The 141605-nt window shown below is 42.7% G+C and overlaps 11 protein-coding genes across 26 annotated transcripts; 8 read left to right on the forward strand and 3 right to left on the reverse strand.

The window, feature by feature from the left end:
- The first annotated feature begins 9436 nt into the window (after window positions 1-9436).
- si:dkey-110g7.8 (GTPase IMAP family member 8) lies at window positions 9437-15342 on the forward strand. The gene is made up of 3 exons (XM_024432872.2): window positions 9437-10929; window positions 11313-11897; window positions 13213-15342. The coding sequence occupies exons 1-3, from the start codon at window positions 10131-10133 to the stop codon at window positions 13287-13289; spliced, it is 1461 nt and encodes a 486-aa protein (XP_024288640.1). The 5' UTR covers window positions 9437-10130; the 3' UTR covers window positions 13290-15342.
- A 5366-nt stretch (window positions 15343-20708) lies between these two features.
- Window positions 20709-23684, reverse strand: atf4b (activating transcription factor 4b). 2 transcript variants are annotated; one of them, XM_024432876.1, is made up of 3 exons: window positions 23509-23684; window positions 22263-22676; window positions 20709-22061 (listed from the first exon to the last, which is right to left on the reverse strand). In XM_024432876.1, the coding sequence occupies exons 2-3, from the start codon at window positions 22564-22566 to the stop codon at window positions 21091-21093; spliced, it is 1275 nt and encodes a 424-aa protein (XP_024288644.1). In that variant the 5' UTR covers window positions 22567-22676; window positions 23509-23684; the 3' UTR covers window positions 20709-21090. The 2 variants fall into 2 exon arrangements, with proteins under 2 accessions (XP_024288644.1, XP_024288643.1); XM_024432875.2 differs by having other exon boundaries at window positions 20709-22064; window positions 23509-23682.
- Window positions 23685-24637: 953 nt separating this feature from the next.
- On the reverse strand, window positions 24638-33321 carry LOC112258480. 2 transcript variants are annotated; one of them, XM_024432874.2, is made up of 11 exons: window positions 33099-33321; window positions 32023-32136; window positions 30740-30913; window positions 30495-30635; window positions 30296-30415; window positions 30060-30197; window positions 28469-28678; window positions 28247-28342; window positions 27977-28016; window positions 25963-26017; window positions 24638-25807 (listed from the first exon to the last, which is right to left on the reverse strand). In XM_024432874.2, the coding sequence occupies exons 1-11, from the start codon at window positions 33105-33107 to the stop codon at window positions 25066-25068; spliced, it is 1839 nt and encodes a 612-aa protein (XP_024288642.1). In that variant the 5' UTR covers window positions 33108-33321; the 3' UTR covers window positions 24638-25065. The 2 variants fall into 2 exon arrangements, with proteins under 2 accessions (XP_024288642.1, XP_024288641.1); XM_024432873.2 differs by having other exon boundaries at window positions 27977-28019.
- A 14600-nt stretch (window positions 33322-47921) lies between these two features.
- LOC112258482 (cathepsin D) lies at window positions 47922-56142 on the forward strand. The gene is made up of 9 exons (XM_024432877.2): window positions 47922-48506; window positions 48905-49085; window positions 49398-49521; window positions 52919-53037; window positions 53272-53471; window positions 54156-54278; window positions 54560-54704; window positions 54911-55009; window positions 55222-56142. The coding sequence occupies exons 1-9, from the start codon at window positions 48415-48417 to the stop codon at window positions 55381-55383; spliced, it is 1245 nt and encodes a 414-aa protein (XP_024288645.1). The 5' UTR covers window positions 47922-48414; the 3' UTR covers window positions 55384-56142.
- Window positions 56143-60062: 3920 nt separating this feature from the next.
- mief1 (mitochondrial elongation factor 1) lies at window positions 60063-68034 on the reverse strand. 6 transcript variants are annotated; one of them, XM_024432883.2, is made up of 6 exons: window positions 67912-68034; window positions 66550-66791; window positions 66152-66299; window positions 65736-65916; window positions 62396-62658; window positions 60063-62203 (listed from the first exon to the last, which is right to left on the reverse strand). In XM_024432883.2, exons 3-6 carry the CDS (start codon window positions 66296-66298, stop codon window positions 61376-61378), a joined length of 1419 nt encoding a protein of 472 aa, XP_024288651.1. In that variant the 5' UTR covers window position 66299; window positions 66550-66791; window positions 67912-68034; the 3' UTR covers window positions 60063-61375. The 6 variants fall into 6 exon arrangements, with proteins under 6 accessions (XP_024288651.1, XP_024288650.1, XP_024288647.1 ...); XM_024432882.2 differs by having other exon boundaries at window positions 66152-66303; XM_024432879.2 differs by having other exon boundaries at window positions 66489-66791.
- Window positions 68035-70656: 2622 nt separating this feature from the next.
- LOC112258485 lies at window positions 70657-79330 on the forward strand. 2 transcript variants are annotated; one of them, XM_024432884.2, is made up of 4 exons: window positions 70657-70755; window positions 72283-72752; window positions 72896-73294; window positions 75231-79330. In XM_024432884.2, exons 2-4 carry the CDS (start codon window positions 72306-72308, stop codon window positions 79167-79169), a joined length of 4785 nt encoding a protein of 1594 aa, XP_024288652.1. In that variant the 5' UTR covers window positions 70657-70755; window positions 72283-72305; the 3' UTR covers window positions 79170-79330. The 2 variants fall into 2 exon arrangements, with proteins under 2 accessions (XP_024288652.1, XP_042183234.1); XM_042327300.1 differs by lacking the exon at window positions 70657-70755 and having other exon boundaries at window positions 71958-72752.
- Window positions 79331-85376: 6046 nt separating this feature from the next.
- LOC112258486 (3-mercaptopyruvate sulfurtransferase) lies at window positions 85377-86765 on the forward strand. The gene is made up of 2 exons (XM_024432885.2): window positions 85377-86000; window positions 86206-86765. Exons 1-2 carry the CDS (start codon window positions 85412-85414, stop codon window positions 86505-86507), a joined length of 891 nt encoding a protein of 296 aa, XP_024288653.2. The 5' UTR covers window positions 85377-85411; the 3' UTR covers window positions 86508-86765.
- A 17554-nt stretch (window positions 86766-104319) lies between these two features.
- LOC112258487 (3-mercaptopyruvate sulfurtransferase) lies at window positions 104320-106123 on the forward strand. The gene is made up of 2 exons (XM_024432887.2): window positions 104320-104959; window positions 105172-106123. Exons 1-2 carry the CDS (start codon window positions 104371-104373, stop codon window positions 105471-105473), a joined length of 891 nt encoding a protein of 296 aa, XP_024288655.2. The 5' UTR covers window positions 104320-104370; the 3' UTR covers window positions 105474-106123.
- Window positions 106124-117283: 11160 nt separating this feature from the next.
- LOC112258488 (SUMO-conjugating enzyme UBC9) lies at window positions 117284-122487 on the forward strand. Of its 2 annotated transcripts, none has more exons than XM_024432888.2 (7): window positions 117284-117439; window positions 119470-119555; window positions 119656-119739; window positions 119971-120043; window positions 121099-121208; window positions 121452-121531; window positions 121727-122487. In XM_024432888.2, the coding sequence occupies exons 2-7, from the start codon at window positions 119490-119492 to the stop codon at window positions 121788-121790; spliced, it is 477 nt and encodes a 158-aa protein (XP_024288656.1). In that variant the 5' UTR covers window positions 117284-117439; window positions 119470-119489; the 3' UTR covers window positions 121791-122487. The 2 variants fall into 2 exon arrangements, with proteins under 2 accessions (XP_024288656.1, XP_042183236.1); XM_042327302.1 differs by lacking the exon at window positions 117284-117439 and adding an exon at window positions 117487-117668.
- Window positions 122488-122764: 277 nt separating this feature from the next.
- On the forward strand, window positions 122765-124866 carry LOC112259398 (testis-expressed protein 33). 3 transcript variants are annotated; one of them, XM_042327923.1, is made up of 5 exons: window positions 122765-122809; window positions 123605-123660; window positions 123799-123931; window positions 124102-124212; window positions 124491-124866. In XM_042327923.1, the coding sequence occupies exons 2-5, from the start codon at window positions 123613-123615 to the stop codon at window positions 124568-124570; spliced, it is 372 nt and encodes a 123-aa protein (XP_042183857.1). In that variant the 5' UTR covers window positions 122765-122809; window positions 123605-123612; the 3' UTR covers window positions 124571-124866. The 3 variants fall into 3 exon arrangements, with proteins under 3 accessions (XP_042183857.1, XP_024289870.1, XP_042183856.1); XM_024434102.2 differs by having other exon boundaries at window positions 122790-122872; XM_042327922.1 differs by lacking the exon at window positions 122765-122809 and adding an exon at window positions 122960-123095.
- An 8929-nt stretch (window positions 124867-133795) lies between these two features.
- Window positions 133796-139621, forward strand: il2rb (interleukin 2 receptor, beta). 5 transcript variants are annotated; one of them, XM_024432889.2, is made up of 10 exons: window positions 133796-133892; window positions 135452-135537; window positions 135682-135816; window positions 135947-136031; window positions 136282-136375; window positions 136673-136809; window positions 137110-137287; window positions 137539-137641; window positions 137915-137987; window positions 138603-139621. In XM_024432889.2, exons 1-10 carry the CDS (start codon window positions 133890-133892, stop codon window positions 139305-139307), a joined length of 1599 nt encoding a protein of 532 aa, XP_024288657.1. In that variant the 5' UTR covers window positions 133796-133889; the 3' UTR covers window positions 139308-139621. The 5 variants fall into 5 exon arrangements, with proteins under 5 accessions (XP_024288657.1, XP_024288660.1, XP_042183237.1 ...); XM_024432892.2 differs by having other exon boundaries at window positions 133798-133892; window positions 135696-135816; XM_042327303.1 differs by lacking the exon at window positions 133796-133892 and adding an exon at window positions 133943-134260 and having other exon boundaries at window positions 135696-135816.
- The last annotated feature ends 1984 nt before the right edge of the window (window positions 139622-141605 follow it).

Genomic DNA, 141605 nt, shown 5'->3' on the forward strand with positions numbered 1-141605 from the left:
GTGCACTTGGTGCGGTGCATTTGGAAGTTTGTTGCTGCCGCAGAATCTGAAAAGGCAGCTTTGCAAGCCATACCTAAAGGGTTACATGCTAGCAGCGAACAATGCCCTGCAGTGGCCATTGCCATAGTAGCTTCTGCGCTTTTGCAGTTCTCCACTTTTTTAACCAACTGTGGTAATGTAGCCTGAGTTGTGGGGTTGTACGGTTTTGATTTATTTACATGCTTTGCTGTAGCACAATGTTTGTTGATGTCATACATTTTTGCAAGCATATCTGATTTGCAGTACACACAGTATGCCTGACAATCATCCCCAATTACTGGCATCAGCCACCCTTTAAATTCAGGTACAGACTCACACTCTTTTCTGTACTTCTGGCAATACAATTTTGATTGAGACATGTTGATTGATGTTGTAAGTTCTGTTCAAGATCAAACATTTGTCACCAACTATATTCATTGGGTTTGTCTCATCAAACGCATACTACTGCTGCTGCAGTCAGCCAACAATGATTTGCAATTTGCTGAAATTGCTGCTGACATCACTGTAAAGGTTGTCGTCGGTGGAAGAAGGAGAGGACCAAAGCGCAGCGTGGTTAGTGTTCATTTTTTAATAAGAAACTGAACACTTCAAAAATACAAAACAACAAAGTGACAACCGAAACAGTTCTATCTGGTGCAGACACACAAAGACTGAAAATAACCACCCACAAAACACAAAGGAAAACAGGCTACCTAAATATGGTTCTCAATCAGGGACAACGATAGACAGCTGCCTCTGATTGAGAACCATATCAGGCCAAACACAGCAATAGAAAATATGGAAAAACTAACATAGACTGCCCACCCCAACTCACGCCCTGACGATACTAAATAAATACAAAACAAAGGAATAAAGGTCAGAATGTGACAATCCCTCACAATGCACTGTTGCAGCCAGGCACGTGTGTTGTGACTGAGTGTGTGACAGAGAAAATCGTTTTTGTGTCATTTAGAGGGGAAATGTGTGCATTTTAGCGTTTGAGTCACTTTTCAAAAGTTGCTAAACGTTCCAAATACATTTTTAAAAGTAGCTCAATTTGTTGCTAGGTGCTGTTTGAAAGAAAAGTTGCCAGGGTACTCTGAAAAGTTGCTAAATCTTAGCAACAAAATTGCTAAGTTGGCATCACTGCCTGCGTCTAGTCAGCAACAATTCAAAAGTACTTCCAGTTCTTATTATTCAATGAGGTTTAACGGCGGTTGCCATCCAATAAATGTTGCATTACCGCCACCTACTAGACTGGAGTATATCTCCCTTATACTTTGCTTGAAAAAAAAGATCAATACTTAATAAATCAATAAATGCACTACAATTAAAACTACACTCACTAAAACCCCACCACCCTACTCCACTATTTAAATCTATTTAGTCCTACCTCAGGCCAACAGGCTGCAAGGATCGGACACCACCACGTAACACACTCTGTAACTCTTCTGAAGTCAAGTCTTGCACACCCAAATATCTATCTGCAACTGCCACCACCACCTCAATTTTCTGTGACTTACATTCCATCCCTGCAATACAGTTGATAACCATTGTTATAAGCACAAAAACATCTAATCTTACTGAAACATACAATACCAGTCATAAGTTTGGACACACCTACTCATTCAAGGGTTTTTCTTTATTTTTTACTATATTCTACATTGTAGAATTATAGTGAAGACATTACAACTATGAAATAACACATATGGAATCATGTAGTAACCAAAAAAGTGTTAAACAAATCAAAATATATTTTATATTTGAGATTCTTCAAAGTAGCCACCCTTTGCCTTGATGACAGCTTTGCACACTCTTGGCTCTCTCTCAACCAGCTTCATGAGGTAGCCACCTGGAATGCATTTAAATAAGCAGGTGTGCCTTGTTAAAAGTACATTTGTGGAATTTATTTCCTTCTTAATGCGTTGAGCCAATCAGTTGTGCTGTGATAAGGTAGCGGTGGTATACAGAATATAGCCCTATTTGGTAAAAGACCAAGTCCATATTATGGCAAGAACAGCTAAAATAAGCAAAGAGAAATGACAGTCCATCATTACTTTAAGACATGAAGGTCAGTAAATCCAGAAAATGTGAAGAACTTTGAAAGTTTCTTCAAGTGCAGTCAGAGGAGAGTGCGTGAATCAGGCCTTCATGGTCGAATTGCTGCAAAGAAACCACGACTAAAGGACACAAATAAGAAGAAGAGACTTGCTTGGGCCAAGAAACATGAGCAATGAAGAATAGACTAGTGGAAATCTGTCCATTGGTCTGATGAGTCTAAATTTGAAGTCCAACTCCAACAGAAGTCCAACTTCTCACACCTAGGAACGTCCCTCCTACACATTGCTGCCATATGCCCATAAGCCATCATTTATATATCCTAACATCACTTTGTCGGGCAAAGACTCAACATCAAAACTCAAGGACAGACAACGACTCTTCTGTTTCACCACTCACGCCACCTGGTCTGTGTCGCACCAAACAAGCATCACAAACACTGGGACTCTTCCCCTCCAGTTGGTCAACTTTCACATTTACCGCTACCCCAGTAATCACTCCTCTCAATGGCGCCCTCTCCTTCAGAGCAAAACAATTCATGTCTCTTGTCCCCATTGTTTAACGCGGAGCGCCTGCTCCCTCTGATCAACAGAAACACAAACAATTATCACAAGACCACTTATGTTTACCCGCACCGATTCCACAGCACCCAATGCTGTTTTCACCCACCCTGAAACCACAAATGGATCAGCCAAAAGGCAAGGGTCCACTTTTTCCAAAAACTTCACTCCTACCGTCACTGACTCATCTTTATCCTGACCCTTGGTGCAAGCCTTGGGCTCTGAGAAGTTCTACACACCTACCACCTCCGATACTTCGTCCTCATTCACTTCCATTTCTCCTCCTGTCTTCGATCCAGCACACAGCTCACTCTGCTTACACTTTCTACCATTCTTCTTTAACAAATCATCTCCATTTATTTTTGCTGATTTTAACCAACTCAAGCTCACCTTCTTCCTCCCTCTCTCTTTTCGACCTCCTCTGCCTCTCTTTTTCCCTCCATTCATCCTCCATATTCCAAGTATACGTCTCCTTATGATAATACTGCACTTCTCCTGACGTACATGTTGTTCTTGCCCTCTTAAGGGACGCCATTTAACCGGCTGTCACAATCTCCATACAATCAGCACAACCCCTCGGGATGTAGTGCTCAACAGTGCATCCCACTTGTAAAGCAGCTGCTTCATCTTGATGTTCTTCTTTGTCAGTAGCTATTGAGGAGCTTTTCCATTTCAAACATGCGCGCTCTTCCAACCACCAGCCATAGACACTTCCACCCTCGACCTTTCCACTCGTTCCATGATCTCAGCTGCATCAGAGATTCTTCTTCTATGGTATATTGCCGATTGCATAATTTAATGTGCATCCCAGTACTGAGTTAGGATGGAAACAGGATTCCCCCCAAAAATGAAACAAACTACCCACAAAAATGATCAAACTGACAAAAAAATTCCGCCCAGCACCATCTGAGCCGCCCGTCTGCCCAGCGCCATCTGAGCCGCCCATCTGCCCAGCGCCATCTGAGCCGCCCGCCAGTCAGGTGCCGCCAGAGCCGCCCGCCAGCCAGAAGCCGCCAGAGCCGCCCGCCAGCCAGGAGCCCCCAGAGCCACCCGCCAGCCAGGAGCCGCCAGAGCCGTCAGCCAGCCAGGAGGCGCCAGAGCCGTCAGCCAGCCAGGAGCCGCCAGAGCCGTCAACCAGCCAGGAGCCGACAGAGCCATCAACCAGCCTGAGCTGCCTCTCAGTCCTGAGGTACCCCTCAGTTCTGAGCTACCCCTCAGTCCTGAGCTACACCTTAAGTCCAGAGGTGTCCCTCAGTCCGGTGGGCCTGTTTAGGGTTCCCAGGTCAGGGTCGGTGGCAAGGGTCGCCGTTCCTAGGAGACCACAGAGGCGGACTAAGACTATGGTGGAGTGGGGTCCACGTCCAGCGCCAGAGCCGCCACCGCGGACAGATGCCTACCCAGACCCTCCCCTATAGGTTCAGGTTTTGTGGCCGGAGTCCGCACCTTGGGTTGGGGTTACTGTCACGTTCTGACCCTAGTATTTGTTATTTGTTTGTTTGAATTGGTCATGACGTGAGTTGGGTGGGCATTCTATGTTTTGTGTTTCTAGGTTGTTTTTCTGTGTTCGGTCTAGTATGGTTCTCAATCAGAGGCAGGTGTCGTTAGTTGTCTCTGATTGAGAATCATACTTAGGTAGCCTGGGTTTCACTGTTGTTTTGTGGGTGATTGTTTACGTGTCTGTGTTCGGTTATTCACGTTCCGTTTATTGTTTTTGTATGGAGTGTTCAGTTTATGTGTTTAAATAAACAACCATGGACACTTACCACGCCGCATATTGGTCCTCCGATCCTTCTCGCCTCTCCTCTTCAGACGAAGAGGAGGAAAACCATTACAGGAGGGGAGACTGGGAGGGCAGGCTGTCTTCCGGCGCCGGTACCCCTTGCAAGTCTTTGGATGTAATATCCTTAAGTCCCAAAAACTTTTCTGCCTCAACCACAATAAAGTCCAGTTTCATAGTCTTCTTTAAGACTTGAGCTGTACAGTTTATTACTGTGGCAATGAACACCACAAAATCCATATTTTTAACACACAGGGTATCTTTTGCCTGGCAGCAAACATTTACTACAGGCTGCGGTGCATCCACTACCATATCTTCACTAGCATCACTTGTTTTCTCAATTATTTTAATCGCCTCCGCGTAGGACATTCGATTGGTTGCCATAACTTTTGCCACTTCAATCTCCTTCACCCTCACAGAAAACTCCAGGAACTCGGGATCACGATCCCACCCCAACTGAAACCGTCAACCTTCTGCACACCGTTCTTCAGTATACTCCATCCATCTGCATACACATGGAACATGGCCAAATCCTTTACAGTTCTTACACTGCAGTGGTTTGGGGATGAAAGCTCTCACAGCTTATCTTACATAATAACTAAGCTTCACATGCATAGATAGGTGCTCTTCATTTTAAAAAAAACAACAGGACAGACTTTCTTCTTTTTCTGTATTCACCCAGGAGGTCAGATGCCTGGCACTTCATGCATGTGGAAATTCACATGTGAAATCATGTGTTTTTTTTTTACATAAGGTGATGATCCATTTTATGAATTAACTTCATTGTGATATTTGTTTTGTTATAAAGTATGCTTTTTTTAACCAAATGTACTTGCATCACTCTTGCTTTTTAAATAAACATGTTGTATGTCCACCAGAAGGAAGATTATAAGATATTTTGGATTTTACATTGTAAAGTATTTTGGTATGACAATATACACTGAGTGTACAAAACATTAAGGACACCTGCTCTTTCCATGACATAGACTGACCAAGTCACTTGTGAAATCCACTTCAATCAGTGTATATGAAGGGGAGGAGACAGGTTAAAGAAGGATTTTTAATCCTTGAGACAATTGAGACATGGATTGTGTATGTGTGCCATTCAGAGGGTGAATGTGCAAGACAAACAATTTAAGTGCCTTTAAACCGATGGGTTCTATGCCGAGACTCATGAAATTGCCTTTGTAACCGATATGAAATGGCTAACTAGTTAGCGGTGTGCGCTAGTAGTGTTTAAAATCGGTGATGTCACTCGCTCTGAGACCTTGAAGTAGTTTCCCTGCAAGGATCGGGGGCTTTTGTGGAGCAATAGGTAACAATGCTTCAAGGCTGACTGTTGTCAATGTAACACTGCTACACCTCCCGAGGGTGGGAAGTATTTGAATATAATGACGAGATACCTAAGTTTCCACCCTAACAATAGGACTCGTTGTCCACAGAACAGAAAGGCAGGCTGTCAAGCTCCCGTCCATTCCTCTATTTGTATTGGTGGATACATCTCATTATTGTAATACTTTTTTGAATATTGGGTGTTGACATCAACCGCCTGTATTCACTGGAGAGAGATGCTAGGCTACTAGCCTCATGTCATGAATGTGCATAGCCGATATATAGTGTTTTCTTTCAAAGTTGCCATGATGTCACATGTCCTACTTATATCAGTACACTCTTAACAACCTAAGCATTATGAAACTTCTATTAAATTAAAATGACTACCCTCTCTGGCCTCACATCCTCTACCCAGTATGGCCAGCAACTCCATTGCGTATATGGATAAATTATCCATTTGTCTTTTTGTCACTGCTACCTTAAACTCAGGAACACTGACAGCTGCACCTGGCCTCCCTGTTTTAGGGTCTGTGGCATAAGAATCAGAATTAGTTAGGTAACATAAACTCAGCAAAAAAATAAATGTCCTCTCACTGTCAACTGTGTTCATTTTCAGCAAACTTAACATGTATAAATATTTGTATCAACATAACAAGATTCAACAACTGAGACATAAACTGAACAAGTTCCACAGACATGTTATCAACAGAAAGGCAATAATGTGTCCCTGAACAAAGGGGAGGTCAAAAGTAACAGTCAGTATCTGGTGTGGCCACCAGCTGCATTAAGTACTGCAGTGCAACTCCTCCTCATGGACTGCACCAGATTAGCCAGTTCTTGCTGTGAGATGTTACCCCACACTTCCACCAAGGCACCTGCAAGTTCCCGGACATTTCTGGGGGGAATGGCCCGAGCCCTCACCCTCTGATCCAACAGGTCCCAGACGTGCTCAAATGGATTGAGATCAGGGCTCTTCGCTGGCCATGGCAGAACACTGACATTCCTGTCTTGCAGGAAATCACGCATAGAACTAGCAATATTGCTGGTGGCAATGTCATGCTGGAGGTTCATGTCAGGATGAGCCTGCAGGAAGGGTACCACATGAGGGAGGAGGATGTCTTCCCTGTAACACACAGCATTGAGATTGCCCTTGAAGATTTACCAAATATGTCATGGTGCAGCTGCTGTCCAAAAATGTCACATGGAGAAGAACTGTTTTTTTTGCGACACTTCAGGGCGATGTATGGTATAAGATGAGACTCACCAGAGATACCTCAGTGGACTCACACATAAAGAATGATAAAGGCCTCTAGTGGCCAAAAGCCTGTTTTAGCATGGGCAGCACATAGAGAATGACAAAGAAAGCATCCCTATATCATTCTAATTATGGTATCTGTGAGCGCATGGGCAACGCCATTGAGGCAATCTCCATTTTGAAGTAGTCCATTTTCTTCTTCTACTACTTATATGAGTATGCAAACAAACTGAAAGGGTACATACTGCCACCTGTTTCATGTTGTTTGAACAGGTATAAAGCCATAGGGTTTCCTGCAGGATGTTTTCTCAATAATACTTATAATACTAATACTAATATTATCATTCATCAAAATCTCTATAGTATTCCTATAGTGAGCTTTATTTTATTTTCTATATTTGTTGGTATTTCTTCAAGCTGCTTACCATTCATGTCTTATCATTCATGTACTTTTTTCAGTGAACAACATTTTTGTTCATTGTCATACTTGTTGGTTCAGCTTGTTTTCCTTTTTCTGCTTATTATGTTTTATTTGATTTAACTAGGCAAGTCAGTTAAGAATACATTCTTATTTACAATGATGGCCTAGGACCAGTGGGTTAACTGCCTTGTTCAGGGGCAGAATGACAGAATTTTACCTTGTCAACTTGGGGATTTGATCTAGCAACCTTTTGGTTACTGGACCAACGCTCTAACCACTAGGCTACTTGCCACCCCAAAGTACCTACTTTTAAAATGAATGTTATTTAAATATTTCCAATGCCCATGTCACAAAAAAAATGGTAGATCCAACATGTCTCAACTCCAATTGAATGGATTGAAGAGCAACTCCACACTTTACTTTACACTTCACTTTATGACTCAAATTTTACTCATATAGTGTGGCTAATGGTAGGTAGCTGATGGTGTAGAATTATTCCATTTAGATTACAAAAACGGCCTTTATGTGACTATTCAAGCAGTCTACATCAGAGTCAACATGTCAGAGCACATTCTTCAATAGGAAGTAGCAAACATATACATGGAGATATTGTTCATGAATAGCACCAAAATACCATCATGCTACAGCACCCTCAGCACCCCTACTTCCACAGCTATGCACAGAGGGGTCATAGTGTGTAGCTACAGACAAGACTTCCCGTGATGTAGCCCAAACCATTGGGACGCTACAGACATTTTCGTGACAAGACCAATTTTTCGGATGTCTTCTGACTCCAGGTCTTTAGCTCTGCCACCTCCAACCGCAGATGGGGAAGACGTAGCCCATGGGGGAAAAAACATATCTGTAGCTTAGACAGATTGCTATGGGGATTTTTCTGTTAGGCTAATTCCATTTCTGGACATCGACTCTACATCAATTTACAAATCTCAGATAGGTAGGCCCTATACTATTTGCACAATTCAAATATTACCATGATATTGCATCATTTATACCATGCTATAGATCTGAATCATGGAAATGTACCATGGTTTTAGCTTTGAAGTATGATGGTACTGTCATGCACCTAAATAATACCAAGATATTGCATAATTTATACCATGGAAATACCATGGTTTTAACCTTCGGCCATGGTAACGCATAATTATGATAATCTTTATTAATTGTGCATTACCCTGGTACAATAGCAATATAATGCATTAAATAAATAAACCCACCAAGGTCAAAAGAGGTTGGTTGGTTGGTATTATGATGCATTTATATACCATTATGGACAAGTTTCTGATAAAGTCAGAGGCATTAGGCTACTATTGTTGTTCCTGGTTTGTCTAACGTCAAAGAAAAAGGGGAATAGTTGATGTGAAAAAGGGTAATACTTTCTGTACCGTTTTTTGCTTATGTTTGGGTTCCCTGTGTTGCCAACCAGAAATGTGGGAGAATGTGAGATATAGCTATGGTACTCTTATCTTTGGCATTTTGTAATGATGATTTTTTTTTGTATTTATTGTTTTTTAAAGTCAAGGGGTGTTGTGTTTATTTCGGCCTGCAGAGGGAGCCGCTCAATCTAGTGGTTGCTTCATGTGCTCTCGCTCTACAGTGGCTCTCGCGCTAGGCTGCCTAGATGCATTTTTCCTCCTCGTAAAGCTGTTGCAAAGCTTATTTGCTGTGCTTTGTGTGGTTCCGTTTGTAAGACTGGCACAAGATGCTCACACGCTAAACTGAAATGATTCATAAGAGTCGCGACTCTTTGGTTTGTATTATAAGTAGCCAAAATGTACAAAACCACACATTTCTGGTCTGCATTTCAAATATTGTATTTTCTTGTTAATACCGTATTTCAATATGTCATCATCTCTTTCCCTCCTCCCTCATATTCTCCCTCTCTCACACATGTTCCTCCAATGTCTGTATTATAAATAGTGTTCAGCATTGGGTTCAGCATTGCTCCCCACTTTGTCTCTGTCTGCAGCAGTATGTCGTGCTCGGTGTGGGTGCAGCTCCCTTGTCTGCTTCCCCTCAATATGACCAGTCATTTCCCTGAAGCTGCATGGTGTTAACTTCCTGTCTGCACAATATTCGCTCTTGAGAAGATAAATAAAAAAAAGGGGGAAAATGAGTTCCAGGGAAGAGGGGGCAAGACAGAAAGACCTACAGAGAGAAAGGGAGAAAGAAAATGGTAGAATGAGAGGAAGAGAGAGAAGGAGTGACAAAGAGAGAAAGGGGAAACAGAGAGCGAGAGAGAGCGAGAGAGAGGGGGGTAGGATAGAGTGAAATGTTCTGCGATTGAAGGAGAGTGAGCATGAGAGGGAGAGAGACTAGAAGACTAAACCTTTTTGACTGCCAGTATTTTGTGGACCGGTCAGGATACACCATTGAACACATTACCGGTGTCCCCTGAAGGAGCAGGAGGCAAAAAGCATGGAGGTGGAGGGGTGAGTAAGAAAACAAGAGGCTAGAGACAAAATGGCTACAGTCTCCACTGGTTCTGAATTTGGTACCGGTAGGTGAGTTTACTTCTGGAGCTCTGCTCCTCTATGTTTCGCTACAGATAATTATCTGCACTCTTCCATGGACAATCCCAACGGCAGCTACTGTCAGTTATAGCTCTCTCTTCTCTGGCCATCTGACAGCATAGACATTAAAACAGGACAATATCTATCACTCACTACCTTCCTGCCTTGGAGAGCTCAAATGGAGAGTCCAAACATCTGCCAGTCGTTGTCGTCTCCGACAGTTGAACCCATCTGTCATCTCCCGGAGCGTAGGCTTCTGTTGCTGGGGGGACCAGGAGCTGGGAAGAGCACCACAGGGAATGCCATCCTAGGTGAGGAGATCTTCCAGACTGGGACAGAGACTGTCCACAGCACCGTTGGCCACGGGGGGGTCTGCAGGAGGCGTATCACTGTGGTTGACACCCCAGCCTGGATTATACCCCATGACTCAGCGGATGATAACACAGGGGCCCCGCCAGAGCGGGCTAGCAAGGAGGGACCCTGTGTTGGTGCCACCCTCTGTCCCCCAGGGCCCCACGCTCTCCTGCTGGTGGTCCCCGTGTCACAGCCCTTCACAGAGGGCCACAGGAAGGCAGCAGAGAAGCAGCTGGGTCATCTAGGAGGAGGGGCCTGGAGGTCCACCATGGTGCTCTTCACTGGGGTCGACAAGCTACCGGAGGGGACGTTCGTAGAGGAGTTCATTGCAGCTGGGGAGCCCCTTCAGTGGCTGGTGGAGAGGTGTGGTAACAGATACCATGGCCTGGATAGTAACACACAGCAGAGTGGGGATGACAACACGGTGAACACACAAGTTCAGGAGCTGCTGGAGAAGGTAGAGGAGCAGGTTAAGGAAAACCATGGCTGGTATTTTGCAGTAAACGAACTGATTCTGCTAGAGGAGGAGCAGGCAAGGAAGGCAGTGGAAGAGAGGCGGGTGAGAGAGGAGCGGGAGGAAAGGGAGAGGCAGAGACTGCGGATGGTCGGAGGGCCTCCCAGAGGTGACCAGCTCTTATTGCTTCATTGTTAGAAGAAAGAGTTTTAAAAGGGTTCTTCGGCTGTCTCCACGGGAGAACCATTTCAAGAACCCCTTTAGATTCCATGTAGAACCCTCGGTGGAAAGGGTTCTACATGGAACCCCAAAAAGGTTCTACCTGGAACCTAAAAGGGTTCTTCAAAGGGTTTTTAACAACGGTTCATGTAATAACACCGGTTAACTTTGCTACAGGGTTCTTCCATGGGGACACCTGAAAAACCTTTTTAAATATAACCTTCTTTTCTAAGAGTTTTGTATACTTGGCATAATAGTTCCTAAACGTTCACAAAGGTTTTAATAAATAGCATACACGTTATAAAGCTTTCTATCTCTCCCTGTCTCTTCCAGAGCTGAGGGTCCTCTTGTTGGGCTGGAAAGGAGTGGGAAAAAGTTCTGTAGGGAACACCATCCTGGGCCGGCGGGACTTTGAGTCTGGAACAGAGACGGAGCAGAGCCTTAGGAGGCAGGCTGAGGTGGCCGGACGCAGGGTCACTATCGTTGACACCCCTGGCTGGGACTGGTTCTCCGTCAGACGTACTCCGAAACACGTGAGACAGGAGTCGAAGCGAGGTGCCACCCTCCTCCGGCCTGGCCCCCACACCCTTCTCCTGGTGCTGCCAATCATCTCCACCCTCACTTCACGCAAGAGGAGGACCCTGGAGGCCCACCTGGAGGGCCTGTTTGGTGATAGGGCGTGTCTCCACACCATGGTGCTGTTCAGCTGCGGGGATTGGCTAGGCCGAACGCCCGTCGAGGAGCACATTCAGAAGGGAGGGCGGGAGCTCCACAGGTTGTTGGAATACTGTGGGAACTATTATCACGTGGTGGACAGCAAGATGCCGGGGAAGGACACAAGGAACATCTCAGATCTGCTGGACAAAATAGAGGAAATGATCAGAGAGAATGGTGATGAGGCCTTCTTGCCAATACAGAGTGAGTAGACAGTAGATGATACTGAATCCTGCTCTTCTTTCCCTGCTGTCATTAATTCACTTCTGGGTGAAGTTCATATATGTTATTATGATTGTTTTTGTCAAGCATTTTTTGTTATACAGTAAAGTTTTAAGGCCCCTTGACTTTTTTCACATTTTGTTACGTTACAGCCTTATTCTGAAATGTATTCAATTGTTTTTGTTCCTTCTTTATTCTAAAATGGATTAAATAGGTTTTTTCCCTCATCAATGTACACACAATACACCATGACAAATCAAAAGCAGGTTTTAATTTTTTTTGCAAATGTATAAAAAAAATGAAATATCAAATTTACAAAGGTATTCAGACCCTTTACTCAGTGCTTTGTTGAAGCACCTTTGGCAGTGATTACAGCCTCAAGTCGTCTTGGGTTTGACGCTACAAGCTTGGCATACCTGTATTTGGGGAGTTTCTACCATTCTTCTCTGCAGATGCTCTCAAGCTCTGTCAGGTTAGATGGGGAGCGGTGTTGCACAGCTATTTTCAGGTCTCTCCAGAGATGTTCGATTGGGTTCAAGTCCGGGCTCTGGCTGAGCCACTCAAGGAAACTCAGAGACTTGTCCCGAAGCCATTCCTGTGTTGTCTTGGCTGTGTGCTTAGGGTCAATGTCCTTTTGGAAGGTGAACAATCGACCCAGTCTTAAGTCCTGAGAACTCTGGAGCAGGTTGTCATTAAGTATCTCTCTGTACTATTCTCCGTTCATCTTTCCCTTGATCCTGACTCGCCTCTTGGTCCCTGCTGCTGAAAAACATCCCCACAGCATGATGCTTCCACCATCATGCTTCACCGTAGGGATGTTGCCAGGTTTCCTCCAGACGTGACGCTTGGCATTCAGGTCAAAGTGTTCAATCTTGGTTTCATCAGACCAGAGAATATTGTTTCTCATGGACTGAGAGACTTTTAGGTGCCTGGTCATGGTCATATGAAATGACTGGTCATATTGAGGGGAAGCAGATAAGGGAGCTGCACCCACACCTAACCCAAACAAACAAAGGGAAGTATGAAGGCAGCTTTGTGCCAACAAAGATAAAGGGGTAAATATATGTCCCAAAAAAATTACATATTTCCTGAGGTTTCTTACATATCCTAGATATATGACAGACACTTCAAAGCATTATTCCTTATGATTTGTTTTTTTTTATCCAGTCTTTTTTGCCATTAATGTGTTTCTTTGGGCTATAGTAGTAAAGGCCAAATTCAATATTTTACCAAATTATTTTAACCCCCCCTTTAGAGAATAAGTTTTGAGATAATTGGGTTCTTTTGTGTTTGACAGTGGATGAAGAAAGCCCTGAGTCATCTGAGAACAACAGCCCTGAAGAGGACTGTAGCAGAGGATGCCAGCTCCAGTAGTGACAAGGGAGAGAGTAGCCAAGAGCACATGCTTACACACTGTAAGGTGGACATGCTCTCACACTCCAAGCCAAAACATTCACATTTCAAAGTGGCCTGGTGTATAATTACACTGGAAATTAAATTAAATAACACATACAATGCCTTCAGAAAGTATTCACACCCCTTGACTTTTTCAATGGAAAATGTCAAGGGGTGTGAATACATTCTGAAGGGACTGAACATGTATTCAAAGTAGTTGCGTCATTCTTGAATTGCTGTGGCATTTGCGTCCCTCGCCTTTGCAACCATGAAAAACACTTTAAAAGGACAAATAATTGCACATCATTCATGTTTTTGTTTATATTGAACTGTTTATCAATGATACAACATAAATGCAAGTCCTTTATACTGCAAAACTGTATGCAGTACTTAATGCAAGCACATTGTAGTGACATATTTTGGGCATTAAGAGAAATCTATCTACCATTTTGAATGCTAGAAAGCAACAAAATATTGTATAGTTCAATGAAAACAAATAAAGGCTATTAAAAAGAAGGCAAATGTATATAATACAAATATCTATTTACCAAAAAATATATGGGGGATTGGAAATTATGCTTAGAATTACATTGATAGAAGTCACAATCTCTCTGCAATATTAAAGCTGATCTCATTACTCATTACAAAGATATACAAGGCAACAGTAAACATGTCGTCCCCCACGAATGATGCAGCCTTGAGCCAATTAATAACAACAATTCAAACAAGGGTGACACTTTATTTGAAGGTACACATATGAGCCACTCATTTCTAGCTTATAAGTATGTATATAAGTAGCTTATAAGGCCTTTATTATGTGTTATTAGCCATTTATTATTCCTTAATTAAGTTTATTTGTTATTCAAACATTATAATGCATGTAATAATAACCTCATTATTAGCTATAATAAAGTCATATTTATTGTTAATAAATATCAAGTAACACAAGAAACTATCTCAAGCTGGGACTAATAAGGGGCATAGCACCTCAATACTTGTTCCCTATTCTGAAGTGTGATTATATTTTTACTTGCTGATTTTTTCCCCCCTGTTAATGACCTCATTGGACAGAAAGGGACACACCTCCCTCATATATACCATACAGCCAACATTCAAGATACATTTTTATGTAATCAATTAGCAACTAAACGTCTATATATACTTCCATCCATGTTGGCTATTTGGCATATAATGTGGCATATTTACTATGACTGTGATATGGGGTTGCCTCACCTGATGTGGTTGCCTCTATTGAAATGTAAATGAGGGGCAATTATATTGTGAGCAAAATTATTCATCATGTCACTTTAGTCAATTATTTTTAAAGGGTTAAAGACGTAATATTTGACCTTCTATGGCCTCCATTTAAGAAAATCCTAGTTTACCTAAAATGTGTCATTAGTGTTACCATCATTGGTGTTACCATCATTGGTGTTATTACTCCTACTGTGGCACAATTCTATCATAATGGTAGAAATGATTTAAAGTCATTAAGCTGCCCTCTTAGTTGATTTGAAATGGGAAGATGTACCCAAATACATTTAAATATTTAAAATCTAGAGAATGGACATTTCCAAAATCCCCAAATGCCACTGCAATTCAAGAACGACCCAGTTGTCATTGTTTCCCTCAAGGTGTTATGGTAATTGAAAATGCAACTACGCATTATGAATACATTGTCTTATAAATGCATGTTGTGGTGAGCATCCTAAAGATAAACGTCACTCTGAAAATAATCACATCAATCTTATTATTTTATCAGGCTTTGGTTTGTGTCGTCAGAACAAACCAAACTAAATTGGAATGTAGTAATGGATGTTCTGTAACAGCACTGCCGTGTATTATTGAAATCTAACATTAACTTTGTATTTTAAATATCGCAACTCTGACACTTATAAATGCTTTACTGACTGTTTTATCTAGTAGTGCATTGCAGTACACATATTAAAAAATACATGCACATGATGTTATGTGAATGTTCAATTGCACTGAAATCCGTGAAAACATGTACATTAAAGTATTTTGCACTGCATGTACTGTATATTGTTATGAAATGGGGTCAGGTCCCGAGTCAGGTCCTGTGCTCTGCCAGGAAGCCTTGATAAACACACAGGTGTGAGCAATTGAGATTATCGTCAATCAGAGAAAGGTGGCCACAAGCCTCTCGGCCTGGCAGTGTTTGTTTTGTGTTAGCTTAAGTTTTGGGGCATGCCCTCTTTGTACTTTTTGTTTTTATATTATTTTTTGTCACCATGAACTGAACAAGTCAATAATCTGCTTGGGCTGGCCAACTAAGGGGTCAAAACGGAGCTGGCCCTGGACCCCGGTAAGTTTGCTGTGTCCTGGGCACAGGTATACAACACGGTCCACATACTCTAACTTCTCACATAAATGCACAGTTAAAATCAGGTTACAGCTCATGTACAGTGCCTTGCGAAAGTATTCGGCCCCCTTGAACTTTGCAACCTTTTGCCACATTTCAGGCTTCAAACATAAAGATATAAAACTGTATTTTTTTGTGAAGAATCAACAACAAGTGGGACACAATCATGAAGTGGAACGACATTTATTTGCTGCACTGAAAGTAAAGGGGCTGAATAATTTTGCACGCCCAATTTTTCAGTTTTTGATTTGTTAAAAAAGTTTGAAATATCCAATAAATGTCGTTCCACTTCATGATTGTGTCCCACTTGTTGTTGATTCTTCACAAAAAAATACAGTTTTATATCTTTATGTTTGAAGCCTGAAATGTGGCAAAAGGTCGCAAAGTTCAAGGGGGCCGAATACTTTCGCAAGGCACTGTAGCTAGGCCTAGGACACCTAGACATAGCGTGTGCAACAATATCGGTAGGGTAGCTAGCTGGTATCATAACATCCTTGTGTAGTGATATGTGTAATGAGTGTGTAGTCTTAAAACATTAGGGGCTGGTTTCCCGGACACAGATTAAGCCTAGTACTTGGGACAACAAATATACCAGGACTAACAGAAAACCATTGTAACTTCAGTCCAGTCCTGCTCCAGCCAGCCCCCATCGTCCTCAGCGAAATTTTGTTTTCTGTGTGGGAGCAGCTCCCTAATATGGGTCATCTGAATAACAAGTCACTTTCCAGAGAAGAGCTGCACTGTGTTGACCTCCCGTCTGCATTGTGTACAATCTGTTCTCGTTAAGGCTGAATATGACAAGAGATACAAGAGAGTTCCGGGAATGTGAAGGAAAGACCATTAGAGAGGGAGGAAGAAAGAGGAAGGGAGAGTGAGAGGGGAGGAGTCTGAGAGAGATGGGATAGAATGTGAGAGCCAAGAAGAAGACTGCCAGCATCTTGTGGAGCTCTCTCTCTGTTTACACAGTCTAACAGACAGACTATCCCCTGAAGAACTGGGGGGAGAAGGGAGGTGGGGAGTGAGAAAGAAAGAAAGAAAGAAAACAAGAGGCTAGAATGGCTACAGTCTTCTCTGGCTCTGAATCTGGTACCCGTAATTGAGTTTAGTTTCTGAATGTCAGGTATCCATCCGCACTCCTTCTTGCACAATCCCAACATCTGCTGTCAACTTTATAGAGGAAACTCAGACTGAATGGTGATGAGGCCAAAAACTAACTGTCCTTTTTGCCTGACTACCTTCCTGTTGTGGAGAGCACAAATGAAGAGTCAAACAGCCATCAGTGGTTGTTGTTGTCGTTTCCGACAAGAGAACCCATCTGTCATCTCCTAGACCGTAGGCTCCGGTTGCTGGCGGGGCCGGAAGCTGAGAATAGAACTACAGGGAATGCCATCCTAGGTGAGGAGGTCTTCCAGACTGGGACAGAGACTGTCCACAGCACCGTTGGCCACGGGGAGGTCTGTGGAAGGCAGATCACCGTAGTTGACACCCCACCCCGGATTACACCCTGTGACTCAGCAGATAATGCTACCGGGGCCCACCAGAGCGGGCAAACTCTCCCCCCCCAGGGCCCCACACACTTATGCTGGGGTCCCCATGTCACAGCCCTTCAGAGGGCCACGGGAAGGCTGCAGAGAAGCAGATGGGTCATCTAGGAGGAAGGGCCTGGAGGTGCTCTTCACTGGGGGTGGACAAGCTACCTGAAGGAACATTTGTGGATGAGTTCATCACAGCTGGGGAGCCCCTTCAGTGGCTGGTGGAGAGGTGTGGTAATAGATACCATGGCCTGGATAGTAACAAACAGCAGAGTGAGGATGACAATATGGTGAAGACACAGGTTCAGGAGCTTCTGGAGAAGGAAGAGGAGCTGGTTAAAGACAACCATGGCTGGTATTTTGCAGCTGGAGTAGGAGCAGGCAAGGAGGGCAGTTGAGGAGGGTGAGGGAGAAGGCGCAGAGGGTCCGGATGATCTTTGTGTTTTGCCGGGCTGGAAACGAGAGGGAAAAAGTTGTCGGGAACACCATCTTAGGTCAGAGGGCCTTTTTAGTCGGGGACAGAGATGGAGCAGAGCCTGAGGAGGCAGGCTGATGTGGTCGGACGCAAGGTCACCATAGTAGACACCCCCAACTGGGACTGGGTTTCTGTGAGGCGCACAATGAAGCAAGGGGCCAACTTCTTCCAGCCCAGCCGCCATATAACCACCACAGGTTCTAGGATAGGGCAGAGTCAGAGACCTGAACTGGGTACCGGTATGGAAAACACACTTGAGCTCCACAGTTTGGATCTGCTGGGCAAAATAGAGGAAATTCAGACTGAATGGTGATGAGGCCTTCTTGCTCGTACACAGAGATTATGGTGAGTAGAGGATACTGAACTGCTCTCATTTGTCAATGGCTCAGCACTATTGAACTGATAACATCATTGTTCTGATCCAATGTTTTTTTGCCAGCATTTGTGGTTGAAATTTAGTTTACCTTACCCTTTCTGTCTTTGTGTTGATGTGGTCTCTATACCTCAACCTCCCCCACCACCACCCTAACATTTACATGAGGTCATCAGTATGCTCTGCCTGATAGGATTCTTTTGTGTTTAACGGAGGACGACTGCACTGGCCTTGTGGACAAACACTGCTGCAGTGCAACTGGCTGTAGTTGTTTCATTTGTAGATTGGTTTTGCAATCATTTTACAATACTTTTTAGTTTTAATAAATACATTGATGATAAAGTATGTTTTATTGTCACACGCCAGATGGGTGAAGTGAAATGTGTTGTTTTACAGGGTCAGCCATCGTAGAACAGCACTCCTGGAGCATATGAGGGTTAAGTGCTTTGATCAAAGGCACATCGACAAAACATCCGTGTGTTGTTGAATCCTACTGCAGCTGGAGAGAGAGACAGTTCTGACATATGTAATTGTTTTAAGATTGTCACACTATGGATTATTTCGCTATTTAATTTAGAATTTTAAGACCCTTTCAGATATAAAAAAATATGTACTTTTTTTGGTTGATAAAATATAGAATTTGGCCTTTACTACTATAGCCCAGAGAAACGCATTGAATAACACGTTAAAAAATGGCAAAAAAAGACAGTAAAAAAAAGTAGCATAAGAAGCAATGTTTTGAAGTGTTTGTCCTATAAATATGAGTCCCAGTCAACTTTGGACACACCTACTCATTCAAGGGTTTCTTTAAAAAAAAACTGTTTTCTACATTGTAGAATAACAGTGATGACATCAGAACTATGAAATAACACATATGTAGTAACCAAAAAAAAACAAATCAAAATAAATTTGAGATTCTTCATAGTGGCCACCATTTGCCTTGATGACAGCTTTGCACACTCTTGGTATTCTCTCAGCCAGCTCCTCTGCGGAGATGGAAGAACCTTCCAGAAGGACAACCATCTCTGCAGAACTCCACCAATTAGGCCTTTATGGTAGAGTAGCCAGATGGAAGCCACTCCTCAGTAAAAAGCACATGACAGCCCACTTGGAATTTGCTAAAAGGCATCTAGAGATCATCAGATCATGAGAAACAAAATTTACATTTTGGAGATGAATCTGTCTCTCTGGGGAGGCACCAGAGTGTGGAGGTGTTGATGATATTCATAGGGCCTGTAGCTGCTAGACCTCTGATGGGGACCGTCTCTGTGGATCTTGCTTTGTTTTTGAGGAGGACTTGGTCCTGGAGGTCCAGTCAAACGAATAATTAAGTTATTAGGAATTAATCAAGGAAATAATTTACTTTTTGAAGCCTATCCCACTGAACTGTGATTAACAAAGTATTTTTTGCAATACCATCCCGAGATAATTTGTAGGTCTATATGTCCAATGTAGGTCTATTGCATGTCTTCCCATATTTAAAAGATGTCTGTGAACTGAACATACAAAACTTCAACTGTGTTGCTGACGCCAACTGCAACTGATGAATCAACAGAACCCACAACTTGTGAAAGCCTACTGTCTCAGTCACGGGCCATGAACGGATAGGCCAGGTTTGGTCAGTCACATGTCCATTATGGATCTCACATGAGATTCCCAAGAAAGACTGAATCGCATGACACTCCTGGAGCCAGAATACTTCCTGCTTTGCAGAGGGGGTTATTATCCATTATTAAATTGTGCAACAAAATGGTTGGAATAAAAAGGTTGCTTTCAGACCAGTTGTAACATCAAGAGTTAGAAGTTGTGGTAAATTGGGTTTAATTGTCCTATGGAACTGGTTGTGCTTCTCACTGCCCACAGCTTCTTTGGGGAGCTTGTGTTTTCAGAGACATACATTGTGCCTCAGCACTAAATGTTCGGTACAGGCCCAAATGGAATTTCCCCCAAGCTATCTGGACAAAAGGCCTAGAACAAAAACAGTTTCAGAACCCTAGTGCCAGTTTTAGGTTGAATACAGGGCAGTGTCACTGTGGTCAACCTCCATTATTTAAGCAGTGCTTAATTCCACACAAACAGTACCATTCAGAGCAGGTCAGTGCTGTAAAAACTGTGTTCAACAGAGGATGATCAGAAAATACAAATTAAGGATTTGGAACTTGGATGTACCCGGACTCCTGTAGTATCCCACAATGAACTAAATTAACTTTATAGGTGATATGGTGCAATTTAGAACCCAGTCCTTGTTTTCTCTAGAAAGAAGCACCACATGCTTATGTCTCATGGGACTGTAGACCTTTCTGACAGTTGGAGTGCACACAATGGTTGTTTAACCTGACCCTTATCTGGGTAAAGAGTTTTATGTTGGGCCAGCCCACACTGATCATGTTCCTCCACGGAACAGGTTTTCACATGACAGGAGTGCACTGGAGCAGGTCAGATCTGGGCAATATTTAAACAACTTGCCGCCACACTTAAACATTCACACCTGTATTAGCCAAATGACAAGGCAGGCCAAGAGCCCTATTTTGAAATGACTATGGAAATGGCAAAATTGGTCCCAATAATATACTTTATCATGAACACTATACTCCCATTCCCAGTTTGTTTGCTAAATGAATAGCACAAAACCAAACAGATTTGACTTTTTAATAGATAAAAAAAGGAATACAATCAGATATGATTCCGACTACAGTAAAAGTACATTTGAATAAGAGGCTTCAAAGCCTATTTAAGACATGCATCTACAACAATATAGACCAGTCTATTGATAAACGATGACAGACTACAGAAGAGCAGACTAATTACATAAGTCAATATTGTTTGTCTGGAAAATACTTAAAGGTTTTCATACAAGAGATAAGGGACTACATCAAACTCAAGCTACAAGAACAATAGTCTCAAACTCTTAAAGGAAGAGACAGGCAGGAAGGTCAATAGAACTTGGGCTTTGGGAGTCTCAATACAATACATGCATTTAAAAAGCATAGATTTTAGATAGTGGGATACTTGGTGGGTTACACAGTACAGTTAGAGGTCACGAGGCCCTTCTTGCTCTTAGCTTGGCGCACCTCCTCCATGAGGTCCTTGAGATACTGGATCTCATTGGCGATGGATTCTGCTTTCTCCGCAAGCTTGTGGTTCCTTTGCTCGAGGTCGTCGCACTCCGCGCTCAAGGCCTCCTGCTCAGTCTTCTTTTTCTGGCGGTAGCGCGTGGCCGCCGTCTTGTTCTGCGCCATCTTCTTGAGCTTCTTCTCCTTCGGGGGTCCTCCAGAGGAGGACTTCATTTTCCCACTCGATGTGGTGGTGGATGGCTGGTCTGGATGTTGTGGCCTAGACTTGGGGGTTGTTGGGTACGGTTTGCTCTCGTTTTGGAACCTTGACTGAGTTGTGGCAATGGAGGGCCGGTTGAGCTGACCAGAGGAGCTGAAGCTGCTGTCACTGTCAGAGAGGATCTCTGGGATGGTGATAGTGGTTGTCACACCGACCTCCCGTTTAGGGGCCAGGAGGACGACGATGCGGGTCGGCGAGAGAGACAGCACAATGCTGGGGACCGGCTGGGGGACCTCCAGGTGAAGTGGCTTCTCGCTGACGCTCGCTGAGACATACACCTCACTGCCCAGCTCTAAGGTGAAGGTGGGAGATGGAGGAGGAGAGGGAGCTGGGGACTGGGGCTCCGACTTGATCTCCAGCTCCTCCTGGGCATCAGGGACGCAGGGGGGAGGTGAATGAAACCCCTCCTGAGGGTCTTCCTGGGGCTGTGACATGGTCGGGGGGAGAAGTGGATCAGTGGTGGTGGGGAGGTCCGTGGGAATAGGGAGAGTGGGGAGGGGGAGTAAGTCCAGCTCCATGGGACACTCAAAGGAAGTGATGAGGTCTTCAGGGGAGCTGGGGGAACCGTCTGGGCTGCAGGAACCAATAAGGGAGTCCAAATCAAACTCACTCAGGTCTACCCTCTCGGCCATCCAGTCCATGCCAGAAAAGGCATCTTCTGTGGAGGACAAAGAGAGGGTTAATCAGCTGCTCAATAGCTAAAGTAATACACTGGAATTACAATTTGTGATAAGTCCTTACCTTTTCTATACAGCAAAAAACAGATGGGAATCAAATATAAATCGCTATGGATTTCTACACACTGTCGACCAGTATGAACATACGTGGGAAGGACTAAGGATATTATGGTCCTCACCTTTCCCATCATCTGCACCAATGTGATGGGTGTGGCCTAGCTGGTCAGCAGATAGCCAAGGGAAGGACAGCAAGTCTGCCTCAGCCTTCTCTTCCTGGAGGAGCAGTGACGGCGGAGTGGGAGGGGGGGATAGAAGGAGAAGTGGAGAAGAGGAAGATGACGAGAGGGGTGAAGCCCCCCCCTCTATCGAGGCAACTTCATCTTGGTGGCGCAGCGACCCCATGGGGTCAGCCATGAGAGAGGAAGGCCCCCAGAGTAGGGCCTCCATATCGTCCAGGCCAAACTGTGAGCTCATCATGGTCATAGCTCTGTTGTTCAGTCACTAGGATCTGAGACGGTAGGTACGGCAGTAAGAGGTTGAGCGATTCTTTTATGCTGTCAACTACAGCAGTGCTGAGGGTTTCCACAAGGGACCTGGGAAAGAGACAGGATTAGACATGGTGAGTTCATGTAATAATGTAAACAGTATCTCATAATGTAGGCAAATTAGCTTTTTCTCCTTTGTTGATTTTTATATTATGACATGGTCGGCAGTGTTATGTTGTGTAATATTTGGAAGCACATTTTTGATTGGGTAGGAAAAACATGAAGTCTGAGCTTATGTTTATATATGTAATGTGTTTTGTGCACAACACTGCCCCTACCATTTTACAACGCTGGCACTGAATTACCCTCCCTGCCTTTGTCTTGTGACTCGCAAACGCGCCAAATGAGGTCAGTTTCCACAGCAACCATCGTCAGAATGGAAGTGTCTAGCGAATGAGATGGCGGCTTCCGCCTCCCTAACCAACAGCCACACTTGTGTTCACCCTCCCGCGTTAAACACTGATTATATCGCCATTTTGTTCAACAACAAAAAAAGATCACGAACCATTTTGTTTGCCACGTTGGCATTCCTGGAAAATTCCATAAAATCGTACCACCTATTTTTTAAACAATTGGTGACAATGTCTAACGCTGTAATTATGAAACTACTCACTGACCATTTTGCCCGAGCGAAACACAATGTAACATTCTCTGATCTGACTCGTGACTTTGGTATCAAATGTCATTCCAAGGATTTGTCTGGCGAATGGCGACCTTACGGCAAGTTATACTATATGTATTTAGAAAATACTTCGCCAGACAACATAAGCAGGCTAATAGCTTCACAAATTGAGTTTCGAGTTCATTGACGTCATTGGGCTGTCAGATTCACGTTAGCTGGCAAATTGCTTACAAATAAAATCCTTAAATATATACTTACGTCATTTTGACAAATATGAAGTTGAAGCAGTGCACTGGGTTGATGCACTGTTGGATGTGCTGCTGCTAGGACCGCCGCAAGCCGTTAAACTGCCATTTCGCTCAAGAGAGCGGTGTCACTTGAATGTTGATATTGTTGGGCGCTGGTGGAAAATGGCGCATTTTGAGAGCGCCGCTTAATATACAACTCCCAAAAGACCAATGATTCATATATACACACTAGAATACTGATAGGAGTCGCTGTGTTGAAGCCTCCGTGCCTCCCATCGTGCTACCCCCGTCATTGTAAAACATATTTTGGAACTTATAGAAAAGCATTTATTAATGTCTACATTCATTTTTGTCACGTTTATTCTATTACAGAGACCATAATGCATACTTTTAAATTATATTATGTGAGATGAATATACAAATAAAAAGTGAAAAAAATACATAACATTTTCCCTAGTCACATTTTTAGAGGTTACTAATGTTACTGTCCTCAACTACAGCAAATAATACTTAAACATATTTAATTTTGTCCTTGAAACATTTAATTGAAATATAATTCCATTCAGTCTTATGGCGGACTGAGCCTACTGGTGAGTACCAACATGGCCGACCGGTGGCTTCAAAGCCTCTAAATGGCCACTACATAGCATAAGCTTTCCAGGGTTTATATACATCGTTGATGTAGACCTAAGGATATCCTTCCACAGGCACTCGCTAGCTTCTATAACCACAGTCATAAACCCCACTTATTTCTACAAATTATCTTCTTAAAATGTGATATTAAACCTACCCTATCCACACTGCTAACCCTATGCCTAACCCCTCTATTTGAATTAAGACCAAAATCTATTTTTGTTTGCCAATTTTGACTTGGTGGCTGTGGAATCAGGCTTTGTGGCTATAGAAGCTAGTGGGAACCATATCATTCCGCACATTGGGGGTTAACAGGGGCCAGTTTTAGAAATCATCCTGTGATGTCTTATACTAATCACATTTATGTGAGCCAACAACTTTTCAATAAAGTTTATTGCATGTCCTTTTTAGTATTCAGATAATTCACAAATAGTATATAGATAAAATGTCCCATTGATATTCTCAGCAGTACACACTGCATAATAAAACATTTCACATTCATACTCTTACATTTTAAAAACTTTATTTGAAACCACAAATCGCATGACAGTCGAGAGGATTAAAACATTTCAAAGTTCATGGATATATGGAGACTTATGGATACAGAAAGCACCTTCTCCATGCAGCAAAGCTGCACAAAACAGCCGACACCGAGCAGTACCGCTGAATCTGAAAGCCACTTACTGTCAGCCTATGTACATGGCTGAGACTCCCAAATATTAGCACTGCAAGTTTGCACTGATAACCAAGGCTGTTCACAGGGGCTGAAATTTCAGCAACTTGTCAGCAAAGGCTGGCTTCATGTAGGCTTCATTAGGGCAACCCACTTCAAAAATGAGCACCTCCCTACGGCCTCCCCCCCAAAAAACAATATCTTGCATCTGTCCAAAATATTGCCAGACCTTTACTGCAATAACGACGGCAGACACACACCTCAAAATCTACTGGCTGCTAGAAAGAAAGTCTGCCACACTTGGTGCAGTTCATTGAGCTCCTCCTGTAGCTCTTGGGTCACACCACGGATCCTGGTGGCAAACTTAGTCTCAGAGCCCTTTTTCAGCCTCTGGCCATCCTTGTCAGTAAAATACAGGTCCATGTCTCTGGCAAATCCTTGCAGGATCATCTTAGACTTCATGCCCAACTGTTGGGACTTATTACACCCAGGATGCACTGCCTCCGCCACCCTGGCTATCCGCAGGACCTCAGGATCAGCATGCTGGAGCCTGTGGAAGTTATACCGCCTCAGCTCAGCCATCCCACTGTGGATAAAGCAAAGACACAACTCCACGTCTGCTATCTCAGCTGTGTACTTCTGTACCACCTCCTCCAGCCTCTTTCTGTCCACAGAGTTGATTTTGTTGTTGTCCATGGTCGCTTTGATGCCCATCCCAGTACCCGAAGCCACCATGCCCGCCCCAACTGCCGTCCCTATGAGGGAGGCACCCATGGTTATGGGGGCGAGGACAATGCCCACAACGGCCACCACCCCTCCCATTACGCCCGTGGTGCCCCCTGCGATGCTCATGGTTTTGGTTTTCTTCTGCACTTTGTCCAGCTTCTCAGCAAGGTCGTTGAGCTCTGTGATGTGGCCTCGCAGGGTATCGCTACGCTTCATTAGCAGGCAGTTGAACAAACGGAGGCTATTTTTCACATAGAGGCACCTCTGGCTGAACTCCCTGGTGGGATGGATTTATTTAAAAAAAAAACAGATTTAATAAAAGACGTGCTAATTAAATGGTATGCCTGCGTGTATTAGATGTAAGATCAAAGCTCTATCCTTGAAATGGTGTGTTAACCACATGTGTACAGTAAGAGTTTAGTCTGGTCTCACCTGGTTTCATCCTCTAGACTGAGGCCATGAAATGAAGGAGGCATGTTTTCCCAGCCTGAAAGAGAAACACATACACAATTACAAACCAAATGTATTATCCCTCAGTAATATATGGTCATCTATTGAATCATAGACAGCTGAGAACAGTACAACAATTACAGAAGAACAGTTGCATGTTCTTTCATCCTTAAAAATTAATTAAATACAATGTAATGTATTGTAAAATAATACGAAATACAGTACCAGTCAAAAGTTGGAACACACCTACTCATTCCAGGGATTTTCTTTATTTGTACTATTTTCTTCATTGTAAAATAATTAGTGAAGACATCAAAACTATGAAATAACACATATGGAATACTGTAGTAACAAAAGAAGTGTTAAACAAATCAAAATATATTTTAGATTTTAGATTCTTCAAAGTAGCCACCCTTTGCTTTGATGACAGCTTTGCACACTCTTGGCATTCTCTCAACCAGCTTCACCTGGAATGCTTTTCCAACAGTCTTTTCCTAGCCACTGTGCTTCTACATTTGCATTGCTTTCTGTTTTGGGTTTTAGGCTGGGTTTCTGTATAGCACTTTGACATCTGCTGATGTAAAAAGGGCTTTATAAATGAAATAGATTCATTGAAGGAGTTCCCATATATGCTGAGCACTTGTTGGCTGCTTTTCCTTCACTCTGCGGTCCAACTCATCCCAAACCATCTCAATTGGGTTGAGGTCAGGGTGATTGTGGAGGCCAGTTTATCTGATACAGCACTCCATCACTCTCCTTCTTGCTCAAATTGCCCTTAGAGCTGGAGGTATTTTGGGTCATTGTCCTGTTGAAAAACAAATGATAATCCCACTAAGTGCAAACCAGATGATATGGTGTATCGCTGCAGAATGCTATGGTAGCCATGCTGGCTAAGTGGGCCTTGAATTCTAAATAAATCACTTACAGTGTCACTAGCATGCACCCCTACACCGTCACACCTCCTCCTCCATGGTGGAAACCGCACATGCAGAGATCATCCGTTCACCTACTCTGTCTCACAAAAGACAAGGCGGTTGGAACCAAAAATCTAAAATTGGGACTCATCAGACAAAAGGACAGATTTCCACCGGTCTAATGGCCATGGCTCGTGTTTCTTGGCCCAAGCAATTCTCTTCTTCATATTGGCGTCCTTTAGTAGTGGTTTCAAAGCAGAAATTTGACCATGAAGGCCTGATTCACGGAGTCTCCTCTGAACAGTTGATGTTGAGATGTGTCTGTTACTTGAACTCTGTGAAGCATTTATTTGGGCTGCAATTTCTGAGGCTGGTAACTCTAATGAACTTATCCTCTGCAGCAGCGGTAACTCTGGGTCTTCCTTTTCTGTGGCGGTCCTCATGAGAGCCAGTTTCATCATAGCGCCTGATGGTTTTTGTGACTGCACTTGAAGAAACTTTTAAAGTTCTTGACATTTTCCCAATTGACTGACCTTCATGTCTTAAAGTAATGATGGATTTTCATTTTCTTTGCTTATTTGAGCTGTTCTTGCCATAATATGGACTTGGTCTTTTACCAAATAGGGCCATCTTCTGTATACCACCCCTACCTTGTCACAACATAGATGATTGGCTCAAATGCATTAAGACAGAAAGAAATTCCACAAATTTACTTTTTACAATGCACACCTGTTAATTGAAATGCATTCCAGGTGACTACCTCATGAAGCTGGTTGAGAGAATGCCAAGAGTGTGCAAAGCTGTGATCAAAAATATGTTCTTAACTGATTTGCCTAGTTAAATATAAAATAAAAGTCAAAGGGTGGCTACTATGAAGAATCTAAAATATATTATATTTTGACTTTGTTTAACACTTTTTTGGTTACTACATGATTCCGTATGTGTTATTTCATAGTTCTGCTGTCTTCATTATTTTTCTACAATGCAGACAATTGTACAAATAAAGAAAATCCCTGGAATGAGTAGGTGTCTCCTAACTTTTGACTGGTATTGTACATCTGTCGTAATAATGTTTAACTCACATCCAACTGTCTTCATCCACCTCATTAGATTTTCAAATTCCTGCTGAAAAACAAAAATAGGTACAAATAGGTTTTTAGGTCAAATTGAATTGATGGATAATCTAATAATGCAGGTGAACAGCAACAGAAATAGGGAAAACCTCATGTGAAGCCTGGCTCTGGCTTCGACACTGAGAATAGGACGTACTACATACATTGGTACAAAAGAAGGATAGAAAATCCCTCCAATCATTACAATGCAAATCAATAACTTCAGACTTCACTCTGTACCTCTGCTTCCTTATTGAATTGATAGTTCTGATAACGTTGACCAGGTTGGAACTGTGGTGCTGCGTGTGTTTTGTCGACGCTGCTAGATGGGTTGAACTGAAATAATAGAGATACAAAAACCATTGGTAATTATTTTTATTGAATACAATGTAGGTAGGATTATATCCACTTATTGTCCGGTACGATGTGGCACGTGTGTATGTGTGTGTGTGTGTCTCTCACCTGGAATGTGTTCTCATCAGGCAGTACTTCTAGATAAGATAATTGGTCCTGAACCTCGCTGACCTCGCTGTAGACTGACTCTGAGTGGAAGATGGTGGTAGGTCGATACGACAGTGGTGGTTTATTTACAGGTGGTGGTGGGGGGGTGAACGAGGGTGGGGGTGGGAGTTGAGGACGAGCAGGCGGAGATCCTCCTTTTGCGTTGGTGGGCTATGGAATGAATTTAGTTTTGTTTCACAGACACAAGCAACTCTATTGCTGCAACTTCATCATAGTATCATAGCCTTTCCTTACGGAAAAAAACACATGGTTTCACATGTGGAAGATCTCCTTTTTGTGAAAACCCAAATTAGTCATTATGATACACACCCAGTGATTTTCAACTTACTTCTTTTACACACATTGTGTATGTTGATTTATATTTTAGTCATTCAAGCAGTCACTTTTATGCATCCATTTTTGTATTTTTCTGTAATTATTATTCAGTGTCCTCATCTGGGATTTGAACTCACAACCTCTTGGTTCACAGCATTATGATCTTTATGCTACTCCACCACATCTGTGTCAATAACTGATTTCACCTGCATTACTACATTTTGGATTTCAAAGTAAATCTCAGTTTTGTATAATACTCTCAATATAAACTATTATATTTAGCATAGTGATTCCGGAGTAACATTTAACACAATAATATGCCCCATGAAGGTTAGACAACAGTAAAACCTCAAATTGTTGAGAGAAATAAATTAAATCAATGATGAGACAATAGTCAGATTCAGTAAAATAGCAGGTCAAATGGCACTCTTTTGCTAAGTGCAGAGACTTATTATAAGTCATCAATGTGAAGGGCAATGCTACAGACATTATGGTGCCGCAGAAAGATCAGCACACCTCAAATCCCAGGTGGGGTCATGTTTCAGCTCAACAGCGTACCACTTACTAATAAAACCACCATATCATTACTTTATTATAATGGTTTGGGGCCATCTGGGACCATCGTGACATCCTGACGACTGATAAAACAAATGTCTTGAGAACATCTTACAAACATCCTAACATGGTCCTTACCCTTACAGAAAAACAACCTGAATTTCACATGATCAAGTGTTTAAGTTAAGTTAATGTGACAGCAAGTAAAGCAACATGTTATAACATGAAACTAAACACGTGACAACGTGTAAATGTGGTCTCGTGAATTGTTCCAAAAACATGCTTGCAAATGATTTCACAGTTGAAATTTCACTTGCATATGATTTCACTTATGAAATATCACAGGTGAAGTGTTCCAAAAACATATGTTTTCACATGTGAACAATAACAACAAATCAACAAGACACATGTACATTTCATAACCATGAGGGGACTTTTTGAGTTTCAGGAAGGAAGGAACATAAAATAGAGATTTCACACATTTCATTGTGAACGCTTCTCTGTCACACAGGTACTGTATTTGTTTCACCTCAGATGAAAGCAATGACAGCATATCACAGTAAATACATGTTGTACTATATCCTTTGAACTGCACCACGTGCGTATGTGTTTGTGCTTCTGTCAGAACCAGTTGGAGACAAGGGGCATGTACTGCTCTCACCTGCAGCAGGGGTTGGAGTTGTGTGGTCGTTGTTTCGATCCCTGAGGGGGAACGGGACAGTGTGTGGGAGGGGGGCCCTCCTGGCCGTGGTGGGGGCCGTGAAGGGTGAGGCGACCTCTTATTGTCTGTGTTTGAGGGCTATTGAACATGAAAAACCCCAAAGGCGATGTTAGTTGCGAATTGATATAAGGGCGTAAAAAGTTACTTGAGTGATGCTAATAATGAGTGTTGCTTACCCTCGGACTCTGGGATCTATTGACGTCATAGCCCCCATACAAGGACTGGGTTTCAGATTTGGGTCGAGCTGGGGGTCGAGCAGGGCGAGGGGATTGACTGTGCTTTCGTTGTATGGAATCCTATACCAATACATAGAAAGCAAAGATATCTCATTGACAGTTTTCTTCTTTGCAATGAATATGAAGTACTCTCTCTCACCTGAGGTTGTAATAGGTGCATTTCAGGTAGAGTCCTCTCATACTCTGAAGAGGAGCGGGACATCATGGGGGACCGAGGGGGTCTCAGAGGCCTTGGGAGTGGAGGAGGGGAGGGCTTATTTTTGCCATACACATCTAAGGCCTGTGTTAAACCAAGAGAAGAGTAGTAGTGGGTTGATTTTTTTATTCAACCTATCTTACTGTATACACTATATACTGGCTTATTCAGTGGTCCTCTTGGTTTACCTTCTCAGTCACTCCAAGTTTAGATCGATCAACATTGTTATAGTCCCCGCTTGCAGTTGGTGAGGGGCTTAGAAGAGTGCCATGGGTCTTGGGAGGAACTGGAGGGCGGCGAACAGGACGAGGGCTCAAACGGGGGCTCTGACAGTCCGTTAGGGAGCCAGTCTGATTGGAGGTCTGTCAAAACAGTTCATAAACCACTTAGCAACAATAATTGGAACATTAACTGCAAAACACAGTGAGCCAGACTAGAAAGGGTAGAATGAGAGGGGGAATAGGAAGAGGCCCCTGCCTCTGCACAGCAGTGCGTGCATCTCCTATGCTGGTTCTGACAGGAAAACGGATAAGAAGAACCTAGATATAATGAAACACAAGAGAAGAGAGAGTGTTGTTGACTCAGCTGGGTATCCATCACATTGCCATAGCTGGGGGAGAGCCCTGGGTTCTGTCTCTTGTCCAGGGGCTCTGAGTGGGACATACACCGGGGTAATGCGGGCTGAGTCTTGATTTTGTACACAGATTGGCTTCTTTCTGTTAGACTTGGCTGAGATACAAATCACAAAGTCACAATTATGTGCAGTTAAACAGTATATAGACTGTTGTGTCATAGAGCATTGGGCCAGTAACTGAAAGGTTGCTGGTTTGAATACCTAAAGGTAAAACACAAATTTAAAAAATCAGTCGTACTGCCCTTGAGCAATGCTCTTAACTCTAATTGCTGCAGGGGCTTTGTACAATGGTGACCCTACTCTCTGCAGGTGTTGGGATATGCACCAAGAAATGTAAAACATTTCCATTACATACTTTTGTGTAACAGGACAAATATAAGCACACCCCAAAAGTATTATTATTATATGAATAATAAGTACTTTACTGTTACAGCCAATTAGGATTAATGAAATGATAATGTAGCTATTGTGACCATCCAGAGTTTTGAAACCCAGGTCTCCTGCATACGACAGTATATAAGGTGCATTTCTTCATGTCTTTGAATCATACCTTGTTAATGCTGTCATAGCAATTGAGCCTGGGGAAAAGTTTAGTGCTGTCCTGTATTTGATCTCACTTGGCTACTGCTCACCTGGGGCTCTGACATCTGAGGCCTCCAGTCACTAGCCGTCACAAAGTTTGGCCGAAAGGGAGACTGGCTTCTTGACATTGCAGCCCCTGGCCCCTGGCTATTCCATAGGCTTCCATTGTCCCTATCATTCTATCAAACGCAATTTTAAAAATGTAACACTGTCAAAGAAGCATTTGAAAAACTTTCCTTCTGGCATCATCCTTACCGTTGATGCGTTTTCCTCTTGGTTGTCTGAATCCTCCTGTAAGGATGGTAGGTCATAGGAGCCGGTGACCGTAGACGACTTCACCAAGAATGACTTGCTGGGGGGTATAGGAGGCTGGGGGCAGAATGATGGGAAACCACAACATCAAATCACTGCAAACTCTCGCTTGTCTTTTCACATGACAAATCTTCAGTGAGAGCTTTGTTTTGAAATGTTGCACTTTCCCCCTGATATCAAGTCTACTGTGTGAGGAACATCCAAGACTCATAAATACAAGATACATCTAACTATGAGCAATGACAAATACTTTTAGCCATAGTGTTGGATTAAGGCTTTAGTTTCACACTGAAAGTTGGCGCTGTTTTAATGATGACACAACAGCCAACCAATGTATAGGATATCCGACCATATCATTTTCACAACAAACCGTCCCTGAGAGTTCCTGTCGCTCAAAAGCACTTGGCTGGCCATCACCACTGTCAGATTATCAGTAACATGACACTCAAAACAAATCTTGCTAAACATTTATGTTACTGACTGGTCTTTTAGATAGAAAGATTGTTTGTTATCTATAACTAACTACTACTGTCTCTCTGACTGCATATTATGTTGAAAAGCCTGCTTTTAAAGTGCAAATTGTCAAATATGTCAAAGCCATCAAAATGCTTTGACATGTGCTAAGTTCAGATAATGAATATATCACTGGTTTGACCGGTTTCTTTCTTTCGCCTTTACGTGACTATCCTCTTCTTTTGTGTCTATGGAATTTCGATTATGCAACTCTGTACGTCATAGGTATTTTGGCACTGCAGGTTTTGGCTGTACATGAGGTTGGCATATTGTAGTGTCTTACGTCTTCATAATCTAAACCATTTTACATGATTTTACAATCATTTTATTGTTTCATTAGACTTGAATTTCATATGATCCTCTAAAAGCCACTGCTATTTGTAAGGCCAGAGTAAACGGTCATTCTGGTTAGGTTTAGGTTATGGATTAGATGTATCCTTAATGACAATTTGTATGTTGCCCCATCAAAACAGAATGTTTTCCCCAAAGTCAATGTAGGACCTTACCGTTGTCATGCTTTCAGCCTCTTCTCACCTTCAGTCTTTCCCTCTCTTTGAGTCTCTCCCCTTACACTTCTCTCTCATGCATGTTCATGCTCTTACACCTGTTGTGGAATGGATGATAATGATGTCTGTGCCTCTGTCTTTGTCACCTATGCCTTTGTGATGTCAAATAGGTGTGCTCTCACTGCTGCTTGGGAACAGAAAATACATGGATCTCTTTGCACCACTGCTCTCAGATAGACTTTCCTTTGACACAAATGGCACCCTATTATCTATTTGGTGCACTACTTTGGTCAAAAGTAGTGCAACCTTTGAGGGAATAGTGTGCCATTTGGGATGCAACCTGTTTCTCCTCAGATAACAATTTCCTCATTCCTCTTTAGCCCTTCCCCTGTGTATTCCCCCTCTTATGCCTCTGTGTCTTGGGCTCTGGTCAAAAGTACTGCACTATGTAGGGAATGGCATGCCATTTGCCCTTATATGACCTTACTCACTGTTACCCATGTGCACCTTTGTTAACTTCTTTGGGATAGGGGGCAGCATTTTCCCATTTGGATGAATAGCGTGCCCAGAGTAAACTGCCTCCTACTCAGTCCCATATGCTAATATATGCATATTATTATTGTTATTATTGGATAGAAAACACTCTGAAGTTTCTAAAACTGTTTGAATGATGTCTGTGAGTATAACATAACTCATTTGGCAGGCAAAAACCTGAGAAGAAAATCCAAACAGGAAGTGGGAAATCTGAGGTTTGTCAAATTCACAGTGGGATATGGGTTATGTTGCACTTCCTAAGGCTTCCACTGGATGTAAACCGTCTTTAGAATGTTGTTTCAGGCTTCTCCTGTGAAGGGGGGCCGGATGAGAGCTGTTTGACTAAGGGGTCTGCCAGCAGCTTCGTTCTCAGTCACGCGCATTTCACATGAGAGGTATCTCTTGTTCCATTGCTTTTCTACAGACAATGGAACATTATTGAACATTTATGATAAAAACATCCTAAAGATTGATTCTATACTTAGTTTGATAAGTTTCTTCAACTTGTAATATAACTTTTTGAACTTTTTGTCCGACTGGACCTGAACACGCTTTTGGATTTGTTTACCGAACAAAATAAGCTATTTGGACATAAATGGACATAAATGATGGACATTATCGAACAAAACAAACATTTATTGTGGAACTGCAATTCCTGGGAGTGCATTCTGATGAAGATCATCAAAGGTAAGTGAATATTTATAATGCTATTCATGACTAATGTTGACTGCTCAACATGGCGGATATTTATTTTGGCTGGTTTGGGCTCTGAGCGCCTTTCTCAGATTATGCTTTTTCCGTAAAGTTTTTTTGAAATCTGACACAGCGGTTGCATTAAGGAGAAGTGTATCTAAAGTTCCATGCATAACACTGAATTTTCATCAACATTTATAATGAGTATTTCTGTGAATTCATGTGGCTCTCTGCAATATCACTGCATGTTTTGAAACTACTGAACATAACATGCCAATGTAAAATAAGATTTTTGGATACATGAATATGAACTTTACCGAACCAAACATACATGTATTGTGTAACAGGAAGTCCTATGAGTGTCATCTGATGAAGATCATCAAAGGTTAGTGATTCATTTTATCTCTATTTGTGCTTTTTGTGACTCCTCTCTTTGGCTGGAAAAATGGCTGGGTTTTTCTGTGAGTTGGTGGTGACCTAACATAATTGTTTGTGGAGCTTTCGCTGTAAAGCATTTTTGAAATCAGACACTGTGGCTGGATTAATAATACTTGTTATCTTTAAAATGGTGCCTAATACTTGTATGTTTGAGAAATTTGATTTATGAGATTTCTGTTGATTTGTATTTGGCGCCCTGCAATTTCCTTGGCTGTTGGCGAGGGGTTCCGCTAGCAGAACAGGGTTCCTCTGGGTTCCTCTGTTTTTAGCCAAACCTCTGTTTTTAGCCATCCTCCTAGAAACGCATCACAATGATCCGCAGAAAGTGTGCTTGACCTTGAAATTCAACCGTATCAGCAGGGCCTCACAAACAATGTGGCTGCAGACAATCCTTCTCTTTGAATGCACCCAATAGCCTGTGGCTGCCCTCTCTTTGTGTCTGAAACACATAACAGATAAACACAAAAAACAGATACCGCCAGGTTAAATAAACAGTATGATTATGGGGGGTATAGGAGGCTAGATTGATAAAGATGGAGAGTTCAGGTTCAGTTCGTTGCGTGCCAATAATGTGTTTGTTTAAAGTGCCCTTACCTGTCTGTGTCTTTTTTTAAACTCCATAACTTGATTGCTAAGGTCATTTTAAGATGCCAGGCTTGAAAATCTGTTGTGACTCACTATCCAAACCAGACACAACTGGTTTCAAGTGGCCAAGAGATGTCTTCTTCGGTGAGGTTTAATGGGTGTTGGCATCCAATATATGTTGCATTACCGCCACCAACTAGACTGGGGTATATATCCATCATACTTTGTGATACAAAATGTGAAAAAGGGACTAACCATACACTAATTTAAAACCCACTACCCCATTCCACTATCTAACCCTACGGCCTGGGAGAACAGAACACCACCACTCAACACACCCTGTAACTCTTCTCTTGTACACCCAAGCACTTCTCTGCTACTGCCACCACTACACTACACACTCCTCTGTCCCATGCCCTCCTGCACACTTCCCACATATTAGAATCTCCCTCCTACACACTACTGCAACATGACCATAAACATGGCACCTGAAACACTGCAGTGGGTTTGACACAAAAGCTCTAACAGGATAACTGATATATCCTATCATGACTTTGTCGGGTAAAGACGGACTCAAAACTCAAAAGGCCTGACAGTGACTCCTCTGTTTCACTACGCTCACCACCAAGTCTGCGTCACACCAGATGGTGGGCGTCACACACACACAGGGAAACTTCAACTTCAATTGCTCCGCCTCTGCACTTAACGCTACCCCATGAATCACTCTTTTCACTGGCGCTTTGTTCCTAAAAGCAAAGCAAGAAACAGATCTTGACCCAAGTTAGGTGACACGAAGCGCCAGCTCCTTCTGGGCAGAAGAAACACAAACAAATATCACAAGTCCACTACGAGTTACCCTCACTGATTCAGCTGCACCCAACTCCTTACCCACCCATTCTGAAACCATAAATGGATCTGTCAAAAGGCAAGAATCCATAAAAAAAGAAAATGTGACTACTATTGGACCAGATTCTTCTTTATCATGTCCATCAATGCAAGGCTCGGACTCAGAGCTCTTCACCACACTTGGGGCGGCAGAGTAGCCTAGTGGTTAGAGTGTTGGACTAGTAACCGGAAGATTGCAAGTTCAAACCCCCGAGCTGACAAGGTACAAACCTGTTGTTCTGCCCCTGAACAGGCAGTTAACCCACTGTTCCTAGGCTGTCATTGAAAAATAAGAATTTGTTCTTAACTGACTTGCCTAGTAAAATAAATAAAAACTTTCCTTCTGCATTAAATCACCCTCATTCACTTCCAGGACTAGGTTTGGGGTACTTCTTACTCTATACTTGCCACCAGTCTTCTTCAACACCCCATCTATCATTTTATCTTCATCAAATTCAAACTCAACCTCTTCAACACCTCTTCCATTCCACACTTTTCCTCTTCCATTCCACACATTCTGCAGCCTTTTCCCAGTTTCTCAACACTGACTGACCTGACTCCGTTCTATCCTCTCAGACACCTGCAAGTAAGAACTTCCCAAGAGACATCATGTGATATCCTACTGCTATATAGTGAACAAACTGAAAATCAGACAGCTGATGTATTTGCATCAATGGATGCAGTGGATCCGGAAAGTTTTCAGACGCATTTACTTTTTCCACAGTTTGTTACGTTACAGCCTGATTCTAAAATATATATTTTTAAATGACTCATCAGTCTACACACAATAGCCCATAATGACAAAGTCAAAACAGGTTTTTATACATCTTTGCAAATGTATTAAAAATTAAAAACCCAAATGTTTTTTTTTCATAAGTATTCAGACTCTTTGCTATGAGACTCAAAATTATTGAGCTCAGGTGCATCCTGTTGCCATTGATCATCCTTGAGATGTTTCTACAACTTGATTGGAGACCACCTGTTGTAAATTCAATTGATTGGACATAATTTGGAAAGGCACACACCTGTCAATACAAGGTCCCACAGTTGACAGTGCATGTCAGGGCAAAAACCAAGCCATGAGGTCTAAGGAATTGTCCGTAGATATCTTAGACAGGATTGTGTCAAGGCACAGATCTGGGGAAGTGTACCAACAAAAGTCTGCAGCATTGAAGGTCCCCAAGAACACAGTGGCCTCCATCATTCTTAAATGGAAGAAGTTTGGAACCACCAAGACTCTTCCTAGAGCTGGCCATCCGGCCAAACTGAGCAATTGGGGGAGAAAGGCCTTGGTCAGGGAGGGGACCAGGAACCCGATGGCCACTCTGACACAGCTCTAGAGTTCCTCTGTGGAGATGGGAGAACCTTTCAGAAGGACAACCATCTCTACAGCACTCCAACAATTAGGCCTTTATGGCAGAGTGGCCAGACGGAAGCAACTCCTCAGTAAAAGGCACATGACAGCCTGCTTGGAGTTTGCCAAAAGGCACACAAAAGACTCTCTGACCATGAGACACAAGATTTTCTGGTCTGACGAAACCAAGATTGAACTTTTTGGCCTGAATGCCATTCCTACGGTGAAGCATGGTGGTGGCAGCATCATGCTGTGGGGATGTTTTCCAGCGCCAGGGACTGGGAGACTAGTCAGGATCGAGGGAAAAATGAACGGAGCAAAGTACAGAGAGATCCATGATGAAAATCTACTCCAGAGTGCTCAGGACCTCAGACCGGGGTGAAGGTTCACCTTCCAACAGGACAACGAACCAAAGCCCACAGGAGTGGCTTCGGGGCTAGTCTCTGAATGTCCTTGAGAGGCCCAGCCAGAGCCCGGACTTGAAACTGATCTAACATCTCTAGAGAGACCTGAAAATAGCTGTGCAGCGACTCTCCCCCTCCAACCTGACAGAGCTTGAGAGGATCTGCAGAGAAGAATGGGAGAAACACCCCAAATACAGGTGTGCCAAGCTTGTAGCATCATCCTCAAGAAGACTCGAGGCTGTAATCGCTGCCAAAGGTCTTTCAACAAAGTACTGAGTAAAAGGACTGAATACTTATGTAAATGTCGTATTTCAGGTTTTTATTTGAAATAAATGTGGGAAATGTTCTAAAAGCCTTTTGCCAAATAGGGCTATCTTCTGTATTCCACCCCTACCGTGTCACAACACAAATGATTGACTCAAACGCATAAAGGAAAGAAATTCCACAAATTAACAAGGCACAACTGTTAATTGAAATGCTTTCCAGGTGAGTACCTCATGAAGCTGGTTGAGAGAATGCCAAGAGTGTGCAAAGCTGTCATCAAGGCAAAGGGTGGCTACTTTGCAGAATCTCAAAATGTATTTAACACTTTTTTTGGTTACTACATGATTCCATGTGTGTTATTTCATAGTTTTTTTATTTGAAACCTTTCAAATCTCTCCCTATCATGGGGACAATTGGGGGTACCCTCCCCTGCTGTATCTCAGGCTCTGTAGTACACACATACCTTTTTCAGAATCCCACAGTTCTTAACTTTCTAACAGTACTAAGCATGTGTTTTAGGACTTACAGTTTTGAAACCAAATATTACTTAGAGGGTAGTATACAATATAATGCCTAATTTAAAAAATGCCACCAGAGGGTGTCAGAGGTTGAAGTTAAAAGCAATGCTGCTAAATGTTCTGCTGAGATTACGTATTCTGTATGTTATTTATCTACACTACATAACCAAGAGTATGTGGAAACCTGCTCGTCGAACATCTAATTGCAAAATCATGATCATTAATAAGGAGTTGGTCCTCCATTTGCTGCTATAACAGCCTCCACTCTTCTGGGAAGGCTTTCCACTAGATGTTGGAACATTGCTGCAGGGACTTGCTTCCATTCAGCCACAAGAGTATTAGTGAGGTCGGGCGCTGATGTTGAGCGATTTAAAACTGTCTTGCAGTCGGCGTTCCAATTCATCCCAAAGGTGTTCGATGGGGATGAGGTCAGGGCTCTGTACAGACCAGTCAAGTTCTTCCACACCGACCTCGACAAACCATCTCTGTATGGACCTCGCTTTGTGCTCGGGGTCATTGTCGTGCTGAAACAGTAAAGGGTCTTCCCCAAACTGTTGCCACAAAGTTGGAAGCACAGAAACGTCTAGAATGTCATTGTATGCTGTAATTTTAGGATTTCCCTTCACTGGAAATAAGGAGCCTAGCCCGATCCATGAGAAACAGTCCCAGACCATTATTCCTCATCCACCAAACTTTACACTATGCATTTGGGCAGGTAGCATTCTCCTGGCATCCGCTAAACCCAGATTCGTCTGTTGGAATGCCAGACAGTGAAGCGTGATTCATCACTCCAGAAACCATGTTTCCACTGCTCCAGAGTCCAATGGCAGCAAACTTTACACCACTCCAACTCCTCTAGCAGGGCAAAAATTTGATGAACTGACTTATTGGAAAGGTGGCATGCTATGACTGTGCCACGTTGAAAGTCACTAAGCTCTTCAGTAAGGTCATTCCACTGCCAATATTTGTCTACGGAGACTGCATGGCTGTGTGCTCGATTTAATACACCCTAAATAGACAAATCCACTAATTTGAAGGGCTGTCCACATACTTTTGTATATAGTGTATTTATCAGAATTAGAATAATCAATCAATGTGCATGAAAAAACACATATTGAAATGAACAATTCTAAAAATATACCTGCAATAAAGCATGCCTAGAAATATGATAATGATGGGGGTGTGGTTTTGAGTGCTAGAATGTTTTGCTACATATTTTATAGCAGAGTGTGAATTTAACTCCTGAATTAATAAACTTCTCATACATTTTATGCAGAGTGGAATTCCACTCTACCTTTAGTATTTAGTATGATACGGCAAATGTTATACAAAGGGTATGTTACAAAGGGTTTTGTTTGAATATTAAAAATGTGTAGGAAATGTGTTTTAGGGGTTTCACAATCTCATAAAAAAATGGTTTGGTGATTATTGTAATTGTTTTTAGAGCATGGGGCTTTGTTCCCCACAATGTCCCAAAACCAATTGTGGAATAAACTGTATAACGTAATAAGGAATAATACAGTAGCCACTACTGAGTGGAATAGATTATTTAGCATTTTCTGCATTATTTCACGCTGTTCATATTAAACAGTTTTAACTTATCTATGATATTCACTAATTGGATGGGTTATATTTAGTACAATGTTTTATTTCTTTATGTTTGTATGCTATAATTTGAAAAGCATCTTACCGTATTATTGTATATATTTTACATGTTAAGCGAATTACCCAAAAATAACACTCATTACACTTCCCAAATGAGCGGCGTTGTGGCACTAACTGGTGGTCGTTTGGGGAACTTGTTTGTGACAGTATCACTTCCTATGTGTCAAAAAGAAGAAGAAACAAAAATAATAAAAACACGAACAAAATGATATACAAAATATAGTTACCACACCTTAATAATCTAATTGGACTCTATTCTACATATGTCCACGGTCTTGACTAAATGACTCTATCATGACATTTAGTCTAATGTCATATCTAGGATGATCCTACTTAGTGGTATGTTGCTTTGGGCACTATCCTAAGTTGATAACTACATGATAAGTCTACAGCTATAAGGCACTAGCTTCGGACAGTCTACAGGGATGATCTATGAACCTCTGGAGAGGAACTGGTGATTAATGTAGCTGTAGAGTCAAAAGGGCTTCAGGGTCTATTTTCAACTTTACCAAGACTGGTATTTTGCTCAGACTCTTAAGTGATCCTAGTATAAATCCTGATTAAATGTTTTGTTGTGCATGTGTGTTTTCTGCTTGCACAAGTACACATGCCAAGGGCAAGAAAACCAAGTATCCTGGTAGGCTGCAACCTGGGTAGAGTGAGTCTGATGTCATTATTTAATTTCCATGTCAATGACCATGTGTCAGTAAGAATCGGTGCCGACCTCAAGCCATATGCCATGGGGACCTGTAGTGGTTTTACTACAAGTCAATGTGTCTTACACCATTGTAGTGGCGATAGGTATGAAGGAGTCTATTTCATAGCTATGTTATCCACGGAGGAGCTAACCTCACAACGGAAGTACTCTATAAGCACCGAGCCAGTCGTACGCGGTTTGATCATGGTTCATGACTTCTAATAACTTTCCTCCTGAATGGAAGGTTTTATTTATTAGCGGCATGTGTGTTAACCAACAGAAGACTGTTTTGGAAATTCTCTTCACCGTGTTGCAATCTGAGCGACTACTACCTCATTGGTCGCTGTTATCAAGGGCAATTCAAATTCCTAGGTCTCTAACCTTCTTCTGGACTGTGGCTGGACTGACTGTTGCTGGCATTGGTACTGGTACCAAAGGGGGCCAGCTACCCTACCAATTTATCCCAAAATGTTATCGTACCGGAACACATGATTAGAGCATTTTACTAGTTGCATTATAGTTGAGACTGCACATGGCAAGAAGTGATTATTGTTGCCATTTTTTGGGGGGAGGTGGAAAGTCCACTGGACTTCTTTTACGACCACTGCGGTAACTCAGATGTATTCTAAGGTTAACCTCGTTGAAGGGCTTGTCCGCTCCTCTCTGTTTTCGTGGGGAAGTTTACAACTTGTTTCCTGATCAGACGGCCTCATACAGTGTTGCATGTAGCCCCCCCCTAACGAGAAGTTTGTGTCCTTTGTACGAGTTGTCAGTAGCTGCGTAGTTAGTAGATTGGCTGTAACCTTTCAACCTGGTGCTTGTGCTTCAAAACGCTCAGTGGCTGTCGTGACCTGAAGGACAAGAGAAGTTCATCTTAGCCGCAACATCGCATGACTCCAAGGAGGAGGGAAGTGGCTCACTCACAGAGACTGCTGGTTCGTAATCATGAAAATAAGAGTCTATTAGGTTTGCTGATTTGAATGTGACAAGATTTTGTAATATCTGCTTGAGTCAAATTCTGCACCAAGAGGTGTCGAAACGTCTTTTTCCCAAGGGGTCCTGTCGACAGATACTCCTTGTTGGTGACTGTGTTACAGCCAGCATTAGGAGAAGACAGTGTGATAAATGGAGACGGCACAGTTACTTGTGACAATACTTGGTTGTTTTCCCAATCCATTAGTGGGATCAAACGATCCATCAAGTCTGCTCCGAGTAGCAGGTGTTCAGTGTCGAGGCTGGTAACATACACAGGGTGAACAAGCTATACGTCTTGGAAGTGTAGTTTCAGCATGAGTCCCATTGTGAGAGGAGAGGTAGTCTGAGTGAAACCTCTAAGTTTAGTGTCGCATCGTTCCATTTTTAACCAACATTTGGCTGGGTTCAAAGCCCTTTTGAGATCATTGAACAATGTTTGAGAGATGAGCGATATTGCTGAGCCCGAATCAATTAGCACATCACAGCTTAAGCAGTCCTCCAGGACTGTTTCCAGGCAGCGACCCTCGGAGTTGCACTCTGTGGTCACATTCCCCACAAAGTGGATTGATTGTTGGCAACGGCGTGATGTGTCATTTGTGTTCATGGTGAAAACAGATTGACTCATCGGAGTTTGAGTGGAATTGGCTATTGCGATGTTGTTTACCTTGTGCGTCACAATATTTGTATCTGAGTCTATAGTCAAAGCCCAAGGGCTTGTTTCTTGATCGAGTGGGCCCTGGATAGGGTTTTGAGTGAGAGCAGGGGTCATTTGATAGTTTACGTCCTCGCTAATGGTGTTAATTTCGTCGGACCTGTTCTCAGGCAATTCCATGACTAGTCATGGTGACTTAATTTTTTCCTCTTTCTCAAATTCTTGAAGCTTTTGTACTTCTCTTAACAGATATTCTAGAGAGTATAGGTCTACGTTTTTGATCATCATTGAACCCTTTGTTACCCTTGTGCCCTGACACTTTGTGTGGGGGGGTGGGTGCAGGAACGTAGCGTTCAGGTTGTTAGTAGCAGTAGTCGTTTCGCTGGCGACGTTCTTTATAGTTATTTGGACCGCGGTGGTTATTGGTTTTGTGGTAGATACTGTTGTTGTGCAGTCATCTCTCAACACTCATATCCCTGATAAATCACCTTCTAACTGGAGTTAGTGCTCCTGTTCAATATTGAAAACCGAGATGTCAGGGCTCTTAGGGCGGCTCACTTTTTATGTCTCAAAAGCTTTGCTTGCAAACTCTCTGAGTTCTGAGATTGGCAAACCAATGTGGACTGTAAGGCACAAGTAGTTAATGAAGTTGGGATACAAGATTGACAGAAAAATGTTGTTTGAATGGTAATAGCTCTTCCATTCCTATTTCAGTGAGTAGGCCAAAGTAAGCTGAACGAAGCCCATGATAGAATGCTTTTGGGTGTTCAATCCGAGCTTGTTTGACAGTGTTAGTCAGCAAGCTGCCGTGTTTGCGAGTCGCAGAACCACTGAATTCTATTTTCAAAGCCGTGGCAAGTGTCACAGAGTCGTTTTGCACGTGTTGCTGTTGTAGACAGATTAACCTTGTCACATGTCTATTCGAAATTCGCTTCAACAGGTAAAGCCTGTCAGTACCCGTAGCGTTAGGGTAGCCATCCAAGGCGTCCTCTATGTCTGCTAAGAACATCTGTGTCGTTTGGCTTCCCTGGAACGGGGTCAAAGGTGCGGACGTTTTTGCCGATTTTGTCAAGGCGTTCCATGTCAAGTGCGTGGAGAGGGTTGACTTCATCCTGTGGGAAATTTTGGGCCGAAAGGCCAATAGGAGAAGCCCAGCTTTGGCTTTGTTGGTGTGGAGGCGCCATATTACTCTGTGCCGGATGGCCAAGAGGAAAAGACTGAGGGACACCTGAGAGAGGTAAGGTCTGAAACCTTCTGTCGTCTCCACTCGTTTGTGTACCGAGCTCCGGTTGCGAGCTTGGTTGCGTTGTTGGTTAGTCACGCTGTAGCGCATGACTGTTCTGGAGTTCCTCCAGGTGGTATCTAAGGGTGGTATTCTGCTGCATAGGAGTTTTGTCATCCAACTTGGTTATTGTGTTCATTAACTGATCGCCTTTCGTCTGCAGATGTATCTAGTTTGGTGTGGATTTCGTCCTATTTATTTTTTGGCTAAATTGAGTGTTTCCTGTAGAAGACGATTTTGTTCAAGAGTTTGTGCTCGTTCGTCATCATACGTTTTTGCCATTTCTTTTAATTGTTCCGTTCTCAAGCGCAGTTCCTCGGCTAGCAGTATCCTTTTTTGGGGTCTCTACTGTGGTACTGGACCAATGTCAATCTCTGCTGGCGCCCATACTTCAGGGCTAAACTGGAGAGAACCTTTACAAGGCCTGCACCTGATGGTTTATTTTGGAGGATGTTTATCTCAACTTCTGCCGTTTTTTCGCTTATGGCATAGTTTGGGTTTGCATCGCTGCTGAGGTCCTTATCTGAAAGATCAAACTGGTAAAAATGTTTGTTTGGAAATTTTACTTCCTTGTTAAATCAAATGAGACAAGGACACCCAATCAGTTAAGATTGGTTGGATATTATAAAGTGTAACCAGTTGTTACAGATGTGAGAAAAAAGTGTAGATTCTATCACAAGAGGTGATTTACCCCTGATAACTGAAATCATATGGGATTACAGCAAAGGCGGTGCTTCCGTCACCCAAAGCGAGGGATTTCCGCTGTAAACAAAGGAGAATGGCTTGTCTCTGTTTGTTATCTTAGCTTCTAATGCAGGGGTTCTTAAACTTTTTCGCCTGGGACCCAAGTTAGAAATGTTGTGTTTTCCTGGGACCCAAGCTTAGGAAAATATGCAACTATATGTAAATATCGGTACATCGGTTTCATTGCTCTTATGCCGAAAGCAAATGCAAAATAGACAAAAACAAATAACAATTAAATTAAATATTCAATTAAATATATATTCATGTTTATTTTCCACCATTAAAAACACTCTTACATATCTGTCTAGGTTGGAACTGTTGCTGTTAAATACAATAAATAATTTTAATTCTGAACTGGAACAAACTGATTGAACACATCAGACAGATGTAGACCAGGTAATACACACACAGTCCTAATGAGAGGTGTGTGGCTGGTTGAAGTTTTTAACAAGCTTGTCTATTCTGGGCTCAGTTTTTGACAGTGCAACATTGAGGTCATCCTCAGCAATGAGGTCGTTTCTGCACTTGTTCTTTAAGTATGTCAGAGTTGAGAACCCTGACTCGCATAGGTATGTGGTACCAAACTGGATCAGAACATCTACTGTTTCCCAGTCAGGCAGGAGGCCGCTTCCTGCTGTAGATGAGCAACCCAGAACTGTGTGAGTGTTTGCCTCAAAAAGCATCTTGCATCAATCAGTTTATTCCAGTTAAGAAAACAAATTATTACTTGTATTTTAACAGCAACAGTTCCAACGTAGACTAGTTTTCAACAATAATTTCTACAGTAAGATGTACAGTAGGCCTGATAATCTTTCATCTTCATCTGTACTGTTACTAAGGTTTGCACCATCAGTATGCCGCTAATAAATAAAACCTTCCATTCAGGAGGCTGTGTAACTTACAAGGCCACAGGATTGTTTGAAAGCGAAACTCACATCTACTACTATGAGAGTTAGTACTCCCTTATTTCTGCTTATCATCCATCGCCTGTTATAAAAGTACAACAATGCCTTGCTAGCTGACTTACTTTTCTACTGTCGAAGCACTGTTTCCTGAAGCATTCTGCCCTGTTCTGAAAAAACTCCCTGGGTTTACCATCATGCTGTCTGTTTGGTCAGGACGTGTCGTTTGACTAATTTGTTGGTTTTGAGAGACTCATTACTAACGTTAAGCACTTCCCCGCACAAAACACATTGTGGACGCTCCTCGTTATTTCTCAAAGTTTGTATGAAAGAGAAACTCATCCCTGTATTTGTGTTTCATGAGAATTCAGCTCAGACAGAACTTGTGGCTAGCATGAGTACATTTGATGATAGCGGTGAGTGATGGAGAGTGGGTATGACAGTGGCTGACAGGGCATCATCTGCTGCTGAACAACAGTGCGGCATCGTGTGTCGTGGAGTGATCTTCAAGAAAACGACAGAAAAAAGATCCGGTGAACCGCGAAGCACACAAGCATCTCCCTCTCCCACTCACGCAGCTGCCAAACTGAGCAGAGACCACTGCTAAGCAGAGAGCACACTGAACAGAGAGCACAGATGCACTTGGCCTCATAAACTGAACAAGTTCCACAGACATGTGACTAACAGAAATTGAATAATGTGTCCCTGAACAAAAGAGGGTCAAAATCCAAGTAACAGTCAGTATCTGGTGTGGCCACCAGCTGCATTAAGTACTGCAGTGCATCTCCTCCTCATGGACTGCACCAGATTTGCCCGTTCTTGCTGTGAGATGTTACCCCACTCTTCCACCAAGGCACCTGCAAGTTCCCGGACATTTCTGGGGGGAATGGCTCTAGCCCTCACCTTCCGATCCAACAGGTCCCAGATGTGCTCAATGGGATTGAGATCCGGGCTCTTCGCTGGCCATAGCAGAACACTGACATCCCTGTCTTGCAGGAAATCACACACAGAACGAGCAGTATGGCTGGTGGCATTGTCATGTTGGAGGGTCATGTCAGGATGAGCCTGCAGGAAGGGTACCACATGAGGGAGGAGGATGTCTTCCCTGTCTTCCCTTGATAAATGTTTAATGTTTCTCAATGCCCAATGCCGAATTTGGATACCATAAAATATCAAATAAGTTGATACCTGATTTTCGTTTTGGTTTTCAGCTAGAAAAATTACAAAACTATTAATTTCCTCGTTTTGGCATTGCTGAGATGAAAGGAAATAGGAATTATCCATAAGCACACGGACCGGGTCTCCTGATCATTTCATGTTTGGTTAATGATATTTGTCCCTTATGAGACACTGTAGACGTGGAAGCTTGAGCAACTCATCCACGCCTTTATTTCATCCCGTCTGGACTATTGTAATGCCCTTTTTGTTGGCGCATCTGCCAAGTGCCTAAACAGGCTACAATATGTCCAGAACTGTGATGCACATGTCCTCACCCACACCGCAAGCACATTACTCCAGTGCTGTTCAACCTCCACTGGCTCCCCATATGCTCACAAATCGACTACAAAATCCTGGTTCACACCTACCAAGCTATCCACAACTCTGGACCAAAGTACCTGTCTGACCTCATTCTACCCTCCTGCCCCACACACACCCTTCGCTCCTCCAGGTTCGTCTCCCCGCAGCAGACTAAAACTATGGGTGACGGTTTTCAGTTGCGCTATTCCACAGCTGTGGAACGCACTTCCAGACACTATTAGGGCTGCAGAATCTCTGTCCTCCTTTAAGGCACAGCTCAAGACCGGGCTGTTCAGAAAAGCTTTCAAGGACCTCTGCTAATTCTGTTCTCATGTCCTCTGGATCTGGCGACACTTGTTGCTTTGATTGCTGTTTGTGTTTTGTGTTTTGGATTAAAAAATATGTATTTAATTTATTCTTTACAAATTAAAAAAATATATATTGTTATTATGTTAGTGGGAAAATTGACATCTTCAAAACCCAACCTTCATTTACCAGTTGTGACACACGGATGATCCAACCTCAGTTTTAGAGAGACTGATTTTATGACCAAAATTATCCTATTTACACTTTCTAGTAAATGTTGACACTAGAATAACTTTTTACGACTCATATCGATGTCCATAAGGTTTTTTGAAAGAGATTCGTTGCTTTTTAAAGGCAGTCGATCTTTAAGAGGAGTTCCTGCAGATGCAGTAACGCCCCGAATAGCGGGCCGCAAACAGATCATTCTCCATCTCTCGTGATCCTGCGACAGCGACTTGTCAAGTGCGCAGTAGGGTGTCTGATTTAAAATGACCCGTACTATCCGTGGTTCCCCACAATAGGTACCCAAAGTGGTGAACGTTTTGTTTTTTGCCCTAGAACTACTCACCTGATTTAAATAATCACCAATTTTTTATAATTTAAATCAACTGTGTAGTGTTAAAGAAAGAAAGAAAGGTGAATTCTAGACGTCCAAATGATACCTGCTTGCAGTGACCAATTTAAAACGATGGACATTATTCAAGCCAATAAGACCGTCTAATGTATGTGCTCTCTCCAATCAGGATTGGACCGAGTGAAGAAAAGCGAGTGTGTACGGAAACGACCGAAAGGCATACTGATATAACTGGGTTTAGTGCGTAGATTTGATAGTGCTCGGTCTTCTGTGGACGGACGGTTTGGCCAGACAAGATTGTCTAAAGTGAAAGAAAAAACAACTGGATGATGAGTTATCAAAGACAGAATATGAAGTGTCTTAAAATATTGTCTATAACCGTCGCGCTGTTGATATCGCACAGCGCTGCTATTATAAGGTAACATATTTTCGTCAGTTGTTTGGTTAACGCAAGTAATTATTCTTTCGCCATCCCGTGACGAGTATAGAATAGGTAGGCAATTATTATTGCCAATTTTACATGCATGTTTGTTTAGGCACATGTTGTTCGAATTTTGGTACACCCACAGAACGTTTCCATAACGCTGGCATGTTCATGACATCGATCTCCTAAAGTTTGAATTGAAGTTAACATAGATTGTACATAATAACGAAGCAATTAAGTTGTAAAATAGAACCAAGCTGCTCGTAAATGTATGGGAACATCAGTATAAAACAGGAAGTACGTTAGAGCGCACGAGTTCTGAATTATTTGTTAAACAAATTACGACAGAAACTAATGTATCTCTCTTCGTTATCATATCAATGATCCCTTAGAATTCCCCTCCACAAGACGCGCAGTATGCGCCGCCTAATGAACGACAATGGGATGAGTTTTGAACAACTCCAGGACATGGCCAAGACCGTTGGTGGTGCAGGAGCTGACACACCAACACCCTTACCAGCAACCACTCAGAGCCCGAAAGTGCCAGTTGAGAGACTCACTAACTTCATGGATGTAAGTGGATATTGTCACTAGGCCTTGTTTAACTCTTGCTTGTTCTAGGTTGACTGAAACAACAAGTAAAGCCAGGGTTCTCCAGGAGTTGGGTGTGCAGGCTTTTGTTCCAACCCTTACCCTTCATAACATGCCCAATCTGCTAATCGTGGCCCAGATTGAAGGTTATGAGATGTGTGTGTAATTTATTTATTTGGTTTAATAAAGCTTGCACATTCAGTATCTCCACAAGAGTTAGGAAAAGAGAACTGTAGTATAGACTTATGCCTATTTATCGTATGAATGTGGTGTTTATGTCAAATCTCTCTACAGGCTCAGTACTATGGGGTGATCAGCATAGGCACACCACCCCAGGACTTTACTGTGCTGTTTGACACCGGCTCCTCCAACCTGTGGGTTCCCTCCATTCACTGCTCCTTCCTGGATGTTGCATGCTGTGAGTCGGTCTATTATTGCCTTTGCTGCACTTCACCATAGCCACGGGAAGTAGGGGTGCAGGGGGTGCAAAAAAAAAAAGATGCAACAATTTCTACAATTTTAGTTACAGTTCATATAAGGAAAGAAGTCAATTGAAATGAAATAATTTGGCTCAAATCTATGGATTTCACATCACTTGGATTATAGATATGCATCTGTTGGTCACAGATACCTTAAAGGTAAGGGTGTGGATCAGAAAACCAGTCAGTATCTGTTGTGACCACAATTTGCCTCGTGCAAACATCTCCTTCGCATCGAGTTGATCAGGCTATTGATTTTGGCACATTGTCCCACTCTTCAATGGGTGTGCGAAGATGTTGGCGGGAACTGGAACACACTGTCATGTATGTCGATCCAGAACATCCCAAACATGCTCAATGGGTGACATGTCTGAGTATGCAGGCCATGGAAAAACTGGGATATTTTCAACTTCCAGGAATTGTGAACAGATCCTTGTGACATGGGGCCGTGCATGATCATGCTGAAACATAAAGTGATGGAGGTGGATGAATGGCACGGCAATGGGCTTCAGGATCTCGTCACAGTATACTGTGCATTCAAACTGCCTTCGATAAAATGCAATTGTGTTTGTTCTGTAGCTTATGCCTGCCCAGACCATAACCCCACTGCCACCATGGGGCACTCTGGTCACAACGTTGACACCCGCAAACCACTCACCCGCACAATGCCGAACACACTATCTGCCATCTGCTCGGTACAGTTGAAACTGGCATTCGTCTGTGAAGAGCACACTTCTCCAGCATGCCAGTGGCCATCGAAGGTGAACATTTGCCCACTGAAGTCTGTTACGATGCCGAACTGCAGTCAGGTCAAGACCCTTGTGAGGACGGCGAGCACACAGATCTTCCCAGAGACTGTTTCTGACAATTTGTGCACAAATTCTTTGTGAAAATTCCGTTTCATCAGTTGTCCGGGTGGCTGGTCTCACACGGTCCCGCAGGTGAAGAAACCGGATGTGGAGGTCCTGGGCTGGAATGTTTACACGTGGTATGTGTTAAGCCGATTTGGACGTACTGCCAAATTCTCTAAAAGGACGTTGGAGGTGGCTTATGGTAGAGAAATTAACATTCATTCCTGCAGTCAGTGTGTCAATTTGCACGCTCCCTCAACTTGACACAACTGCAGATTTTAGTGGCATTTATTGTCCCCAGTACACAAAGCTTCTTTATATGCCACTTGTCAGGTGGATGGATAATCTTGGCAAAGGAGAAATGCTCACTAACAGGGATGTAAACAAATTTGTGCCCAAAATCAAACTTTTTGAGCGTATGGGATCTCTTTATTTCAGGTCATAAAACATGGGACCAACACTTTACATGTTGCATGTATATATTTGTTCAGTGTATATACAGTACAAGTCATCAGTTTGGACACCAACTCATTCCAGAATGTTTTATTTTGTATTATTTTCTACATTGTAGAAGACATCAACTATGAAATAACACATGGAATCATGTAGTAGCCAAAAAAGTGTTAAACATTAAAATCTTATTTGATGACAGCTTTGCACACTCTTGGCATTCTCTCAGCCAGCTTAATGAGGTAGTCGCCTAAAATGCATTTCAATTAACAGGTGTGCCTTGTTAAAAGTACATTTGTGGAATTTCTTTCCTTCATGCATTTGAGTCAATCAGTTGTGTTGTGACAAGGTAGGGGTGGTATACAGAATATAGCCCTATTTGGTAAAAGATCAAGTCCATATTATGGCAAGAACAGCTAAAATAAGCAAAGAGAAATGACAGTCCATCATTACTTTAAGACATGAAGGTCAGTCAATCCGTTGGAAAAAAATGTAGTCGCAAAAACCTTTGCGTGCTATGATGAAACTGGCTCTCATGAGGACTGGCACAGGAAAGGAAGACGCAGAGTGACCTCTGCTGCAGAGGATAAGTTCATTAGAGTTAACTGTACCTCAGATTGCAGCCCAAATAAATGCTTAAGAGTTCAAGTAACAGACACATCACGACATCCAACTGTTCAGAGGAGACTGTGTGAATCAGGCCTTAATGGTAGAATTGCTGCAAAGAAACCACTTAAGGACCCCAATAATGAGAGACTTGCTTGGGCCAAGAAACACGAGCCATGGATATTAGTCCGAGGGAAATCTGTCCTTTTGGTCTGAGTCCAAATTTGAGGTTTTTGGTTCTAACCGCCGTGTCTTTGTTTGATGCAGAGTAGGTCAACAGATCTCTGCATGAGGGCAAAACATTTTCTTCAGCATCTCAGCTTTGTCAAAGGTAGTTGTATAATTAAGAACAGTATCGTGTGGTGTTCAATAGTTGGAATTGTATGAGTTGTTGCCCTGTCCCTTTCTCTGCGATCATTCTAATGGAATCCAGAAAAAACAAAACCCTCTCCTTAAACATTTTACATCAAAAGGTGCAAAGTTATTGGCAAAGACCCAAAACATCCATCAATTAAAAAAAAAAGAAAAGAAAGTTATTGATCAAATAACATGGAAAACAACCACTTTTTGTGCAATATTAATTACTATCCTTACAAACTTAATGTAAATGAACATTACTGTATTGTACATTGGCTGGTCATCTAGGTTTGTATCTGTGGACTTTCCATCACAAATGCACAATACGGTATTTGAGTACATTGAGACATCAAGTGGTTTGTGACACGGCTGAGTTGATTGAGCATGGCTCTTGCAATGCTAGGGTTGTGGGTTTGATTCCCACGGTGGACCAATATGAAAATGTATGCACTCACTATAAGTTCCTCTGCATAAGAGCATCTACTAACATGTAAAAGGAATGAATAGATCATTTCAGTTTCCACAGAAACAAGTTGCATTTGCAAAGTATTACAAGAAACTGGAAAACCTATATCAAATGTAGAGAATTATCAGACTCGACAAATGCTAGTAAACACTGAAATACAATTATTTTGTTTTACAGTAGTGCACTGGGTCTTCACTTCCTGTATTAGCGGACAATATAGGTATTCAGCGCAGGCATTGTTTTGCACCCCCTGCCCCAAATTACTTCCCGTGGCGATGCACTTCACTCATAACATATGGTTATACTATCTGCTGAGTCTCCTATGGATGTCGATTTAAGACCGATCTGATTCAGAGGGGTTGGGTTAAATGCGGAAGACACATTTCAGTTGTACAACTGACTCTCCCTTTATCATATAGTCATGAGATGGGTGCTAAAGTTGCATAAACGTTTTATTTTTTTTGCTCATCCATGCTTTAGCCGCCTTAAAACGATGAATATGACTTCCAGTACAGCATGCATGAGGGCCATGTTTGTTTTGTATGAAAATGAGTGCCATTTATCCAACCTGAGACAGTTGTCAACTTTATGTACACCTCTGCTTAGGGCTCCACCATCGTTATAACTCCAAGAAGTCGAGCACGTACGTTCAGAATGGCACCAAATTCTCCATCCAGTATGGCAGAGGCAGCTTGTCTGGGTTCATCAGTGGGGACACTGTCTCTGTAAGTGGACGTGTGTGTGTGTGTGTGTGCGCGCGCACGCTGTTCATTTGCATTCCTCTCATTTAAGTGGACAAATCCACAGAATTTTACCATTGTCCATTTTAAGTGATGGAATGTGGAGCATAGTCTGCATACCATTTCTTACTGTGTATTGTCTGTAAACATCACGGTTTGTGTTCATGAACAATCTGCTTTGTACATCAGTTCCTGTTCTTCACTCCATCCCTCTCTCAGTTGGCTGGCATGCAGGTCACTGGTCAACAGTTTGGTGAGGCCGTGAAGCAACCTGGCATCACATTTGCAGTGGCACGCTTTGACGGGGTGCTGGGCATGGGCTACCCTACCATATCTGTCGACAAGATAACCCCTGTGTTTGACACCGCCATGGCTGCCAAGCTGTTGCCTCAGAACATATTTTCCTTCTATATTAGCAGGTTGGTTTTAGGGATTTTTTTTCTCTCCTTATTAATACATTCCTACTGAGGGCCGTAGGTCAATGTGTGGTTTGACTTGTGATTTTGTTTTTAAACGCTGTGTTCACCGTTGGAGGTCAACTGAAAGGAGTTTATTTTTATTTGAACTGGGATATTTTTAGCTCCTGTTATCCTGAAATTCTTTAATCACACTTGCTGTCATATTTCCTCGGAAATAAGTAAGTGAAATAGTTCACCTAATTTCAGTTTGACAACAAGCACGTTATAGTGTAGAGAATCATTGTACCATCTACACCACTGAAATATATTTTCCATTTTACCAAAAATATTGTATTTAGAGCTGTTTGAAGCTGGTGTACAAAACTGAAAGTAAAACTTAAGAATGGGAAGCATAGAAATAGAACATCTTCTGCTTAGACTTGCGTTCAATGAGTGACAGATCTATAACACACATTTCTATGTGAATTTGGTTGGGTCACCCAAAACGTTACATATTGCAGCTTTAAAATGTATTTATTTTTGTGGGTAAAGTCTATGAACTTAAACCACAGGTTAATTCATTTTCATAACTTGTACAACCTTATATTCTTGTTACTAGCTTCAATGGCGTTAAGGCAATACATTTACATATCTGATAGTAGATTGAACTGAACTTGTAACCCCTTTTGATATCCTGTTCCTCAGGGATCCATTTGCTGCTGTAGGAGGAGAGCTGATGCTGGGAGGCACGGACCCACTGTACTACACTGGAGACCTGCACTATGTCAATGTCACACGCAAGGCCTATTGGCAGATTGAGATGAGCAGGTAAGCAACTTGGTTCTCATCTACACAGGCTCTTTTATAATATCTATACCAGAGGAGAACTGCCCCCTCATTGAAGCCATGAAGTTCAAGGAAAGTAGGATCCCCCATTTATAGTCAATGGAAAAATAACTTTCTCCGTTTAAATAAAGACAATCATTGTACCAATAATTGCTTCTATTACACCAGATGCATGTCCTTGAACCAATTTATTAAGAAATCGCACACAGATGTTATAAGGATAATTTAGTCTCGAGTGATCACAGCTAATTGGTGCTCTGCAGTGTGGAAGTGGGAAACCAGCTGACGTTGTGCAAGGCCGGTTGCCAGGCGATTGTTGATACGGGAACGTCCCTCATCACCGGGCCTGCGGAGGAGGTCCGGGCGCTGCAAAAAGCCATCGGAGCCTTGCCTCTACTGATGGGAGAGGTAGGTACAGGAGTCTGTAGACTAAATGTCTACCTGTTGTAGCATATAAGTACATTCTATCAGTTCCAACCTCCTGTTTTAGTTCTCCTGAATGGCCAACAAAAGATTTCAATCCTGCATGTATTGTAGTGACAGAAGTTTTGATTTGTGAAGTACATGCAGTTATTTTTTAACTTACTTGCACTCTATTTTGTTCTTCCTCTCAGTATTGGATTGACTGCAAGAAGGTTTCCTCTCTCCCCGTCATCACATTCAACCTGGGAGGGAAGATGTTTAACTTGACTGGAGACGACTATATCATAATGGTAAATTGCACCTCATGACCAGGGTTCAATGTGGCCTGCCTGCCAGTAGAAAGTCTGTGAAATTTGACAACTTCAGTCATCATCACTTAAAAGGTTAATCACAGTTCGCATGCATATAGGCATTTTAATACATCTTGAAATGTATTATTTAATTCTGTGGACATACCTGCTGTTGAGAATCATTCAACGGTTCTCTCTCCTATGTGCTGCAGGAGTCCCAGATGGGTCAGAAAATCTGTCTGTCAGGCTTCATGGCCATGGACATCCCCCCTCCGGCTGGACCGTTGTGGATCCTGGGAGATGTGTTCATTGGACGCTACTACAGCGTGTTTGATAGAGATGCAGACCGTGTGGGGTTCGCCCCTGCCACGTAGAGGGGAGAAACCACAAACAACCCCTAGCCACGTAGAGGGGAGAAACCACAAACAACCTCTAGCCACGTAGAGGGGAGAAACCACAAACAACCCCTAGCCACTTGTGGAGATCTGAAAGGATTTGATGGGTATAAGCAATATAGTGGTCCTACCAAACCAAGGTGCAGCTAGTACCTATCAAATCCCCACAGATCATGCTGAATTATAGGAGGAAAAGCACACCACAAATGAACAAAACTCCCAAAAAGAAACTTGTCTTTGCCTATTTTGCTTCTTTTTTGGGGGGAGAGGGGGCTGGCTGTTTTTAAAAAAAGAGTCACCATGTGAGTTTGGTGAATGATTAATAAATATTGCAGATCAAAACTGATATGAGCTGCTGTATGCAGTTCAGCTTGGTGTTTTGTATGAAAACAAAGGAGATACAACAGTACCACTATCTGACAATGCAACCACTTGTTTTTGGAAAGCAGAAGACTGAATTCATATCATTGTAGATTAAACTCGGTTTTTGTTAAATCAACCAGAATGTTGATGTCCAGGGAATTTGACCAGGGTACAGAAGTTGTATCAAACTGTTTTTGTAAAACAATGTCTTGTACACTTGAACTCTTTTTGTATGTTGACCCCAAGACCATGACGCTTCCGTTATAGCCTAAATAAAATGGTCATGCACTACAGCATCTCATGATCCTAAAATGTATCAAAAAGATGACACTGAAAAAAGTATATTAAATAAATCTAGTCATTCTTGTCCAGGTTGAACTGGCATTTTGTTCCTTTTCAAAAGCTTATGGTAGTAGTTGTATGCTTCAGCAGACATCCTTTAAGAGTAAGTGTCCTCAAAGGAGCTATACAAGTGTGTTCAGTACAGGGAAGGAAATTGACCTAACCAAACTTCTCAACCCCACCCGTTTCATGTTTAACTCTTACAGATTTAGGAATTGAATTTTATGCACTGGGTGACTGGGCTAGTAGACTAGATTGACTAGCCAGTTTTAAAATCTATGCCATGTGATCTTTGACTTGACAAGATATTACAACTGACTAGTTGACCACTTTTCCTACTAGCTAGGACTGAAAAGTACTAGCCTCCGTCTAGTTTAATATCCATCTCTTCCGGCTGCCAGCTACCTGTTGCTGTTGTATCCTACCCAAATATGATTTTTCCCTGCAAGCCTCATGTTTTGAAATTACCAATATTTACACAAAAACAACCAAACATCTGCCGCAACATTTATTTTTCGGCGTATACAGTGCTGTGTACCATTCAGTTCCATAGCTAAAATTAAATCAAACCGTCAACAAAAAAACTAAACATACATTACATGCAAGCATATCGTCGCTAGGCTGAAATCCACAAGGTAGATGTCTACTTTGTGGTTCATAACAGTTGTAGCAAACCTTGTGGCAAAATGACCCCAACAGCACAGAAATGTTTGTAGTTTAAGTCAGGTCTACAGAGAGCACACAAACATCCTTTATAATTAGTCCCATCACGGATTGAGACGTTAATATCAGTACACCCAGCATTAAGCACTTCAGAACACTGTGTTGTGGTGGTAGCATTGCAAGCATACTCTGCTTTTTTGATTACAAACATAATGCTAAACTATCTCCATAACATGTCAAAGATTTTCTTGAAAAATGCTCTACTGTACCACGCACACCCTCCACTCCTACCAGGATAGACACTACGTACCTGTGAGACAAGTGTTCATTGGGAAGATATATTTTTCAATCACAAATGAGCAAGGTGCTGATTTATATTTTATATTTGCATAACACTTATATTTAACCTTTAACTAGGCGAGTCAGTAAAGAAAAAAATCTTATTTACAGTGACGACCTACGCTGGGCCAATTGTGCACTGCCCTATGGGACTCCCAATCACGGTTGGTTGTGATACAGCCTAGAATTGAACCAGGGTGTCTGTCGTGGTGCCTTGCACCACTCGGGAGCCCACTCTCGAAGGCTTGTGATTGGACATCTGGGCATGGGATGGTTATAGCTGCTACCTGACCTGGTTTAAATCCCCGTCTGTCTGTTGGACGTCAACACCAGATTAACCCTGGCTGTCTTTCAATGTGGGTTGATCTTATATGTCAGTGGGATTGACCAGCCCCCTTAAATGCACACAGTGAGCACCAAAATGAATACCTACCCACCTGTGTCTAAGTGTAAAGTTAATGCAACTACCATAAAGGAAATGTCTCTAAACTGAACATACCTTTGCTCCAATATCCACACTAACATACCACAGAAGACGATATACAGTGCCTTGAGAAAGTATTCACACCCCTAGCCTTTTTTTCCCATTTTGTAAAAATGAAAAGCTGACATGTCTCGTGTCAACAAGCCTAAATAATTTCATGAGTAAAATGTTTTTTACAAGTCACATAAGTTGCATGGACTCACTGTGCACAATAATAGTGTTTAACATGATTTTTGAACGACTACCTCTTCTCTGTAATCCACACACACACTTATCTGTAAGGTTCCTCAGTCGAACAGGGAATTTCAAATACAGATTCAACCAAAGACCAGGGAGGTTTCCCAATGCCTCGCAAAGAAAGGCACCTATTGGTAGATGGGTACATTAAAAAATTTTTTTTTTTAAAAAAGCAGACATTGAAAATCCCTCTGAGCATGGTGAAGTTATTATTTACACCATTGATACACCATCCAAATTGTATTTAAAACAGTTAAGAGGCTGCGATAGGAGAAAACTGAGGATGGATCAACAACATTGTAGGTACTCCACAATACTAACCTTACTGACCAAAGGAAAAGAAGCTTGTACAGAATACAAACATTCCAAAACATGCATCCTGTTTGCAATAATGCACCAAAGCAAAACTACAAAAAATTTGGCAAAGAAATCAACTTTATGTCCTGAATACACAGTGTTATATTTGGGGCAAATCCAACAACCCATTGCAAAGTACCACTCTTCATATCTTCAAGCATGGTGGTGGCTGCATCATGTTATGGGTCTGCTTGTCATCGGCAAGAACTAGGGAGTTTTTTTTAGGATAAAAAAAGAAACAGAATAGAGCTAAGCACAGGCAAAATCCTAGAGGAAATCCTGGTTCAGTCTGCTTTCCACAAGACACAGTCAAATTCAGCTTTCAGCAGAACAATAACCTAAAAAAACAAGGCGAAATGTATACTGGTGGTGCTTACCAAGACAACATTGAATGTTCCTGAGTGGCCTAGATACAGTCGACTTAAAACTGTCTTGGAAAATCTTTGGCAAGACTTGAAAATGGCTGTCTAGCAATGATTAACAACCAACATGACAGAGCTTGAAGAATTAAAAAAATGATGTGCAGATAATGTGCAATCCTGGTGTGCAAAGCTCTTAAGAGACTTAACTAGAAAGCCAAACGCTGTAATCGCTGCCAAAAGTGATTCTAACATTTATTGACTAAGGGGTGTGAAGACTTATGTCAATGACATATTTCTGTCTTATGTCAGCTTGGCAGCAGGTAGCCTAGTGGTTAGAGCGGTGAGCCAGTAACCGAATGATTGCTGGATCAAATCTCCAAGCTGACAAGGTAAAAAATCTGTCATTCTGCCCCTGAACAAGGAAGTTAGTCCACTGCTCCCCGGTAGGCTGTCGTTGTAAATAAGAACTTGTCCTTAACTGACTTGCCTAGTTAAAATCAAATATATTTTCTTAAACATGTTTTCACTTTGGGGTATTATCTGTAGATGGGTGAGAAAAATATATATTTCATCGATTTTAAATTGAGGCTGTAACACAAAATGTGGAAGAAGTCAATGAGTATGAATGTTTTCTGAAGACAATATATCATGACTGAGCAACAGTTACCTTATACCAGTAGGGGCCGCTGAAGCAAGACCAAACCTGAAAGACAAACTGACAAATACTGTATTTGCAACTGGAAACATTTTTTTCCACAGCAACTGACAGAGGTGCTCTGTCTTTGATAAATTTGCTCTCAGCTTAACATCCCAACTATCGCAAAATGTCATTTGAAAAAAGCACACCAACCATTTTGTGTTATGAGTGGGAGGAAGTCATGCCAGATTTGTTTCATACAAATGTATGCAACAACCAGTTTTAACCAACAAAGACCTATGAATGAACATATAGGTCAAGTATTATCTTAACGTCACAAGACATTTGACGTCATAAACAGACAGTACAGAGGTGTATAACAATAACCCAACGTATGATTAACTTTCTACATTGGTATTCTTATTCATGCAAACGGCACACATTCCTAACATAAAAGTATCTATATTCTTATTTCTCAACGTTCTTTCATTCAACAACTTTGTGGGAGGAGTCCTAGAAAACACAAATCATCCACAACTTAAATACCATGAAGATAGGAACCTATATGATTTATACATTAGGCTTTATAGTGGGCGTTTCCACCACTGGAGGCTGCGGATGGGAGGATAACCTCATAATAACATCTGGAATGGAGTATATTGGCTGGAATGGAGTTAATGGATTCAAACACATGAACGTGTTTGACACCACTCCATTCCGGCCATTATTATGAGGCGTCCTCCCCTCAGCAGCCTCCACCCTTGCAAAGTTTGCTACAATTTCAGAACTATAACTTGAACCAAATTCAAAAACTCACTTCAAGAAATCTAGAAAAATAGTTTTTTTTTTTAACTCAAGAATGTCAAGATTTCAGTCGTACCACAATAATTTATTTGCTTTCGCGGCGGCTCACATGGTAAACATTACATTCTATCCATTTACACAGTTAGAGCGGTAGAGTAGGCTAAGTGTAGCCTGGTCCCATACTGTATGCACTGTAAGCAACTCTTCTAACCTTGCCATGCCAAACATGACACAGAGAAGAGTTGGCTACAGTACAAACTGTACGATACCAGGCTACAGTACTATAAGTACCCTGCAGTAGAAGAACAACCCCCTGTCATGTTCCACTCACTGGTCTTATTTCCTAGTGGACCACAACAGTGCTTAAGACCATTTACCTTGTTAGGGGTGACAGTATTGACGGTGTCACCAAACTATCCTTCCATCTGAACTGGCATCTCATGGCAGAGTGTAAGAAGCACCCTGCCTCCAAGTCTCAGCTTAATAGTAAGCTAGAAATGTCGAGAACAATAATACTTGAGCCGATTATGGAGGCTTGTTCAGAGAGATCTTTTTCATGCCACTGTTCAGACATGATATTAACTAGCATTAAACTAATGTTACCCATCATAATATGTGTTTGAAAGACCTGCAATCTGAGGATGGAGCCACCAAAATAGCTTTCAAATAAACCCCAATTTCCATTCCCACAAATTATAATGAATATATATATATATATTCCCCCCCCTCGACACGATTCAATCCAAACTGGCTACATAATATTATGGTAACATAATATTAGCCAATGAAACGATCCCCAATTCAACAAACAGAGTCCTAACCCAAGGGGTATACTACAAAACAGTTTCAACTTTGATAAATAAACAGAAATAACTTATTTTTGGGGGTTCATTAAGCTAAACTTGTGTTTTTGGTTAAGTCAATTAGACCAAGCCCATTTGAAGTTATTTCAGGATATCTAGGCAAGTTAGTTGGCCAACTCCTTGATCCTGCTTTAAAGTATACCCCTCTGAACAGTACTACTTACAAACGGCTTACGTGCAGCATAGGGACCATATGAAGAGACTGGTTTCATCATCTGAGGTTTATCTGGTATTTGGATGATCCTGTATTCATTGTTAAACCCCCATACTAAAGTGGTTGATTTTGCATTTCTACTTTATCAAACACAATTACACAAATAAAAAGTACAAGAGAAACATATTGATCGATGAAACCGGGACTCCAGAGACGTGATGTTGAATCAATCACACAGCGACATGGTCACAGGGGACATGGTCCATATCTGAAGCGCATATGAATTACATATCCTATCCTCTTCTGCAGTATGGAATCTTAGAATTATATACCATCTGTCCTAAACCCTCAAACCCGTGACCAGACTTAGTCAGACTGCGGAGTCCTTAGGAGTGCCTCTGGGTCAGAGAGGGAACAGTAGAGGGTGTATCCTAGCTCATCCACCTCCACTGGCGTCAGCTCACAGAACAGGTTGACTTTGGGGACCAGGGCGCAGGGGAGCCTCCCAGCCTCTAGGTGTCCCACTAGAGAGCGGAGCAACTGCAGGAAGCGGTCAGCCAGCGCCTCCTGGGTCCAGTCGCCCTCCTTCTCGCTCAATAGCAGTATGGTGTTGGTCAGCTGACTGGCCGACAGGCGCGCTAGGGCCGGGTTTAGCTTGCACACGGCTTTAGTCACCTTGAGGCAGGCACAGCGGCAGCCCCCGTCCTCTTGGTCCAGAGCCCGCAGGCGCGCAGTCTCCGCCACACGGAAGCTCTGTCGCCACAGGTTTTCATGGCGCTCCGCAGCCAGCCTGTGTGGCTTGGCGATGAGCGAGGCGCCATCTTCCATCACCAGCAGAGGCAGGAAGTCCACGAAAAGAAGGCGGTCTGTCTCGTACTGGACCTCCAGGGTGAGCGTCTCCGAGGGAACCACCGGCCGGATCACGTAGTCCAGAACGCTGCCGATGGCCGGCCAGTTGATGGAGCCCGCCACCAGCTTCTCGAACACCTCCAGGACAGACTTGGGGGAGAGGTAGCCACCTACCATGCAGCGGTCCCAGTAGCTGCTGCCTCGGGGGAAGTATTCCAGGTTCTCCCTGCGAATCAGCCAGAAGCCTGGAACGTTCATGATGGTGTCCTCCCCGGGGACTGACGACCACAGGTTCTTCTCCAAGGTCAGAGGGACCATGAGCTGAGCGTGATCCGCTGTCACCACCTGAGAAAGAGTGGGAGAGAGTCAGAGAGCACATGGTGTTACTCTTGTAAAACCATAACATTTCAAACCCAGAGACAGGCACCGAGTTAAAAAGCATTGTTTGTGGTCACAACACTCCTAAGCCAATGTGAAGTGATATCTTTACCCTTTCCCCCGGAAGGATCAAGTTTACCACTTCTACCCTCTTATTACCTGCAGGTCATCGTAGAGGCTGCCGCTGAGGTACATCTCTCGGAGAGGCATGTCGGGCAACTTGGCGTGCAGGAAGATCCTCAGCTCTGCGCAGATGTCCAGGGCAGCCCGGCGGGCTGTGGCCTGCTCCTCAGCGGGGATGGCCACACGCTCCTGGTAGAACTCCCACAGTTTCTCCTGTAAGGAGAGGCGCATCCTGGCCCGGAAGAGGTCGGTCTCCCCTGCAGCGCTGCGTCCCCGCCCCGCCGCCCTCCGCATGCAGTCTGAGTGGGATACAGCCACGACAGGCAGAGGTTAGGAATGGGCAGGTATGGGTTATCGCATATAACCCATGTGGGCTGGGCATTCTGATGATGCAAGGCACTTTAATAATGAAGTAAATCAAATATGTTGAAAGGGCATGGGAGGTAAATAAGAACAAAAGTAAGGCTACTGGGTGACGACAGGAAATCCAACCCAACTAATGGGAACACTGCTTTACAGACTATCCTCTCCTACAGAGAGTAACCTACTACTAAAGCCAGAAGTACACCACACAATTTTTTTTAGTTGTTGAGATCAGACACGTTTCGTTTTTGTTTTTCACGAGACAGCGTGGTATGGAGAATCCTCACGACCAAGTGAAGAACCTTGTAGTGTGTGACCCCCCGCCTCCCGGTTTGTGCCACATCGTTTAGCTTGAGCACTAATACACGTTGGGAAGACAAAGAAACGACACGAAAGACGGTCGTTAAATGTGAGAGGCTCAGCAATGTTACAATTTTGAAAGTTGTGTAGTGTACACCCGGCATAAGAGAACCACCCAAAATACCACAGACTTTGAGGTATTTTTAACACATATCTAATGGAGCTCAATAGAAACTAGCCGTTTGAGTCTATTTAGTGGGGTTTCTACTAACAAAACTATAGGGTCGTTCCATTCAATTTCAATAGCTTTGACCGCACCCCTTGTAATTTGAACAAAACTTTCCATACATGTATGCCCATGGTAGAAGGTCAGAAAATAACTTTTTTGACCTGAATGCCAAAACATTCAGGAGATAGAGGTGGCCAAATTGTGATCCATGACGCATACCATGAGACAGACACTGAATGTCTCGCTCTCTTGAAAATATAAAATGGCTCAGTTTGATATAATTTAAAAGCTTACTAAATAGGATTGTCAAACTATTTGGTCATTCCTTTAAAACAAAAAAAAGAATGGTTTATGTTCAGACCGCCATCAGTTGAGACACAGCATGCACTTAAATAGAGACTAGGTGTAACTAAAATGGGAATAACATTGACATTTCAACTTTCCAATTGGTTGGAGGTCCACACAGAAAATATTGACTTGAATGAGAATATCAGTTGTTTTAAATTACAAATGTCAATCTTCCATTCGAATTCTATTAAAATCATAAATATAGATAGAATCAAATCAAATGTTATTTGTCACGTGCGGCCGAATACAACAGGTGTACAACAGACCTTACAGTGAAATGCTTACTTACAAGCCTTTAAACCAACGATGCTTTAAGAAGTTAAGAAGAAAACGTGTTATGTAAAACATGTAAAATAAAAGTAACAAATAATTCAACAGCAGCAGTAAAATAACAATAGCGAGGCTATATAAGGGGGTACCGGTAGAGTCAATGTGCAGGGGCACAGGTTAGTCAAGGTAATATGTACATGTAAGTAGAGTTAAGGTGACTATGCATAGATAATAAACAGAGTAGCAGCAGTGTAAGATGGGTTTGGGTAGTCCTTTGATTAGCTGTTCAGGAGTCTTATGGCTTGGTGATAGAAGCTGTTAAGAAGCCTTCTGGACTTAGACTTGGCGCTCCGGTACCACTTGCTGTGCAGTAGCAGAGAACAGTCTATGACTACGGTGGCTGGAGTCTGACCGTTTTTAGGGCCTTCCTCTGGCACCGCCTTGTATAGAGGTCCTGGATGGCAGGAAGCTTGGCCACAGTGATGTACTGGGCCGTACGCACTACCCTCTGTAGTGCCTTGCGGGTAGAGGCCGCGCAGTTGCCATACCAGGCAGTGCTGCAACCAGTCATACTCGATGGTGCAGCTGTAGAACATTTTGAGGATCTGAGGACCCAATGCCTAATCTTTTCAGTCTCCCGAGGGGGAATAGGTTTTGTCGTGCCCTCTTCATGACTGTCTTAGTATGTTTAGACCATGATAGTTTGTTGGTGATGTGGACAAGACATTCCCATTTAAAATGACATTTGATTGTGGGTAGACCGGCGGCCATCTTCATGGTAGTAATTGGAATGTAAAATGTCAATTCAATTACTTTCAATGGTGTAACAGCTAAATTGCAGTTGTCTGAAGGGATAGGTCCATTCTATGAATTATACTTCTATGATTAAAATGACAACCACCTGGTATTCAAGAGTATACTGTGTCTCAACCGATGGCAGGCACAACACATACACCTCAGATGATATACATTAGGGGCTAAGCGTCAACATAGATTTAGTTTAATTTTTGCCTGAGTTTACATGTTTTTAGATAATTGAAATTAAACATTACACATATTTTTCCTACAATTCATAATAGTTTGGCAACCCTGGTTTCAAGCTTTTAAACTATATCAAACTTAACCGTTCATCTTTTCAAGTGATGAATACATGGACGTCTCATGGTATGCTGGGATATGCAAAAATTGGTCAAATTTGAGCCCCTTCATCTCCTGATGGTGTTGGCATTCAGGTCCAAAAAGTACTTTTCTGATCACTTAAACCATGGGCAAATATGTATGGAAAGTTTTGTTTAAATCAAAAGATGTGCGGTCAAAATCTGGTTGATATCAAATGGAACGACCCTATAGCTTCCTACAACAAGCACAGAGTCAGTAGCATCACCCACAATACAGGAAGTACAGCCATCCTGACATCAGCCATCCTGTCATCAATAGACACAGCCAAGGATTAGAAAACACTGCACAGAGATGAGGTCAAACCATCTGAAACACACTACTACCCCACTGTGACCACCTGCTACATCAATCCCAAGTGTTACTGTTCAGGCCTCGCTCTGAACAGAGTTAGGCAATGCGTATGAGTGTGAGCAAGTGAGAGTGTAACCCTATAGCTTCCACACTCACCAGTCCTTACCGGTACTTGATCTCACATCCTCTGCCTTGCCAACACACGTAATCGTCCTGCTTGACAACGTACTAACCAGTCGCACCACCGAAAAAGTACCAATTTGGCAGTGCCATTGGCAACGTTTCACGCTGTAGGGTGATCTAACGGCACGATTGAAACTCTGCTAAATGAGCAATGTTGATAGTTGTAATGCGAAACATTGTGTGTGACACCCTAAATATATTAGCGTACCATACCTGGTTCAAACGAGTTGGAGGAGGTGGGTAGAGTCTGCAGTGACCTGCTCACTGTTGACCTCATGTCGTGGTTAAGTACCCGTGGTGACGAGCCCATCCAGCTTGGTTCTTCCCAACTCCTTTTCCCTGATGGTTCCATCTTAGTAGGGCTGGTCGGAGCACTTATGGCACGGTCATACATCTGAAAGGAGATGGAATTGAAAAGCATATTTGTCCATTAGTGTTTCATGAAATGGACATGTATTCCACTCGTGGTTAAAAACAGTAAAATTACTGATGTAGAGATCAGATGCCAAACAGTGAGAGGTGATCACATTTAGCCTACAACTGAACTGGCACAACGGACAAATAATGTACATAATAACATTTACAAGAATAGAATTGCAATGATCGAACTTAAAGAATGTCCCACTTACTCTTTTGACTGCTAGTGTTGCAATGCCAAGCATGGCAGCTCCTCCGACCCCAAGCACAAGCTTGGCATTAGAGAGCAAAAAGTCAACGGCCGTGCCCATGCCGTTGTCATCCTTCTTTCCTTTACGGTCACCGTTCACTCCCGCCATTCTGTCTTTGTGAATGTAGCGTTAGAAAGGGAAAATGATGAGAGAAGAACAAAGTACTGATTCAGACGTAAAGAGTCCTGCGTTCTATTACCATAACTCAAGGACTGTGTACCTTTTATTATTAAAATATGTATTATTAATTTACGAGAGCAAAAGGATAGTTGGTCAGTTAAATAGCTGAATAGTTTACCTGTTAGTGGGCTGCCACAAGCACGCCTTGCTAAAGGTGGTGTTGGATGGTTGAGCCTCACCTACATCAGCCCCCCCAGTCTACTGCTGAGGAAGAACTGGCCCCTCTTCAGTGCGGCCTCCTTGTCACTCGGCACGGTCAGAGCCTGGCAGCGGCGGAACTCGCCGGCCACGGCGCGCCGGTAGTAGTTGCGGTCTGTGTACTGAAGGTGGCACCCTGCACGGAGCAGTGCTCGGTACAGCTCCAGCACCGCACTACGAGACCAGCCGCCCATTAGGGATGCACATGAAGATGGGAGGACTCCTGTGAGGAGAGATAGGACATGTATTTATTTCAATAGAATAGGTAATCATTACGCAAAGGGTAGTATTAGAGTAGATTTTCAAACACTGTCACCTAGGCATCTGCCACTGGTGAAGTGGAAGGACAACATGGATCAAGTTAGGCTATACTAATCCTGAACAGTAACTAAACTACTTGATACGATTGGGCATATTTAGCTCGATAACCTTTGTGGATGACGAGATAAGACTGGTCATTTGTTGCAGATGTAATTTGTTTAACGTCCCAACAGGAATCTGTTCCAAAAATAACAAGGTTGCCAACAAACAACGCATACAACAAACAAGTTGTACAGCGGCAGAATAACATACCGGGTAGGGCGTGGGCAATTTAATTATTATTATTTTTTAAATAAACGTGAGTGAAAAACGTGTCTATCCTCGCTCTGGTAGCCTATGAACAAACATTAAGAATAAGCTACGTGGTGAGTTGATGCCTATTCGGCAGCTAGTTAGCTTGGTGAATTGATCATGCTACTTTGTATGCGTTGTTTGTTGGCATCCTTGTACTTTACGAAGTTTCTGGAACAGGTTCATGTTAGAACCTTCCACAAATGACACCCACCCAGCAGCAAGTCAAGTTAATTTGCTAACTATCTAACATTAGCTATGGTATGCCGGTCTAGTCTGCATGCAGCCTAGCCGTGTCAGACCAGAGCAACACATAAGATACACCAAAGATACTGAAATAGCTAACTAACCACTTTCATCTGACATTAGCTAGTTTGCGTTTGCACTCGTCCAGCAGAACACCCCTTAGCAATTTAGCTACCAAACGTTAGCTGCTGTTTCCCGTGTAGACTATACGATAAGTGAGCTAACAATTAGCTATACTAGAATAGCAAAACTAGTACCACTCGTATTGTTCCCTTTGATTGGCTAATAGTATCTTTTTTTTTTTAAATCACTTAATTCTAGCCTAGCTCGTGAGCTAACGTTAATTAGCTTTTTACAGTAACGTTAGCCTCCGAACGATGCTGACCTTGCACATTGAGGAGCTGATACTCACAATCAATTGAATACAAATATACGATATTGACAGAACAACATTTTACATCGTCAAGGGAGAACGCTGAACTTACGTTTGAGAAACGATTTCAAAGGTTTCTCCTTATAAGTACAACAGACACAGTTCCCCCTCGCTTCGGGGTCAGAATGACAAACCGGAAGCTATTGGCTACTTATTTTTGCACTGGAATTACTACATCCGGTTTGAACCATTTTTATGGTTGAGAAATGTGACATTACAGCACTCAGTCTTATTTAGCCTACAAACCTATACACCTTTATATGATGGAATAGATTTTTATAAAGAAGTCTAATAAGGAAACATATGTGAATAAGATCATAAACCAATGTAATAAGACTATATAAGTAGAGTAGAGTAGGTTAAAGGAGAGTAGAGTATTACTTTACTAACCCGAATTTGGGAAATTGTTTTATCACCTATAGCATCATCACTGATTACCAGGACAAGACAAGGATAAATGAAACACATATAATAAAACAAGCTCATATTAATATGTACTATATTGGTAAAGTTTGTGAGCAGCTAAGATTCGACACAATCCCTTGTGTGATCTTGGGTTAATAGAAAGTGAAGCTAATTTTGTGTTTTATTGCCCTCTGTATGATGACCTGAGACATGTTCTGTTTGGTCAAATTGTTGGTGCTCACTCATGAAGTGTTTGATTACAGGATGAACACAGGTTGAAGTTCTTTTTCACAATGTGAGTTTTTTTTACATTGCACAATTTATTTTCCTGGGGTGGAGAAGTGTATTGTTTGTGTAGAGAGACAAGGTGAAAATTGTAATAGCTAAGTGTTAAATGCATTTAATTTGTTTAATGTAACATTTTTGTTTTGTGCACACCTACTTGACACTTATAAGCCCATACGGGCTGGGCACCATGTTGCTGGTGGTTTCAAGTTTAATTTGTCACATGCAAAAGTAAACTGAAATGCTTAACTTGCAAGCTCTACCCAACAGTTCAATATAAAATGATATAACTAATAACAAAATATAAAAAGTAGTTTTTATTGTTATCATAAATATCTACATTGTTAGGTAATTGAAGAAACAGTTACTTAGGAATTACACTTAACTAAGCAAAGTGGTTTCTGAAATTGGGGAACCAAATGCCATTAAGTGGTGAAATCTCACAACTAGCTACCTAAGCAGCTTGCATACAATCACATAATGTTTGTCTCCATTAGGAATGTCTGAGTATTTAGTCTGGTAAATTACCTTTAGTGAAAATAAGAAGTCCCATTAATCTGCGTTGTCATTAATCCTATGCAAAGGCTTACAATTAATTATATTCTTTCAAAAAATAATTATCTTAAACAAACAGAAACATAGCCAATGCCCCACGTTTCACCTAGATACCTTTTCATAAACACAACTCCAAATAGAAAGACTGACAAAAGGAGTAATGTTGAATACTATATGTCTAAAGTAAAAAAAAATGTTAAAGTGCCAACGAATCGTATCTGATTCATAAGAAAAATGTACAGCACAGTTCTGTCTAAGGTGTGTCTAAGGCTGGTGAGGCCTACTTTGGTTAGGGAGTCTTGGGCAGCTGAGGTCAGAGGTCAGGGGGGCTTCGGGCATCTCAGGTCAGAGGGGTTTCGGGTAGTTGTGGTCAGTGAGTTTCAGGAGCAGCACCAGTTTTGATGAAAGTGAAACTACATATGTTAAGAACAGTTCCCATTAAGGGGGAAAGAAAAATAAGTAATGGGTTTTACTATGTACACAATAAGAAAAAAACATGCATCAGAGTATAAACATAGGTGTGAAACCTCAGGAGGCTCATCGCACATCTTTGACACCTTGACTGGAGGTAAAGTATGGACATTTTTTGGCAATTTTGCTAATTTACTGAAATAGGAATGTTTAATTAACTAGGCAAGTCATTTAAGAACAAATTCTTCATTACAATGACTGCCTACCCCGGCCAATCCCTAACAACGCTGGGCCAATTGTGCGCCACCCCCTGGGACTCCCAATCACGGCCGGTTGTGATAAAGCCTGGAATCGAAACAGGGTCTGTAGTGACGCCTCTAGCACTGAGATGCAGTACCGTAGAACGCTGCGCCACTCGGGAGCCCTAGGGATAAGATAATACAAATATTGCCTGAGCTATTCCAATATTTCACAATATGATACTATTGGTCATAATCAAGAATACCAAGGAAATACTTGTATAGTTACGTCACATGATTGAATGTATGGTGGTCTGTATTAGTAAATAAACCACAGAAATCTTACATTACATTTAGCCCTATGGCCATAATGATGTTGTTTGTGAGTCAGATAATGTTAGTCTACCTAACAGAACTTCACAGGTAACCAAGTTACTGGCAGCAGTGATATCTGTAAAAGTGGTTTTGAATATGGTCTAAATTGTGTTAAATCGTTAAGACTATTGTAATTGAGACGGCATAAGACATTGCGAGAGACAGCCATTACTAATTCAGCCTCATGCCTCTTATTCTACTGTTGCTACAAATCTAATTATAGAGACCAGGAGGCATGTACAAGGAGACATTTTCGAAACCAGTTAAAGTGCATTTAATGTTCAGTCACAAGGGTTAAATGGTCATGTAGAAAACTGTCTGCCAATGACTGTTTGGGTGAAATAAAGCATAGAGCATCAAACTAATGGTGCACCTGAAAAACCTTTAAAAAGAGTTCCAACATTTCTTGAACATTGACCATTCCATTAGGGAGAGTATTTGCAGTAAGAGTCTGCCTCAGATTCACCCAGCATCTATTGAGACAGGAAATGTAATTGCTTAATTGGAATCACTAGGTACATATTATTGCCAACCCTTGTTTGTGTAGTACAACAAAACTTGCTGTTCACTGACTATCACTGCATCTTACGGAGCGTGCATATCTTGGGAGTGTTTTCAGTATTGAGGTAAACTAGTTTCTACTTTTATAAATGACATTTTATGAGCTTATACGCGTACCAACAATGGCTGTAGGAACAACACAACTTTATCTACTTATGTGTAGCCTAATTACAGAGTGTAATGTCCAGAGCAACGTATCTGTGAGTGCTTGTGTTGTTGATCATAGTGGTATTTTATGTACCTAAAATGTTCAATTTGTTTTCACCCACGAAGCTGAGCCAGATGTGTATATTGGTCTTTCTTGAAATGGATGTTTTAAAGTTAGTCACGCTTGAATGAGTCATAGCGGTATGACACATTATTTAGTGGAGGGCAGCCTCCTTGCTAATACTGTTGAGGGGTGTAGGGACTTCAGGACATACCACTGACAATGTATGTAAACTTAAATGATTTACTCTACTATTGTCTAAATCATTGCAATTGATCTTAGCAACTTTGATGACAAGAAGTTGCCTCAGGCAGGGGGAAAATGTTTTTAATATAATAGCTGTGTTGTTATTTTATATGTATTTTAGGCATGCAAAATAGTTGGTTAATAGCATTGGTTGTCGGTGGAGTTGTCAAAATCACATTTGAGGAATTTACACATTGTAACCCTTACACATCCTATATATTGGTTGTGATGCCCTGAGATTGTGAACAGATCTCTTGAAGAGAGCTGCTATCACATTCAAAAGTTAAAAATGGCAAAAATTGAATTTCCATAATACAAGAGAGAAAATTCAAAATAACCACTTTTTCTCAAAATATAAGCTGGTTTAGTTTGCTGATAACTGGTTTTAATGAAGCTCCATTTTGACAAAAGTGACACAACTGTGTTATTAGTTTATTTTTATGGTAAATATTACAATGTGGTACTTAAATTCTACAGTTTAATGTATTTCTGAACTTATATATTACCTATGTGGTTTATAGAGGTAGTATTACATAAAACCTATCAATTGTAACTTAATTTAGTTAGAATAATTATTAACTACCTGGTAATCACAAGGTCATAGGCATAGCTGAACTTGAATCTGGTCTTAGAAGAATGAAAAACAGGCAGCATTGTAAAGAGCGACGGACTAGGCTTATCAGCACAAATCGAATTACCCCAACAGGGTCATGCAGAATGAGACATATTCCCATGACAACTGGCAATACAAACACCATGCTAATTCTTATCATTAAGGGATGAGGGTAATGTAGAGCAGCCACTCTCACACACTGTGTGATAAAGGAGAAGTCACAATGTATCTCAAATAGAATACATTGACCTTACAGGAGGTATTGTATTACAGATGATCTGGCATACAAACTAAGGGTACTGTCCATTCACATCAGCCAAATGAATCCATAAAGAGTCCTCTGTGTGTCTCATGAGCTCTTCTCCTAGATAATATGATTAGCCTAATTGAATTACAGCCTTTGTAATCATACAGGTTACAGTATGTATTACAGTAAATATGGTTGAAAGAGAATATCAGGGCAAATTACCTGTGTCTTTACCTTAACTCACTTGATTGTGCGTCCTCGCTCTCTCATTACATTAGGTTCCCCCTATTGACAGGACAGGATGGCACTTCTCGATTACCCTATTCCAGAGCTAGATGTCACCTTACAAGAGGCAGGCCGTGTGCTCCAGCTCACCCTGAGCCCCGAGCTCTACCCTCAATTCAAAAATACCCTTAGCCAACAGAGGGAGGTCCTGCAGGAGGCCCAAAAGTGCTTGGCGGCTGCCGCCTCTGGCCGAGAGAACTGGGTGACAGAGCAATTCAAGAGCCGGCTGCTTTCATGTACCGACCCCCTGCCCACCTCGACAGCCATCCCCGCTGTCTTGCCCCCCTCCAGAGCCAGGAAGGAGTGTGCCCAACTGGAGAGGGCTGCTGCTCTGCTCTGGGCTGTGGCCAAGATGTATAGTGAGCCTTCGCTGGTAGAGGGTGAGGGGCAAACTGAGCGCACACAGCAATCAGAGGTGTTTGCTGCCAGCCGCATTCCTGGGAAGACCCAAGATGAGATTAAAGTAAGCTTTGGGAGTACTCCGTGTTTTTTTGTGTTTTCATACACCATCTCTGATGATGCTGATAACAATTCATCATACTCCCTTATCTTATTGTCATATAATGTGATTATCTCCTACTTCTTAACATGCTATTTGTATTACAGGTATACCAAGACTGCCTCCATGCCATCGTAATCTGTGCTAGAGGGGTATTTTCAGTCAACATACTGCAGCATCCCAGCCCAGGCGGACCTATGTCCCCTCTACCGTTCCCTGACATCTACAGCCAAGTGGTTCATGTGATGAGCCAACATAGAGCTGCCAAGAACAACAAGCCCTCTGCCATCTGCGGCCTCTCTGCCCTGCAGAGGCAAGCCTGGAGTGCTGTGAGGGAGGAGATCCTGAGAGCAGGTGGGGCAGCGGCCGCCTCACTGGGGTTGATGGAGAGTGCTGTGGTGGCTCTCTCCCTGGAAGACTGCAATGCACCAGCTGATCTGGCAGACACCCTTAATGCTGTCAGACTGGGAGGAGGAGATGGGCCCTGTCTGAGATACTATGACAAGGTACAGTATGGGATGTTTGTGGTACTGTAATTGTGGATGACAACTACTACAATACAGTACAGTGATGCCGTAGTGAATCAACTGGATTCATCAGGTTACCGGATGAGGATATGGACTTGATTTTTGGTGCTGACAAAAATATACCCTAGACAATGGAGTGAAATCAAATTTTCAATATTGAATCAAATTGTAAGTGGATCTTTACTGCACATCAGACATACAGTGCCTTGCGAAAGTTTTCGGCCCCCTTGAACTTTGCGACTTTTTGCCACATTTCAGGCTTCAAACATAAAGATATAAAACTGTATTTTTTTGTGAAGAATCAACAACAAGTGGGACACAATCATGAAGTGGAACGACATTTATTGGATATTTCAAACTTTTTTAACAAATCAAAAACTGAAAAATTGGGCGTGCAAAATTATTCAGCCCCCTTAAGTTAATACTTTGTAGCGCCACCTTTTGCTGCGATTACAGCTGTAAGTCGCTTGGGGTATGTCTCTATCAGTTTTGCACATCGAGAGACTGAAATTTTTCCCATTCTTCCTTGCAAAACAGCTCGAGCTCAGTGAGGTTGGATGGAGAGCATTTGTGAACAGCAGTTTTCAGTTCTTTCCACAGATTCTCGATTGGATTCAGGTCTGGACTTTGACTTGGCCATTCTAACACCTGGATATGTTTATTTTTGAACCATTCCATTGTAGATTTTGCTTTATGTTTTGGATCATTGTCTTGTTGGAAGACATATCTCCGTCCCAGTCTCAGGTCTTTTGCAGACTCCATCAGGTTTTCTTCCAGAATGGTCCTGTATTTGGATCCATCCATCTTCCCATCAATTTTAACCATCTTCCCTGTCCCTGCTGAAGAAAAGCAGGCCCAAACCATGATGCTGCCACCACCATGTTTGACAGTGGGGATGGTGTGTTCAGGGTGATGAGCTATGTTGCTTTTACGCCAAACATAACATTTTGCATTGTTGCCAAAAAGTTCAATTTTGGTTTCATCTGACCAGAGCACCTTCTTCCACATGTTTGGTGTGTCTCCCAGGTGGCTTGTGGCAAACTTTAAACAACACTTTTTATGGATATCTTTAAGAAATGGCTTTCTTCTTGCCACTCTTCCATAAAGGCCAGATTTGTGCAATATACAACTGATTGTTGTCCTATGGACAGAGTCTCCCACCTCAGCTGTAGATCTCTGCAGTTCATCCAGAGTGATCATGGGCCTCTTGGCTGCATCTCTGATCAGTCTTCTCCTTGTATGAGCTGAAAGTTTAGAGGGACGGCCAGGTCTTGGTAGATTTGCAGTGGTCTGATACTCCTTCCATTTCAATATTATCGCTTGCACAGTGCTCCTTGGGATGTTTAAAGCTTGGGAAATCTTTTTGTATCCAAATCCGGCTTTAAACTTCTTCACAACAGTATCTCGGACCTGCCTGGTGTGTTCCTTGTTCTTCATGATGCTCTCTGCGCTTTTAACGGACCTCTGAGACTATCACAGTGCAGGTGCATTTATACGGAGACTTGATTACACACAGGTGGATTGTATTTATCATCATTAGTCATTTAGGTCAACATTGGATCATTCAGAGATCCTCACTGAACTTCTGGAGAGAGTTTGCTGCACTGAAAGTAAAGGGGCTGAATAATTTTGCACACCCAATTTTTCAGTTTTTGATTTGTTAAAAAAGTTTGAAATATCCAATAACTGTCGTTCCACTTCATGATTGTGTCCCACTTGTTGTTGATTCTTCACAAAAAAATACAGTTTTATATCTTTATGTTTGAAGCCTGAAATGTGGCAAAAGGTCGCAAAGTTCAAGGGGGCCAAATACTTTCGCAAGGCACTGTACGTAATTGCACCAAACAAAATTCAGTTTATTAACTCACTGACACAAGACTTGAAAACATAGGTTCCTCTTCCTCTTTTTCTACAGGTGGTGAACCTGGTGGTATTCAAAGACAGCACAGCAGGGATGGTGTTTGAGCACAGTGCACTGGATGGAATGGTGGCTGGGTTAGTGGCTGAGACTGTGTGGTATCTCTCTGAGTCGCTTAATGTAGACCTAGTCCAGGCCAACACAGGAAACAATGGGTCAGCCTATCTTAACAAGGCTGATTCCTCCTCCCCAAGCCCCCTAGCATTTCCACTACAGGGTATAACTAAAACAGACCCCCCAAAGTCCTACCCTAAAGCAATTCATCCCATCATCACGTTTGAGGTTCTCTCTTACCCAGATGTCTTTGCTACCCTCCGGGGTCACAGGGGCCTGTACGATGCCTGGATCAACTTTTCCTTGCAGCTCTCCCTGAGGCAGACTCTTGGGGAATCTGCTGCCAGCCACATTCTTGTAACCCCTACCCATATGCGTCACTACAAGCATGGCCGCTGCGATCCGACATACTCCCTCACCATGCAATCCTACCAGCTCATCAGTGCTTTGGAATCCTGCATCGGACCAGACAACAACCCTCGATACACGAACGAACTGCTCCGTCTGTTCCATGTGGCTTTCCTGGAGCACAAAAACCTGATTAAAGCCACTAAAAGTGGACATGGTGTGGGCCCTCACCTAGCAGCCCTACGCTGGTCCATGTCTCCAGACAACCCTCTCAAGAAGTTTCTTGACCCCTTTGGGTGCCCCTCTGTTTACCTTACTGGCAAGGATTTGATGGAGGGAGTGGAGCTTGCTGTAGGGAATGTGTATGCTAAAGACCAACTTGCTGTAACCTACCTGGGGAGGAGAGACCGGGTCCGTATAGTGCTCAATGGTAAAGGCACCTTTTCCACAGTGTTGGAGAAGCTTCAAGATAGCCTGAAAGTAAATCTGAAGCTGGTGATGCTTCTCGCTGTCAGATATTCCATCGCCGGACAAATGGGAGCCATGGAGTGTCTGCTGCAAGAAGAACAAGCAGGAAGAAGGAATGGATCCTCCCAAGGGGGAATTCACAAATGTATCAGTCCAGCAGGCCAAAAACAAGGCCTGACAATGTCTAAGTCAACACTTCCCTCTAACTCTGCCTCCAGCATGAGTCCAGACTTCACTCTGGTGATCCATGGTGGAGCTGGGGAGGAGATTATGCTGAATACAAAGGTGGTAGGCGTCATTGAATTTGCTCTCCAGACAGCTCTGACCCTCGGATCACAAGTGCTACAACAGGGAGGCAGTAGTCTTGACGCAGTGCAGCGGAGTGTGCAAGCTCTTGAAGACTGCTTTCTGTTCAATGCCGGGAAGGGATCTGTTTTCAACAAAGATGGGAAAAATGAGATGGAGGCGACCATAGTAGATGGAAATGGGATGAACTCTGGATCGGTGGCTTGTGTGCAGAGTGTGAAGAACCCTGTGAAAGCAGCAAGACAGGTCATGGAGAAGAGCGTACACTCACTCTTAGTAGGGGAAGGTGCAGAAGAGTTTTTGCAAGGCTTAGAAGAGAGTGAGAAGCCTATGAGGGCGGAGTACTTCCAAACTGATGTCCGTCGCAGAGAGCTGACAGCAAAACTCAGTACTGGCAACGCCTCCAAGAACAACCATCCACAGAAAGTGGGAGCTGTTGCTTTGGATCGATGGTGTAGGTTAGCTGCTGCAACGTCCACAGGTGGGTTGGTGGGAAAATGGAAGGGTCAAGTTGGAGACACAGCAGTAGTGGGAGCAGGTATATTTGCTGATGACAAGCTTGCAGTAACCTGCTCTGGTGATGGAGATGTGTTTCTAAGACACACAGTTGCACAAAAAGTGGCCAGTCTCTACCATCATAAAGGCTACAGCCTTAGGGCGGCATGTCGAGAAGTCATGTCTGAGAACTTGAAGGGCAGCTGTGCTGGAATCATTGCTGTAGACGCAAAAGGGAATGCTGTTGTTGAAACCAATGTTGGGGTGTTGTTTGTAGCTTCCATGGTTGGTGGCATTGCACGTGTCGAAGTCCTGAGACCCATGAAGAGTTATTTCAATGTAATCTGGGAGACTGACAAACTAGTTGCTCACCTACACTCCAACCCTTGGACACCAGGTGCCACCATCCTTACCCAAAAGACTCTGAGTGGGCCAAGCAGCATCTTTCAGCTGGTTGAACCAGATTTCTTAGCACTATTGCAAGGCGCACGGGCTGTTTCAAACCTGCTATGCGAACGACTGGGGGTACAGCGTTGCGCCCTAGTATTTAACCCACATCCCGAGCAGCCGGCCCATATCCGAGTGCTACCACTTCATGGTTTGGAATCCAACTGGCGCTCTCAACCTACTGGGGAGGAGGACTTTCAGCCCTATGACCCAGGTTACTGCACCTCAAAGAGTGGCCCACGCTGGGAAGATGCAGATCTGGACCAGGTTCAAGCCAAGATTCGGGACAAGCTGCCAACGCCTAACGCACCATCGTGCTATGACTTCTTAGGAGATCCTTCCCACAATGGACTGTTCTGCCGTATTGTGCGTGGGGAGGAGCAACAGTGGCGGGTGTGGGAAGACAGTGATCATGTGGCTTTCCTCACTCCCTACCCTAATACACCTGGACTCACAGTTCTAGTGCCACGTAAACCACTGTCCAGCAACATTTTCCGTCTGGAAGAGACTGATTACACATCACTGATCCTGGCCACTCGTAAGGTAGCTGGACTGCTGGAGGAAGGAATGCATGCTCGAGGTGTTGCACTCATCTTTGAGGGCTTTAAGATTGATTATGCCCATGTCAAGCTGATCCCTCTGGTTCCTCCACGTGGTGACAAGCCTGCTGAGGTGTTCCCAGAGTACTTCCAAAGCTACCCCGGCTACGTCTCATCTGTCGATGGCCCTCCCGCCAGCCCTGAAACTCTAAAGGAAATCCACACCAAAATCACACTTTGCAGGCCTCCTCGTTCCTGGGAGGATCCACAGAGCCACTCCATGTTAGCCATCAAGAGCCAGTGGTACCGCAATCTCTTTCAAATTCAAAATACCCTCTTCCACAACACAGTGGAGTACTTCAACAACACCTGTCAGTACGCGTACGCCCTGACTCCTCTCACCACTGACACAATCTCCTCTCCGATGGGCCTGGGATCAGACTCCGAGCCCGTTTACATCAACTTGCTGGGGCAGGATGTGTACTTGGCTGACTCCATGCAATTTGTGCTGGAGTATTTCTTGCGATTCCAAGAGAACTTGCCAGGGACATACTACGTATCGCCAAGTTTCCGGGGAGAAGATCCAGATGCCACTCATCTTAACCAGTTCTACCATGTTGAGTGTGAGCTCCTGGGCGACATGGATACTGCCATGCACATAGCTGAGGGATACGTGGCTCATCTCACCAATGCAATGCTGAAGAAACACTCCAACATCATACTGAACTCCGCTGGGACCCTTTCACATGTCAAGGACTTACTGGAGAAGTTGGAGGGAGGAACCCCTCTCCCAAGAGTCACTCTGGACAAGGCCATCCCTATGATGCCCTCGCCAGAGTGCTGGGAGTGGGTACAGGACGGCCAGCCCCAGTTTGGCAGGAAGTTAACCCGCAAAGGAGAACGGGTTTTGATTGAGAAGTACGGAGGCGCTGTTTGGCTGACAGAGATGGACCACCTGGGAGTGGCTTTCTACCAAGCATATGTGGAGGGCTCGGGCAGACGCAAGGCAAAAGCATCGGACCTCCTCTTGGGATTGGGGGAGACTCTGGGTCTTGGGGAGCGTCACTCCAGCCCCGAGATGGTGCAAGAAGCCCTCAGACATCATGCAGTCCCAGAGGAATCCTACAAGTGGTACATCAACATGCGGCAGGTCATTCCTCTACTCACCAGCGGGTGGGGTATGGGCACCGAACGCTACTTGTGTTGGCTGCTTCAGCATAATGACATCAGAGACATACATATTATACCTCGTATGAAGGCCAGGAAATACATGCCTTGAAATATCCTTAACCCATTAGTTACCCAAAGACGGATGAAAAAGTTGCCTAACTGTCAGCTCTTTCATTGAACGTCCTAAGGGATTCAAGGTGTATTTTTTATTTTGACTATTTTCTAAATTTCAAAAGTAATAGTGAAGACATTACAACTATGAAATAACACGTATAGAATCATGTAGTAACCAAAAAAGTGTTAAATATATTTTATATTTCAGATTCTTCATAGTAGCCACCCTTTCCCTTGATGACAGCTTTGCACAATCTTGGCATTCTCTCAACAAGCTTCATGAGGTAGTCACCTGGAATGCATTTCAATTAACAGGTGTGCCTTGTTAAAAGTACATTTGTGGAATTTCTTTTCTTCTTAATGTGTCTGAACCAACCAGTTGTGTTGTGACAAGATAATTGTAGACAAGCCAATTGTACCCCCCCCCATGTAGAACAATCGGTCTGTCTGTAATTCTTGAAAGTATCTGTCTGTAAATCCTTCTACGTAAAAATTTTAATCATTCTCTATCCTTGATACAAAATATTTGGTTACATGAGGAATAACTTGGTACAATTCACACAATAGTTCTTAACATTTCACACAAAATAATTACTGTTCACAGGCATCTTAACTGTCTAAACAAGTGAGAGAACATATTTGCTAACATAACACAATGGTCAAGGTGAACACTTCTCTGGCCTATTTAAGAAAATGGATGTTTTGCGTATGATTATAAAAACACTTGAGAATACCATACTTGTGTGAATCTTCAAATACTATTGTGGTTTGTTTCATATGTATGATTATTTTAATTGTTTCCTTTATTACCAAGGCATTAATAAACGCTGTCTTCATCAGCCATCAAACAATGTAAATCTCTTGTACTTTGTGGTATTATTACCATTCAAATTAAATTGTTGCTGTGTCATATTGTTGCCTTATTCTTACTTCTAGAATGCTTTGAGTAGGGCCTAAATAGAAAAACAGTAGTAGACATGGTTTGTAACAAGCGGAACTCCCAAAACAACAATCTCCTAAATCTCTTCCATTGCCAAGAGTCCCTCTTGAGGGAAAATATTTTTGCCTGAAAATGCACAAGATCACAAATCGAAGCAACAACTTCACAACAACACAACACTTCGTGACACCCGAGAAACACAGAGAGAGTAGTCTTGCACTTTTGAAAGACTGTGTGCAGATTTGTGGACTTTATGAACCTGAACACTGAGATAACATTTAAGTTAATTGATAATCAAAGGGTCAGTCGAGGTAAACTCCTCAGAATTCAGCAAATCACTAAATTCCTCAAGTTGTCAAATAAGCAGAAGTTTATCAAATAGCCTAGAATTGAACAAATAGAGGCAGGCCAGGGATCAGGTTTGTCATTTCTTTCAATTGCCCAGACGATGAGCTACGCACAAGCCAAGCATTGAGCATGTAATCAGAGCCCCATGACAAAGCACACATTCCCACAGCTGAGGCCATCTCCCACAGGGCAGGCAGCACAACATCGCCTCTCTGCAGAGTTTGACACAGGCAGGATTCAGATGGGCACACGGAAACACACAGAGAGAACTGGGTACAGTGTTATCCATCTCTCACAAGGTCACATCGGATGATGGCATGATCCTTCTCCATGGCACATATCCATTGCACATTCCAGGTCTAACTACATACTGTACAGTTGAACCATAGTTGTAATGTGGTATCAATAAGAGCAAACTGATTTATACAAACACCCTTTTGGAGTTTGATTACTGCTGTTACTGTACTCCCCACTGAAAGATTTACACTACTTCTATGACCAAAGTTCCAAAGACTGGACCTAAATGTGTGTATAAACGCTCAAACAAGAGATTTTGCAACGATTTCTATGCCGAAGATGTGAATAATATTTGTTGGTCTGATGTGTGTAATGAGGAACATCCGGACGCTGCACTTGAAGCATTCGTGAAACGGCTTCTTCCAGTTACTGATAGGCATGCACCCATCAAGAAATGGACTGTTAGAGCTGCCAAATCCCCATGGATAGATGACAAATTGAAAAACTGTATGGGCGAGAGGGATGAGGCAAAGGGAATAGCAAATAAGTCTGGCAAGGCAGCAGACTGGCAAACATACAGTCAATTGAGAAATACCATAACTATACAAAAATAATAAGAAAGTACACTTTGGAAGAAGGATAAATGATTTGAAGAATGATAGTAAAAAGCTCTGGAGTACTTCAAATTCAATTTTAGGCAAAAAAGCAAACTTGGCTCCATCCTTCATTGAGGCAGATGGCTTGTTCATAACAAAACCCTTTGATATTGCCAACCACTTTAATAACTTGTTATTGTTGACAAGATTAGCAACCTTTTGTATGACATGCAAAAAACAAATGCTTAAAGGAAGGGTACAAAAAAAATATCTGCAGCATTGAAGGTCCCCAAGAACACAGTGGCCTCCATCATTCTTAAATGGAAGAAGTTTGAAACTACCAAGACTCTTCCTAGAGCTGGCCGCACTGCCAAACTGAGCAATCGAGGGAGAAGGGCCTTTGTCAGAGAGATGACCAAGAACCCAATGGTTACTCTGATAGAACAGAGTTCCTCTGTTGCGGAACCTGGCACCATCTCTACGGTGAAGCATGGTGATGGCAGCATCATGCTGTGGGGATGTTTTTCAGCGGCAGGGAATGGGAGACTAGTCAGGATCGAGGGAAAGATGAATGGAGCAAAATACAGAGAGATCCTTGATGAAAACCTGCTCCAGAGTGCTCAGGACCTAAGACTGGTGCGATGGCTCACCTTCCAACAGGAAAACAACCCTAAGCACACAGCCAAAACAATGCAAGAGTGGCTTCGGGATGAGTCTCTGAATGTCCTTGAGAGGCCCAGCCAGAGCCCGGACTTGAACGAACATCTCTTGAAAGACATGATAATAGCTGTGCAGCGACGCTCCCCATCCAACCTGACAGAGCTTGAGAGGATCTGCAGAGAAGAATGGGAGAAACTCCCTAAATATGGGTGTGACAGGCTTGTAGCATCATACCCAAGAAGACTCGAGGCTGTAATCTCTGCCAAAGGTGCTTCAACAAAGTACTGAGCAAAGGGTCTGAATACTTACTCTGTATGTAAATGGGATATTTAAAAACATTTTTTATATATAAATGTGCTAAAATATATATATGTTTTGCTTTGTCATTAATGGGTTATTGTGTGTAGATTAATGATTAAAAAAAAACTATTTTAGAATAAGGCTGTGATGTAACAAAATGTGGAAATAGTCAACCGGTCTGAATACTTTCCAAATACACTGTAGGTAAATTGCAGTTGGTCCTGAACAATGCAGCACATATCACAATTAGGTGTACATGGAGGGAAAGTGTCAGTAACACGCTTTTCAGTCTCTCCTGGCTCAAAGTTGAGGAGATATTGATTGCATCACTTTTAGTCTTTGTGCGAGGTATTGATGTGTTAAAGGTACCGAACTGTCTGTTCAAGCAGTTGGCACACAGTTCTAGTAGTCATTGGTACAACAGAAGACATGCAACCAGGTCTTGTCAGTCCCCAGGTCCAGAACAGAGGCTGAGAAACACAGTATTAAATAGAGACATGACGACACGGAACTCTCTGCCACCCTAGGTAACTCAAGCTAACAATAAAACCAGTTTTAAAAAACTGATAAATTAAAATCTTACTGCACAAAGGGGACTGTGAAGAGACAGTATTTTTTATATATATATCTTGTATGGTAATTTGCACTGTACTATGAATTAGACCTACATAGTGTGTGTATGTACTGATATGTTGGCTATGTGTGACGTTTTAAATTGATGTATTTCAGTCCTTGACTAATAATTTTCTGTACATTGTAGTATGCCATGTTTCATGTGGACCCCAGGAAGAGCAGCTGACGCTTTTGCAGTGGCTAATGGGGATCATAATACTGTAAATACCAAATTGTACTCTGTATAAACAATAGAAGATTAGTGACATTATACACAGGGACTCCCTCTACAGGTGATTTGTTGGACATGCAGGGGTGGAAGTGAAGTTGCCTGCATAAAATGGGTCAGAAATAACACTAAACATGCAATATTGCATTATGTTATTAAGAAATTTGCAGATTTTGATAAATACCTGGAAATCATGACCCCTGTCTCATAATTGTGTGGAAAAAGTGGAACAACAGACTTGAAATCAAAATGGTACACGTTTACAATTCCACAAATGACCTACAGAATGAAGGACCAGTGAAAGCTAATGAAGGTTCATACTGGAATCACGTGCATGCATCAAATTGCGTAATAGTTCAGAGAAGGGTTGCCATGATCTTGGTTTTCCGACAATTAGGTGACTTTGATAATGTATTCGGCGCTAGTTTTTGGCCACCATGGCAATTCATAAAACATATATATTTCACTGTGACCTGCTGCTGACTATCAGGCAGTGAGGCAGCCTATTTCTGAGTGACAGAGAGAGTGGTGGAGATAGAGCAGCAAGAGTGCACTTCGTCACAACTTTTAACCAATTGTATGTAGGCTATATAGATTATTATTATGGGGACACCCATTTCCAAACTCTTTTCCATAAAACATTTTAACGCGCTAAAACTGATGCGCATCAACAAATAACGATGACAAAGCACAGGAAAACTACGTTAGGTGATCTAAGAGCACATTAGATAAATTCGCTCGGAGGTGGTTTAAACTGCATTCGTATGTCGATTTTGTTTACAGAAAACCATATCAAGCGAAGGACTAAAAATGCTCAGCTCTTGGGTCTCGAGCGCCAAGTGGACATTTGAAATGGAAGTTATGGAACGGGGAAAAGTCCACAGCGAAACTGACAATGACACACTTGCATCTATTGGTCATCAATTAGCGAATTAATTTACATGCCTATGTAGGCTACTGTAGCCTACTATATTATACAATAAATATGTTGAAATTAAGATATCACTGGAATCATTGCAAATCAATTTGTTCCACTTGTGTAGCCGACTTTGAGCTGGCAAACTGATTTAATCAATTGCCGATAACTTCAGTTTATTGTTGTTGTAGACTTGTGTTATGTAATTATCCATGTCCATTTTTAGTTCATGAAATTGGAAGTACTCAATTGTGACCATGGTCACAGGTCTATCGCAATTGCTGATCAACTGTTGTTAGAATGCATTAGATTGAAGGTAACAGTCAACTAGATTAGGCTACAGATACATAAAAAAAATAAAAAACCTGGCAGTTGTTGACCAGCACTCGCTATGGACTCCCTGTACAGGTGATTTGTTGGACATGCAGGGTCAGAAATAACACTAAACATGCAATATTGCATTATGTTATTTTTCCAAGAAATTTGCAGATTTTGATAAATAGCTGGAAATCATGACCTAGTCGGTCTCATAACTGTGTAGAAAAGGTGGAACAATATTAGACTTGAAATCAAAATGGTACATGTTTACAGTTCTACAAATGACCTACAGAATGAAGGGCCAGTGAAAGCTAATGAAGGCGTCATACCAGTATCACATCCATGCATCAAATTGCATAATAGTTCAGAAGGGTTGCAATTAGGCAACTTTGAAAATGATGTCACTGGTGAACATGTATTTGGTTGCTTGTTGCTGGTTTTTGGACTATTTCTAAATTGCACACCTACTCATTCCAGGGTTTTTCTTTAGCTTTACTATTTTCTACATTGTAGAATAATAGTGAAGATGTGTGCAAAGCTGTCATCAAGGCAAAGTGTGGCTACTTTGAAGAATCTCAATAGAAAATATATTTCGATTTGTTTCACACTTTTTTGGTTACGACACATGATTCCATATGTGTTACATCATAGTTTTGATGTCTTCACTATTATTCTACAATGTAGAAAATAGTAAAAATGAAGAAAAACCCTGGAATGAGTAGGTGTGCCCAAACTTTTGACTGGTACTGTAGTAACAGTCAGAAAAGTGTAAAAAGGGCGAATTATATTTTCTCTTGTGACATATTCCATTTACTTTATTAGTCACATTAGCTTGCAATAATTATTATTTTGATGGAAAACCAAATTTTGATTCTAAAGTTGTTTGACGTTAAGTCAAGATTCCTTCTTAATTCGCTCAGTAACGTTGTGGAAAAAAGGGGTTTATTGGCTAAATGTTGCAACTCCCCTCTCCCTGCGCAAAAGAAAAAGGGACTACTTTCAGGATTTTTGAGCGGGTTTTGAATTAGAATTTTGTTGAAGACATGGCAACCTTGATTCAAAGTTCAAGACAAGGACAATCATGGCGGTGCAAACCCAGGAGCTTGTTTCAGCCAAATGGCTTGCAGATGCGATAAAGAGCAACCTTATTGGACCGAATCTTCGAATTCTGGATACATCCTGGCATGTACCGATATTAAAACGCGATGCAAATGCGGAATTTAACCAACAGCACATACCTGGAACTTCGTTCTTTGATATTGACAAATGCTCTGACAAAACTTCCTCGATGGACCATATGCTCCCAACTGCAAACTACTTTGCAGAGTATGTGGGGGGTTTAGGTATAGGAAACGATACACATGTAGTAGTGTACGATACCAGCGATTTTGGGTCATTCAGCGCACCCCGAGTGTGGTGGATGTTCCGATTATTTGGGCACAATTCTGTATCAGTCCTGGACGGGGGTATGAAGAATTGGCTGGCCGAGGGGCATCCTGTCACTGCAGAATACACCAAGCCAGGACGTGCGGACTTCAAGGCGACTGCCAATCAATCATGGGTCAAGTCATATGATGATGTGCTGAAAAACATTGAGACCAAACAGGTGCAAGTTATTGACACAAGACCCGCCGGCATGTTCCGGGGAACTGAACCAGAACTAAGAGATGGTCAGTGGGAGCATAAGCAAAGATTTATTTTGTCCTCCTAGAATTGATTACATTTGATGGTATTATACATTTTTGCTAATATGATTTTTTAAATGTCAAGACATATTTTGTCCCAATTATTTTTTTAAATAAAATCTTCCCTCTTTCTCTATCCCCCTCTCTATACCGCTCTCCTTATCATTTTCTTTCGTTCTCTCACACACAGACATTGAGCCTGGCCACATTCCTGGTACTATCAACATGCCATTTACCAAGTTCATGGATGCCTCAGGCAAGGAGTTGGAGCTTGAAGTGCTGGCAAAAATGTTCCGAGAGGCAGGGGTGGACTTGGAGAAACCTTTCTGGGTAACCTGTGGGTCAGGGGTCACTGCATGCCACGTGGTTCTGGCTGCTCACCTGCTGGGACATTCAGGGTCAGTGTCTGTGTATGACGGGTCATGGTATGAATGGTTCAAAATGGCTGCCCCAGAGCATGTCATCTCTGAGGGAAAGGGGAAGCAAGTGTGATGTGGAGAGACGAGTAGAGATGAGCATTAAGGAAAATACTGTTGAATGAGTTGCTGATTAAAAGCAGGGAGGGGACACTATGAATCACAAAGGAAGCTACAGATTGCACAAAATATGGAGGGTTTTACTGATTTTGACTGAAGATTTTTGCTGAGTTGGATGAATGTGTCATTGTGAAAGAGTTCACCATTCAAGAGTCCATGAATACAGTATGACTATGTTTATATTCAAGATGTCCAATAAAGGTGTTACAAACTATGTGATATTAATTTCTTAATAAAGATTAGAAGGATGGAATGTTTGAGGTATTCGGGTTAGAATTGGACTATGGTTGTTGTATGTATGCTCCTACTTAGGGGATTGCAGCCTGGCAACATTGTCTTGTAGATGTTGCCACTGCCAGACATTTTCTAAGGGACTTTTAAAATAATGAAACTTGCTCTTAATGCACCATGAAAATGTAAGGAAAACGTCATTTTCATGGAGTTGTGGTTGCCTTGGTGTGACCTTGTTATGAGATGTAGGCTCACGAAATGTCAAGGGGTTTTTCTAAGTGCAGTTCGGTTTTAGTATTAACAGAAGTTTGTCAGTTCGATTGCAGGATGTCACTGTTTAATTTGTACAATAAAAATATGGCATCTACTGTACAAAGTTCTCTGTATTGTATTTGTTTCAAAGTATAACAACTTTTACCATATAACTTGGTTCCTGTGGCGGGATCAAAATCAGCGGAAATTTTAGAGCGCCACCTATTGTTTTCGATAAAACTCAAACTTTCATTAAAACACAAATGCAAGGTAGTGAATTAAAGCTACACTCGTTGTGAATCTAGCCACCAAGTCAGATTTGTAAAATGCTTTTCGGCGAAAGCATGAGAAGCTATTATCTGATAGCATGCACCCCCCCAAAATACCAGACCGTCAACAAAACAACAGATTTTGCGGTAGCCGGCGCTACCCAAAACGCAGAAATAAAATATAAAACATTCATTACCATTGACGAGCTTCTTTCTTGGCACTCCTATATGTCACATAAACATCACAATTGGGTCTTTTTCCCGATTAAATCCGTCATTGTATACCCAAAATGTGATTTGCTGAAGACCGGTCTGATCCAGAAAAATGCCCCTTTACAAGACGCAACGTCACTTTTTAAAATTACAAAAGTTGCCTATATACTTTTACAAATCACTTCAAATTACTTTTCTAAACCAACTTTAGGTATTAATAAACGTTAATAATCTATTAAATTGATCACGGGGCGATCTGTATTCGATAGCAGCAAGTCTTGAAATCATCGTCCATGTTTTCACATTCATAACATCCTGTGGTGAGCCCAAAGAAAGGAAGTGCTTACACGTTACCAAACCAAGGATAAAACCGCCCCTAAATGACAGCACTGGCGACATCGTGTGGAAGCTGTAGGCGTTTACAGGGGATTGCCATGTATTTTCTTCAGCCTTAGACAATACATTGACTGGCGGATGGATATTATTTTTGTGTTTTTGGTGACCAGTTTTTCGAAGGATTTTGACTCCTAAACACGTTATGTTATAGCCACAGACACGATTTAACCAGTTTTAGAGACTTCAGAGTGTTTTCTATACACACACACTTATCATATGCATATACTATATCCCTGGCATGAGTAGCAGGACGCTGAAATGTTGCGCGATTTTTAACAAAAAGCTGCGAAAATTCGCAGCCTCCTTAAATCCTCTTAAAACCTCTCTGGGATATGTGGGACACCAGCGTCCCACCTGGCCAAAAGCCAGGGAAAATGCAGAGCGCCAAATTCAAAGAAATTACTATAAAAATCAAACTTTCATTAAATCACACATGCAAGATAGCAAATTAAAGCTACACTTGTTGTGAATCCAGCCAACATGTCAGATATCAAAAAGGCTTTTTGGAGAAAGGAAACAATGCTATTATCTGAGGATAGCACCATAGTAAACAAAGAGAGAAACCATATTTCAACCCTGCAGGCGCGACACAAAACGCAGAAATAAAAATATAATTCATGCCTTACCTTTGACGAGCTTCTTTTGTTGGCACTCCAATATGTCCCATAAACATCACAAATGGTCCTTTTGTTCGATTAATTCCGTTGATATATATCCAAAATGTCAATTTATTTGGCGCGTTTGATCCAGAAAAACACTGGTTCCAACTTGCTCAACGTGACTACAAAATATCTGTAAAGTTACCTGTAAACTTTGCCAAAACATTTCAAACTACTTTTGTAATACAACTTCAGGTATTTTTTAACGTAAATAATCCATAAAATTGAAGACTGGATGATTTGTGTTCAATACAGGAAGAAAACAACCTGAAGCATGCTTTCTGGTCACACGCCTCTATCTAACAGTACACTTCAAGTGACCCTCGTTCAAGATTGCCGTACTTCTTCATTACACAAAGAAATAACCTCAACCAATTTCTAAAGACTGTTGACATCCAGTGGAAGCGATAGGAACTGCAAGAAGGTCCCTTAGAAATCTGGATTCCCAATGAAATCCCATTGAAAAGATAGGCTGGAAGCAACAAAATGGAGTCATGGTCAGCTCTTCCGAAAGGAAGGTGGGGGAAGGCCTTATAGGCATCGCGGAAGTTAGAAGAACAATGATCCAGGGTTTTACCAGCCAGGGTAGCACAATCGATATGCTGATAGAATTTAGGGAGTCTTGTTTTCAGATTAGCCTTGTTAAAATCCCCAGCTACAATGAATGCAGCCTCAGGATATGTGGTTTCCAGCTTACATAGTCAAATAAAGTTCGTTCAGGGCCATCTGTGTCTGCTTGGGGGGGAATACATGCGGCCGTGATTATTATCGAAGAGAATTCTCTTGGTAGATAATGCGGTCGACATTTGATTGTGAGGAACTCTAAGTCATGTGAACAGAAGGACTTGATTTCCTGTATGTTGTTATGATCACACCACCTCTCATTAATCATAAGTCATACCCCCCGCCCCTCTTCTTACCAGTAAGATGCTTGTTTCTGTCGGCGCGATGCGTGAAGAAACCAGCTGGCTGACTCCGATAGCATGTCTCGTGTGAGCCATGTTTCCGTGAAGCAAAGAACGATAGTCTCTGATGCCTCTCTGGAATGCTACCCTTGCTCGCATTTCATCAACCTTGTTGTCAAGAGACTGGACATTGGCGAGTAGTATTCTCGGGAGCGGTGCGCGATGTGCCCGTCCCCGGAGCCTGACCAGAATACTGCTTTGTCTGCCCCTTTTACAGCGTCGTTGTTTTGGTTCGCCGGCTGGGATTCAATCCATTGTCCTGGGTGGTGGGCAAAACACAGGATCCGCTTCGGGAAAGTCGTATTCCTGGTCGAAATGATGGTGAATTGACGTTGCTCTTATATCCAGTAGTTCCTCCCGACTGTATGTAATAAAACCTAAGATTACCTGGCGTACCAATGTAAGAAATAACACGTAAAAAAAACAAAATATTGCATAGTTTCCTAGGAACGCGAAGCGAGGCAACCTAAAAGGCTGTTACCATAAAAAATATAGGCCTACACATACTAGATTGATGACCATCTATGTAAAAAGTAGATGTGTTGGACATTGAAGTCTTCACGTTTACTTCTTGTCTAACCAAAGTAAAAAATTTACCATGAATAAGTAAAAGTTGTACAAAGGACTACTGTATATGGTTTTCGATTCTCCTGTGCCCGGGAGAGGCAGTGGCTCAAACTACTGCAGGTACATCAGAACTCTCGTAGTGTGGCAGACTATGCAGTAGATTTTTGCACATTGACCACCGAGAGTTCCTGGAATCCGGAGGCTCTTTTTGACACCTTCCGCTAAGACTGTCGGAGGGGATAAAGGATGAGCTCGCAGCTCGGGAAATACCACGGGACCTTGATTCCCTCATCGCCCTTGCAATTAGGATTGATGGGCGCCTACGAGAACACCGGTGTGAGAGGAGGTCGGGTCTTGAGAACATTCATTTCTCTGCTGATGCTGGTGCCCGTCTGAAGGAATGCGGAAATCCCCAAAGTTTGTATTTTCGAGAATAGCCGAAAACACCCGAGTTTCCCAGAGAACCATCGGCGACGGGTGAGTTGGATACTCCTTAGCCCCTGCAACTGGGAAGAGCTAGATTATCGGTTGGGGAATGCTCACATAGGCTGAATTCGAACTGTTGTCTGTACTGTGGAGGGGTGGGACATTATATAGCCACTTGTCCAGTTTAGAAACCCTCTTCTTTAGTGGGTACAAGTACTTTTTTGAGCCAGCTTGAGAGACTAACTTCCATCACCCGTTCACCTTTTTTTGTGATTCTGCTGTGGAGAGACCAGTCTATGTCTCCCCGGGTGCTCATTGACTCTGGGGCTGATGAACATTTTATGGATGCTACCATGGTTTCTAAATTAGGTATTCCCCCTCAACTTCTCTCTGTCTCCATACAAGGGCACTGGACATCATATAGGGTATTAGGAAACCACAGTGAGACCTTACAGTTCCTCCTCATCGATTTCCCCCCCAATGTTCCTGAGTTTTGGGATTTCTTTGGCTTCAGAAACACAATCCTGTTATTGACTGGACCACAAGCTCCATCCTGCAGCAGCACATCCGTGCTTGCGACATTCCCCTCAGGACATAAGCAAAGCCACGGATGTCTCCGTAGTCCCCACTGAGTACCATGACCTCCTGGAGATCTTCATTAAGGCACCGTCCTTATGACTGCACCATTGATCTCCTCCCACCACACCACCTCATGGTCGGCTATATTCTTTTTCCGGCCTGGAGACCAAGGCCATGGAGGAGTACATTGAGGATTCTCTGGCTACTGGAGGCATGCGTCCGTCTGCATCTCCTGCCAGCGCGGGGTTTTTCTTTGTGGAGAAGAAGGACAAGACCCTGCATCCATGCATTGACTACCGGGGTCTGAATGATATAACAATCAAGAATTGTTACCCCCTACCACTCCTCTCCTCGGCTTTCGAACCTCTCCAGGGGGCCAACATTTTTTCCAAACTGGACCTTCGGATGCCAACAGCCTGGTTCGGATACACAAAGGAGATGAGTGGAAGACAGCTTTTAACACAGCCAGCGAACATTATGAGTACCAGGTCATGCCGTTTGGACTCACCAACGCCCCAGCTGTCTTCCAGGCTCTGGTGAACAATGTGCTCAGGGACATGCTAAACCGTTGTGTTCTTCTACCTTGACAAGATCCTGTTTTTTTCCCCCCAGCCTGCCCAAGAACACGTTCTTCATGTCAGAAAAGTCCTTCAGCGCCTCCTGGAGAACCAATTGTTCGTGAAAGCCGAGAAGTGTTAGTTCCATCGCTCTACAATCTCCTTTCTGCGATATGTCATCGCTGACGGAAATGTCCAAATGGATCCTGAAAAAGTGAAAGCAATGGTACAGTGCCCTCAACCTACGTCCAGGGTGCAGTTACAATGTTTCCTGAGGTTTGCTAACTTCTACCGCCATTCCATTCGGGGCTACAGCACGCTGGCGGGCCCCCTCTCTGCACTCACCTCTCCCAAAGTACAGTTCACAGAGCCTTCGTGGACCTGAAGCATCGGTTCACCACAGCACCCACCCGGATCCGTCCCGTCAATTTGTGGTAGAGGTTGATGAACCAGCAATCTGCCCAGGACCAAAAGCTCCAAGTCTGTGCCTTCCTGTCCCATTGTCTCAATCCTGCAGAGAGGAACTACGACGTAGGCAACCGAGATCTCCTGGTGGTCAAGATGGCACTGGAAGAGTGGAGGCACTGGCTGGAAGGAGCAGAACAGCCATTCTTGGTTTGGACCGACCATAAAAAGTGGAATATCTCCATACAGCCAAGCGCCTTAAATTCAGGCAGGCCTGGTGGGCTTTATTGTTTACAAGATTCAACTTCACCATTTCCTACCACCCAGGGTATAAAAATGTGAATCCTGACGCCCTCTCCCGCTTATACAGTTCCTCTGCCACACCCTCGGTCGCTGAAACCATTCTCCCTACCTCAGGCCTTGTAGCTTCAGTGGATTGGGGCATTGAAACCTTGGTCCGCAAGGCACAATGTTCCCAGCCTGAACCTGAAGGGGGCCTGGCTAACCAGTTGTTTGTCTCTAACTCAGTCTAGTCCCGGGTCCTAGAATGGGCTCATTCCTCCAGGCTGACCTGTCATCCAGGTTCCGTCGTACCCTAGCCTTCCTCCGACAATGTTTCTGGTGGCCCACAATGGTTGCTGACGTCTCTTGCCTTCGTCGCCATGTGCACAGTGTGTGCTCAGAACAAGACTACACAGCAAGCTCCTTCTGGCCTCCTTCAGCCCCTGCTTGTCTCTCATCGTCCCTGGTCCCAGATCTCTCTGAACTTTGTCACTGGGCTCCCTCTGTCTGATGGCAACACTGTCATTCTGACAACTGTGGACCCTTTCTCCAAGGCCGCCCATTTCATCCCTCCCCCCAAACTACCCTCTGCCAAAGAGACGGCCCAGGTTATGGTGCAGCACGTCTTCCAGATCCATGGACTCCCAGTGGACATGGTCTCCGACCGGGGTCCTCAGTTCTTGTCTTAGTTTTGGAAGGCATTCTGCACCCTTATTGGGTCATCGGTCAGCCTGTCCTCCGGATTCCATCCTCAATCCAACAACCAGTCGGAGCAAGCTAACCAGTACCTAGAAACCACCCTAAGATGCCTGGTCTCAACCAACCTCACTACCTGGAGCAGACAACTGGTCTGGGTGGAGTATGCCCGGAACACCCTTACCTGTTCAGCCATGGGACTCTCCCCTTTTGAGTGCTCTACGGGGGTATCAGCCTCCACTCTTTCCAGAACAAGAGCAGGAGGTCAACATACCCTCGGTCCAGATGTTGTCTGCTGCTGTAAACGTACCTGGAGAAGTGCTCGGGCGGCACTTCTCAAGACCAACTCCAGGTATCGTCGACAAGCGGACCGCAGCTGGACTCCAGCTCCCCGCTACTGCATTGGGCAGAGGGTATGGCTTTCCACTCGGGACCTGTCCCCCTGTTTCATTGGTTCTTTTCCCATCTCTAGATTCCTTAGTTCCACTGCTGTCTGTCTTGTGTTACCCCGTACCCTCGGCGTTCACCCTACTTTCCATGTGTCTAGGATTAAACGCGTGTCTCACAGCCCATTGTCTTCTGTCTCCAGGCCCATCCTTCCCCCCTGTGTTATCGATGGCCATCCGGCATACAAGGTGAAACGCTTCCTGGGTGTTCGACCACGGGGCAGGGGTTTCCAGTACCTGGTTGACTGGGAGGGTTATGGTTATGGAGGAGAGGTCCTGGGTTCCTGCTAGAGATATCCTGGGGGGAGGCTGCTGTTATGCCCTGATCTGTTTCACCTGTCTTTGTGATTCCCTCCACCTACCTCCAGGTATCGCCTGTTTTCCCCATTAGTCCCAGAGGCATTTATCCCTGTGTTTCCTGTCTCTCTGTGCCAGTTCATCTTGTTTTGCCAAGTCAACCAGCGTTTATCCTAGCTCCTATTTTTCCCAGTCGCTGTTTTTTCCTGGCCCTCCTCCAACATCATCCTGGACTCCGCTGGGACCCTTTCACATGTCCAGGACTTACTGGAGAAGTTGGAGGGAGGAACCCCTCTCCCAAGAGTCACTCTGGGCAAGGCCGTTTCACACAAAATAATTACTGTTCACAGGCATCTCAACTGTCTAAACAAGTGAGAGAATATATTTGCTAACATAACACATTGGTCAAGGTGAACACTTCTCTGGCCTATTTAAGAAAATGGATGTTTTGCGTATGATTATAAAAACACTTGAATACCATACTTGTGTCAATTATCAAATACTATTGTGTTTTTTTAATATGTATGATCATTTTAATTGTTTCCTCTATTACCAAGGCATTAATAAACGCTGTCTTTGTCAGCCATCAAACCACGTAAATCTCTTGTACTTTGTAGTATTATTACCATTCAAATTAAACTGTTGCTGTGTCATATTGTTGCCTTATTCTTACTTCTAGAATGCTTTGAGTAGGGCCTAAATAGAAAAACAGTAGCAGGAATTTTGTAAGAAGCGGAACTCCCAAAACAATAATCTCCTAAATCTCTTCCATCACCAAGAGTCTCTCTTATGGAAAATATTTTTTCCCTGAAAAAATACCTGAGAAACACAGAGAGTAGTCTTGCACTTTTGAAAGACTGTGTGCAGGTTTGTGGACTTTATGAACCTAAACACTGAGATAACATTTAAGTTAGTTGATAATCAAAGGGTCAGTCGAGGTAAAGGCCTCGAAATTCAGCAAATTACTAAATTCCTCAAGTTGTCAAATAAACAGAAGTTTATCAAATAGCCTAGAATTTAACAAATAGAGGCAGGCCAGTGATCAGGTTTGTCATTAATCTCAATTGCCCAGACGATGAGCTACGCACAAGCCAAGCATTGAGCATGTAATCAGAGCCCCGTGACAAAGCACACATTCCCATAGCTGAGGCCATCTCCCACAGGGCAGGCAGCACAACATCGCCTCTGTGCAGAGTTTGACCCAGGCAGGATTCAGATGGGCACACGGAAACACACAGAGAGAACTGGGTACAGTGTTATCCATCTCTCACATGGGTACATCGGATGATGGCATGATCCTTCTCCATGGCACATGCCCCAGGACATGGCACATATTCATTGTGCAACACATTCCAGGTCTAACTACATACTGTACAGTTGAATCATAGTTGTAATATGGTATAAATAAGAGCAAACTGATTTATACAAACACCCTTTTGGAGTTTGATTACTGTTGTTACTGTACTCCCCACTGATATAGATTTACACTAGAGAGATTTTGCAATGATTCCTATGTCAAAGATGTGAATAATATTTATTGGTCTGATGTGTGTAATGAGGAACACCCGGACGCTGCTCTTGAAGCATTTATGAAACTGCTTCTTCCAGTTACTGATAGGCAATCCCCATGGATAGATGATAAAATGAAAAACTGTATGGGTGAGAGGGATGAGGCAAAGGGAATAGTGTCACGTTCTGACCTTAGTTCTTTTGTTTTGTCTTTATTTTAGTATGGTCAGGGCGTGAGTTGGGTGGGTTGTCTATGTTAGTTTTTCTATGATTTTCTATTTCTGTGTTTGGCCTGGTATGGTTCTCAATCAGAGGCAGCTGTCAATCGTTGACCCTGATTGAGAACCATATTTAGGTAGCCTGTTTTCTATTGTGTTTGGTGGGTGTTTATTTTCTGTTTTCTGTGTCTGTGTGTTCCACACGGAACTGTTTCAGTTTTCGTTTCTGTCTTTCTATTTGTTATTTTATAGTTTTGTGTTCAGTGATTTTGTTCATTAAAACATGATGAACACGTACCACGCTGCATATTGGTCCGATCTCTCATACTCCTCGTCAGAGGAGGACGAATCCCGTTACAAATAGCAAATAAGTCTGACGAGGCAGCAGACTGGTAAACATACAGTAAATTGAGAAATCACATAACTAAACAAAAATAAACTAGACTATGGAAGAAAGATTAATGATATATAAAAGAATGATAGTAAAAACCTCTGGAGTACTTCAAATTAAATTATAGACAAAAAGCAAACTTTGCTCCATCCTTCATTGAGGCAGATGGCTTGTTCATAACAAAACCCTTTGATATTGCCAACCACTTCAATAAGTTGTTATTGTTGACAAGATTAGCAAACTTAGGTATGATATGCAAACTACAAATGCTGAAAAGAAGGGCACCAAAGAAATGTCTGCAGCATTGAAGGTCACAGTGGCCACCATCATTCTTAAATGGAAGAAGTTTGGAACTACCAAGACTCTTCCTAGAGCTGGCCGCCCAGCAATCGGGGGAGAAGGGCCTTCGTCGGAGAGATGACCAAGAACACAATGGATACTCTGATAGAGTTCTAGAGTTGCTCTGTGAAGATGGGAGAACCTTTATGGTAGAGTGGCCAAGTAGAAGGCACTCCTCAGTAAAAGGAACATGATAGCCCGCTTGGAGTTTGCAAACAAGGCACCTAAAAGGACTCAGACCATGAGAAGCAAGATGCTCTGGTCTTATGAAACTAAGATTTAACTCTTTGGCCTGAATGCCAAGCGTCACATCTTGAGGAAATCTGGTATCATCCCTATGGTGAAGCATGGTGATGGCAGCATCATGCCGTGGGGATATTTTTCAGCTGCAGGGAATGGGAGACTGGTCAGGTTCGAGGGAAAGATGAATGGAACAAAATACAGAGAGATCCTTGATGAAAATCTTCTTCAGAGCGCTCAGGACCTAAGACTGGGGCAAAGGTTCACCTTCCAACAGGAAAACAACCCCAAGCACACAGCCAAGACAATGCAAGAGTGGCTTCGGGATAAGTCTTTGAATGTCCTTGAGAGTTCCAGCCAGAACCCAGACTTGAACCCAATCGAACATCTCTTTAAAGACCTGATAATAGCTGTGCTGCAACACTCCCCATCCAACCTGACAGAGCTTGAGAGGTTCTGCAGAGAAGAATGGGAGAAACTCCCAAAATACAGGTGTGCCAAGCTTGTACTGTCATACTGTCATACCCAAAAAGACTCGAGGCTGTAATCGCTGCCAAAGGTGCTTCAACAAAGTTCAGAGTAAAGGGTCTGAATGTGATTTTTCCATTTTTATAAATGTGCTAAAATAAAATGTTTTTTTGCTTTGTCATTATGGGGTACTGTGTGTAAATTGATGGGGGGGCAAAACAATTTAAACAATTTTAGAATAAGGCTGTGACGTAACAAAATGTGGAAAAAGCCAACGGGTCTGAATACTTTCAGAATGCACTGTAGGTAAATTGCAGTTGGTCCTGAACAATGCAGCACATATCGCACTTAGATGTACACGGAGGGAAAGTGTCAGTAACATGCATTTCAGTCTCTCCTGGCTCAAAGTTGAGGAGATATTGATTGCATCACTTTTAGTCTTTGTGCAAGGTATTGATGTGTTGAAGGTACCGAACTGTCTGTTCAAGCAGTTGGCACACAGTTCTAGTAGTCATCGGTACAACACAAAACATGCAACCAGAGGTCTCCTTAAAGTCCCCAGGTCCAGAACAGAGGCTGAGAAACACAGTATTAAATAGAGACATGACTACATGGAACTCTCTGCCACCCTTGGTAACTCAAGATAACAATATATTTTTTTTATAAAAGAACACCTTCCTGCACAAAGGGGACTGTGAAGAGACAGTCTTTTTATATATATCTTGTGTTGTAATTTGCGCTGTACTATGAATTAGACCTACATAGTGTGTGTATGTACTGATATGTAGGCCATAGCCTATTTCAGTCCTTGACTAAAAATGTTCTGTACTTGGTAGTATGCCATGTTTCATGTGGACCCCAGGAAGAGTAGCTGATGCTTTTGCAGCGGCTAATGGGGATCCTAATAAACAACTAATTGTATGTATAACAATAGAAGAAAAGTGATATTATACACAGGGACTCCCTCTACGGGTGATTTGTTGGACATGCAGGGGTGGAAGTGAAGTTGCCTGCATAAAATGGGTCAGAAATAACACTAAACATGCAATATTGCATAATGTTATTTTTCCAAGAAATGTGCAGATTTTGATAAATAACTGGAAATCATGATCTATTCAGTGTCATAATTGTGTGGAAAAAGTGGAACAACAGACTTGAAATCAAAATTGTACACGTTTACAGTTCTACAAATGACCTACAGAATGAAGTGCCAATGAAAGCCAATGAAGGCTCATACTGGCATCAGTGCATGCATCAAATTGCATAATAGTTCAGAGAAGGGTTGCCATGTTCCTAGTTTTCCTGTAAAATTAGGCAACTTTGAAAAGGATGCCGCTGGTGAAAATGTATTGGTCACTAGTTGCTGGGTTTTGGCCACCATGGCAATTTATTAAAAATATACATTTTACTGTGACCTGCTGCTGCTGACTATCAGGCAGTGAGGGAGCCTATTTCTGAGTGAGTGAGTGAGTGAGTGAGTGAGAGTGGTGGGGAAAGAGCAGCAAGAGTGCACGTCATGGAGACACCTATTTCCAACCTCTTTTCCATAAAACATTAACGTGCTAAAACTGATGTGCATCAACAAATAATGACGACAAAGCACAGGACAACTACTTTAGGTGCTCTAGAGCACATTAGATAAATTTGCTCGGGGGTGGTTTAAACTGCATTCTTATGTCGACGTTGCTTATTGAAAACCATATCAAGTGAAGGATTTTTTGCCAGCTCAGCTCTTGGGTCTCGAGCGCTAAGTGGACATTTGAAATGGAAGTTATGGAACTGGGAAAAGTCCACAATGAAAGTGACAATGACACACTGCATCTATTAGTCATCAATTAGCCTATTCATTTACATGTCTATGTATGCTACTGTAGCCTACCATTTTATACATAAATATGTTAAATATAAATATAAAATATAAATATAATTACAATATCACTGGAATCACTGCAAATGTAGCCTACCTTGAGTTGGCAAACTGATTTAATCAATAGCCTATAACTTCAGTTTATTGTTGTTGTAGACTTGTGTTATTAGATCTTGTTCCAAGATGGCATAGGACGTGTGTTTTGTCTTGTCCCGTTCCGTGTATATATCGTTTTCTAAGTATATATTTTAATCTCACTTTCCATCTACGGACCGAATATACTCTCCTGCAACCAGTCTCACCCAATGAGGTAAGGATCTGCTATTTTTATACTTTACCGGAACCGGAACCCCCTTCAGCAGCTAGCCAGCTAACTAGCTAGTAGTCAGTTAGACGCTGCTAGCGGTCCTCACCATTAACTCGGACATCAGCCAGCCTCAACCCGGTCAATTCCTGCCAGTCTGCACAGCGCGATATCAACCCAGAGCATATCGGACTGCTTTTTCTCCACCACAACTCCGGATTCCTACCACAAGCTCTGAACCTTTACACCAGATTATCGCAGCTAGCTAGCTGCTATCCGAGTGGCTACTCCTGGCTAACGTCTCTGTCCCAAAGCAAGCACCAGTTAGCCTGGAGCTAGCCTCGAGCTAGGCCCGTCTCCCAGCTAGCCAAAGATGTCCACCAGACAATTACTTTGCCAATTGGCCTGGACCCTTTCCTGCCGACACAGAGCCCCACCAATCCATCACGACTGGTCTGCCGACGTAACCGTCCGAAGTGGTCTCAACAGGCTCTTCTGTTGCAACGTCGCCGGATGCCCATGTGCTAGCCCCGGCCCGCTAGCTGTCTGAATCGCTGTGTCTCCAGCTCGCCTAGCATAGCAGCGATTACGAAATTGTCTCCCTGACTCATCTTGTGCTACTCATTGGACCCTATGATCACTTGGCTACACATGCCTCTCACAAATGTTAATATGCCTTGTATATTGCTGTTTTGGTTAGTGATTATTGTCTTATTTCACTGTAGAGCCCCTAGCCCTGCCCAATATGATAGCCCTTTTGTTCCACCCCCTACACATGCGGTGAACTCACCTGGCTTAACTGGTGCCTCTAGAGACAAAACCTCTCTCATCGTCACTCAACGCCTAGGTTTACATCCACTGTACTCACATCCTACCATACCCTTATGTGTACATTATGCCTTGAATCTATTCTTCTGTGGCCAGAAATCTGCTCCTTTTTACTCTCTGTTCCAAATACACTAGACGACCAGTTCTTATAGCCTTTAGCTGTACCTTTATCCTACTCCTCCTCTGTTCCTCTGGTGATGTAGAGGTTAACCTAGGCCATACAGACCCCAGTACCACTCCCATTCCCCAGGCACTCTCATTTGTTGACTTCTGTAACAGTAAAAGCCTTGGTTTCATGCATGTTAACATTAGAAGCCTCCTCCCTAAGTTTGTTTTATTCACTGCTTTAGGACACTCCAACCCTGATGTCCTAGCCGTGTCTGAATCATGGTTTAGGAAGGCCACCAAAAATCCTGAAATTTCCATCCCTAACTATAACATCTTCCGACAAGATAGAACTGCCAAATGGGGCGGAGTTGTAATCTACTGCAGAGATAGCCTGCAGAGTTCTGTCATACTATCCAGGTCGGTGCCCAAACAATTCGAGCTTCTACTTTAAAAAATCCACCTTTCCAGAAACAAGTCTCTCATAATTGCCGCTTGTTATAGAATGCCTTCAGCCTCCAGCTGTGCCCTGGACACCATATGTGAATTGATTGCCCCCCCAACTATCTTCAGAGTTTCTACTGTTAGGTGACCTAAATTGGGATATGCTTAACACACCGGCCGTCCTACAATCTAAGATAGATGCTCTCAATCTCACACAAATTATTAAGGAACCTACCAGGTACAACCCTAAATCCGTAACCATGGGTACCCTCTTAAATATCATCCTGACCAACTTGCCCTCTAAATACACCTCTGCTGTCTTCAACCAGGATACAGCAATCCCTGCCTCATTGCCTGCGTGCGGAATGGGTCCGCGGTCAAACGACCACCCCTCATCATTGTCAAACGCTCCCTAAAACACTTCAGCTAGCAGGCCTTTCTAATCGACCTGGTCCGGGTTTCCTGGACCATCTCGTCAGTAGAGGATGCCTGGTTGCTCTTTAAAAGTGCTTTCCTCGCCATCTTAAATAAGCATGCCCTATTCAAAAAATGTAGAACTAAGAAGAGATATAGGCTTTGGTTCACCAAAGACTCGACTGCCCTTAACCAGCACAAAAACATCCTGTGGCGTTCTGCATTCGCATCGAATAGCCCCCGCGATATGCAACTTTTCAGGGAAGTCAGGAACCATATACTCAGTCAGTTAGGAAAGCTAAGGCTAGCTTTTTCAAACAGCAATTTGCATCCTGTGGCACTAATTCCAAAAAGTTTTGGGACACTAATGTCCATGTAGAACAAGAGAACCTTCTCCCAGCTGCCCACTGCACTGAGGCTAGGAAACACTGTCACCACTGATAAATCTACGATAATCGATAATATCAATACGCATTTTTCTACGGGCTGGCCTTGCTTTTCACCTGGCTACCCCTACCCCGGCCAACAGCTCAGCACCCCCTGCAGAAACTTGCCAAAGCCCCCCTCCCGCTTCTCCTTCACCCAAATCCAGACAGCTGATGTTATGAAAGGGCTGAAATATCTGGATCCCTACAAATCAGCTGGGCTAGATAATCTGGACCCTCTCTTCCTAAAATTATCCGCCGAAACTGTTGCAACCCCTATTACTAGCCTCCACCTCTCATATCGTCCGAGATCCCCAAAGATTGGAAAGCTGCCGTGGTCATCCCCCTTTTCAAAAGGGGGAGACACTCTAGACCCAAACTGTTATAGACCTATATCCATCCTGCCTTGCCTTCTAAAATCTTTTAAATCTTTGAAAGCCAAGTTACCAAACAGATCGCTGACCATTTCGAATCCCACCGTACCTTCTCCACTATGCAATCTGGTTTCCGAGCTAGTCATAGGTGCACCTCAGCCACGCTCAAGGTCCTAAACGATATCATAACCACCACCAATCACCGCATTCTTATCGGCAGACTCAACAGCCTTGGTTTCTCAAATGACTGTCTCACCTGGTTTACCAACTACTTCTCAGACAGAGTTCATTGTGTCAAATTGGAGGGCCTGTTGTCCGGACCTCTGGCAGTCTCTATGGGGGTGCCACAGGGTTCAATTCCCGGGCCGACTCTTTCTGTATATATATATATATATATATATATATATATATCAATAATGTCGCTCTTGATGCTGGGGATTCTCTGATCCACCTCTACGCAGACGACACCATTCTGTATACATCTAGCACTTCTTTGGACACTGTTAACAAACCTCCAGACGAGCTTCAATGGCATTCAACACTCCTTCCGTGGCCTCCAACTGCTCTTAAATGCAAGCAAAACTAAATGTATGCTCTTCAACCAACAGCATTTCTCACCTTGAAATCACCTCACTATTCATGTTGAGTAAATTACTGTCAACTTGAATTAAGCAAGCTGCTAAATTGTTCATTTTACATCTTGCCTCTTTCATTTTATATCTGGCACAAACAGCAGTCAAAACTTTGGACCCACTTACTCATTCCAGGGGTTTTCCGAGTGGCGTGCCGTGGGCCTGGGGCCTGGGCCTTCAGTGAGGTCCTACACAGTCCCACCCGAATTAATCCACCTCTTATTACCATCATTATGATGCCATGGCTCTAGACACTATACATTTAGACAGAAACGCAGTATAACCAGGTGTTGCGTCACCTTGAAATTAACATTTTTATTCAGAGAATTGCAGGGGAAGAGTACAATACCTTTTCATTGTGCAGCTCCCGTTGCCCTGCGCGCTTGTTCGTTGAGCTATAGATCCACTCGGGTGTCCCCAAAAGTTTTCAAAAGCACCATTGCTTGTAAGTGCCCAGCCGTACTTTGGTGTCTCGTTGCTGCCTTGGTTAGACAACTCAAGTTTGCAAAGCCAGTGTGGCTCCAAACACCAAATCGATCACTTGCAAATAATAGGCATTCCCAGCAGTACAGTTTGCAGTGCTTCTCGGAGCCTGTGAGCCATTGATAGCGCTCGTAGTTGGAACTTTGAAAGTGGCGAACGAACCCCTTTCCCGCCTGTGACTGGCTTTGTAGCGTTGGCGTTGGGCGACCTCTCCTGACAATGTCTAACTTTGAAAAGTTTGAAAAGTTTGTCTTGAGAATGGCGTTATAATTATATCCTCGACCAAATCGATATCTTCTCCTTCCGCCATTGTGGGTTGAAAAAACAGCTTAGTAGTACGCAAATTATTTTTTTTATCAAATTCAGTTTCCTAGTTCTGAGGTTCTGCATAGACCTGCCCATATAGGACCTGCCTCTCAATATTGGTAATCCAATCAAAAGACGTGCACGCACTACGCCTGCTAGCTGGCTCCTGTGTAACACTGGAGCCAGCCAGCAGGCGTACAATAGCCAACTCTAAAGCTGATTGGTTGACACTAAATTTTCATTTCCATTCACTTTAAGCTACAAGCGCCCGCACTGTTGATCCTGAAGGCCTGAGGGCAGATTTTAGACCCCTGGCAACACATGATGGCTGAATATGATTGGATAAAATATCTAACATAAAGACCAGCCCTCCAAATCTCAACCTGGGGCTGGAAGCAGTGCAACCAAGAGGAAAGCTATGAAATGAAGAGTATAACTCTTACTCTGGGGAATAATTTAATACATATTTGTGGGAAAATATATTTAAAAAAAAATTATATTCTGATGATGTTTAGGCCAGCAGAGAAGGCCTTGCTGGCCCTGACGGCCCACCACTGGGTTTTCCTTATTTTTAAAATCTTTTCTACATTGTAGAATTAATAGTGAAGACGTGTGCAAAGCTGTCATCAAGGCAAAGGGTGGCTACTTTGAAGAATCTCAATAGAAAATATATTTTGATTTGTTTCACACTTTTTTGGTTACTCCATGATTCCATGTGTTAGTTTATAGTTTTGACGTCTTCACTATTATTCTACAACCTAGAAAATAGTAACATCTAGAAAAACCCTTGAATGAGTAGGTGTGTCCAAACTTTACAGTGGTAATGTATATGAAAATATACAAAGGTATCATTGATAGCAAAACTTTTTACTGGTACTGTAATAATGGCACAATTGTCAGAAAAGTGTAAAAAGGCGAATTATATTTTCTCTTGCGACATATTCCAATTCTTTATTAGTCACATTATTTTGCAAGTATTATTATTTTGATGGAAAACCGAATTATGCTTCTGAAGTTTTTAGAAGTTAAATCGATATTCCTTCTTCGCTCGATAACGTTGTGGGGGAAATGGGTTTATTGGCTAAATGTGGCAACTCCCTTCTTCCTGGGACTACTTTTCAGGCCTTATGAGCGGGTTTTGAGTCGTCAATAATACAGGTTTTGAGTCGTCATTAGCCAGATTTTGATTAGGACCTGGCAACCCTGATTCAGAGTCCAAGATAAGGATAATCATGGCGGCGCAAACCCGGGCGCTTGTTTCAGCCAAATGGCTTGCAGATGCGATAAAAAGCAACCTTATTGGACCGAATCTTCGAATTCTGGATACGTCCTGGTATCTAGCGAAATTAAAACGCGATGCAAATGCGGAATTTAACCAACAGCACATACCTGGAACTTCGTTCTTTGATATTGACAAATGCTCTGACAAAACTTCCTCGATTGACCATATACTCCCAACTGCAAACTACTTTGCAGAGTATGTAGGGGGTTTAGGTATAGGAAACGATACACATGTAGTAGTGTACGATACCAGCGATTTTGGGTCATACAGCGCACCCCGAGTGTGGTGGATGTTCCGATTATTTGGGCACAATTCTGTATCGGTCCTGGACGGGGGTATGAAGAACTGGCTGGCCGAAGGGCATCCGGTCACTGCAGAATACACCAAGCCAGAACGTGCGGACTTCAAGGCGACCGCCAATCATTCTTGGGTCAAGTCGTATGAAGATGTGCTGAAAAACATCGAGACGAAACAGGTGCAAGTGATTGACGCAAGATCCGCCGGCAGGTTCCGGGGAACCGAACCAGAACCAAGAGATGGTCAGTGGGAGCATATGCAAAGATTTATTTTGGCCTCCTAGAATTGATTACATTTGATGTTATTATACATTTTTGCTAATATGATTTTTAAAATGTTAGGACATCATATTTTGCCCAATTATTACAACAACAAAAAAAATCTCGCCTTCCCTCTTTCTCTATCCCCCTCTCTTTATTGCTCTCCTTATATTTTTTTTCCCTCTCACACACAGACATTGAACCTGGCCACATTCCTGGTACTATCAACATGCCTTTTGCCAAGTTCATGGATGCCTCAGGCAAGGAGTTGGAGCTTGAAGTGCTGGCAAAAATGTTCCAGGAGTCAGGGGTGGACTTGGAGAAACCTTTCTGGGTAACCTGTGGGTCAGGGGTCACTGCATGCCACGTGGTTCTGGCTGCTCACCTGCTGGGACATTCAGGGTCAGTGTCTGTGTATGACGGGTCATGGTCTGAATGGTTCAAAAGGGCTGCCCCGGAGCATGTCATCTCTGAGGGAAAGGGGAAGCAAGTGTGATGTGGAGAGACGAGTAGAGATGAGCATTAAGGAAAATACTGTTGAATGAGTTGCTGATTAAAAGCAGGGAGGGGACACTATGAATCACAAAGGAAGCTACAGATTCCACAAAATATGGAGGTTTTTACTGATTTTGACTGAAGATTTTTGCTGAGTTGGATGAATGTGTCATTGCGAAAGAGGTCACCGTTCAAGAGTCCATGAATACAGTATGCCTATGTTTATATTCAAGATGTCCAATAAAGGTGTTACAAACTATGCTATTTTAATCTATTAATAAAGATTAGAAGGATGGAATGTTTGAGGTATTTGGGTTAGAATTGGACTATGGTTGTTGTATGTATGCTCCTACTTAGGGGATTGCAGCCTGGCAACATTGTCTTGTAGATGTTGCCACTGCCAGACATTTTCCAAGGGGCTTTTAAAATAATGAAACTTGCTCTTAATGCACCATGAAAATGTAAGGAAAATATAATTTTCATGTAGTTGTAGTTGCCTTGGTGTGACCTTATGAGATGTAGACCCACGAAATGTCAAGGGATTTTTCTTAGTGCAGTTCGGTTTTAGTATTAACAGAAGTTTCTGTCAGTTTGATTGCAGGATGTCACTTTTTGTTTAATTTGTACAATAAAAATATGCCATCTACTGTACAAGGTAATCTGTATTGTATTTTTTTTTGAAGTATAACCACTTTTACCATATATACAGTAGTCCTTTGTACAACTTTTACTTATTCAGGGTCAATTTTTAACTTTGGTTAGACAAGAAGTAAATGTGAAGACTTCAATGTCCAACGTGTCTACTTTTTACATAGATGGTCATCAATCTAGTATGTGTAGGTCTATATTTTTTTTAATGGTAACAGCGTTTCAGGTTATACCACATTTTTCTTTTCTTGAACTTATTTTGGTTAGGCATTTGATGTGAGAATTCATGTGTAATTGTCAGGGGTATGTTGTGACTTCTAATTCTTATTGTCCTCACAGTTTGGGCTGGATCTTTGAACACTTTGTGTACTTATGTGAATGTGACATCACTAAACCCTCACATCAGAAGAAAAAAGACAACTGCCAAATTAATTCAAAACACAGTTGCTGCACTGTTTAAAATTAAGTGAATCAAAAATTAAATATAGGGTACATACACACACTACCGTTCAAAAGTTTGGGGTCACTTAGAAATGTCCTTGTTTTTTAAAAAGCACTTTTTTTGTCCATTAAAATAACATCAAATTGATCAGAAGTACAGTGTAGACATTAATGTTGTAAATTACTATTGTAGTTGGACACGGCTGATTTTTAATGGAATATTTAAACTCAGCAAAAAAATAAACGTCCTCTCACTGTCAACTGCGTTTATTTTCAGCAAACTTAACATGTGTAAATATTTGTATGAACATAAGATTCAACAACTGAGACATAAACTGAACAAGTTCCACAGACGTGACTAACAGAAATAGAATAATGTGTCCCTGAACAAAGGGGGGTCAAAATCCAAAGTAACAGTCAGTATCTGGTGTGGCCACTAGCTGCATTAAGTACTGCAGTGCATCTCCTCATGGACTGCACCAGATTTGCCAGTTCTTGCTGTGAGATGTTACCCCACTCTTCCACCAAAGAACCTGCAAGTTCCCGGACATTTCTGGGGGGAATGGCCCTAGCCCTCACCCTCCAATCCAACAGGTCCCAGACGTGCTCAATGGGTTTGAGATCCGGGCTCTTCACTTGCCATGGCAGAACACCGACATTCCTGTCTTGCAGGAAAACACGCACAGAACGAGCAGTATGGCTGGTGGCATTGTCATGCTTGAGGGTCATGTCAGGATGAGCCTGCAGGAAGGGTACCACATGAGGGAGGAGGATGTCTTCCCACAGCGTTGAGATTGCCTGCAATGACAACAAGCTCAGTCCGATGATCCTGTGACACACTGCCCCAGACCATGAAGGACCCTCCAAATCGATCCCGCTCCAGAGTACAGGCCTCGGTGTAACGCTCATTCCTTCGACGATAAACGCGAATCCGACCATCACCCCTGGTGAGACAAAACCGTACCTCGTCAGTGAAGAGCACTTTTTGCCAGTCCTGTCTGGTCCAGCGATGGTGGGTTTGTGCCCATAGGCGACATTGTTGTCAGTGATGTCTGGTGAGGACCTGCCTTACAACAGGCCTACAAGCCCTCAGTCCAGCCTCTCTCAGCCTATTGCGGACAGTCTGAGCACTGATGGAGGGATTGTTCGTTCCTGGTGTAACTCGGGCAGTGGTTGTTGCCATCCTGTACCTGTCCAGCAGGTGTGATGTTCGAATGTACTGAACCTGGGCAGGTGTTGTTACACGTGGTCTGCCACTGCGAGGACGATCAGCTGTCCGTTCTGTATCCCTGTAGCGCTGTCTTAGGCGTCTCACAGTACGGACATTACAATTTATTGCCCTGGCCACATCTGCAGTCCTCATGGCTCCTTGCAGCATGCCTAATGCACGTTCACCCAGATGAGCAGGGACCCTGGGCATATTTCTTTTGGTGTTTTTCAGTCAGTAGAAAGGCCTCTTTAGTGTCATAAGTTTTCATTACTGTGACCTTAATTGCCTTTCGTCTGTATGCTGTTAGTGTCTTAACGACCGTTCCACAGGTGCATGTTCATGAATTGTTTATGGTTCATTGAACAGGCATGGGAAACAGTGTTTAAACCCTTTACAATGAAGATCTGTGATGTTATTTGGATTATTACGAATTATCTATGAAAGACAGGGTCCTGAAAAGGGACGTTTCTTTTTTTGCTGAGTTTACATAGGCGTACAGAGGCCCATTATCAGAAACCATCACTTGTGTGTTCCAATGACACGTTGTGTTTATAATTTTAAAAGGCTAATTGATCATTAGAAAACCCTTTTGCAATTATGATAGCACAGCTGAAAACTGTTGTTCTAATGAAAGAAGCAATCAAATTGGCATTCTTTAGACTAGTTGAGTATTAGTATTTGTGGGTTCGATTACAGGCTCAAAATGGCCAGAAACAAAGACTTTGTTCTGAAACTCGTCAGTCTATTCTTGTTCTGACAAATGAAGGCTATTCCTTGCGAGAAATTGCCAAGACACTGAAGATCTCGTACAACGCTGTGTACTACTCCCTTCACAGAGCAGCGCAGACTGGCTCTCACCAGAATAGAAAGAGGAGTGGGAGGCCCCGGTGCAAAACTGAGCAAGAGGACTGAGCAAGGCCAGCATCCCAGAGTTGCCTCTTCACTGTTGACATTGAGACTGGTGTTTTGCGGGTACTATTTAATGAAGCTGCCAGTTGAGGATTTGTGAAGCTACCGTTTCTCAAACTAGACACTATTCTACTTGCCCTCTTGCTCAGTTGTGCACCGGGGCCTCTCTCTCCTCTTTCTATTCTGGTTAGAGCCAGTTTGTGCTGTTCTGTAAAAGGGAGTCGTACACAGCGTTGTACGAGATCTTCAGTTTCTTGGCAATTTCTGCCATGGAATAACCTTCATTTATCAGAACAAGAGTAGACTGACGAGTTTCAGAAGAAAGTCTTTGTTTCTGGCCATGAACTCAAGGCACACCATAGTATTCTGCAGCGATACAACATCCCATCTAGTTGGCACTTAGTGGGACTATCATTTGTTTTTCAACAGGACAATGACCCAACACACCTCCAGGCTGTGTAAAGGCTATTTGATCAAGAAGGAGACTGATGGAGTGCTGTATCAGATGACCTGGCCTCCACAATCACCCGACCTCAACCCAATTGAGATGGTTTGGGATGAGTTGGACCGCAGAGTGAAGTAAAAGCAGTCAACAAGTGCTCAGCATATGTGGGAACTCCTTCAAGACTGTTGGAAAAGCATTCCAGGTGAAGCTGGTTGAGAGAATGCCAAGAGTGTGCAAAGCTGTCATCAAGGAAAGGGTGGCTACTTTGAAGAATCTAAAATATTAAATATATTTTGATTTGTTTCACACTTTTTTGGTTACTACATGATTCCATATGTGTTATTTCATAGTTTGTCTTTACCGTTATTCTACAATGTAGAAAATAGTAAAAATCCTTGAATGAGTAGGTGTGTTCAAACTTTTGACTGGTACTGTACAAAGAAACGAAACGAAGTTCAGTTAGTTTGCAGTCTTTCCAGCTTCAGTTTGAAGAGATTGTGTTAGCTGTGTCGTTGGCTAGCTCCTCCGCTCTGAACAACAGTGTCCTGACGAGTGAGCACATTTTTAAGGAAGGGATAAGAATGTTGCCAGCCAGTATGGCAATGGAACATTGAGATCAAACGACTGGGTCTCATCCATAGATACAGAACAAAAAGACTGAACGACTAGGTTGCGTCTCTAGCAACCGAACCGATAGAACGAACGACCAAATCCTAGATTTGTGTCTGCACTACATCTCGTGGAAGGATGAAATAGTCTGAATAAATTCATCAAAATACATTTTTTTTTGAAAATATGTCAATTATTATTTGAATATGTTGGTAACCCATTGTATTAAAGTGATAATGCCCTCGAAACCAGTGTTTGTAGGATATATTGCCATGGTTTGGCCGCCCTCGACTTTGTCTCGGGCCTAACAACACCCGTCCCAATATATCCTCCAAACACCGGCTTCTCGGCCATTATCACTTAAATAATGCAGAATACCCTATAAGCAAATCAGAAACCAGTATTAAAAAATGCCATGGTATAAGTTGTTCTATTTCACTTGAGGGACTATGGTAGTCATTCAGTGGGATATCCTTCCACCTGGCGGCAGAATGAGTAGAGATATGCTGCATGACCAAAAGTATATGGACACCTGCTCATCGAAAATCTCATAACAAAATCATGGGCATTAATATGGTGTTTGGTCCCCCCTTTGCTGCTATAACAGCCTCCACTCTTCTGGGAAGGCTTTGCAATAAATGTTGTAACATTGCTGCAGGGACTTGTTTCCATTCAGCCACAATGTTAGGCGATTAGGAGCTGGCTCAAGGTCTGTGTTTCAATTCATCCCAAAGGTGTTCGGTAGGGTTGAGGTCAGGGCTCTGTGCAGGCCAGTCAAGTTCTTCCACACCGATCTCAACAAACCATTTCTGTATGGACCTCGATTTGTGCACGGGGGTACTGTCATGGTGAAACAGGAAAGGGCCATCTCTAAACTGTTGCCACAAAGTTGGAGCACAGAATCATCTAGAATGTCATTGTATGCTGTAGCATTAAGATTTTCCTACACTGGTACTTAGGGCCCCATACCACGAAAAACTTCCCCAGACCATTATTGCTCCTCCACCAAACTTTACAGTTGTTACTATACATTTGTGCAGGTAGCGTTCTCATGTGATCCTCCAAACCCAGATTCGTCCGTCGGACTGCCCGATGGTGAAGCATCATTCTTCACTCCAGGAACACATTTCCACTGCTCCAGAGTCCAATGGCGGCGAGCTTGACATCACTCCTGTCGACACTTGGCATTGTGCATGGTGATCTTAGTCTTGTGTGTGGCTGCTCGGCCATGGAAACCCATTTCATGAAGCTCTCGATGAACAGTTCTTCTGCTGACGTTGCTTCCAGAGGCAGTTTGCAACCGAGGAAAGACAATTTTTACAGTCTATGCGCTTCAGCATTCTGTGAGCTTGTGGCTGAGTCGTTGTTGCTCCTAAACATTTCCACTTGACAATAACAGCAGCTCTAGCAGGGAAGAAATTTTACGAACGGACTTTTTGGAAATGTAGCATCCTATGACGGTGCCACGCTGAAAGTCACTGAGCTCTTCAGTAAGACCATTCTACTGCCAATTTTTGTCTATGGAGATTGCATGGCTGTGTGGTCAATTTTATACACCTGGCAGCATGGGTGTGGCTGAAATAGCCAAATCCACTCATTTGAAGTGGTGTCCACATACTTTTGTATAAACAGTGCATTCAGAAAGTATTCAGACCACTTCAATTTTCCCACATTCTGTAACGTTACAGCCTTATTCTAAAATTGATTCAATTGTTTTTTTTACACACAATACCCCATAATGACAAAGCTAAAACTCTGGAGCTCTGTCAGAGTGACCATTGGGTTCTTGGTCACCTCCCTGACCAAGGCCCTTCCCCCCCGATTGCTCAGTTTGGCCGGGCGGCCAGCTCTAGGAAGAGTCTTGCATTTAAGAATACCCCAGGCATTTCTTTGGTACCCTTCCTTTCAGCATTTGTTGTTTGTATATCATACCTAGGTTTGTGTTATACAGATTATCTGGTCTATAAAACATATCTGTATTTCTGCTTCTGTCTAGACAGGGAGAAGATTATCCATGCCATACTACTGCGATACATGCAATGCTGGCTTGGCTTCAGATGATGCCCATTCTACCTGTATGATGTGCCTAGGTTTAGAGCATGCGATTCAGGCTGTGGATTCCCCTTTCAGCTGCATGTATTGTGCTACTCTCGGCTCATGCCTTTGTGAAGCACGATTAGCTATAATGAATGAGACAAATGCTAGAGGCTCCGGAAGCGGCTTCAAGCATACACAACCCTCCTCAGCGGTGGGCCCGCCTACCAAGCAGTCCAAGAAGGACAGCGGACCTACTTTGGATGAGTTGGAGGCCCAGGCAGCCTCTCTGTCCTCTCAGCTCCACTGTCTCAGCCCCGACAGGCTCTGTTAAAGACTTAAGACAGCATCAGGATCCTATCTCCATCCTTGCTGGTAATGACCTCGATGAAGAGACCTCTGAGGTCGGTTCTGGTTCAATGAACCACGGATCAGAGAGGGCTGAGAGTGAAGCGCCCTGTTCATCAGCTGATATGCAGGAGCTCCTCTCTAGGGTTCTGAAAGCTCTGGATTTCAATCCAGACCTACCTAAACAGCAGCCCGGGCAGAGTGTACATTCTTCAGTGCCCCAAGTTCCCCTATGAACTGCATCATTCTTCGGCTAAGATGAACTAAAGGTTCCATGTCTCAAGCCAGTGCAAGCCTTGGACCTTCATGGCTTTTCCCAAGGAGTTGGGACTGGACCAGTACCCCATCATGGACCCCATTGTTACAGCCATGGTCCTCCCAGACAAGGAAATCACTGGTAGGTCTCCCCGCTGTCCTCCGGGACCTCATCGGGCTGCTGACAACCACATAAAGGACACCTTCCTGACCTTGGCCATGGTGCCTCATCTCATGAATGCGACCACTCTGCTGCAGGCATACCTGCACGGTCTGATAGCTCGTCTGTCCACTGACGGTGACCCTGAGCTGTCGGCTGAAATGACTCAGTTGTCCACACTCCTCTCCCTCTAAAATGCTGACATTCTCACGTGCTAATGGCAAAGCCCTGTCTATGGTTATCTCGTCACGCAAACCACTTTGGCTCTCACAGACAAATATGTAGGCCTCCATGAAGAAACCCTTTATGGAGCTCCCCATCTCCCCAGGCCAAGTTTTTGGTCCTGGTGTGGATGCCATTTTGGGCCAAACGGCGAAGCTGCAGTCTTTCATGAGTCACACTGCCCCACGTTACCCTACCCAGAGACCATTGCAGTCTATACCTCAGTTCTCCCCTTCCTTGAAAGGCTGATTGAGCCCTCCCCCAAACCAGCCATGCCCTGATCATCCACGTCAACAGGCTCCAGATCAGAGTGGTGCCACCACCAGCACAGGCAGCGGCATAACAAGCACCGTCCCTCTGCTCCGAAGAAGGATGGGCCCCCTCAGTCATCCTGATGGGTGTGGCCACGGCCACATCTTCCACATCCATCGGGCAACGTGGGAGGAGCTTGTGGAGTTCCCCTGGGTGTCGGATACAATACTACAGGGGTACAAACTCCAGTTCCGATGCCGGCCACCACAGATCAGAGGGGTTTGGTCAACTACAACAGCCTACCCCATGAAAAGAGAAGCTCTCCAACTGGAGATTGAATTATTCTCAAGCAGGGAGGCAATCAGTCAACTTGAATCATCAGAATAGCACAGTGGGTTCTATGGAGTATATTTCCTATGGCCCCCAAGATGGATGGCAGCTTTCGCCCCATCCTGGACTTGAAAACTCTCAACCGGTGCTTGAAAACCCTCCACTTCAAGATGCTATCTGTGGCCAATGTTTCACCACTGTGGCGCTAAAAGATGCCTACTTCCATCCACCCGGCTCACAGGAAGTTCCTACGCTTAGCATTCAACGGGATAGCATAACAAGTGTTAACTCTCGGCCTCTCCTTGGCACCAAGAACATATACAAAACGCATGGATGGCGCTCTAGCACCCCTAACATCACAAGGGATGATAGTATTAAATTACCTAGATGATTGGCTAATCTGCACTCAGTCACGAGAACAGGCAGCAGCAGACACAAGATTTCTCCTGAAAAACATCTCGAAGATTGGCCTCAGGTTGAACATGTGAAAAAGCCACCTGGTCCTCACACAAAGTGTAATGTTCTTGGGCATGTGGATGACTCTTCTCTCATGAGGGCTCACCTAACCGAAGAGCGAGTCCAGAAAATTGTAGTTCACCTCAATCATTTGGTCCAAGACCAGAAGGTGACTGTTCTTCAGTGTCAGAGACTCTCTTCAGCCTCTATTTTGACCCCATTGGGCATTCTAAACTTGAGACCCATGCAGAGGTGGTTCAATGCTCAGGGTTTGCATCCCAAGGAACACAGGTATTGTCGCCTGACTGTGTCCAAGGAATGCACAAGAGCACGGGCAAGATGGTGATCCCTGAAATTCCTTTCAGGCGGGATACGCCTGGGTTCAAACAGAACCCTCCTTGACAGGTTGGGGAGCAGTATTGAGGGGGGGGGGGCAGCAGGACATGGAGCCCCAGCTGGTCCAAACTCCACATCAACATGCTGGAGTTGAGCAGTCCGGATAGCACTACTCAAATTTCTCCCACAAAGGTGGGACAAACATGTACAGGTACAGACAGACAGCACCACAGTGGTAGCATACATAAACCACCAAGGGGGTCTGGGTTCCATCCACCTCCTTGAGATGGCACGTACAATTCTGCTGTGGTCACACAAGAATCTGGTGTCACTAAAAGCTGTACACCTCCCAGGGATCCTGAACACTGTGGTGGACATGCTGTCCAGAGAAGGCCATCCGGTAGGGGAGAAGCGACTACATCCCTGAATATGAGTCGCATGGGAGGATTCTTTAGGGAAGTGGTGGTGCATCTCTTTGCCTAAGAGAGGAACACACAGTGCCACCTCTGGTTCTCAATATCCAACCCCCCGAGCCACTTGGCCTAGACGCCCTGGCCCACGAGTGGCTGAGGAAGAGGCTATATGCCTTCCCCCCTGATTCTGCTGATTCCAGCGACTCTGGACAGAATCCGGGTAGCGGGCCACCAGGTCCCTGGTGTTTCCTGCAGTTCACGACTTTCTTCTTTGTTTGTTGACATTTGAGTGAGAGGTTGTTTTCCTGACACCACACTCTGAGTGCCCTCAAGCCCACTACTGTTGTTTCATCAGCAGTCATGGGTGAACAGGGAGTACAGGAGGAAGCTGAGCACACACCCTTGTGGGGCCCCAGTGTTGAGGATTACCAAAGTGGAGATGTTTTTTCCTACCTTCACCACCTTGAGACCCAGGGCCTCAAGCTTAATGATGAGCTTGAACGGTACTATGGTGTTGAATGTTGAGCTGTAGTCAACACTATTCTTACATAGGTATTCCTCTTGTCCAGATGGGATAATGCAGTGTGATGGAGATTGCGTCGTCTGTGGACTGTTGGGGCGGTATGGAAACTGAAGTGGGTCTAGGGTGGCAGGTAAGGTGGAGGTGATATGATCCTTGACTAGTCTCTCAAAGCACTTCATGATGACAGAAGTGAGTGCTATGGGGCGATAGTCATTTAGATCAGTTATATTTGCCTTTTTGGGTACAGGAACAATGGTGGCCATCTTGAATCATGTGGGGATAGCAGACTGGGATAGGGAGTGATTGAATATGTCCGCAAACACACCAGCCAGCTGGTCTGCGCATGCTCTGAGGACATGGCTATGGATGCCGTCTGGGCCAACAGCCTTGTGAGGGTTAACACGTTTAAATGTCTTACTCACGTTGGCCACGGAGAAGGAGAGGTGGGGCCCGCAGTCCTTGTGGAGGGAATAACTATACTGTTTATATTTGGCCATATTCCCAGTCATCTTTCCATGGTTAAATGTGTTGTTTCGTGCTTTCAGTTTTGTGTGAATGCCGCCATCTATCCACGGATTCTGATTAGGGTAGGTTTTAATAGTCACTGTGGGTACAACATCTCCAATGCACTTCCTTATAAACTCACTCACCGAGTCAGTGTATAAATCGATGTGATTTTCTGAGGCTGCCCGGAACATTTCCCAGTCTGCGTGATCAAAACAATCTTGAAGCGTGGATTCCAATTGGTCAGACCAGCGTTGAATGGTCTTGTCACAGGTACATCCTGTTTGAGTTTCTGCCTATAGGACGGTAGGAGCAAAATGTAGTTGTAGTCAGATTTTCCGAAGGGAGGGCGGGAGAGGGCCTTGTATGCATCGCGGAAGTTAGAGTAGCAGTGGTCCAGTGTATTGCCCGATCGAGTCCTGCAATCAATATGCTGATAGAATTTTGGTAGCCTTGCTCTCAAATTTGCTTTGTTAATAACATCCCCAGCTACAATAAATGCAGCCTCAGGATATATGGTTTCCAGTTTACATAGAGTCGAATGAAGTTCATTGAGGGCCATCGTGGTATCTGCATGAAGGGGGATATACACAGTTGTGAAAATAACAAACAAGAATTCTCTTGGGAGATAATATGGTCGGCATTTGTTTGTAAGGAATTCTATGTCAGGTGAACAGAAGGACTTGAGTTCCCGTATGTTGTTATGATTACACCATGAGTCGCTAATCATGAAGCATACATCCCTGCCCTTCTTCCCAGAGAGATGTTTATTTCTGTCGGCGCAACACATGAAGAAACCCGGTGGCTGTACCGACTCCAACAACATATCCCGAGAGAGCCATGTTTCTGTGAAACAGAGATTGTTACAATCTCTGATGTCTCTCTGGAGGGCAACGCTTTCCCTAATTTCTTTCACCTTTTTGTCTAGAGACTGGACATTGGTGAGTAATATACTCGGAAGCGGTGGGTGGTGTGCACGTCTTCGAAGTCTGACGAGGAGGCCGCTCTGTCTTCCACTTCTTCCGGCAACATTGTTTTGGATCAGCCTCTGGGATTTGATCAAATGTCCTGGGTGGTGGTCCGAACAAAGGATCCACTTCTGGCAAGTCGTATTCCTGGTCGTATTGTTGGTAAGTTGATGCCACTCTTATATCCTATAGTTCTTCCTGGCCATATGTAATAACACTTAAGATTTTCTGGAATAACCATGTAAGAAATAATACATTAAAAAAATCTATATTTATTGCATAGTTTCCTAAGGACTCGAAGCGAGGCGACCATCTCTGTCGGTGCCATATTGCATGATCAACAAAGGGAAGGAAGGCGGAGGGATGTTGAATTGGGTGTGAAGCAGCCTCACCGTTGCTTCCTCCTTCTCCTCAGACTGACCATAAGATGCAGACCATCAGTCCAGAAGGGGAAAAAAAGCCAATTGTTATGCTCACTTAAATGTTCTGAAAAGAACAACATTGGCAGGGCAATTCAAGCATAGCCAATATGCAGGGACAATGAATTTGGCATATAGCCTACTGCACAAACCTCATTGCTAAATAACTGTTTTTAACTGGTTAATGTTGCATTGGCAAACGTTTAAATAATGTTTTTATTTTATTTATTTTTATCTGAGCTGTATATCGCGGCTTTCAAAAGGTTGGTGACCACTGATAAAAAGCTTCGATATATAATTTAACTAAAAGAAAATTGTACAACACCAGATGAAGCCACACCAAAGATGGCCGAAAAGAAAGTCCATTAAAGGTGCCCTGTGAAGTGCCTGTGGGTTATGTCGAGATAAACAAATTGAGGTCCTCTATCTTTAGCGAGCTAACTAGCTGAATGCTATCGTTCAGGTATTCACATATGCGGTAACAGGTAAGGAAATCTCTCAATCTATAGATTTATGTCAGGGGAATTAACTTGGTCAAATTATTAGCACGAAAGTATCGTCATTAGTAAGCAGCTTTAGCTAGTTTTGATAGTAAAAAAAAAATAGGCGACGCAGCTCATTGTTTTTAGCCACCCCCTAGCTAATTTTAGCTAGCTAACGTTAGCAAGCACCAACAAGCGAACGCCATCTAGACAGTATCACTTGAATTGTAAGGTAAGTAACTAACAATTTACCTGTAAACGAACTTCATTTTATTAGCAAACTAGGCTTACAGGTGGGTGGATGTAAGTTGGTTGGCTAGTTTGATGATTTGTTGCTAATTAGACTGCTAGCAGGGTAGCTAGCTACTGACAATATCAATAACCAGAGCCATATGTAAAGGATAATCAACTAGGGGCTATGCGTCCTATGGAAAATAATGAACAAATCAAATTGTATTTGTCACATGCGCCGAATACAACCGGTGTAGACCTTACAGTGAAATGCTTAGTTACACGCCATTAACCAACAATACTTTAAGAAGTTAAGTAAAACATAGAAAATAAAAGTAATTAATTGCAGCAGTAAAAAATAATTAAAATGCAGCAGTAAAAAATAATTAAAATGCAGCAGTAAAATAACAACAGCGAGGCTACATACAGAGGGTATCGGTACAGAGTCAAAGTGGGAATGTGTGTTGCGCGGCGTGGAAGGTAGTTGCATTATTTTCCACAGAACGCATAGAGCTCCTAGTTGATTTATCCCTTTTATACCATGGCTATAAATGGACACATTCGCAGGTAGAAATGTGTTCAACACCACTGAAGTAGTTAGCAAGTTTACTTCATAGCTGCAGTAGTTGCCTTGGTAACCAAACAAACATATTTGCTAGTTTAGCTAACCTAACCATTAGTCCTAGCTTGCTAATATGGAAATCGAATTCAACAATGCCAATAATGTTTTCAATTCTACTTTTGCTTTCAAATTTAGCTCTAAAATAGAACATGTAAGATTGAAATAGTCGTTTAATTCTACCATGCAATTTAGGGAAATATTACACCCTCTAGAATACCCTTCAAGCCAATCAGAAAGGAGTATTCAACGTTGTAGACATTTAGTTATAAAGTGGGTGGTTCGAGCCCTGAATGTTGATTGGCTGATTGGTATGACAGTTTATAATAGCAATAAGGCACCTCTGGGGTTTGTGGTATATGGCCAATGCAGCATCCACTTCATTTCTATCTTAAATTAATAAGGGACATTTTGTATAGCTAGTGAAGATTAGCTTTCAAGTTAACTTCATGTCATAAGAATCATGAGTTTTCATGAGTAATATGGCAAGTCAACATTTTAGTCATTTTCAGATGCTCTTATCCAGAGCGATCTACACAAGCAATTGGTGTTAAGTGTCTTGCCCAAGGGCACATTGACAGTTTTTTTTCACCTAGTCTGCTCAGGGATTTGAACCAGCAACCTTTTGGTTACTGTTCCTAGGCTCTTAACCAGAAGGCTACCTGCCGGACACTTTCTAAATGTAATCTGTGTGTTACTAGTGTCCTGTCCAAAATTGTGATCAGTAAAGTAACTTTTGGATAACCCAGACTCACTAATGTAATCTGAGACATTAGAAGAAGACAAAAATAATCCATCAAACACATTTGGTGTGTCGTAGTGGTCTCTGACTTGTGGTCAGACACGTTCAGGTGGAACAAACTAAAACTGAATTGAATGTCATTGAGAAAACCAAGGAGTTATAATATAATATATTTTTTCATCTAGTTCAAATCAAAGTTTTTCAAATGTATCTGTAATCCGATTACTATATTTTTTGCTTGTATTGTAACTGATTGTAACCAGTGAGGTTTTTTGTAATAGTTTGACATGTAACTGATTACATGTTATCAATGACTCCCCAACCCTTAACCCAACTATAGTATATCTGGACATTTCTAATAAAAATGTTAGTTAGCAAAACCACTAGAGAACAAGGATGTGTCTAGCTATGTTAATTGAGTGTTTTTATGTCTCCCCACAGGACTGTGTTAATGAGTAGAAATGTCTGGTATCGCTCTTAGTAGACTGTCACAGGAGCGCAAAGCATGGAGGAAAGACCACCCATTTGTGAGGAGCTACCATACAAACAATGAAAATAAACTTGTTATGATGATTTGCAGAAGGCAAGCTTGTTCCTCAAAACGTATTTCCTCCCTCTCTCTCTCAGGGTTTTGTTGCTGTGCCTACCAAAAATCCTGATGGCACTATGAACCTTATGAACTGGGAATGCGCCATTCCAGGGAAGAAGGGGGTATGTCAACTTTCACATTCTGTAGTTTTTATTCTAACAAGATCCAACAATCACTAGCAGTCAGAATGAGTAAACAGATATCATAGTCTTTCTTATCATACATCAAAAAATGGCCAACACAAATGTAAACTGATGTGTTCTCAGTTAAAGGTGTTTTTTATAGTGTGTAGGCACTCCCTCGTGAGCTGGAACAATTAATGGATGTAATGACTATATTCTTCAATTCTCTAGACACTGTGGGAGGGAGGCCAATACAAACTCAGAATGCTGTTCAAAGATGACTATCCTTCCTCGCCGCCAAAATGTGAGTAATCCTGCACATGATTACCTAAATAGGAAGGTGTTGATGTCATCTGTCTGATATATTTCCATTTGTTGGTTGATAGATAAGATTATTACATAGGGAAGTGACAAATGGGGGAAAAAATATTCTTAACATTTAAACAGCCATTTGGGGGTTGGGGGGGGGCTTCTGTTATAAGAAAAATGCATAAAATTAGTTGTGAATTCAGATGGTCTACATCGTGCTCCCTGCGCGGGGGGGGGTGGGGGGGTGGGGTGATGGTGGTGTGTTGTATCATGCTGCTCTTGCTTTCAGGAGAGTGACGCGTGTAGTTTGTTGTTGTTGACCAATAGATCTAGAGCCTCCGTGTGGCAAGTTATTAGGAGATATTTAGGCTAATCAGTGGGAGATGGAATTAAAATTACAGAACTAAAGGTTAAATGAGAAATACCGGCTACAACACCAAGAGCCAACAGGTAGGCTGGTACTTAATAATCTGAATAGTTGTAAGGGGAGAAAGCACAGTTATTTAGTCTCAATTAGCCAAGCTAACGTTAGCTAGCTTACTTAACATGTTTCTCTAATTTTGATGCAGTCAAGACAGGTACTGTGTAATCAGATGAGGTGATAAATAACTAGCAATAAGTTAGCAACCAAGTCGACTCGCACTGGTAAACTCTCTCTCCCCTCCCTGTTCCCCTCGTCACTCAGACTCACACCGCAGGTCCCCTCGCCGCTGCCTGCTTGAGCTGCTACTCTCATACTGTATATACAGTGGGGCAAAAAAAGTATTTAGTCAGCCACCAATTGTGCAAGTTCTCCCACTTAAAGATGAGAGGCCTGTAATTTTCATCATAGGTACACTTCAACTATGACAGACAAAATTAGGATTTTTAATGAATTTATTTGCAAATTATGGTGGAAAATAAGTATTTGGTCAATAACAAAAGTTTCGTCAATACTTTTATATACCCTTTGTTGGCAATGACAGAGGCCCTAGTCATTTTTGATATCGATGATAAGGAAGTCAACAGAAATACTTTTTAATAGAAATCATCTATTCTATATCCTCTCAGGCAAGTTTGAGCCACCCATTTTCCACCCCAATGTCTACCCATCTGGCACGGTGTGTCTTTCCATCCTGGAGGAGGAGAAGGACTGGAGGCCAGCCATCACCATCAAACAGGCACATACACACACACACACACACACACACACAAATACATAAAGACATAAAGAATGGGAGAGGCATCAGTGATTTCACCGGTTTGGAGGAATGTACGACATTGGCTCAACAGGCATCAAATTACTGTATATTTTATGTGGATCAATGCATGGTATTACCTGGTCGAGTGATTGTCTTCTCATCTACATTGTTTTGTATTTCAATCCATTCTAAAAGCTGACTTCATCTGTTTTGTATTCACAGATCCTGTTGGGTATCCAAGAGCTTCTCAATGAACCCAACATCCAAGACCCAGCACAAGCAGAAGCCTACACAATTTACTGGTGAGTTTCGGTTGAGATACTTTTCTCTTTTTGAACGTTGTACTGTATAATTGATTCAGGCAAAGGGGCTCTTAGTGTGCTTTATAAGACACTTGCAAACATACACAATCCCACTTCGTTAAACTGAAAAGTATAGCCTTGTTGAGTGATACTCAATTTTATAATGGACTAATCCCCCTTTGTTTCCTCTTTTAGTCAGAACAGAATGGACTATGAGAAGAGGGTGAGGGCGCAGGCCAAGAAGTTTGCCCCCACATAAAGCTCAGCCTGAGAAGCCTGATACAACACCTGGGTACTGAACAGCAAGCAGCACTTAGAGGACCAATCCAATGATCAATCTACAATTTGATATGTTCTTCTTCACATGAGAAAAATGTAATGTAGCCTACATGAGAGCCATTTTAAAACAAAACAAAAAAGTATTATTTTTGTCCAAATTTCTTTTTGGCTAGTTCACTTCTAAAGCATGCTTAAATCACATGCCTAAAACACTTTCATATAATTTAAGGAAGCTACTCTGCCTGATATTTAGTCTTATCAAATATCACTTATTTAATAACAAATAATTTTGAATTGTAGTGTCTGATGCATCATTTTGAAACAATCTGTACTTAAATAAATTACCCCCCAAATGCAGACAGAAAATCACCCAAACATAAGTGAGCCTTATTTTTTGAAATGTCTGATCACATTGAATTTAATTGTAGATTTTTATTGGGATGTCTCTTTAATAAGATGGATGTCAGAGCTGAGAGTGTGCTGCATAGAGAGCTGAAGAGGTTTACCTCCAAAGACTTGAGTGTATGTACATAATATAAATATGTAGGTCCATATGGATCTTATGTTTTTTTCTATTGTTTTAGCAAGTTGATATTTGTGTGTGGTATTAAAAAGTAATGAACACATTTTAAATGTAAGAATTGTGAAATAAAGTTAATTGAATGGGAAATACAAAACTGTTTGTCCTTTCTCCTTTTTTCTTTGATAGTTTAATTTTTTATTGTCTGTGTGGTAAATGTACAGAATATTAGTATTTAGTAGGTAGACTTTATTTGAACTGTTATGAGGGATTAAGGTATAAACTTTATTTCCCTGTGGTGGTGTTATATTGAATAACTGAATGACCTTTAGCTCTGAATATGGAGTTCAAATTTCAGGTAAAGCGCTCTACTGTATCGGAGCGTCTTTTAGTATAATTGTGACATCATTATCCAGAAAACGTGTTACTCTTCACGCTGATTGGACGATGAGTGGTGTTCAGAAAACTAATTTATTGAGGTAAGGTTAGCTGCAGGATCGCAAAAATACACAGTGACTGAGGCTCTGAATCGTAGCAGAGATGTAAGTATATTTAGGCTAACTTTAATAAAATAATGTAAAATGTAATTTTCACTTTCGGGAATTCTATTCCATGCACCTGGCACGTGATAATTAAACGCGCCAACGATTGTTCTCGTAGCCCACCTGTCCAAGCTACAATGTATTCATGTCAGGAAAATAAGGTTGTCACATTTTTCCGGTTTGGTTCAGTTTGAGCTTTGGTTTAGGTTATGTCCTAATGAGGGTAAGATTTTATTAATACTATTTCATTTGAACGCTAATGCGGACACACTGTAACATAAGGCCTAGTCCTTCAGCGTTACTGTATTGTATAAATGATCGATTTTGAAAGTAGACGCACCTGTCAACTGTGCAGAAGTAATCTTATCCGCGGGAGGGCAGCACAATATAATTCTCTGTTGGGTTTAAATGAACCTTTTCAGTGGCAAATAGTCCTTTTGAAAGCCAATACTCTGTCAAACAGTTACTATAAGTCGAGAAAAGTACATTTTTAATCTCTATTAGCAGATGTTGATTCATGACTCATAGTTTCCCAAATGTTTGTGCATCAGATTTATTATAAAGGATCTTATAATGCTGCATCTTTTGATGGAACACTGGACAGTGAATGTTGACATGGGAAACCTAAAGGACTGTACCAATAAACAAGAACATTTGTGGTCAGGCAGTGCATTCTTTAGTTCAGTTCTCTGCTTACATTACCTAGAATCCTCTTCGCCTCTTGTTTGTTAGTCAAGGCAATGACCTCCACCGGCCAGCCGGAGACAACAGTTGGAGACATGCCGCAGGTCAGTAGCGTAGGAGAGGGATGGAATAATTCAGTTTAAATACCAAAACTTGGTATTCCAGAACAACCTATGTACACTACAGAGCTCTCAACTATGTTTTTGCAACTGTGTGTGTCTGCATGTGTTTGTGTGTTGAAGGTGAGAGTTTTAGCATGCCCCGAGGTTCCTTCTCTCTTTCTGCCTCACTATACTGACACAGAGTCAGCCTTCGTCCCTCCCCACTGCTCCTACCACAGCCTGGGACACTGTCTGCGCACCAACATCTTTCCAGGTCAGTGTTGCACCAGGTCACTGTTGGGCATCCCTGATTCAGTATGATACCAAAGTGAATTATCTGTGACAGAATTATCTGTGACATATACAGTCAAGGATTACTGTTCCTCTGTCTAATGCTCATATTCTTTTCTTTTCCTGTCCATGTTTCTATTCTATTCTTCCCAGGAGCTCCACTGGTGTGGAAGTCCCTGGTAAAAGACTCATACATCGTTCACCCCTTGCCTGCCCCTCCTACAGACCCCCAGTGTTGGTACGGCCGCAGGACTGATGACATGGGTGGGTGACCTGCTGCTAATGCCACTTATTGCTATATCAACTATTACTACCACTACTACTACCGCTCCTAGTAGTACTATGAATACAAATAGTGCTAGATTATTCATAAAATGCTTTGATAATAAGTTAGATAATAGCTAGATAAAAAGCTAATAAGCTAAAAATAAACACCACTTATTTGATTACTACTACCAATGATATGACGACCTATCCTTGCTACATCCACTTATACTCAAACTCCCTTTTCATTCTCGTTCCTTTTATTTGTTCTTTCATAGTGAAATGGACAGAAAGAAACATTGTGAATCAGAAGTTGAACAAGATGCTAAAGGAAATGGAGAACAAAGGGTCTAAATGAGGACATGATGCAGTGGCCATTTCACACCCTCACCGCAGCCCCCTATGCACCTTCCACATAATTTACACCTCTTTTTACACATATATCTACATGCAAACCCTTACAAACCCTTTCTGGTACACTAAGGTCACGTACACATGCACACACTTGCACATGCACACACACACAACCATTGCCACAAACTCTCAAAACGTTAAAAAAAAACAACCCATGCTAAAACAACCATTTGTATGTAGACACAAGTTCATGATCTCTCTTTTGCCGCAATAAAAGCAGAACAGCATCCTTCACCTTCACCTGATGTTCTGTGTATTGTAGGGCTCATTTACTTCTGAGGGGATGTATTCATAGCTGTCATCAAAAAATCTACTCATAGTACTGAAACTCACTGAAATTGATTATATGGTTAAACCAGTAATCTAATCCAGTTTCTATCGATATTCAGATGAAACGGTAAAATGTAAATTAAGTTTTACCAACAGAAGATGACATAAACCACAATTAGGTGGTTACCACATCAACCAATGTTATTTTTAGGTTGGAAAGTTGTAGTAGCTGCTTTGAAGTATTTTTCAAGTACTTTTTGAAGTAATATTGAAGAAAATGTTTACTTAATTTGTGTACAAGTCTCAAATGTACATGTAAGTAGCTGTAATCCCCCTGACCTTATTATCAATGAAGTTGCTGAAATGACAAGAATAAAAACTGATGGAATGAATGAAACAGAAAATAATGAAAATGCTCAAAGGATGAACGGTTGGAGGGGATTTTTGTCTCGGATGTCTTTTTACCATGAAGAAGTAGCAGACTAATGCAAAGTGGCAGCATCACTGACGTGGTTTCAACGAAAAACCACAGAAACGGTCTTTTTGTCACAACCTCATCTCTATCTTTGTTGTCGTGTTCGGTCTAGAGGCTATAGAGACTATCCATACTGGGGCTTTAGAGGATAAAAGGTGTTTTTTGAAGTTATACTGATTCACTTTACTCACCCAACAATAAGACATAAACTGTCATACTGAGCCGAGTGGAAGGAATACTGAGTTAATAATTCATCTCAAAAGATCATGTTCCCCTTTCTCCTGCTGACATTTAGTGGAGGGTTTTGTGCGTCATGTTACTCTTACATATGTCTTGACTGTGGTGTCAAATTAGGGAAATTCCAAATTCATGGCCATTAATATGAAATTGGTCCCCCCTTTGCTGCTATAACAGCCACTCTTCTGCGAAGGATTTTCACCAGATGTTGGAACATTGCTGCAGGGTCTTTCTTCCATTCAGCCTCAAGAGCATTCGTGAGGTAGGGCACTGATGTTGGGTAATTAGGCCTGGCTCGCAGTCAGTGTTCCAATTCCTCCCAACGGTGTTTGATGGGTTTGAGGTCAGGGCTCTGTGCAGGCCTGTCAAGTTCTTCCACACCAACCTCGACAAACCATTTCTGTATGGTCCTCGCTTTGTGCACGGGGGGCATTGTCATGCTGAAACAGGAAAGGGCCTTCCCCCAACTGTTGCCACAAAGTTGTAAATCACATAATTCTCTAGAATGTCATTGTATGCTGTAGCATTAATATTTCCTTTCACTGGAACTAAGGAACAAACTATGAAAAACAGCCCCAGATCATTATTCCTCATCCGCCAATCTTTACAGAAGGTGCTATGCATGGGGGTAGGTAGCATTCTCCTTGTACCGCCAAACCTAGATTTGTCCAAAGGATTGCCAGATGGTGAAGTGTGATTCATTACTCCAGAGATTGTGTTTCCACTGCTCCAGAGTCCAATACCTGCAAGCTTTACACCACTCCAGCCGACGCTTGGAATTGAGCATGGTGATCTTAGGCTTCTGTGCGGCGCTTGGCTATGTAAACCCATTTCATGAAGCTCCCAAAGAACAGTTATTGTGCTGACGTTGCTTCCAGAGGTAGTTTGGAACTCGGTAGTGAGTGGCAACCGAGGACAAACTATATTTACGTGCTACGCACTTCAGCACACGGCGATCCCATTCTATGAGCTTATGTGGCCTACCACTTCGTGGCTGAGCCGTTGTTGCTCCTAGACGTTTCCACTTCACTTACAGTTGACCGGAACAGCATTAGCAGGGCAGATATTTTACAAACTGACTTGTTGGAAAGGTGGCATCCTGTGACGGTGCCACGTTGAAAGTCACTGAGCTCTTCAGTTAGGCCATTTTACTGCCAATGTTTGTTTATTTTTTTGTATATTTTTTGTTTCACCTTTACTTAACCAGGTAGACCAGTTGAGAACAAGCTCTCATTTACAAACCAAAGTTTATTTGTCACGTGCGCCGAATACAACAGGTGTGTAGACCTTACAGTGAAATGCTTACTTACAGGCTCTAATCAATAGTGCAAAAAAGGTATTAGGTGAACCATAGGTAAGTAAAGAAATAAAAACAACAGTAAAAAGACAGTGAAAAACAGTAGCGAGGCTACACACAGATACCGGTTAGTCAGACTGATTGAGATAGTATGTACATGTAGATATGGTTAAAGAAACTATGCATATATGATGAACAGATGCAGATATTCCAGGTAGCCATTTGATTACCTGTTCAGCAGTCTTATGGCTTGGGGGTAAAAACTGTTGAGAAGCCTTTTTGTCCTAGACTTGGCACTCCGGTACCGCTTACCATGCGGTGGTAGAGAGAACAGAGAGAACAGTCTATGACTGGTGTGGCTGGGGTCTTTGACAATTTTTAGGGCCTTCCTCTGACTCCGCCTCGTGTAGAGGTCCTGGATGGCAGGCAGCTTTGCCCCAGTGATGTACTGTGCTGTACGCACTACCCTCTGTAGTGCCTTGCGGTCGAGGACCGAGCAATTGCTGTACCAGGCAGTGATGCAACCTGTCAGAATGCTCTCGATGTTGCAGCTGTAGAACCTTTTGAGGATCTCAGTACCCATGCCAAATCATTTTAGTTTCCTGAGGGGGAATAGGCTTTGTCGTGTCCTCTTCACAGCGGTCTTGGTGTGTTTGGACCATTCTAGTTTGTTGGTGATGCGGACACCAAGGAACTTGAAGCTCTCAACCTGCTCCACTACAGCCCTGTCGATGAGAATAGGGGCGTGCTCAGTCCTCCTTTTCCTGTAATCCACAATCATCTCCTTAGTCTTGGTTACATTGAGGTTGTTATTCTGGCACCACCTGGCCAGGTCTCTGACCTCCTCCAAATAGGCTGTCTCATTGTTGTTGGTGATCAGGCCTACCACTGTTGTGTCGTCTGCAAACTTAATGATGGTGTTGGAGTTGTGCCTGGCCTTGCAGTCGTGGGTGAACAGGGAGTACTGGAGGGAACTGAGCACGCACCCCTGGGGAGCTCCAGTCGTGAGGATCAGCGTGGCAGATGTGTTGCTACCTACCCTCACCACCTGGGGGCGGCCCGTCAGGAAGTCCAGGATCCAGTTTCAGAGGGAGGTGTTTAGTCCCAGGATCCTTAGCTTAGTGATGAGCTTTGAGGGTACTATGGTGCAACTGCGACCTGGCCAAGATAAAGCAAAGCAGTGCGACACAAAGAACACAAAGTTACACGTGATATAGAAACGTACAGTCAATAACACAATAGAAAAATCTATATACAGTGTGTTCAAATGTAGTAAGATTATGGAGGTAAGGCAATAAATAGACCATAGTGACAAAATAATTACAATTTAGTGTTAACGCTGGAGTGATAGATGTGCAGAAGATGAAGGTGCAAGTAGAGATACTGGGGTGCAAAGGAACAAAAAATAGCAATATGGGGATGAGGTAGTTGGGTGGGCTTTTTACAGATGGGCTGTGTACAGATGCAATCAGTAAGCTGCCCTGACAGCTGATGTTTAAAGTTAGTGAGGGAGATATACTCCAGCTTCAGTGATTTTTTAAAATTCATTCCAGTCATTGGCAGCAGAGAACTGGAAGGAAGGGCGTCCAAAGGAGGAGTTGGCTTTGGGAATCACCAGTGAAATATACCTGCTGGAGCACGTGCTAGGGGAGGGTGCTGCTATGGTGATCAGTGAGCTGAGATGAGGCGGGGCTTTATCTAGCAAAGACTTATAGTTGACCTGGAGCCAGTGGGTTTGGCGACGAATATGAAGCGTGGGCCAGCCAACAAGAGCATACAGGTCGCAGTGGTGGGTAGTATACCAGGCATTGGTGACAAAAAGGATGGCACTGTGATAGACTGCATCCAATTTGCTGAGTAGAGTGTTGGAGGCTATTTTGTAAATGACATCACCGAAGCCAAGGATCAGTAGGATAGTCAGTTTTACGAGGGTGTGTTTGGCAGCATGAGTGAAGGATGCTCTGTTATGAAATAGGAAGCCGATTCTAGATTTAATTTTGGATTGGAGAGGCTTAATGCGAGTCTGGAAGGAGAGTTTACAGTTTAACCAGACGCCTAGGTATTTGTAGTTGTCCACATATTCTAAGTCAGAACCGTCCAGAGTACTGATGCTAGATGGGTGCGGGCAGCGATCGGTTGAAGAGGATGCATTTAGTTTTACTTGCGTTTAAGAGTAGTTGCAGGCCACAGAAGGCGTGTTGTATGGCATTGAAGCTCGTCTGGAGGTTTGTTAACACATTGTCCAAAGAAGGGCCAGAGGTATACAGAATGGTGTCGTCTGTGTAGAGGTGGATCAGAGAATCACCAGCAGCAAGAGCGACATCATTGATATATATATACACAGAGAAAATAGTCTGCCCGAGAATTGAACCCTGTGGTACCCCCATAGACTGCCAGAGATCCGGACAACAGGCCCTCCGATTTGACACACTGAACACTATCTGAGAAGTAGTTGGTGAGCCAGGCGAGGCAGTCATTTGAGAAACCAAGGAGGCTGTTGAGTCTGCCGATAAGAATGTGGTGATTGACAGAGTCGAAAGCCTTGGCCAGGTCGATGAAGACTGCTGCACAGTATTGTCTTTTATCGATGGCGGTTATGATATCGTTTAGGACCTTAAGCTTGGCTGAGATGCACCCATGACCAGCTCGGAAATCAGATTGCATAGCGGAGAAGGTACAGTGGGATTCGAAATGGTCGGTGATCTGTTTGTTAACTTGGCTTTCGAAGACTTTAGAAAGGCAGGGTAGGATAGATATACACTGCTCAAAAAAAATAAAGGGAACACTAAAATAACACATCCAAGATCTGAATGAATGAAATATTCTTATTAAATACTTTTTTCTTTACATAGTTGAATGTGCTGACAACAAAATCACACAAAAATTATCAATGGAAATCAAATTTATCAACCCATGGAGGTCTGAATTTGGAGTCAAACTCCAAATTAAAGTGGAAAACCACACTACAGGCTGATCCAACTTTGATGCAATGTCCTTAAAACAAGTCAAAATTAGGCTCAGTAGTGTGTTTGGCCTCCACGTGCCTGTATGACCTCCCTACAACGCCTGGGCATGCTCCTGATGAGGTGGCGGATGGTCTCCTGAGGGATCCCCTCACAGACCTGGCCTAAAGCATCCGCCAACTCCTGGACAGTCTGTGGTGGATGGAGCGAGACATGATGTCCCAGATGTACTCAATTGGATTCAGGTCTGGGGAACGGGCGGGCCAGTCCATAGCATCAATGCCTTCCTCTTGCAGGAACTGCTGACACACTCCAGCCACATGAGGTCTAGCATTGTCTTGCATTAGGAGGAACCCAGGGCCAACCACACTAGCATATGGTCTCACAAGGGGTCTGAGGATCTCATCTCAGTACCTAATGGCAGTCAGGCTACCTCTGGCGAGCACATGGAGGGCTGTGCGGTCCCCCAAAGAAATGCCACCCCACACCATGACTTACCCACTGCCAAACCGGTCATGCTGGAGGATGTTGCAGGCAGCAGAACGTTCTCCACGGCGTCTCCAGACTCTGTCACGTCTGTCACATGTGCTCAGTGTGAACCTGCTTTCATCTGTGAAGAGCACAGGGCGCCAGTGGCGAATTTGCCAATCTTGGTGTTCTCTGGCAAATGCCAAACGTGCTGCACGGTGTTGGGCTGTAAGCACAACCCCCACCTGTGGACGTCGGGCCCTCATACCACCCTCATGGAGTCTGTTTCTGACCGTTTGATCAGACACATGCACATTTGTGGCCTGCTGGAGGTCATTTTGCAGGGCTCTGGCAATGCTCCTACTTGCACAAAGACAGAGGTAGCTGTCCTGCTGCTGGGTTGTTGCCTTCTTACGGTCTCCTCCACGTCTCCTGATGTACTGGCCTGTCTCCTGGTAGCGCCTCCATGCTCTGGACACTACGCTGACTGACACAGCAAACCTTCTTGCCACAGCTCGCATTGATGTGCCATCCTGGATGAGCTGCACTACCTGAGCCACTTGTGTGGGTTGTAGACTCCGTCTCATGCTACTACTAGAGTGAAAGCACCGCCAGCATTCAAAAGTGACCAAAACATCAGCCGGGAAGCATAGGAACTGAGAAGTGTTTTGTGGTTATCACCTGCAGAACCACTCCTTTATTGGGGGTGTCTTGCTAATTGCCTATAATTTCCACCTGTTGTCTATTCCATTTGCACAACAGCATGTGAAATTTGTCAATCAGTGTTGCTTCCTAAGTGGACAGTTTGATTTCACAGAAGTGTGATTGACTTGGAGTTACATTGTGTTGTTTAAGTGTTCCCTTTATTTTTTTGAGCAGTGTATATCTGCAATAGTTTGGGTCTAGAGGGTCTCCCCCTTTGAAGATGGAGATTGCATAGCTGTGTGCTTGATTTTATACACCTGTCAGCAATGAGTGTGGCTGAAATAGCCGAATCCACTAATTTGAAGGGGTGTCCACATACACTATATATACAAAAGTATCTTATTTTCAATAAGTGTGGGTGTCACAAGCACTTTCATTATGTGGCTTTGAATTAAAAGTCTTAGCCCAGCCGTAACTTTTCACTCTATTCTAAAAATAGAAAACCAATTAGGCTACCAATTATATAATATTTCTAAAATGAAATGTTTGAACACCAAATGAGACTCATTGTGGAGTTTAGGATAAGATTTCAATCTGATTAGAATGATAGAATCTGGGCCCCACTTATAGTAATTACCAAACACTTTCTACTAAGCTAACATATGGAATTGTTTTAAGATGGTCATACCAATGATCATTGAGCTTTTTGATTTAGAATGTTATGGCCCTTTGGGTATCTTTTTATTGAATTTCTTATTATTTGATGAAACATTGAATTTGTCCTTACTGCTAATAGCCCATTGATAATGCAATTAACAGATGGACAAATGGACAACATAGCACATGGACAAATACATAGTTGAAAAATACATCAAAAGTAAGTGTGTTTGTCCTATATTTGAGAGATATAAGAAAGATCAGGAAATTATTACATATTTTTTGCACATATTGAACCTTTTTTTGGGGGTGCTTTTTTAAACTGGTATCGGGCTATCTTCTGACGAGTCTTGGGGGCACCCTAGAGCAAAACGGAGAACACTATCGTGTTCACGAGGTAATAATAGTTTGCATGTGGTGCTTCATTTTATCTGGTGGACAACAGTCTGAAAAATAACATGTTGCACCTTAACACAAGACCTCAAAAAGGCCTATAGTTAGCAAACTTCAGAGGTGTTGTGATATGATTAGTACACCTTCTCTTTACAAAATGTTGTTCTCACCTCCCATCGTACACCACAGTCGCCCCCTGTGGTCTACAGATGGAGATTGTTTTTCTTATTGCCTCTGTACACAAATTACACATAACATTGAGGCCTAGCACCAACTTCCTGCCACAAAGCGGACTCTGACCTTTCAACAAGCGTTGTGTGTGTCACCTACACCACCCCCGCCTCTCTTCTGCAAGCCTCCCTTTACCTATGCTGCAGAGTGAAAAGTACTCAGCCAGAACCCATATATCTGGGGGTGTCAAAAGTGCCATCATGGCCAAACCAACGCATTCACTCGCGTTCTGTGAACAAACAGGCAGTTGTTGCGACATAAGCCTGAACTTCACTTTGTTTGTTGAATACTTTGTTTCTCACCGTTCACATAGAGTGTTTCTACAATGCCCTCCTATACCAAAAGATAAAGCATGAGTTAAGATATGCAGATACACTTCACAGGACCTGCTCATCTCAGTGTGCTAAGCATCTACTACAGCATGCATTTTGTAATATTGTAACAAGTAGGTTTCCATCGGTTTCTATGATAAAAGGATCATTTTCATTTTCAATACAAATTCATTCCACGACATTGATTGATACAAAGCATTTAATGTAACCGTGTGACATAAAATAGCTATCTACCTTTTGCTTATGTTGTTTTGTATGTCACTTAATATGTAAGTATGTGATAGAAATCCAACAATGGAGGAAATGGGTATCGTGCTGCATGACACCACAGAAAAAAAATACTCCCATCTATGAGGAAAAAGCTGGTCTGTCTATGGCTACAAAATGAGATGTCCGATGACCTTTGCATTGTCATACTAACTCAGTTCATCTTTCTATTGCCATTCCTACTTCTGCATTTTATTGACTTTCACAAGGATCTTTTGACTCCACTATCCATTTACTACTAGCTCGAAACCTTTTTGTGACCTGACTTGCTTTCATGAGGGATCTACAGTATGTTGGAAAGCCTTTGTATATTTTAACACACGTCTAATTGTAGTGTATTCACCTTACGCCTTGATCACACCGACAGAGTCAGTGCGCAAAATTGGGACACAGCATCATCTGGATATGTGTTCAACAAAAGTTCACCTTCTGCTACAATTTCTGTCGAGCTGTCTAAGAATACAGTTTGACGCATAAGTTCCAGTTCGAATCCAATCCAACGTACCACACGTATGCACCACACAGAACGCACTGCAACTGCCTCTCCAACGCAATGTTTACAAGGCAAATGTAGCGTTCCATTGGAAATGAATGAACTTCTGTTGTACCAAAATGCAATGATGCTGTAGATGTGATCTAGGCGTTACTCTGCCAATCTGGTGCTGCAATTTGTGAAACCACCTGACATTTCAGTGTGAACGTGCGTCTCTGTTCTAGCCTACTTTACTGGTGCTCGACTGAAACAGGATGCGGTGTATTCACTATTTTTACCTTAACACATAAAGGGTCTCAGGGGCCTAATGGATTTGGTTGTAGAGTATGAGTGGTAGAGAAGTGTTTCTCAATCCTGGTCCTAGGAAGGGCTAACACATTTTTGTTTTGGACCAGGCACTAATGCACTTAATTGAACTAATCAACTCATCATCAAGCCTTTAATTTTAATCAGGTGTGTGGGGGCTAGGGCTAAAACTAAAATGGGCACCCCTTTGGGTCCCCAGGACCAGGGTTGATAAACACTGTTGTAGAGAATGGTAATTATACTTTTTTTTTAAAAATCTTCAGGGTTTTGTGTGGCTTCCTGCAAGACACAGGCAAATGTCAGCCTTAGCGAGAGGTTGTGGTTACGTGTGTCACCATGAAATGTCATTGGGCACTTCAATCGAGAGGGAAAGAAAGAGAGAGAGACAGAGTGAGAGAGCGCTAGAGGCACAGAGAGAGACGGTCACAAAGGGACAGACAGACAGACAGACAGACAGACAGACCTACCTGAGAGTAAGGACACAGAGAGGAGAGAGCATCTGCAAAAGTCAAATAGTAAAAACAGAGCAAAGACAGTAGGAGAACAGAATGAGGACTGTGCTGACACTTCGACCCTGACTAAGAGGGTAAGTCTGACAAGGTAGAATACCAATTTGTTTGCATGTGCATGAGCACTTTTTGTAAGATTCAACTTAGATTTAAATTTTATTAAAAAAACAAAAACAAATATTGAGTATCCCTGTATCATTCTTGTTATCATCTAGGTGTCAGCCGCATCATTGTAATGTAGTAATTTAAAACTAATCCTTAGGGCGGCAGGTAGCCTAGCGGTTAGAGTGTTGAGCCACCATGAAGGTCGCTAGTTTGAATACCCAAGCCAACAAGGTGAAAAATATGTTGATGTGTCATTGAGCAAGGCACTTAACCCTAATTTGCTTGGTATTACTATGGCTGACCCTGGAAAACAACACATTTCACTGCACATTTCTGGCGTGTGACAATAATATATATATATATATATATATATATATTATATATATATATTATATATAATATATATAATATATATATATATATTATATATATTATATATATTATATATATTATATATAATCTATATATTATATATAATATATATATATATATTATATATATATATATTATATATATATATAATATATATATTATATATATATATATATATAATATATATATATATATAATATATATATATTATATATATATATATAATATATATATATACGTTCTTTGCATCTAGGCCAACCTGGTGAATCTAACAAGCACTCAAGAGGATAGTGTTTAGACTGCCTAGTTTTTTTAGCAGTCTATTGATGCAAACAAACTTGAACATCAGCCTATTCAGGGGAGACAAGGGTACAAAATGTTTTCTCATTGAGAGTTTAACATTAGGTCATGCAGTATTCAGCAGTCTCTGGATGAATGTGTATTCTGTACAGATATCGATTCAAGAGGAGTTTTCCACTGCTGCCTTTAAGTGCCTACTTAAACTCTTCATGTACTGCTGTCAAAGGGGAGGACAGTGGGTAATAATGGTATTGGGCCTGTGATGGAAAGATTTTAATGTTGAATACAATCAAGTCAGGACTTCCCTTACCAGTGTCATGTATTTGCTGCTGTTCTATGCAGCTCTTAGGATTTGTACTGTCTAAATGTTTCTGGTGTTCCAATGCTCTGTTATAACAGCCTCTTCATCTTTAGTTTTCATCTTTGTTTTACATTTAAGCAGTGGTGGTAATGGCCAACACTCTAAGTGACAGTTTCTTAATCTATACCGTCTTTTGTTTTCCAGTTAGACAGTGGCGGTAATGATGTGGTCCATGCTTCACCTGCTGTTCCTGCTCTCTGTCCCACCAGGCTTCACTCACAACCTCCAAGGTAACTAGTGACTACATGTTAATCTCAGCCTACTCATTCAGATACGATCTGTGAAAAACAAACAGTACTTGCACCATGTGGAGAAACACAATTTATTGATTGAATTGAACGCACAGCAATAATATTTTTGGTTTGCCTTTGCTGGCTTTCCCTCCAAGGACTGTTTTGTGTGAATGACTACATCAACAACATCACATGTGTGTGGAACAGCTCGGCAGTAGATCCAGACGTGGCCTGCCAGCTCCTCGGTACAAAAGAGAACTTTAAGAGCAATCTTTTGTAAGGAATATTTTTTGTCTGTCTTTATTATTACTGCAATACAGAAAATGGCGGCATTGTGTTTTGAGGTATAAATGCATCCCTGTGTAATATTGAGAGTTTTACTTTTAATTCATTTTGTTTTGTATAGCAATAGTAGTTGCGATCTCAAACCCTTGGATAGGCCGGTGCAAGGTCATTCTTTCAGAGGTTGCAGTATTGTCTTTGAGGGCCATGTAAGTTTTTCCTGATATCAGAATGATATACAGTATGTAATTCTCCATAATTGTTATTGTACATATCAATTTCATTGTTTTCTATCACTGTCGATTCCTATTTTATTTTTCAAAATTAACTAAATCTATAATGTGAAGTGTATTTTTAATAACTGCTTGTGAAAATTAGAATTTTCACACATGTAGAACAGATGCAAGGAGTTGTTACTTTAATAAACATGCCATCTGCTTTCTGACTGTTTCTCTACAGTATTTCAGTTCAGCCGAGCACCTCCCCAGCATTAAGGTGGAGTGTGACGGGTCTGAGGCGGTAAAGCTCATAAGATACAAACCTATCCACCACAGTGAGTGTCCACTTTTTCAGTGTTCTCTTTTGTCTAGTGTACCTGCGAGAGTAGCCTCTCACTAAATAGCCGTTCTTCTTCACTGGTTCATTTGGGAGTTATATTCTTGCATGGGTACATATTCAATACTGAATCTATGTGCCATTATCAATGTAAACGTTGCTTTGGAAAGCATCTGCTAAATGACAGGTCTCAGACAAGATTACCCATCACCTGACTGTAGTTCACCAAACCGCCTCCTCTATATTTCCGTTTCATGGTATTAGATGACTGACATCTCCCTCTGTTTCCTTACAGTTAAGATGCATCCTCCTGGTAGTCCGGTCATCATCAATGGGACTAATGCCACCTGGAGTGCTGGTAGTCCGCTATCTATTAAGATCTATGAATATGAGTTCCAGGTCAAGGTGAAGAGGGAAGACCAGCTATGGGGGGTGAGTGAGAATGACAAACCATTTGGTGGGTGGGTGTGAAAGTGTGTGGTATTGGCTGAACACGCAGTATTCCTGATGAATGAGTTATAGTGAATCTAATTAGTGGGTAGTCATGCATAATACCGGCGCCTGAGTATTTAGCTGTGATTGTTGGCGGAATCTTCGCTTCCATAGACATCAAAGCATGTACATTTGAGTTAAACACACTCATCTCAAATCTGGATTTCAGCCTAAATAGTTTGAGAGTCTTGTAGCATTGTAGTGATTATGTTTATTTTTGTTTACCTGTCTCTCTGTCAGGAGGCCCAGAGTTTGACCAGACTAAAGCATGAACCGTGGTTAGAGCTGGATGTGGAGGAGCGTGGGATTCATCACATCAGGTTGAGAGTCAAGCCGACCCAACCCCCCTCTAGCCACTGGAGTGAGTGGAGCACCACTGCCTCCTGGACATCAGAGGACGAGGTCTCTCCAACCTTTGGTACATTTGATGCCATGCCACAAACTAGAACCTTACATCTACTATATGTTCAGTCATACAGAAGACTCTCTATCCTATCCAGAGAAACTGACAGTCGGTGCATGGTGAAGTTCATGCGGCCCATATAGGAATAAAACTAATTTGCTGGTCTCAAAAGTTCTGTTAACGACCCATGTTAATTGCATTAAATGGATCCAGATGCATTTCTGAGACCTACATTCCAACCGTGCTCCTGTTCTCTGGTGTTTCAGTGGAGTCCCCGGACCTGACTTTGTGGCTGGTGTTGAGTGGTGCGTTTTTCACGCTCATCATTGTCATGTTGCTGGTCTTCTACAAAACTCATACAAACAATAGGTGAGTAATGCGTAAAGGTGGATTATATGCGTACATGTATGTATTGTTGGGTCAGATCAGTAGTGAGACCTACAACCTTTGGCTCAGTGAGTTAATTTGGTCTTGTGCCGTGTTGATGACGGGGGCTTGATTTTTATCATTGGTTACGTAATCCAAGACGAAGCAGATTTTGCGTTCAGGACCTTAGGTCTGTTTGGGTATGTAGTGTCAAGTTAATTCTGGGACAGACCCAAAATGGCTTATTAAAATCCATGTTGTTTTGGTGCACTATAGGAAACACCAGTATGTGCCTGATCCCGCCAAGTACTTCCAGCCACTTAACTCTGTCCACGGTGGAAACTTTCAGGTACCTGGAAAATACTCCAACTTCCTGCTAAACTTGAAACCTCTTGAACCAATAAAATTCTGTGTATGTGGCGTTATTCACTGGCGTGAATGTTTTCTTGATATGAAAACCTAGTGGACGGCCTAATATAATATTCTGGAACCTGGTTGAGTGGATATATCCGCATTTATGTCCTTATTTAACTTGACTTACTACTTACTTACTTTTGATGCTTACAGTTTGGAACAGCCTCTTTAGTTGCCAGTAAAAGGATAGTGCCCACCCACAGTAAAAACCAAAGGGAAACATTAGTCATGAACACAGGCCCCTTGGTGTGGTTTATGTTGCTTTGAATTCCTTGCATTAAGTTAGATGCAGACATACACGCTCTCTCTACCACATGCACACAATAACACACCAATAAACTCACACATGCACTCATTTTAGACATATGAACAAGCACACACTGATCTTGCAGCAACTTTCAAAACTTGATACTTGCCAGTGTAGATGCAGTAACATATTTATCCTTTGTCATTTTGCCTAAGTATAAGCATAACTTTCAATTTCACCAATATCTGTGACACTGTACAGAGCGGCGGATACTGACGTGTGTCTCTGGCCCTCCCCATGCAGAAATGGCTGAGCCCCTTGTTTGCTCCAGAGTCCTTCATCACTGCCCAGCCCTGTGAGGACATCTCCCCCGCGGAAGTGTCTGGAACAGAAGTCTGGGACGTCACTGACTCCACCAGCACCACCACCGCGGCCTTTCTCCTACACTCTGACCCCAACACTCCCTCTGATGGCTGGAACAGCAGCGGCCAGTCCTCCTGCTTCTCCAACATCGACTACTTCTACACCAAATACCCCAGCAGCCTCTTCATCGAGTCTTGCCCCGTCTACTTCACCTACCAGGGGGACCACAGCTCTCTCTCCACCACATCCTCCTCCTATGAGCGCCTGGTGCGTCTCGGTCGGCTGCAGAGCCAGCCCCTGAGCCCAGACTCTGGTTTCGGCATGGAGAGCGTAGAGGGGGAGGACCAGGTGGAAGAGGAAGGAAAGAAGGATAAGGAGAGGAATGTGGTTCCAGTTGCCCCTCTTGTCTTACCAGTCTCCCTGCCTGCTCAGATCCCCCCAGGCCCTCACCATCCCCTGAGTCTCCCCCAAATCCCCCTTCATAATCCTGAGTCAAACTCTGCCATGGCGTCTAGCGGCAGTTACAATGCCTGGCCAGTAGAGGCTGCTCTAGGCAGATCCTCCTCAATGACAGTGGAACCCAGTTGTATTGGCTATTTGACCATTAAAGAGCTGCAGAACACCTACAGCAACAAGTCTATTTGAACAATCCATTTTTCACTCAATTTGCATTTTAGTTTAGCTGTTGAACTGATTCTTCGTGCAAACTATGACAAGGCTGATAATGCAGGTACAAACCAATACTTTTTTACATGGAAAGTATTGTAGAGTTCTAAATATGTAGCTTATGTGTATTTTATATACATTTTGTATATTACTTGTACTACTATTGAGGCAGCTGGTTTGCCAATGCATTGTTACTTTATCTCAGATAGTTAGTGCTGCTAGTTGTTTTTGTCTTTAAATGTGTTCACTGACAGCTTGTTTGTATGAAGACCTGAATAAAACCTCTGACAGAAGAGAAGTGGGTCAGCCTTAAACTTCCTGTGTTTGTGGCCTTAGATAGTGGCGAGGTCGGTTCTGTTTCAGATGAGGGAGGACAATTTTTTTTATGAGCATGGCCATATTTCTATTACAGCATATTGGATGACTGTCATTCATATTCATTTCACCCAGTTCAATGTAACATCTATAGGTTTATGCTACTACGTGATACTCAACATTTCTCTATACCCATCATGAGGTTATTACAGCCAATGTAGGTGCACACAGGTCAAGAGAGAGATTAAAGATAACAGACAGCGACACACTCAATACCGTCTTGCACACTCTTGCTTGCATCTAGCTGATATAGGGTGCAGTCAGTGAGAGTTTCTAATGTACAAATTTGGGTATTTTTATCTGTTCCGTTCAATCATTTTTTTAAACAGAATCGGTGGAATGAATACACCCTTGATCACGTATAAACACAGTTCACTTTCATAGCAGCCATGTTGTATTCCTTATTGCATATATGCACTCTCCTACTCTCACCTTTTCCTTCCTTTTTGGACTTCAATGTACAACACATCAGCTGCATGTGACCATGTGAAAAAACCTTTCCAAGACGAACAATATCATACCCGCTACACACAGCCTACATCATTGTCACCATATTAGCTAAAGTAACATCATAGTCAACATAGCTAATAGAACCTTCTAATGTGTTAGTAAACCTGCTACAGTCATTCAGTAAAGTTAGTGTTCAGTCAGTAAGCAGTTTAGAACTTGCCCCGGTGGCAATAAATTTGTAAAACTAAAAGCTTACCTTGAATTGGAAGTGTTCCAATATTGTGTTGAATAGTCATAGCTAGCATATTGTTTGAGTGCTAAACTAGCTAGCTGCATTTGCTAGCTAAGTAAGTGAAACTGGAAAACACTCTCTCCTCCATTTTGGAAGAAATTAAATTGTTCAAGTATTGTCTTTCTGAGTCAACTACTCACCACATTTTATGCACTGCAGTGCTAGCTTCCTCTAGCTTATGCTTTCAGTACTAAACTCATTCTGATTCTTTGATTGGGTGGACAACATCTTAGTTCATGCTGCAAGAGCTCTGATAGGTTGGAGGACATCCTCCAGAAGTTGACAAAATTACTGTGAAGGCTATGGAAGGGATTGAGGACCATGAGCCTCCTACGTTTTGTATTGAAGTCAATGTAACGATAACTAACAAACTTCCATACTTGACAGTGTTCCGTACACGTGACCATATTTTAGCGCCCCCAAAAATTAATACTTCCAGGTCAAATGTGATAGTATTACCATTGTAAAGCACAATTTCTCTGCTTCCCAGCAAAACCAATGATGCGACCTTCATGCTGCCCATCTCTGCATGATTGAAGAAGGCAATGGAGCTCCACCCAGTCTTTTGAAAAATTGTGGTGGGGGAAGCGAAAGCTACTGAGTAGTAGTGAAAGGGGGAGAGGTGTCGTGTGGGGAAACTGCTTTTTTCACTCCAATTTATGACCTCTAAAATGTCTATAGAACAATATAAAGAGTTTATATAACGTGTCATTATTTTTTTAATAGGGATTTTAGGGCGGCGCTAAAATTATCTTCACAAGTAAACTGCGGCTGTCTCGCGACTTTTGAGAGTCATGATGGCTTGCAGAGATGATGCAAAAAATGTATGCATTCAGATGTACAATTGACTAGGTATCCCCTTGTCCCTTTCACTGATACGTCACATGTATTGTGCAGCGTTAGAAGGGTCCGTTTTTTCAACTTTTCTCAAATACATTTGCTCTATTACCATGTCAATTAAAGCTGGAATAGAAAAGTAGTTTACACCCCAGATTTTGATGCCAACACAGTCGCTACAGTCCCATTAGTTTTTATCATAGCCTCGTTTGAAAGTTGCGGTACGCAAAACCTGTACGGAACTGTGTTAGCTATCGTTACCCAGAGGAGCGGTCCTCCGTCTACACCATGGTGCTACCCTACAGAGTGCTGTTGAGGCTATT

Source organism: Oncorhynchus tshawytscha, linkage group LG09, assembly GCF_018296145.1.
Source record: "Oncorhynchus tshawytscha isolate Ot180627B linkage group LG09, Otsh_v2.0, whole genome shotgun sequence".
Classification (NCBI taxonomy): domain Eukaryota; kingdom Metazoa; phylum Chordata; class Actinopteri; order Salmoniformes; family Salmonidae; genus Oncorhynchus; species Oncorhynchus tshawytscha.

Excerpts from the sequence above, each read along its gene's own strand:
- LOC112258487 (XM_024432887.2), top strand. The coding sequence starts at position 104,371 with ATGGCGGCGCAAACCCGGGCGCTTGTTTCAGCCAAATGGCTTGCAGAT. Across the intron at positions 104,960-105,171 it reads CGAACCAGAACCAAGAGATG|ACATTGAACCTGGCCACATT; the intron begins GTCAGTGGGAGC and ends TCTCACACACAG.
- LOC112258480 (XM_024432873.2), bottom strand. Across the intron at positions 28,679-30,059 it reads AACTCCAACCCCTGCTGCAG|CCCACCAACGCAAAAGGAGG; the intron begins GTGAGAGCAGTA and ends TTCATTCCATAG. Across the intron at positions 26,018-27,976 it reads GTGGATGAAGACAGTTGGAT|GCTGGGAAAACATGCCTCCT; the intron begins GTGAGTTAAACA and ends TTTCTCTTTCAG.
- mief1 (XM_024432883.2), bottom strand. The coding sequence starts at position 66,298 with ATGGCGGGAGTGAACGGTGACCGTAAAGGAAAGAAGGATGACAACGGC. Across the intron at positions 65,917-66,151 it reads CAACACTAGCAGTCAAAAGA|ATGTATGACCGTGCCATAAG; the intron begins GTAAGTGGGACA and ends ATCTCCTTTCAG. Across the intron at positions 62,659-65,735 it reads CTCCAACTCGTTTGAACCAG|ACTGCATGCGGAGGGCGGCG; the intron begins GTATGGTACGCT and ends TATCCCACTCAG.
- LOC112259398 (XM_042327923.1), top strand. The coding sequence starts at position 123,613 with ATGACCTCCACCGGCCAGCCGGAGACAACAGTTGGAGACATGCCGCAG. Across the intron at positions 123,661-123,798 it reads CAGTTGGAGACATGCCGCAG|GTGAGAGTTTTAGCATGCCC; the intron begins GTCAGTAGCGTA and ends TGTGTGTTGAAG. Across the intron at positions 123,932-124,101 it reads GCGCACCAACATCTTTCCAG|GAGCTCCACTGGTGTGGAAG; the intron begins GTCAGTGTTGCA and ends TATTCTTCCCAG.
- LOC112258486 (XM_024432885.2), top strand. The coding sequence starts at position 85,412 with ATGGCGGTGCAAACCCAGGAGCTTGTTTCAGCCAAATGGCTTGCAGAT. Across the intron at positions 86,001-86,205 it reads TGAACCAGAACTAAGAGATG|ACATTGAGCCTGGCCACATT; the intron begins GTCAGTGGGAGC and ends TCTCACACACAG.
- il2rb (XM_024432889.2), top strand. Across the intron at positions 136,032-136,281 it reads GTATTGTCTTTGAGGGCCAT|TATTTCAGTTCAGCCGAGCA; the intron begins GTAAGTTTTTCC and ends GTTTCTCTACAG. Across the intron at positions 137,288-137,538 it reads CGAGGTCTCTCCAACCTTTG|TGGAGTCCCCGGACCTGACT; the intron begins GTACATTTGATG and ends CTGGTGTTTCAG.
- si:dkey-110g7.8 (XM_024432872.2), top strand. The coding sequence starts at position 10,131 with ATGGAGAGTCCAAACATCTGCCAGTCGTTGTCGTCTCCGACAGTTGAA. Across the intron at positions 10,930-11,312 it reads GGTCGGAGGGCCTCCCAGAG|AGCTGAGGGTCCTCTTGTTG; the intron begins GTGACCAGCTCT and ends TGTCTCTTCCAG. Across the intron at positions 11,898-13,212 it reads GGCCTTCTTGCCAATACAGA|TGGATGAAGAAAGCCCTGAG; the intron begins GTGAGTAGACAG and ends TGTGTTTGACAG.
- LOC112258482 (XM_024432877.2), top strand. The coding sequence starts at position 48,415 with ATGATGAGTTATCAAAGACAGAATATGAAGTGTCTTAAAATATTGTCT. Across the intron at positions 49,086-49,397 it reads GACTCACTAACTTCATGGAT|GCTCAGTACTATGGGGTGAT; the intron begins GTAAGTGGATAT and ends ATCTCTCTACAG. Across the intron at positions 55,010-55,221 it reads GAGACGACTATATCATAATG|GAGTCCCAGATGGGTCAGAA; the intron begins GTAAATTGCACC and ends TATGTGCTGCAG.
- LOC112258488 (XM_024432888.2), top strand. The coding sequence starts at position 119,490 with ATGTCTGGTATCGCTCTTAGTAGACTGTCACAGGAGCGCAAAGCATGG. Across the intron at positions 121,209-121,451 it reads CAGCCATCACCATCAAACAG|ATCCTGTTGGGTATCCAAGA; the intron begins GCACATACACAC and ends TTGTATTCACAG. Across the intron at positions 121,532-121,726 it reads GAAGCCTACACAATTTACTG|TCAGAACAGAATGGACTATG; the intron begins GTGAGTTTCGGT and ends TTCCTCTTTTAG.
- atf4b (XM_024432875.2), bottom strand. The coding sequence starts at position 22,566 with ATGACCATGATGAGCTCACAGTTTGGCCTGGACGATATGGAGGCCCTA. Across the intron at positions 22,065-22,262 it reads TGGTGCAGATGATGGGAAAG|AAGATGCCTTTTCTGGCATG; the intron begins GTGAGGACCATA and ends TGTCCTCCACAG.
- LOC112258485 (XM_024432884.2), top strand. The coding sequence starts at position 72,306 with ATGGCACTTCTCGATTACCCTATTCCAGAGCTAGATGTCACCTTACAA. Across the intron at positions 72,753-72,895 it reads AGACCCAAGATGAGATTAAA|GTATACCAAGACTGCCTCCA; the intron begins GTAAGCTTTGGG and ends TTTGTATTACAG. Across the intron at positions 73,295-75,230 it reads GTCTGAGATACTATGACAAG|GTGGTGAACCTGGTGGTATT; the intron begins GTACAGTATGGG and ends CTTTTTCTACAG.